At 44.8% G+C, this 142,325-nt stretch overlaps 6 protein-coding genes and 1 pseudogene across 9 annotated transcripts; 3 read left to right on the forward strand and 4 right to left on the reverse strand.

Moving 5' to 3' along the window:
• Positions 1-9,301: 9,301 nt before the first annotated feature.
• On the reverse strand, positions 9,302-10,624 carry LOC132531199 (ribosome-recycling factor, mitochondrial-like). 2 transcript variants are annotated; one of them, XM_060168842.1, is made up of 2 exons: positions 10,017-10,624; positions 9,302-9,865 (listed from the first exon to the last, which is right to left on the reverse strand). In XM_060168842.1, exons 1-2 carry the CDS (start codon positions 10,566-10,568, stop codon positions 9,803-9,805), a joined length of 615 nt encoding a protein of 204 aa, XP_060024825.1. In that variant the 5' UTR covers positions 10,569-10,624; the 3' UTR covers positions 9,302-9,802. The 2 variants fall into 2 exon arrangements, with proteins under 2 accessions (XP_060024825.1, XP_060024824.1); XM_060168841.1 differs by having other exon boundaries at positions 9,302-10,624.
• Positions 10,625-15,009: 4,385 nt separating this feature from the next.
• Positions 15,010-20,653, forward strand: LOC132531908 (large ribosomal subunit protein uL16-like; annotated as a pseudogene).
• A 1,631-nt stretch (positions 20,654-22,284) lies between these two features.
• Positions 22,285-40,265, forward strand: NT5DC4 (5'-nucleotidase domain containing 4). Its single transcript, XM_060170012.1, is given in 21 exon segments — positions 22,285-22,368; positions 25,896-25,980; positions 26,066-26,182; positions 26,264-26,360; positions 26,565-26,586; positions 26,589-26,661; positions 26,772-26,829; positions 27,161-27,192; positions 27,195-27,241; positions 27,368-27,439; positions 27,689-27,769; positions 28,068-28,095; positions 28,554-28,614; positions 28,895-28,985; positions 29,232-29,298; positions 29,419-29,589; positions 30,233-30,284; positions 30,666-30,726; positions 33,193-33,270; positions 37,298-37,508; positions 39,696-40,265. Coding segments are annotated over 20 exon segments (1,386 nt in total). The 3' UTR covers positions 37,307-37,508; positions 39,696-40,265.
• On the reverse strand, positions 39,598-70,080 carry CKAP2L (cytoskeleton associated protein 2 like). 2 transcript variants are annotated; one of them, XM_060168609.1, is made up of 9 exons: positions 70,001-70,080; positions 68,060-68,126; positions 66,535-66,586; positions 58,742-59,988; positions 54,683-54,890; positions 49,488-49,643; positions 44,112-44,175; positions 42,191-42,380; positions 39,598-40,765 (listed from the first exon to the last, which is right to left on the reverse strand). In XM_060168609.1, exons 1-9 carry the CDS (start codon positions 70,029-70,031, stop codon positions 40,540-40,542), a joined length of 2,241 nt encoding a protein of 746 aa, XP_060024592.1. In that variant the 5' UTR covers positions 70,032-70,080; the 3' UTR covers positions 39,598-40,539. The 2 variants fall into 2 exon arrangements, with proteins under 2 accessions (XP_060024592.1, XP_060024593.1); XM_060168610.1 differs by lacking the exons at positions 54,683-54,890; positions 58,742-59,988.
• A 5,411-nt stretch (positions 70,081-75,491) lies between these two features.
• Positions 75,492-87,280, reverse strand: IL1A (interleukin 1 alpha). Of its 2 annotated transcripts, none has more exons than XM_060169021.1 (7): positions 87,237-87,280; positions 86,540-86,594; positions 85,139-85,187; positions 83,581-83,800; positions 81,045-81,218; positions 78,875-78,996; positions 75,492-76,544 (listed from the first exon to the last, which is right to left on the reverse strand). In XM_060169021.1, exons 2-7 carry the CDS (start codon positions 86,584-86,586, stop codon positions 76,362-76,364), a joined length of 795 nt encoding a protein of 264 aa, XP_060025004.1. In that variant the 5' UTR covers positions 86,587-86,594; positions 87,237-87,280; the 3' UTR covers positions 75,492-76,361. The 2 variants fall into 2 exon arrangements, with proteins under 2 accessions (XP_060025004.1, XP_060025003.1); XM_060169020.1 differs by having other exon boundaries at positions 83,581-83,803.
• Positions 87,281-92,248: 4,968 nt separating this feature from the next.
• On the forward strand, positions 92,249-93,078 carry LOC132531388 (5'-deoxynucleotidase HDDC2-like). Its single transcript, XM_060169121.1, has one exon. It carries the CDS (start codon positions 92,257-92,259, stop codon positions 92,857-92,859), a length of 603 nt encoding a protein of 200 aa, XP_060025104.1. The 5' UTR covers positions 92,249-92,256; the 3' UTR covers positions 92,860-93,078.
• Positions 93,079-132,269: 39,191 nt separating this feature from the next.
• Positions 132,270-139,707, reverse strand: IL1B (interleukin 1 beta). The gene is made up of 7 exons (XM_060168877.1): positions 139,659-139,707; positions 139,121-139,182; positions 138,537-138,585; positions 136,253-136,451; positions 135,297-135,458; positions 133,744-133,874; positions 132,270-133,021 (listed from the first exon to the last, which is right to left on the reverse strand). Exons 2-7 carry the CDS (start codon positions 139,165-139,167, stop codon positions 132,809-132,811), a joined length of 801 nt encoding a protein of 266 aa, XP_060024860.1. The 5' UTR covers positions 139,168-139,182; positions 139,659-139,707; the 3' UTR covers positions 132,270-132,808.
• Positions 139,708-142,325: the final 2,618 nt, after the last annotated feature.

Below are 142,325 nucleotides of genomic sequence, written 5' to 3' on the forward strand. Positions count from 1 at the left end.
CCTGATCTTAGAGTAATTGCTTTCAGTTTTTCACCATTGAGAATGATGTTAGCTGTGGGTTTGTCTTATATGGCCTTTATTATGTTGAGGTAGGTTCCCTGTATGCCCACTTTCTGGAGAGTTTTTATCATAAATGGGTGCTGAATTTTGTCAAAAGCTTTTTCTGCATCTAATGAGATGATCATATGGGTTTTTTCCCTCAATTTGTTAATACGATGTATCATCTTGATTGATTTGCGTATATTGAAGAATCCTTGCATCCCTGGGATAAATCCCACTTGATCATGGTGTATGATCCTTTTAATGTGTGTTGGATTCTGTTTGCTAGTATTTTGTTGAGGATTTTGGCATCTATATTCATCAGTGATATTGGTCTTTAATTTTCTTTTTTTTGTAGTATCTTTGTCTGGTTTTGGTATCAGGGTGATGCTTGCCTCATAGAATGAGTTTGGGAGTGTTCCTTCCTCCGCAATGTTTTGGAAGAGTTTGAGAAGGATGGATGTTAGCTCTTCTCTAAATGTTTGATAGAATTCATCTGTGAAGCCATCTGGTCCTGGACTTTTGTTTGTTGGAAGATTTTAAATCACAGTTTCAATTTCATTACTTGTGATTGGTCTGTTCATATTTTCTATTTCTTCCTGGTTCAGTCTTGGAAGGTTATACTTCTCTAAGAATTTGTCCATTTCTTCCAGGCTGTCCATTTTATTGGCATAGAGTTGCTTGTAGTAGTCTCTTACGATGTTTTGTATTTCTGTGGTGTCTGTTGTAACTTCTCTTTTCTCATTTCTAATTTTATTGATTTGAGTCCTCTCCCTCTTTTTCTTGTTGAGTCTGGCTAATGGTTTATCAATTTTCTTTATCTTCTCAAAGAACCAGCTTTTAGTTTTATTGATCTTTGCTATTGTTTTTTTGTTTCTATTTCATTTATTTCTGCTCTGATCTTTATGATTTCTTTCCTTCTAATAACTTTGGGTTTTGTTTGTTCTTCTTTCTCTAGTTCCTTTAGGTGTAAAGTTAGATTGTTTATTTGAGATTTTTCTTGTTTCTTGAGGTAGACTTGTATAGTTATAAACTTCCCTCTTAGAACTGCTTTTGCTGCATCCCATAAGTTTTGGATCATCGTGTTTTCATTGTCATTTGTCTCTGGGTATTTTTTGATTTTCTCTTTGATTTCTTCAGTGATCTCTTGGTTATGTAGTAATGTATTTTTTAGCTTCCATGTGTTTGTGTTTTTTAACTTTTTTTTTTCCCTGTAATTGATTTCTAATCTCATAGTGTTGTGGTCAGAAAAGATGCTTGATACGATTTCAATTTTCTTAAATTTACTGAGTCTTGATTTGTGACCCAAGACGTGATCTATCCTGGAGAATGTTCCGTGCGCACTTGAGAAGAGAGTGTAATCTGCTGTTTTTGGATGGCATATCCTATGAATATCAATTAGATCTCTCTGGTCTATTGTGTCTTTTAAAGCTTGTGTTTCCTTATTAATTTTCAGCTTGAATGATCTGTCCATTGGTGTAAGTGAGGTGTTAAAGTCTCCCACTATTATTGTGTTACTGTCGATTTCTTCTTTTATAGCTGTTAGCAGTTGCCTTATGTATTGAGGTGCTCCTATGTTGGGTGCATATATATTCATAATTGTTATATCTTCTTCTTGGATTGATCCCTTGATCATTATGTAGTGTCCTTCCTTGTCTCTTGTAACATTCTTTATTTTCAAGTCTATTTTATCTGATATGAGTATTGCTACTCCAGCTTTCTTTTGATTTCCATTTGCATGGAATATCTTTTTCCGTCCCCTCACTTTCAGTCTGTATGTGTCCCTAGGTCTGAAGTGGGTCTCTTGTACACAGCATATATATGGGTCTTGTTTCTGTGTCCATTCAGCGAGCCTGTGTCTTTTGGTTGCAGCATTTAATCCATTCACGTTTAAGGTAATTATCGATATATATGTTCCTATTACCATTTTCTTAATTGTTTTGGGTTTGTTTTTGTAAGTTCTTTTCTTCTCTTGTGTTTCCCCCTTAGCAAAGTTCCTTTAGCATTTGTTGTAGAGCTGGTTTGGTGGTGCTGAATTCTCTTAGCTTTTGCTTGTCTGTAAAGCTTTTGATTTCTCCATCGAATCTGAATGAGATCCTTGCTGGGTAGAGTAATCTTTGTTGTAGGTTCTTCCCTTTCATCACTTTAAGTATATCATGCCACTCCCTTCTGGCTTGTAGAGTTTCTGCTGAGAAATCAGCTGTTAACCTTAAGGGAGTTCCCTTGTATGTTATTTGTCGTTTTTCCCTTGCTGCTTTCAATAATTTCCCTTTGTCTTTAATTTTTGCCAATTTGATTACTATGTGTCTCAGCATGTTTCTCCTTGGGTTTATCCTGTATGGGACTCTCTGCACTTCCTGGACTTGGGTGGCTATTTCTTTTCCCATGTTAGGGAAGTTTTCGACTATAATCTCTTCCAATATTTTCTTGGGTCCTTTCTCTCTCTCTTCTCCTTCTGGGACCCCTATAATGCAAACGTTGTTGCATTTAATGTTTTCCCAGAGGTCTCTTAGGCTGTCTTCATTTCTTTTCATTCTTTTTTCTTTATTCTGTTCCGCAGCAGTGAATTCCACCATTCTGTCTTCCAGGTCACTTATCCGTTCTTCTGCCTCAGTTATTCTGCTATTGATTCCTTCTAGTGTATTTTTCATTTCAGTTATTGTGTTGTTCATCTCTGTTTGTTTGTTCTTTAATTCTTCTAGATCTTTGTTAAACATTTCTTGCATCATCTCGATCTTTGCCTCCATTCTTTTTCCGAAGTCCTGGATCATCTTCACTCTCATTATTCTGAATTCTTTTTCAGGAAGGTTTCCTATCTCCACTTCATTTAGTTGTTTTTCTGGGGTTTTATGTTGTTTCTTCATCTGGTACATAGCCCTCTGCCTTTTCATCTTGTCTATCCTTCTGTGAATGTGGTTTTTGTTCCACCTCAGTGAGGATTCTTGATTGGGAGCAACAGAAATCATTGTTTTCGGGTTTCCCTGTTGGCGCAGTGGTTAAGAATCCATCCTGTCAATGGAGGGGACACAGGTTCAAGCCCTGGTCCAGGAAGATCCCACATGCCACGGAGCAACTAAGCCCGTGAGCCACAACTACTGAGCCTGCACGTCACAACTACTGAAGCCCATGCACCTAGAGCCCAAGCTCTGCAACAAGAGAAGCCACCACAATGAGAAGCCTGTGCACTGCAATGAAAAGTAGGCCCCACTGGCTGCAACTAGAGAAAGCCCACGTGCAGCAACGAAGACTCAATGCAGCCAAGAAAAAAAAAAAGAAATCACTGTTTTCTATTAGACAGTATTGGGTGCTCATGTACTCTCTGGATATCTCATAGCTGGGAGGCTCTGCAGATGAGACCAACCCCCAAATCATGTCCCAGAGTTGGTCTGATTAAAGTACAATGACCACCGACAACGGTGCTGGTGAGTACAGCTGACAACACCACCAATGCCCACTCTGGACCCTGGTTGCAACTGCCACCCTGGAGAGTGAATGTCCTGCCATCACGGCTGCTTTATGTTCCTAATTTCTGATTCAAACACTGGGTGAGTCTGCCTGATTGGTGGAGCCATGCATGGGTCCACACCCTACCTGCAAGGTGAATTGGGGAAGTGAGCTTCTGGCATCTTCTGCTTCTATTGTGAAGGGGATCCTGTGCCTTCTATTTTTTAAATATTTATTTATTTGGTTGTGCCGCGCATCTTGTAGGATCTTAGTTCCCCGACCAGGGATTGAACCTGTATCCTTGGCAGTGGGAGCACGGAGTCCTAACCGCTGGACTGCCAGGGGTTTCCTGGGATTCTGCCTTCTAAAGAGGAGGTTTTCTTATCATAGACAGAAGTTCAGATGCTGAATGGCCCAAAGAAATGGAAATTGCCTTCTATAGTACCACCCTGCAAAACTCCTTAAAAATGTGGCACAGCATTATTGCAGGTAATCCAGACTGTCTCCTTGACTCTCCATCTCGCTCATCCCTCTTCTACTGCTTTGCGGGGCTCCCTTCTTCCTTAGGGGGTGCCGGGGAAACTCCAAATGCTTATACTTTTATAATTTTGTTCCTGCTACACACACATATGAGAGGAACAAAAGTTGTGTGCATTTTTTACAGAAAGTTGTGTCATACTCTGTACATCTGGCGCCTTGCTTCTGATAGCACAGCTTGAGATCATTCCATTTCAATACAAATAGAGAACTGCTTGTTGCTTTGTGGTGGCGGAATAGTGAATGAACCATGATTAATTGCATATGTTGCCTCCTGATGGGCATTAAGTTGTCAGTCTTTCGGAATTCAAACAATGCTGTGTCCTTGTGCTTGTATATTACTCCCCTGTGTAAGTAGGGACATTGCTTAGTCCAGCTGGGGAAGAATTTTAGCCCTTCACACCCCCGGGGTGTGAAGTTATGGTGGGCTGGGTGGGCCTTCCAGGGGCTGCTTCCAGTGAGGGCTCCATATGCCTTGTGGGTGGATGTAGAAACCTGAGTGAGGTTTGGCAAGAAATCTAGTGAGAAATGTCACAACCCAAACAGTAACTATATGCACAGTGCTTTACATTTCTTCTTCCACTGTGACCAGCTGCCGTTACCCGGAGCTAAAAGACTGAGTGAAATGTCTAGAGGAAGTGGTTGGAACTTGTTGGCAATTGGCAAAATATCATTTGAACATCTGGATAGCCATTGAGCAACTCAAATTCTTAATTTTAGGGACAGATTCAGAGGTTTGTCCTTCCACTATCGGACTGGGATGAAGATTTTTGGTTGCCTGACCTCGTGACACTCACTCTTTACTTTGGATACAGCAGCCCAATTTCCTTCTGGGGAAATGCATGTCCAAGGTCAGGTGCCGCTCGGAAAGCAGTCATCACCAGCCAAGGTGTGAGGCCTTATGACTCCATCTGGGCCAACGAGACCGTCTCTCCTGGACTTTGACTCCTGCAGGGGGTGACGTGAGAACCGTAGAAACGTGGCTGGTGCCGACCCATGCCAGAGGCACCCTGTTCTGGCTCCCTGAGCTGGCCCCTGCGGCTGCCCTTACCCCTGCCTTTGTGACTTTAGTTTCTGCTACTTCATTCTGTGAACCCTCCTTCTCATCAATGCTTTTATTTTTGCTGAGGTTGCCCCTGTTGGCTCTGTTGCTAGGACAGGCAAGTCTGAACTTGACCCCTGGCTTCTGCAGGGAGGCAGCAACAGTGACCACAAGCACCCTTCCCCCAACTCCCCACAGTCTGTATCCGCCCAGCTTCTCCCACTTTGGTCCAGCCTGGTCCACACTCCACCTCTGCTGCCTGCCCCGCCCCTCCATCATACCAGCTTCTCCGTCCTCGCAGCAGGCCCTGCTTTACCCATCCCATGCCTCCCTCACTCCCACCCAACCTGGGGACTGTGGTCAGGGCCAGCCTTGACCTTTTTCTTGCGACCCCCTGTGCCTGCCTTTGCTCTCCCTCCAGAGCCTCAGTGTCTTGGCCCTCCCCCAGATTAGATGCTGGGACCATCTAACCCCTCCCCCAGATTAGATGCTGGGACCATCTAACCCCCAGAGATCGGGCTCAGTTTCTCCCTGATGCTATGGTTTTTCCTCTGGGCACCCTGAGGCTACTGTGGTCAGGCTGCTTGGGGAGCAGAGGGCAGACCTGTGGAGAGGGAAGATGGAGGGAGAGTGAGTCATGGCGAGAGGGGCGGAGCCCCTAAGGAAGGAAATGAGTGTATACACGTTGGTAAGCACCAGGATTCTGTGATTTGAGGGTCCAGAAAGCTCTCCTTACTTAGCACTCTTTTTTTTTAAACATCTTTATTGGAGTAGAATTGCTTTACAATGGTGTGTAGGTTTCTGCTGTATAACAAAGTGAATCAGCTATATGTATACATATATCCCCCTATCTCCTCCCTCTTGTGTCTCCCCTCCACCCTCCCTATCCCACCCCTCTAGGCAGTCACAAAGCACCGAGCTGATCTCTCTGACTTAGCACTCTTTTACTAGCCTGGATTAATACAGGATCTTCATGCAAATGAAAATAGTGAAATGGCGAAGCCATTAAACTCCAGACACTGTCATTTGCATTTGTTTATCATTAAGACCTAGCAAAGAGCCAGCGCGAAGAGGATGAAACACAGGTGTTTTGAAAAAAGAAAAGAAAAATCAGAAAATCTGGATTTGAGTCCCAGCTCCCCACTTACTACTGAGTCCCCTTAACAAGGTATTTAAACCTTCTGGGTACCACTCGTCCCTGCCGTGCCGGGGCTATGATAATTATGTGTGTTCTTTATCTTACCGGATACTTGGGGAGGAGGTGGAGGGGATCAAGGCACAGGAGCTTTGAGCAGCTTAAAGCCGCACAGCGAGGTTAGTCATCGCTGCTATTTTTCTCCTGGGAAGAGACACAAACTCTCTGTCATCCCCGCAGGAGTGGGTGCGTGTCAGCCCTTACTGCCGGCCCTGGTCCTTGGGCTCGTGGCTGGGGGTAGGGGGACAGAAGGGTGGAGGAGGGAGTTTTCTGGGCAGGATTCTCCGACGGGTTGAGGAAGAAGAACTGGGGTGGGTATTCAGACTGGAAGCCTGTGAGGAGACTCGGGGCTCACAGAAACCAGTGCTTTGTGTGGGTCGGAGGCTCTCCAGACTGTCCCTGGTTGTTCTGTCTCCAAGCGTAAGTCCATTCTGAGGCCGAAGGGTTGTGAACGGGCTCTCAGGTCCAAAAGGGGAGCGCCCACAGTGTTGAGATTGGAAGGGCCTGGAAGGGCCTGGAAGGGCCCCCTCTGCTCCGAATTTGGTCTGGACCGCAGAGTAGCCCTGCCTGTCCCGAGGCAGAGCGTGGGCGAAGATCTGGGAGGGCTGGAGAGATCCCTGCCTGGAGCAGGAAGGAGTAGATGGTTTTAATGAGCAGGTGGCCTGAGTGGCTGGAGCAACGTGAGCAAGGGGAGATGATGGGGTGATGAGAGGGGAGATGGGGAGATGAGAGGGGAGATGGGGAGATGAGAGGGGGCAGGGGCCCGGCTGGAAACGGATGAAGCCAGCTACGGAGGTGAGGCTCTAACAAGTTCTTCATTGGGCTTTGACAGCCTCTGCGGCTCCATCTGCAAAATGGGTCGAGGCAGGTGAAGGGAGCAATGGCTGTGCGGGGTGACTTGGAAGTGAAGCCGGGAGGAAAGGCGGGAGAGGTAGCCCCTCATCCACAGCCCATCCCCGAAGGGCCCAGCCTCCAAGCCCCAGCTGGGTCTCCAGGGAAATGAGGCAGCGAACCCTGCGCAGGCGCTCTGGGTTTTCCTTCCTCTGCATCTGTCATCGTTGATGAAATGGAGAGTAAAGACCCAGCAAACTCGCAAAGCATCTCCTGAAGTTCAGCCTGGCGGTGAAGTAGGGGGTAGGTAAGTAGGTAAAATGCGGTAGCCTCAGGAGAGAGCTGCTTACCCTCATATGACCCAAAAGAGCCCAAAAGATGCCCCACTTAATAAGAAATCCGGCCTCTGGCTTGGGAAATCCACTCGGCTCTTGGTGCCCCAAGCGGAGTCCCTTTTTGAACCTATCGGACGCCAGGCTGCTCAGGCAGATCCCAGCGGGGCCCCGGCAGCCGGCTGGGTTTTGTGCGCCCTGAGTTGCCAAATCAGAGAGTGTCCTGGGTTCTGGAGCACGTGCCGGGCCCCCGTGAGACCCGGATGCTCAGGGTCGCTGCGGGTGTTGGCTCCGGGGTTGCGGGGGTCGCCGTCCCGACGTGCCCATGCTTTGCAGGTTTACTGCGGCTTTCTTTGCTTCTGCCTCCACGGACTGCAGTTTTTTTAACAAATGGTTAATGCATTAAAAAAAAACCGTTGATTCCTGATCTCCAGGAATTTGTAATCTAACAATATTTTTCGTGAGAGGAAAAACATGAGAGACTTTCTTATTGAAGTAAAACGGTGGGATTCTAAAAATTCAATACATTTTTAGTTATAAAAGTAATACATGCAATGTGAAGAAGTTGGAATCCTTGTGTGTTGCTGGTGGGAATGTATCAATAAAATGGTGTAGCCACTTTGGGGCTCAGTATGGAGGTTTCTCAAAAATTAAACATAGAATTACCATACGATCCAGCAATTTCGCTTCTAGGTAGATAGCCAAGAGATTTGAAAGCAGGGACTCAAATAGACGGGTATAAACCCATGTTCATAGCAGTATCATTCATAATAGCCAAAAGGTGGGAACATCCAATTATCCATCCACAGATGAATCGATACATAAAATGTGGCATATTCCTGTAATGGAATAAGATTCATTCATAAAAAGGGGTGAAATTCTAGAATCTAAAAAATAAAAATGAATTAATATAACAAAACAGAAACCGATTCACAGATATAGAGAACAAACTAGTGGATACCAGTGGGTAGAAGGCTGGAGTAGGGGCAAAATAAGGGTAGGGAATTAAGAGGTACAAGCTATTATGTATAACATAAATAAGGTACAAGGTAGTAACGTATAGCACAAGGAATATAGCCAATGTTTTATAATAACTTTAAATGGAGTATAATCTATAAAAATATTGACTCACTATACTGTACACCTGAAACTAATATAATATTATAGATCTACTGTACTTTAGTAAAAAAAAGTGTTATAACAATGTCCTTAGGCATAGTCATATGAATAAAGTTTTACAGTATAAAAAAAAGGGATAGGGAATTCCCTGGCGGTCCAGTGGTTAGGGCTTTGCACTTCCACTGCAGGGGGCACGGGTTCGATCCCTGGTCCTGGAAATAAGATCCTGCATTCCACACAGCGTGGCCAAAAAAAAAAAAAAAAAAAAGAGGTAAAAATTCTGACACGCTACAACATGGATGAACCTTGAAAAAATTTTGAATGAAACAAACCAGACACAAAAGGACAAATATTGTATGCTTCCGTTTTCATGTGGTACCTAGAATAGGCACATTTATAAAGACAGAAAATTGAATAGTGGTTACCAGGGGCTGGGGGACAGAGGAGTTATTGTTTAATGGGTCCAGAGTTTCATTTTGGGAAGATGAAACGTTCTGGAGATAGATGGTCGTGATAATTGCACAGCACTGTGAATGTATTTTATGCCATTGAACTGTACACTTAAAAATGGTTAAAGTGGAAATTTTATATTATGTATATTTTACCATAATGAAAACAAAGTAATACATGCACATGGTAAACATCATCTGTTCAAAAGACTAATTTTTGAACAGTGAGACTAATTCTCGGTCTCACTCCTCTGAGTGACCCATTATTGGCAGACGTCACTGGATCCTTCCAGACAATTTTTTTTTTTTTTTCTTTCCAATCAATTTATTTAGATTTTATTGTTTGGTTAGAAAATGGGCCTCTAGCAAAGGTATCCAGGCACAGGTGAAGGCCCACATTGGCCCAAGCAGAGTTCAAAGGTGGGGACAGGGCCTGACTAATTGTTTGAAAAGGAGGCTACCAAGGTGAGGCGCAGGCAGTGCCAAGCCTGCCAATGGTCCTGACAGCTCGGTGATGTCACAGTCAAGGCAAATGGCCCGAGGAAAGGCCCTCTGTCAGCAACAGAGACTCTCTGAGGGCCACCCAGGCCAGAAGGTCCAGAGCAGATGGGGTGGACAGGGGACAGGAGGAAGGGAATCAACAGTATCCCACTGGAAGGCTGGGCCTTCCAAGGACTGACAAGTGCGTGGGGACAGCCTTCCGTGTGGATGGGGTAGAGAGGTGCCAATTTGCCACCCATGGGACCTACTAGAAACTGGGCTTGGGAGCACTGCTGGCCCCTGGGGGATTTTCATCCAAGGAGTTCTCTGGTTTTCACTGCCAGATGTCTGTCCAGCTCTGCAACTCTGTCGTCGGCCATTTGGCTGATCTGTTTCTCTATGAGCCTAATGGTGTCCTCCGAGGCCTTATCCTTCGATTTCTTCAGCTTATTCATTGCGTTGGTACGAACCTTCCGTAAAGAGTCTTTGGCCTTGTTGGTGTTCTGTTTAGCCAGTTTCACCAGCATTTCCCTGTGCTCCCTGGTTACTTTGGGAATGGGTACCCGAATTAGCGTCTCTTCCACTTCTGGGTTCAGATTCATTCCACTTTCTCTTATAGCCTTGATGGCTGCAGCTGTACACTCTGGGAAGCTGGCCATATTCACCAAAATCAGCTGTGGCGACTTCATGGAGATCTGGGCAATCTGGTTTAGAGCAAGTTTCCCATCAGCAGTTACCACAGTGATATGATCAAGGGATCCTGGTGAGGTCCTTATATTGACAGTCTTATTGAAATTATCCTTGAGCGCTTCTATCACCGACTTCATTTCTTCATCCACCTCTTCCAAGCTGATTATATCCTCAACCAAGGCAGTGTTAAGATTCATTCTGGTTTGGGACTGTCCTTTCCCTTTGGCTTTGGCTTTCTTGGTAGCGAAATGACGGATTGGTACAGCTGGATAGGCCAGGTATTGCCCGTGGTCATTCTGTCTTCCACTCACTGTCTTCAGCGTAACTTCTGAAACAGGTCTGGTCAAGGCTGCAAGGAAGTTGCAAAAGGCAGGGTGGACCAAGCGGGAGCACCTTAAACCCAAGACCATGACTGAAGACAATTCTTGTGAACACCCACAGCTAGCGCCCAGTCTACTAGGAAGACTCGCACGACCCAGACAATTTTTATAGACATGTTTGTCCTTAATCATATTTTATCTTTACGCAATAGGATTATGGTGTTTACTACGCTGCAACTTGTTTTTTCACTTGCTAATATCGCAGCCATCTTTTCGTTTTGATATAGACACACCTACCTCATTCTGTAGAGGGTTGCATTTTAGGGCACCTCATAATTTAACCAGTTTTCTATTGGTGAATATTTTTTTTTGCTCTATAAACTATGCTGCATTAAAAAATCTTTATATGCCGCATTATCTGTTACATAGCTGTGGGGATATATCTGTTGCGTAAATTCCCAGAAAAGGGAATTCTGGGTCAAAGGGCATGTGTGTTAAAAGTGTTTATAGATATTGCAAAATTGCCCTGCAAAAAGGGTGCACCAATTTACATTCCTATCCGTAGACTCATTGGTCCTCCATTTGCCCTTCCTCATTTCCTTCCCTTCCCTTTCTCCCTCTCCGCCCCCCTTCCTTTCACTTAACAAACAGACAAGCAAACACTTTACTTTTTCCATAGTAACATGACAGGAATGAAAATAAAACGTATATTCCAGTTTCTCATAGTTTGTTGGTCCATCTGGTTCTCTGGCATCCAACTATTGACTATATTCATCCTTTTGCTTTAATTCACATCGTGTTATTACTCCAGGAATAAGTTATCTTGAAATGTTTGGGTCTTATGTATGCTTTTTTGCCTTGTCAACATAAAGTTAAAAATATGTCTTTCATTCTAAAGAATGACTGCTGGGTTCAGGGTATGATTTTGTTTTTGGTTATAATTACACTTTCTTTATATGAAAATTGCCCTGTAGTTTTTAATTTAATTTTATGGCTCACCATCCAAAAATATGAGCTGGTGTCCTGTGAAAAGTCTGTCTCTTTTCCTTCTTCTCCATCTCTGGTTCCTACCGCCTTCCCTGGCCTCTGAAACCTTGTTTTTAGTTTCTTATATATTCTTCCAGTGTTTCTTTATGAAAATACAAGCAAACAAATATGGATTCTTTTCCCTCTCTTTTTACACGAATGTAGTGCATTATTTGTTCTGCAACCTTTTTTCCTTCCTAGTTATTGGCATACATTGGAGATCTTTCCTGATTAGTAGATGGAGAGCTTCCTCATTCTTTTTCATAGTTGTATATATATATATATATATATATATATATATATATATATATATGATATTCCATTGTGGAGGGACCTTATTTACGTAACCAGCCCTCTGTTGATGACTATATCCTATTTATTTTTACTATTATAAACAGTGTTGCAGTGTGGTCCATGTTCTTGTCCATGTGGTCATTTTGGATGTGTACAAGTCATTCTGAAGTGTCATGAGGAACTGATGGGTCAAAGGATTTCTCTTAATTTTGTAGATGCTGCCAATTTGCCTTCCTGAAGGGGCTGCACCAACGTGCACTATCACGAGGAATGTGGGAAAGTTCCTCTTTCTCCACAGCCTCGCTGCATGTATTATCTTGTTGGAGTTTTGCCAATCTGATAGGTGAAAATCGGTATCTGTAGGTCTTTTTTTTTTTTTTTTTTTTGCGGTACGCGGGCCTCTCACTGTTGTGGCCTCTCCCGTTGCGGAGCACAGGCTCCGGACGCGCAGGCTCAGCAGCCATGGCTCACGGGCCCAGCTGCTCCGCGGCATGTGGGATCTTCCCGGACCAGGGCACGAACCCACGTCCCCTGCATCGGCAGGCGGACTCTCAACCACTGCGCCACCAGGGAAGCCCTCATTGTAGTTTTGATTTCCACTTCTCTAATAATTAGTGATGTTGAGCATCTTTTCATGTGCCTCTTGGCCATCTATATGTCTTCCTTGGTGAAATGTCTATTTAGGTCTTCTGCCCATTTTTTAACTGGATTGTTTGTTTTTTTGATATTGAGCTCCATGAGCTGTTTGGTTATTTTGGAGATTAATCCTTTGTCTATTGTTTCATTTGCAAATATTTTCTCCCATTCTGAGGGTTGTCTTTGTCTTGTTTATTGTTTCCTTTGCTGTGCAAAAGCTTTTAAGTTTAATTAAGTCCCATTTGTTTCTTTTTATTTCTGTTACTCTAGGACGTGGGTCAAAAAAGATCTTGCTGTGGTTTATGTCAAACAGTGTTTTTCCTATGTTTTCCTCTAAAAGTTTTATAGTGTCTGGTCTTACATTTAAGTCTTTAATCCACTTGGAGTTTATTTTTGTGTATGGTGTTAAGTAGTGTTCTAACTTCATTCTTTTACATGTAGCTGTCCAGTTTTCCCAGCACCACTTATTTTTTATTTTTTTATTTTTTGCTGTACGCGGGCCTCTCACTGCTGTGGCCTCTCCCGTTGCGGAGCACAGGCTCCGGACGTGCAGGCTCAGTGGCCATGACTCACGGGCCCAGCCGCTCCGCGGCATGTGGGGTCTTCCCAGACTGGGGCACGAACCCATGTCCCCTGCATCGGCAGGCGGACTCTCAACCACTGCGCCACCAGGGAAGTCCCATCCCAGCACCATTTATTGAAGAGGCTGTCTTTTCTCCATTGTATGTTCTTGCCTCCTTTGTTGTGAATTAGGTGCCCATACGTGTGTGGGTTTATCTCTGGGCATTCTATCCTGTACCATTGATCTATATTTCTGTTTATCTGCCAGCACCATACTGTCTTGATTACTGTAGCTTCTTTTTTTTTTTTTTTAAAGAAGATGTTAGGGGTAGGAGTTTATTAATTAATTAATTTATTTTTGCTGTGTTGGGTCTTCGTTTCTGTGCGAGGGCTTTCTCTAGTGGTGGCAAGCAGGGGCCACTCGTCATCGCTGTGCGCGGGCCTCTCACTGTCGCGGCCTCTCTTGTTGTGGAACACAGGCTCCAGACGCGCAGGCTCAGTAGTTGTGGCTCACGGGCCTAGTTCTTCTGTGGCATGTGGGATCCTCCCAGACCAGGGCTTGAACCCGTGTCCCCTGCATTATTTAGCAGGCAGATTCTCAACCACTGTGCCACCAGGGAAGCCCGATTACTGTAGCTTTGTAGTATACTTTGAAGTCTGGGAGCCTGATTACTCCAACTCCATTTTTCTTTCTCAAGGTTGCTTTGGCTATTCAGGGTCTTTTGTGTTTCCATACAAATTGTAAGATTTTTTTGTTCTAATTCTGTGAAGAATGCCACTGGTAGTTTTATAGGGATTGCACTGAACCTGTAGATTGCTTTGGGTAGCATAGTCATTTTCACAGTATTGATTCTTCCAATCCAAGAACATGGTATAGGTATATTTCTCCATCTGTTTGTGTCATCTTTGATTTCTTTCCTCAGTGTTTTTTTTTTTTTAATTTTTATTTATTTATTTATTTATGGCTGTGTTGGGTCTTCGTTTCTGTGCGAGGGCTTTCTCTAGTTGCGGCAAGCGGGGGCCACTCTTCATCGCGGTGCGCGGGCCTCTGACTATCGCGGCCTCTCTTGTTGCGGAGCACAGGCTCCAGACGCGCAGGCTCAGTAATCGTGGCTCACGGACCTAGTTGCTCCGCGGCATGTGGGATCCTCCCAGAGCAGGGCTCGAACCCGTGTCCCCTGCATTGGCAGGCAGACTCCCAACCACTGCGCCACCAGGGAAGCCCTCCTCAGTGTTTTTTATTTAAATTTATTTTTATTTAATTTATTTTATTTTTGGCTGTGTTGGGTTTTGGTTGCTGCGTGCGGGCTTTCTCTAGTTGTGGTGAGCGAGAGCTACTCTTCGTTGCAGTGCGAGGGCTTCTCCCTGCGGTGGCTTCTCTTGCTGCGGAGCACGGGCTCTAGGCGCGCGGGCTTCAGTAGTTGTGGCTTGCGGGCTCTAGGCGCGTGGGCTTCAGTAGTTGTGGTACACGGGCTTAGTTGCTCCGTGGCATGTGGGATCTTCCCGGACCAGGGCTCGAACCCATGTCCCCTGCCTTGGTAGGCGGATTCTTAACCACTGCGCCACCAGGGGAGCCCTAGGAGGCTTTTCCGAAGATTTGGAGCAGACATGGGGATGTAAGGAGGATGGAGCCGGGGTCTGGGCAGCCGGTGGCACAGTTTAGAGTGTCCTGTCTCGGGGGCACCACTAACTTCCTTTGCACACGTTACTGCTTTCCTTTTGTCTCCTTTTCTCTCCATCTCTCCACCTTCCTCACGGGGGCAAGACTCCCGACTCCTGCAAGAGAATTCTCTCTGTCCTTCGGTCTCACCTTACTCTGAGGGGCTTACCTGCCGGCCATCACAGAGCACGGCCTGCACAACCATATGGGGGTGTGGTGTCTGCTGCTACTTGCTCTTCCTGGGTTTTCCAGTGCTTTCTGGAAACTCTGCTTTCTAAGGCGTGAGGCATGGGAATCAGGGCATGTCCCAGTGTGACAGCAATGAAGGAAGAACAGACAGAGAGACTGTGTAACATGGGTAAGAGCAGATTGAAAAAGGACAATTAAAAAAATGTTTAGTTAAAAAAATTTGGAGGCGGGGAAGCAATATAAACACAAGGAAAAAAATTCAAACTGTAAAAAAAGTGTACGGTGAAAAACCTCCCCTCTCTGCCCTCAGTTCTTTAGTTCCCTTTCCTGAAATAACCACTGTTACCAGCTTCTTATTGATTTGGGGGAAATGTTTTATGCATATATAAGCATAAGTTATATGTATTATGTGTAAGTATTCTCCCCCTTTAACAAGAAATAGTAGCCTGTTATACATAAGGCTTTTCTTTTAACTTTTGAAAATATAACAATATATCTTTACTATTTTAAATGGAGCGACTTATAAATATATGTACATAAATACACACACACAAACACATATATATCAATATTTTCTTGTATTTGCACAAAAGGCAAACCTAGGTGACCTCCTTCATCTGTCAGCGGGGAAGCCTTCTGGGGCACGGGAGTTTCCATTATGAAAGGGATTCTTGTTGCCACACATTCCTGATGTCACGTTCAGTCCCAGGATGTGATAACAAACACTGAGATCTGTTTCTGAGGGCTCAGAGCTGTGGTCGGTGGTATTCTTGTTCCCAGTTATTTTCTGTCCACTCCGTAGAGGGTTCTGCACAGCCGGGCGTGACCGGTGGTGCCTCCCCGTGGGAGGAATGTACTTCTTCCCCTCACTGGCACTGGACTGGCCACATCATCTCCCTGGGCCAACGGAAGTGAGTGCGAGTGATGCCTGCCATGTCGACATCAAAGCCTTAAAAGCCAGGGTGGGCTTCTGCTCTGTCTCTTTGTCCTTGGCCATGAGAATGGAGACAGGGCTTGTTCCTTCAGCCTGGGTCCCAGAACAAGAAGGCATCTGGAGTAAAGCCACAGCTGATCCACATCTTATGAGTAACGTGGGTGAGAGAGAAAGCTTCCTGGTTGAAGGGTTGTTTGTTCCAGCAGCCTCGCCTAGTGAAAGCTGACTCAGACCGGGACTGTGCTTTGTTCTAAAGTCCAGGTGGCTCTGAGGAACTGGTATCTGCTACCACTGCCTCTGGGTTGGATCTGGATCTACCACCAGTAGGTAAAGGAGTTCTGGTTGTTATTACAGGAATTAAGATATGCCATGGGCGCTATGATATCTCATCCTTTGTTCATAGCAGTGCCAATCACTTCCAACGTTCAGAAAGCCGTTTGGTCATGTATAATAAGAGCCCTAAACAATTTTTACTTCTGGAAATCTAGCCCAGGAAACAAAGTCAGAGCTATACAGGGAGGTCCATTGTAAAGTTATTTAAAAAACTGGAAACAATGTTAATGCCCCATCACTATGGGAGAGTGTATACGTTATCCTATATGATGGACACTGTGCAGTCATTAAAAATCAAGCAGCTGAATATTTAATGAGGTGGAGGAGACGTTTGTGTTTTAATACTGAGTGAAAGAAACAGGATACAGGACTCTATCCTTATGACAACCCTAACAAATTTGGGATCACACTGTTTATAATTTTGTATCTTTTTTCACTTACGTTATGTGAATAAACATTTCCCCGAAGGCCAAACATGTAAATAGGTACAAAAAAAAGACCATGAGGAAATAAGCAAAAACAGTGGTTATCTCCGGGTAGCATTTTCTTGTCTGTACTTTCTGTATTTTCCAAACGTGCTATGATGAATATGTGCTACTTCAATAATCAGAAGTAAGTAACTGCTGTTTAAAAATAATTATTCCGGTTACTTCTAGAGCTGTGCCTTTGCGCTCTGGCTGCCCAGGGGCCTTAATTGGGGCTCCTTGTCTAAGAATAAGCCTGTGTGTTTAATTAGGTCACTCTCCTGCCGACCTAGAATCTCTGCACAGGGCTTAGCTTGTGCTGTCCCGAACCCCTGGGACGTACCCTGTCTGAGCTGGGAGCCTCACAGGCAGGCGCCGGACTGCTGCCTGCCTTTAGCTCAGTCTGAATTTGAGAAATGTAGGAACTGTCACCCTGATGCCTCTCTCCCTTAAAAATGAACTGAGACCTAGCAGTTTTATTGAAGAGAAAACGAAGACTCATGAAGTAAGCATTCTACCCGTTTTGGGTTGGTTGTGATCTTGGTGAGGACAGCTGCTGTGCCCGGCAGCCGTCGTTCACTGTCCCCTGTGGCCTTCCAGGTCTGTCCCGTGTCACATACATGGAGGCCCTGGAGAGGCTAGTGAGCAGATGGGGGATATCTCATGTGTGAGAGCCAGAAGTCTCCTAGGGAAGAGCTCAATCCCAAGGAAAAGGAGACCCGTATGACCAGGATGACCCTAACCAGGGCCTCAAGTGTCAGTGGGCCAGCCAGGGCCACTCCGTTCCTGTGGTGTCACTAAGCCTTTTGCCAGGTTTGGCCCTTGTAAGCGTGTGCGCTGTGTGGGCAGGTGGGTGTCCACAGTGTTGCTCAGCAGATGCTACAGTGGATTTGGGGGCCAGGCCTGGGGACAGACAGGGAAAGGGCGTCTGGGACCGGCACCCTCATGGAACAGGGCCTGCGGATTAACTAGCACAGCAGCATCCACTTTCCAAAGTAGTTTTTCTTAACTGTTTCACAATCATTCACAACTGAATGACCTTCCTGCCCATGGGGCGCGGGTTCCCTCCCCTCCCAGACTCCATCAACCTCCCTGGGACCTGCTTCTACCCTGCACCACAGGGCCTCGTCCTCCCCCAGACTGCTCCCCATCTGAAATCTTCAAATCCATCACCCTTAATTTTTTTCCTTGAGGTCTAATGTACATATAATAAAGTACATGAGTTTTTTTTAAAATATTTATTTATTTATTTTTTGCGGTGCGCGGGTCTCTCACGGCTGTGGCCTCTCGCGTCGCGGAGCACAGGCTCCGGACACGCAGGCTCAGCGGCCACGGCTCACGGGCCCAGCCGCTCCGCGGCATGTGGGATCTTCCTGGACTGGGGCACAAACCCGCGTCCCTCGCATCGACAGGCGGACTCTCAACCACTGCGCCACCAGGGAAGCCCCGACCTGGTTTATTTCCTAGTATTTCCCCCACCTCCTCATCGCCAGCATCACTCCCGTGGAGGGCGGGTTCAGGCGCTTAGCATCTCTTGCCCCATCACTGCACCAGGCGCCGGACTGGCCTCTGCCGCCCGGCCGAGCCCTCTCACGTGTCCTCCTCCACCCTGAGCCACGGAGATCCACCCCTGGGCACATGGGACCGGGTCACTCTTCTCTTACATTCCTTCACTCTCATCACCTCCAAGAGAAAGCCCTGCCTGTCAGTGTGGCCTGGAAGGCCGGCCACAGTGCACCCCAGCTGACACCCCAACTCCCCACCGCAACCAAGCATGTCTGTGACTCCCGCAGGCTCACCAGGCTGCCGCTCAGCACCGTCAGGGGCAGCCCTTGCATGGCTGATTCCTCCTCCAGGAAGCCTTCCCTGACCTCCCTGGGCTCTAAGGGCACAGCTTTCTCATTTCACTGTTTCCCACTAATGTTTGTTGTCTGTCTCCTTTCTTGGACTGTCAGCTACTTAAGGGCAGGTAACACTTCCTCATAGCTTTAAACCCAGCTTCTAGCATAAGTTTGGCATGAGGCGCATACCTAAGGAATGCGTGGTGTCTGACTAGATCGATTGATGTGCAGGAAAATACTGCACATAATACTGAAATATGCCCCATTCTGACTCCCGTGCAGGTTCCCTTTGCCCCGGGACCCTCTGCTCTGGCCTGTGCTCATCCTGCCTAGCCCCCTCCGGATTCTCCAGGTCGCAGCAAGGGCAGGTGTGGGTCTCTGTCGGGGGCAGGGGGAGGGACCTGTCCCTGGCAGTGGCTTTTAAGGCCTCTGGCCAGGCCTCAGGCAGGTCTGGCGGGTCTCGGATGCCCTTCCATCCTGTCCCAGACCTGGCTCGGGGCCATCGTGCACCTTCCGCACTGAGCTACACAGTTCAGGGACAGGATGGCACTGTCTCCCATGCTTCGGGCTTCCTCTGCCTCCTGCCGTCCTCAGATTCCCTGGGGACCCAAGGTCTGCAGGGCTGCACAGCTGCTGAGCTAGGGGTGCCCCTGGTTTCCCAGTTTAGGTGTAAATGAGACCTCACCTCACTCCCTCAGGGGCCAATTTTACCTAAAAGTGGAGCCCCAAAGTGTTGCATTGATGTCCCACGGGGGAGCCTTGGCCCCGGCCTCCCTGCCCCCATCCTGTGCTCTTGCAGGATGGTCAGGTCGCCGTGTGGGCAGTCAGCGCACACACTCACACCCACACTCACTCACACTCACATATGCACTCACACACCACAGACTCCCAGCGACTTCCTTTATTCTAATGGCAGGAGAGACAAGTTCTTGGAAGTTTCCTAACGTCTCACCCCAGATCTCTCCTTCCACGCTGCCCCACCCATTCAGGGGGCCGGCCTTTGCCCTGGGTGGGGCAGGATTGGGGCAGAATTGTATGTGGGCCTTATGTCAGCCCCAGCCCCTTCCAGCAAGTGGAGTCCACCCTCCAGTCACCGTCCCTCCCCATTCACCCCGGGACGTGCCCTTCGGCTGTGTGGCCACATCGGAGGGGAGGAACCCTCCAACGGCCACTGCCCTGGAGGCAGCTCCCAGCCTCTGCTGTTCCTGTGGGTCAGTTTCCTTCCAGCCCCTCAGCGCTGGGCGCGCTGCCGGCTACGTGAAATCCCTTTCTCCTCTAAACTAACACAAATCCTACATTTCCTGAAGACCTCATCCAGGATGCCCCTCTGTTAAAAAGCCTTCCTTTGGCGCGCCCCTGAAGATCCTGGTGTCGCTGTGGGCCGCCACCCCTCCCGGTGTTACCGGTATGGTGAGAACAGACTGTACCCAAAGTCTGGCTTCTGCTGAGGTGTCCCTGATGCTAAGAGCTGCATCTTTCTTTTTTTTTGTGGTACGCGGGCCTCTCACTGCTGTGGCCTCTCCCGTTGCGGAGCACAGGCTCCGGACGCGCAGGCTCAGTAGTTGTGGCTCACGGGCCCAGCCGCTCCGCGGCATGTGGGATCTTCCCGGACCGGGGCACGAACCTGCGTCCCCTGCATCGGCAGGCGGACTCTCAACCACTGCGCCACCGGGGAAGCCCAAGATCTGCATCTTTGACCTGGGCTGGAAGAAGGCGAAGGTGGTTGAGCTCCCACTCTGTGGCCACGTGGTGTCACGTAAGTATGAGCAGCTCTCCTCCGAAGCCCCGGAGGCGGCCCGTGTTTGTGCCAACGCGTACGTCATGGAAAGCTGTGGCAAAGATAGTTTTCACATCCGAGTGCAGCCCCACGCCTTCCACATCATCCGTGTCAACAAGATGTTGCCCTGGGCTGGAGCTGATAGGCTCCGGACAGGTATGCACGGTGCCTTTGGAAAGCCCCAGGGCACGGTGGCCAGGGTCCACACTGGCCAGGTCATAATGTCCATCCGCACCAAGCTGCAGAACAAGGAGCACGTGATTGATGCCCTGCGCAGGGCCAAGTTTAAGTTCCCTGGCCTCCAGAAAATCCACATCCCCAAGAAGCGGGGATTTACTAAGTTTAATGCGGATGAATTTGAAAACACGGTGGCAGAAAAGTGGCTCATCCCAGATGCCTGTGGGATCAAATACACCCCTAGTCGTGGCCCCTGGACGCATGGCGGGCCCTGCACTCCTGAGAGCCTTGGCGCTGTCCCCTCCTTACTCACACCCACCGATAAATCCTACTTTCCTGTCCAAAAAAATCCAAAGAGCCTTCCTGATGTATTGCTCTGGTCCCCGCCTCAGTCTCCCTCTACAGCCACCCCTGTGTGAGGAAGCCCCATCTGCGGGAAGTTTCTGGTGGTCTCGAGAGAGTTTCTCCAAGCTCAGGGGAATGAAAGGCCCCTCCATGCCCTCGATGCTATGGACCAGCTGTGCACCAGCTGGAATAATGCCTCCGACTGAAGGTGGAGGTGAAGTGTGAGGTGCGACAGGTGCACCCAACACCCCGGGCACCTACGATCTGGCCACCTCTCTGAGTGTCAGGCAGCCACGGGGAACAAAGCCATCACGTGCTGGGCCTGGACACCTTCTAAACAGGCACAACCTTGGTGTGAGAATCAACAGGCATGAGGGCTGAGTGGTCCTGTTTCCACTCTGCCCCTGGGGGGATGGGAGGCATCCAGCTGGGAGCTCGGAAGAAAGTGGGAGCCAAAGTGACTGTTCCTGGTGGTAACATGGGGGCCTTGGGACTCCTTATTTAAAAAAGATATTTTTAAAATTTGGAAATAATTCCAAGTTTATGAAAAGTTGTAAACATAAGACATAGTTCAAAGGACATCTTTATACCTTTTGCCAAGATTTACCAACTGTTAACGTTTTACTCCATTTGCTTTATCATTTGTCTCCCCAAGCATGTACACACACACACACACACACACACACACACACACACACACACACACACCATGGATGTCTCTATATGCATAATTTTTTCCCTGGAGCATTTGAAGGTAAGTTACCCTTTTACCCTAAATACTTCAGTATTTTCCAAGAATAGAGATTTTTCTTACGGTATCAACTTCACAGATTGACATTGAGCCAGTACCTTTAGCAGCTGTTGATTGTCTAGTCTTATTTGTTGACCTAATGATGTCCTCTTCCCTGACTCAATATCTGAGAGCAGACACCGCCTTCAGTCGTCATGTCTCTTTAGCCTCCTCCATTAATCTGGAACATTCCCTTGGCCTTTCTTTGTCTTTCATGCTATTGAAAAGTCCAGGGGTTTTGTGAGGGCTCCTGGGCAGAGGCGGTTTCACCCAGGGGTTGACAGCACGGATGTTGGCACCTGGGCTCTGGGCTCAGGTCCGCTCTGCCATCTTGCTTTGTAATGGTGGGCGAGGTGCTTAGGACTTTGGTGCCTCAGTTTTGCCATCTGTAAATTCAGAGTAATGGAAGGCCTACCCCGTAGGGCTGTTAACGAGGCCTGGCACACAGTCAGAGCAATGCAAGGATTCACTTGTTGTTACCGTAACAAATCTCCTCTTCTGGAAGGGGTTCTGAAATGTACCAAGTCCCACAAGGGTGCCCGTGACACAGGGGCCAGGCCAAGAGGGCCCTGTGACAGCCTGTGGTCCTCCCCAGCTGGACCTGCCGTCAGCTAAGGGGCACTGGGGTCTGGACAGGTGGCCACATCCTGGAACGGCACAACAGACTGGCCAGCTGAAGAGCCATTGGGGATGTGGTCACCTGAGCACACAGCAGTGTGGGGATGTGCTGGTTCCTCAGCTGTACCAGTGCACGTCACATGAGGCCCCACCAAGAAGTGATGGGCAACTACCAGCTCCCAGCTCCCAGCGTGGCTGAGTATAACCCCACGCTGTTCAGTCACGCCCAGGAGAGGGCTGGGAGTGTACCTGGAGAGGTGGCCTGAGAAACCACTGATGTGACGGAGTGTATGTGAATGTCACTGGGTGACTTCCTTATCCTTAGGTGGAAGGGAATCTTGGGACAGACTCCCGAGTTCAGCTATGGGAAAAGCAGGATACATTTTTGCACACTCACCATGTTAACACCCAGTGGGAGGGCTGAGGAAATTTCTGGTGACTTCCCATAACTGGGTATTTCTCCTTCTGTTTCTGACCCAGAGAGGAGCTATGCACCTTTAAAAAGGTCTCCCTGAGATGAGCAAAGAGCACAGAATGGGTGAAAGGGACTCGGGAAATCCTGCTGATTTCTGAAGCTTGATTCTCCTCTGATACCCTTAATAAAGGCTACCATAGATAGTCCATAGGTCTGTGCATCCAACTGTCCTTCCATCCATCCATCCATCCATCCATCCATCTATCCACGAATCCATCCGTCCATCCACCGATCCATCCATCCATCTATCCATCCAATGAGGTAATGTACCTCCTGCAGCCTCCATACTCTTGCCTCACCATCCTAACAGTTGCTCATCTGGAATTACCAAGGAAGGAACTATTTCACTGAAATACATTTTTTCCCCCAGATAATTGTTATCCCTTCAAAAGTGCCTAACTTCATTAAGTTTGGCCATTTTGTAGAGAAAATTTTCGAAAATGTATCATAAACTGGCCTTCCTTTTTAAAAGAGGACATGCCACATCCTATAAGTCTTTCTGGATGATCAGGTCAAAACTCTGAATGGAAGTCGTTGTGCTTTGTTGCAAAACCAGCAATTGTGGACCCTTAGGGACTATTTCCGGCTCTACACTAAATGGTCCCAATTGCTCTGCTTTTTTTTTTTTTTTTTTTTTTTTTGCGGTACTCGGGCCTCTCACTGTTGTGGCCTCTCCCGTTGCGGAGCACAGGCTCCGGACGCGCAGGCTCAGCGGCCATGGCTCACAGGCCTAGCCGCTCCGCGGCATGTGGGATCTTCCCGGACCGGGGCACGAACCCGTGTCCCCTGCATCGGCAGGCGGACTCTCAACCACTGCGCCACCAGGGAAGCCCTGCTCTGCTTTTTGATACTCACTTTTGTACTTTTTTTTTCTGATTCTGAGATTCTAGTCATCTGCCACTTCTTATAGCTCCTGGTATGCTTCTAGCAATTACTTCTTTAAATGGCCTTGGGCTGGGAAGATTGATAGCCAAGTGTGTTAGAATTGTGTGTAAAGCAAGAATCTTAAGTTCTTTCTTTCTTTATTAGACAGTTTTATTCTTTTTATTTTTTAAATTAATTAATTAATTTTATTTATGTTTTGGCCGCGTTGGGTCTTTGTTGCTGCGCACAGGCTTTCTCTCATTGCGGCAAGCAGGGGCTACTCTTCGTTGCGGTGCGCGGGCTTCGCGGTGCGCGGGCTTCTCATTGTGGTCGCTTCTCTTGTTGCGGAGCATGGGCTTTAGGCGCACAGGCTTCAGGTGTTGTGGCACGCGGCCTCAGTAGTTGCGGCGTGCGGGCTCTAGGGCGTGGGGGCTTCAGTAGTTGTGGCGCTCAGGCTTAGTTGCTCCATGGCATGTGGGATCTTTCTGGACCAGGGCTTGAACACGTGTCCCCTGCCTTGGCAGGCAGATTCTTAACCACTGTGCCACCAGGGAAGTCCCTAGACACCCTTATTTTATTTTTTTAAACATTCAAGTACAAGTTTTTGAGTGGACATATTTTTTTTATTTTTAAATGGGGAGTGAGGTTTTTAAAATTGTTTTATTTGGGAAAAGTGCGTCTTACAAAAGGGCAGCCGCAAAATACAGAGACCTCTGCAACAATTACTTGTTTTTGCTTAACGTGAAAGAATGAGTGGTATCCAAGGAATCAAAGCAGTAGATGGACAAATCAGGGGCATCTCCAAGTTATTTTCAGGAAATAGAGCAACAAAACGCAAAGCTGTAATTTCCTATCAAGGAATTCTTCTAACAATTTAACTTTAGTTTATCTCGTGGCTTACCACCCCTCTGTCCCCTTTTAGTGGAAAAGCATGACTGACTATTGCAAACCAATGACTCCACTACAGGAAACACCTTAGAACATAGTTTTGAATCACATCTGTCTAGCTGCAAAGCTCAGGGATGGAATGAGGCAAATACCCACAAAAACAAATACAAAAACCCCACAACAAAAGCCCCTCAAATGAGGACAAAGTTTTGTCAAAAAGTGCCTGGACTGGAAAGTCTAGGAGATCATAAAACATTAAATACAACTGGAACTGAGACCCAGTTTGTGTTAATACATGAGATAACCAGATAGTTTGAACTTCAATGGCTAGTCCCATTTGTCTATTTATATAGACAGAGCTAGCCCTGCTCTATTAACAGCTACCAATGTACTGCTGTGTCCTTTAAGATCCATTTTGAGTGGACATATTTTTTTTTCTTTCTTAAGTATTTATTTATTTATTTGGCCGTGCCGGTCTTAGTTGCGGCACGCAGGATCCCCGTTGCCGCGTGTGGGATCTTCAACTGCGGCATGCAAGATCTTTAGATGCATCACGTGGGATCTAGTTCCCTGACCAAGGATCGAACCCAGGCCCGCTGCATTGGAAGCGCGGAGTGCTAGCCACTGGACCGCAAGGGAAGTCCCCACACTCTTATTTTTAAAGCACACGAGTCTTCTGCTTTTGTAAACGCCATGTTTGCTTCACTCTGTGTTCTCTGCTACATTCTAGGTGGTTGAGGTCTTTGGGGGCACAAGCCCTAGAAGTGGAGGTGGCATAATACGGATGAATCCTTCTTCCTTGATCATTACTATTTTCTCTCTTAGAGAAGAGAGGGGATGCCAGAGACTGTCCTGGCTTTCTTCTCCCTCAAAGGAGGAGATGGGGGCTCAGGGTGGCGCCCACGGGGTCAGTGGTGTCTGAAGTGTTTGAGGGAGACGGGAGCTGCTGGGCCTCACTGCTAGCGGGCAGGTGGCTGGGGAGGGGGCCGCTGTCTCCTCACTCCTGGCAGCGATGGCCTGTGTGGACCGGGGAGAGCCTGGGGGGCCCAGAGGGGAGACACAGGCCCTGGGGTAGGATTGGCACCAGCGGTGAGTGGGCATTTGGGATGGAGGTCGGGGGAATCTTACAAACACCCCATTTCCTGACATATCCCACACAACACAGCAGCCCATACACAGGGATGGTGACACTCAGAACACAGACCAGCCCCTGCACTCACAAGGGGACATCTTTCTGTAGGTGGGCAGTGGCCCGTCAGAGGGAAACCTGACAGTGTACACTTGTCAGGAAGGGAGGTGCTCTCCCCCCACGCACGCCGACGTGGGGACACGTGCTGCCCACCTGTGACAAACGCATCCTCTCTGAACTTGGACACAGTGACCCCGCTCAGGAAAGAGAGAACGGCGCATCCTCGCGCATGGGGATGCCCCCAGCACACTCCCGCGTTGAGACGGAGCCCTGCACACGCTCGCACACGCGCTCACACGCATGTGCCCAGACACACGCGAGGCCCTGGGTCTTGGAGTCTGGGGGGCTGATCTCAGTGTCCCTCCCCTTCCAGGATTTTTGTCAACCGCAGCCTGGAGCTGGGGAAGATTTGTTGCCTTGGCTTCGACATGGACTGCACTGGCTGGGAGGGGGAGGGGAGTGAGGGGAATTTGGGGCTGGGAGCAGGGGGCGGGCACCAACCGGCCTGAGTCTGCTTGGCCCACAGCCTACAAGTCCCCGGCCTATGAGATGCTGGCCTTCGAGTTGCTGCTGGAGCGCCTGGTGTGCGTCGGGTACCCACACGAGATCCTGCGCCGCACCTACGACCCTGCCTTCCCCACCAGGTGCGGGAGCCCGCGGGGCGGGAGGCTGGGCCCACTCACTGGCCCTGGTGCCTCATCCACAACCTCTGTTTCCTCTCCCGGGGGGCTGGTGTTTGACGCGCCCTGTGGAAACCTGCTGAAGGTGGACGCCCTCGATTATGGGCTGCTGGACACCCACGGCTTCTCCTTCCTCCCGGAGTAAGGAACGGGGTGGGGGGCGAGGATGCTGGAGGAAAGACAGTGGCGGGGGTGACTCAGGCACACCGCAGGGGCTCGGCAATGCCAGCTGGATAAGGAGGGAGAGAAGGATGGGTAGAGGCGGGAAAGAGTGGCGGGGCCTGTCCTGGCCTCGGGGAGGCGCTGGGGAGGGGCATCACGGCACCCAGCCCACCCCTTCCCTAGGGCCGAGATCTGGATGGAGTTTCTACCCCCAGTAAGTTCATTCAGAGGGATGAGCTGCAGCGGTCCCACACCCTCATCACGCTCTTCAACCTGCCTGGTGAGGGCTGATGGGGGTGGGGGGAGGTGATCCTTTGGTTCTGGCTCTGGCCTGGCGGGCTGCTGCCTGGATCCTCGGGCCAGCGACCGACCAGCCTCCCTCTGCCCTAGAAACCTGTCTCTACGTCTGCCTGGTGGGCTTCTTCTCTGGCTGCTCCCGCTACATCCAGTGAGTTCCATGCCCCTCCCCGCTGCAGCCCTGGGTGACCAGCAAGACACTGCACGGCTTAGGGGCCAAGCCCGGAAATGGGGGCCCCGCCAGAGGGCAGAGGCTCCTCCTGAGGGGTTTGAGGGGCTCCAGGAGCTCAGAGGGAAGGCCTTGGATGTAGGGGCCCCCAACCTTGTAACTGATGCCCCCACGGGGTGACACCCGTGCCAGGAGGGTTGGGACATGAGCCCAGTGTCGGGCCCACTGTGGATGGAGGGGTCCCCCTGGTAGGGCTCCAGGGTTGGTGGTCACATCAGGGCCCCTTATCAGCCTCGCTCTTGGCCTGACCCAGCTGTGGCACCGGTGATCAGCATGGGAACCTCTTCGTGTCTTCCAGGATGTGACGGATGCCGTGGATAACGTCCACCATTCGGTGAGTGGCCCAGGCCCCCAGACCCCATAAGGTTTCACTCTTCTTCCCGTGGAGGCTGGTGGTCTGGGCTCCCTCATCTTGGATGCAGGCATGTGTAGGCACGCGTGCGCGCGCACACATTCACAGCTCTGCCCCCTCCCGCGGGGCTGTCTCAAGGAGAGGACCCCAGAAGACTTGGAGAAATACGTGGAGAAGGATGCGAGTGGCTATAGACCAGGGTCGTGACCAAGCCTGTCCCTTTGTCCCCCTCCTCCCCAGGGCACTGGGGCTGCTCCCCCTTCCCTGGCCTCCCCTCGAGATCTGGACAGAGCTGTGCACCCTGGCCTTGCGCCCCGCCCTCCTGCCTGGCCTGGGGCCCCCTGCCCATGGGGCTGAGACCTGGGAAGGGGCTCCCGGGGCAGCTTGGGGAGACCCCAGCCCTGGAGGCTGCTCTTCTCTCTGACCCAGGCGGGAATCCCCATCCTGCGGGGCAAGAGGAAGGAGGTAGGGAAGGTGTTCCTGGCTACCGGCAGCTACAACTACACTGATGTGCGTGTGCCTGTGACGGGGGAGGCCCTCAGCCTCCGGGCCAGAGAACTGCTTCCTTCTTGGCCCTGGGGAAACTGAGGCACTGCAGGAAACAGCAGCCAAGACCCTGCTCCGCCCACTGCCTGGTTGGCATCTTGGGTTCCATTTCTTGGCCTTTTTAGATCTCGGTGGAAAAAGCAATTTTCCCACCATCTCGCTCCTGCGGTCCCAGCGTGGCCTGTGGGGTGAGGGCAATGGCAGGTAGTGGCCCCTGGCCCACCTCAGCTGGGTGCCCTGACCCCTGCCCTGTCCCCGCCAGGCCATCCGGAGCTACCTGGTTGGCGCTGGTGAGGTGAGGGCCACGTGCCTGGCTGGGGGAGGCTGTGTCAAGGGCAGGCAGGGCCGGGCTGGGCCACCTTGCTGGGGCCCTTCCCATGGCCAGCCCCCCGCTGGACGAAGAGGCAAGTGTGGGGGGGAGGGGTCGTTTCACGTGGGTGGGCCTGTTGGAACTTCCCTGGTGGGTGGGAGACCAGTGACCTCAGCCGGTCCACAGGAGGAGCCTGGAGGGGTGGGGAAGGCCACTCACGGCCTTGGAGAAGGCAGTGAAGAGGCCATCAGGTATTTGGGGAGGGGCTGGATGGGGCGGAAGTGGGTGGGGAAGGGGGTGAGAAGAGGCTGTAGTAGGCCTGGGGGAGGGGGGTGACACACCCCGCGGGGACCCGGCAGGCAAGCCGGTGAGCGGGTCTGCAGCTCGGGGACTGTGCTCTTGTCCCGTGCCCCTGCGTCTCTGACTCTGTGCTGTGAGGGGCTCTGGAGGCTGACGCGGTGCACGCGACATCCAGCGCTGGCCTCCGCTGCTATAGCTTGTGAGCCTCCCATGCCAGCATGGCTGCGTGGCCAGATTGCCGGGGTCCTGCCCCTGGACGTCTCAGTCCTGCTGAGGGCCAGGGCCAGGGCACGTGGGCGGGCATGAGATGCGAGGTCTGGCGAGCTTTCACCGGTCCAGAGCGTGGCGGAGCCTGGGCGGGCATCCAGCCGGGTATGGCGGGGCAGGGGCTGGCGGGGACCTGGCTGAGGACCTGTGAGCCGCGGCGGGTCAGATTCCCAGGCTGAGTGCTTGCGTCTGCACCTGCCCACCCCCTGCAGGCCCTGGAGGTCCTACTTCGACCTGATCGTGGTGGACACGCAGAAGCCCTGCTTCTTTGCGGAGGGAACGGTGCTGATACAGCTCAGGACGGTAATGCAGGGGCCGAGGCCCGTCCACCATGACCCGTGGCCCACGCTGTGGGGAGGGAACCCGCCTCTCAGGCTTGACCTGCCCCTGGCAGCTGCCGCTCTGCTGTCTGTCTGTCCCCGGAAGCAAGGAAGCAGGGGACCCCTTCAGGGCCCTCTGCCGCCTCCTTCTTCCCACACCCCACGGTCACCCCTGCCAATCCCAGCCCCCTGCCCTCTCTGGCCAGGGCACCCCTTCTGCCCGCTCTAGGACATAGGTAAGCTCCGCGTGGGCACCAGCACGGGGCCCCATCAGCACTGTGCCGTCTACTCTGGAGGTACCGGCTCCCCGCCCCGTCCCGCCACAGGTGCCACCTCTCAGCTAGGAGCCCATGTCCCCAGGCTGCCCACCAGGCAGGAAGGGCTGTGAGTGGGCCTGTCCTCCCACGGACGGGCAGGGTCGTCAGACGCAGTGTGCAAGCTGCTCGGGGTGCGGGGGAAGGACATCCTGTACGTCGGGGACCACATCTTTGGGGACATCCTCAAGTCCAAGGAGCGGCAGGGCTGGCGGACTTGCCTGGTGGTTCCTGGGCTGTCCCGGGAGCTGGACATCTGGGCCTGAGAGGAGGGTGAGACGTGGGGGGCCAGCAGGGGGCACCATGGTCACATCTTCCCCTCTCTCCTGCGGGGGGCTTGGTAGTGACCGTGATAATACCGTCCTCTCTGTGGTTTGTGAGAGCAGATCTATTTTATACACGAGGAAACAGAGACCCAGAGAGGTTAAGCGGCTTGCCCAAAGTCACACAGCCAGAAGGGCTAAAGTTGAGACTCAAATCCTGTCTCCTGATTCCAGAGTCCTGTGGTGTTTCTGTAGTCCGAGGTTTCCTTCCTCACTGAACCCACCCTCTTACCCACCCTGAGGAATCTTAGTGAGTGGAAGGTCCACTCTCCCAGCCGGGAATGACTTGTATCCTCGGGGTCAGGAGTTGCTATGAACCCAAACAATCCGGGCTTGTCCTCAGGGCTGGGTTTGAGTCATTGCCTTGTGACCTCGGGCGGGTCACTTGACTCCCTGTCAGCTTCCTCAACCGTCCCTGCTCTGCCTTGGGCAGAGTCTCCCTCGATGTAAGGAAAGGGTGAAGGATGTTATACACACAGTAGGGGGAGCCTAGACCCCAGTGACCTTTCCACCCTCACCTCAACTAGCTGAGCTAGGCCTGGGACAAAGGTGGGCAGGGTTGTCAAGCCCCCTGTCCCCTGTCCACTTTTCAGAGCGAATGGAGGAGCTGAAGAGGCTGGACATGCAACTGGCGGACCTGTACCAGTGAGAGCCCTGACCTGTGACCCCTGCCCGGGGAGGGGAGCAGGATGGAGGGTAATGGTCCATGTCCAGGCCTGGCAGCGGGGTCCTCGCCAGAGTGGTTGGGAAATCACGATCTGTTTCAGGGTGGGCTTCCCTAGTAAACTGGACTTTGGGAGCCCTCTGACCCCCTTGGGACACTCACACCGTGACCTCTAGGCCCTTCCTGCTGACCCACCAGCCTGGAGTGAGGACGCTTACCATCTCACTCACGGGCACACACCCAGCCCAGTACCCCCCACTGGGCGCCCGTAGGGTGTCCCCAACTCGATCTGGGGAGGTTGTGCCCGGAGCCTGGGGGGCCGGCTCCTCTCTTCCTGGGTCACGTGCCCATTTTTGCACCAGGCACGTGGATGGCAGCAGTTCCAGCCTGCCACTCATCAGCTCCACCAAAAGGGAGATTCGGGTAAGAGCGGGGTGCCGAGGGAGGAGGGGATGGGCCCAGCGGGGCTGAAGGTAGGGCGTGTGCCTCCGGGCGGCCTGACTGGATCCGCTCCGTCCCAGACCCCAGAGCCCAGTTACGACTCCCCCAGTCGTCAGGAGCGCCACCTGGCCTTGTCAGCCAGCGCCCCCTGCTGGCCATATTACGAATGACAGCAGTATGCCCTTAAAAGGGCCTGCAGGGTGATGGGTGGGGCTTAGCCAGTTCCTCACTCTCCACCGTTAACCTTGAGAAGTGCCGGCCTCCTGGGTTGGGTCCTCATGTGACCGACCACCCGGCTAGCGTCTGGGGTCAGCCAGACAAGGGGCCTGAGAAGACGGGATCTAGGGCCGGTGGAAAGGACACGTTCCCTTGTGGTATTACTTGACCAGTCACCAAAGCTGGGAGAGTCCCACAGGCCACATCAAGGGGAGTCAGGCCACTTGGCCTTCCCAGGCCCAGCTGGGACCAATAGTGAAGGATCTTTGCTGAGCCTCTTGTAGGGTATTTGATCCTCCCACAGCCCCGCGAGGTGGGCTGGGCGGGGATTGTCATCCTTATTTTACTCACGGGGAAACTGAGGCACACGTGCTGCTCAGTCACTCTGGGAGTAACGTCTGGACCAGTTTTCTAGACTCTAAAAGAAGGGCCTGTGATGCGGGGGGGCCCTGTTGGGGGGGCCGGAGTGGGGACTGGGCGTGTGGGCCTCCTGCAAAGCCCTCTGAGGAGGCATCAGAAGGTAAGTGATGCTGAGAATTTAGTGCAGGGTGGTCACTCTCCAGGGCCAGGCAGGAAACTAACTGTGAAGCGGGAAGTGGGGTCCGTGGCAAAGCAGCGAGCTGCCCCACTTCCCAAAGACCCCGGCTGGCCGGGCAACACGGCAGCCCCTTCCCCGTCGTGGGCTGCAGGGGTGGGGGGGAGGGGGTGGGGTAGGCGGGGATGGGAGTCCAGGAGCTGGACCAGTGCTACAGCGCGATGGGCAGCCTGTTCCTCTGTGGCTTCCGCCAGACGCTCTTCTCCAACCATATGATGCGCTACGCCGACCTCTACACGGCCACCTGCCTCAACTTCCTGTACCACCCGCTCAGCTCTCTGTACCGGGTGGCCCCGGAGCTGGTGGGTCCCTGCAGAACGCCCCCCGGCATCCCTGACCCTCCGTCCCAGAAGGATCCACTGGTCCCCAGCCCTGCCAAGGGCTTTTGAGGTCACCAGACCCACGCTCCCCCCTCTAGGCACAAGCGGGTCAAACCCTTGCAGATAACTGTCCACACGGTTAAAAAAAAAAAAAGGCTCTAGCGGGGTTGTGGTTGTATAGATACAATGCCTCTGCTGGGAAGTTTTCCTCATGCCCTCCTGCTTTAAACTGAGACCACATTATCTCCCTAGTACATATGATACTGGTTTGAAGGAGGAAGGCTACGGTCTCCCTACCCTCAGTACACAGTGATCGCAGAGGCAGTGGACCAAACAGCAGTCCATACAGTAAACGCTCCAGCTGGCTTTCCTCTGGAAGCCCTGGAGATGCTTCTGGGGCAAAAGCAGGGAAGTGGAGGCGGCAAAGACGCCACGGAGTTCATGGGGGCCGTGGGACTGACCAGTGCAGCGCTCCCCGGAGGACACCTGTCCCTCTCCCAACAGGCGGGCATTATTTCCGTCGTAGATGGTGTGCAACCTGCACTCAAGGATCTGGACTTGAAACTAGTTCTCTGGGGCTCCCTGAGCCCTGCTTTTCTTGTCACTCTCAGCTCCCTTCCTGATATTTGAGAGGAGGAAAAACTATTTTGTTTCTGGGCTGGGTGTTTGTTTTTTTAAAATCGATCCTGCTGAATGCTTAACCCGGCAAAGTAGGTTTTCTTCTCATTTTACCACTGGTGAATTTTAAGTGCAGAGAACCTAAGTAACTTGCTGTCACACTGGTAGACAGACTGCAGAGTCAGCATTTGAACCCAGGGCTGCTGACCTCAGGGGACACGCTCTGCCCGCTGCATCACACTGCCACATGCTGGGGGAACTGAGCTCTCCCCATGCAGCTTCATCCCTTCTCTGGGCTTTTAGATGAGCAGGGCTGGAGATTTCCTGTTGCCGAAGCTGGGGGTCCGAGGTGTAGTTATAGTGCTGTTAGACATTGTTGCTAAAGTAGAGACCAGACAGGTGAAGAAAAAGGATCCGGAGCACCCAGGTGAAACAGTTAAAGAAACCTGACCTTTACCCCGCTGTGCTGCCTGGGATTTTTGAGGAAGTGAAGTCCATCTGCCAGAACTTTCCTTCTCCAGCTGACCCTCCTGGGCTCCCTTTTCTGTGGCATCACTGGGCAGGAAGCTGGCAGCTGGGGGCAGAGGATGGAGCTGGCGGGGGCGGGGGGCGGGGCGGTGTCTATGCATAACTGGGGACTCCGGGAAGGCCTCACCACTGACGGAGCTTCTCCACCTCTTGCAGCATTGGTCCCTACAGATGCCCCATGAGTCAGCAGCAGAGCCAGAATGGGCCAGTCTGGGTCCTGCCGCCCACCTCCTCTCCTGCAGCCAGAGGGTGAGTTGCTGGGAAGTGGGAGGAGCCACCTGGCTGGCCCAGGAGCTCAGCGACTTAGGGGCTACCCCAGGAGCTCAGCGACTTAGGGGCTACCCCAGGAGCTCAGCGACTTAGGGGCTACCCCGGGGCTAGAGCAGGGGTCCCAATGGAGCAGTATCGACCCGAGCAGGCATTTGGGAGATTTGCAGGAGCTCTTTTGCCTTCCAAGTGCAATCATTCCTGAGTATTTACATAGAAATACATATTATATTATACATTGCTTTTCATTTCTCCTATGTTATAGTTATGGTATTATATTGATTTTTAAGATTATAGAGACAATCATATTATCTATGAATTTCAATTCAGGATAGAAGAATTGAAAATATTTGTTTTACATATTTTTTTAATTGAAATAGTTGATTTACAATGTTGTGTTAGAAAATATTTGGATTTAAAATGAGGCATTGGGGCTTCCCTGGTGGCGCAGTGGTTCAGAGTCTGCCTGCAAATGCAGGGGACACGGGTTCGTGCTCCGGTCCGGGAAGATCCTACATGCCGCGGAGCGGCTGGGCCCGTGAGCCACGGCCGCTGAGCCTGCGCGTCCGGAGCCTGTGCTCCGCAACGGGAGAGGCCACAACAGTGAGAGGCCCGCGTACCGAAGGAAAAAAAAAAAAAAAAAATGAGGCATTGGGTCCGAGGGGGCCCAGAACCACTGGCTGTCAGCCCAAACTCACAGGTTCTGCTCAGCGGGGTCAGCTGACTGTACTGGGGCCCTGCACCTCTTCACACCAGTTCTGGCTCATTTCTCTGACAGCTCCGTCTCCGCCCTGGGAGAGGTTGCAGAGCACAGGCTCTCCCCGGCCAGGCTTCCTCTCCAGGCAGCTTTTATGGACACAATGTGTAGGGGCTTCTGCTTTGACCCCTCTGCTCCTTTGTGCTGCCTGACTGCCCTTTGAGTGCAAACTCCAGTTTTCCTGAGGGGCAGGCTCAGCTCCTAGCCTGGTTCTGCAGCCCCAGGCCCTGCAGGAGGGTTCCTGTTTCTACCCTGGCGTTCCTGGGCCTTGATTTTCAAAATGCCTGTCTCGTCGGTTCCCTTTAGGTTGGTGGCTTCGGGCTCAGTGAGCATTCTTCCCACCGGTTTTTTAACCAAGCACCTCCAGCATGCCCGACAAGGTAGAAACGGAATTGTAAGCCACTTTACTCCTGCCCAGGAGAAGCTCAAAATTCAAGCACATCAATACTTTAATCAGTGCTTTGCAACTATTTTTCCTTCCCAGCCCACCAGAGGGCTGGACCCACTCCCATCTGCAACTGCGTGTTCTCTGGGGATGTGTTGGTTTCTCCACCCCTTCATCTCCATCCCAGCCCAGGCTAGGGCATTTTGACACATTTTCTACCCCTGGTTGAGAGTCACTGTGTGAACCTGGGAAGGCTCCATGACCAGCTTTCTTTGTTTCTTAGAAGGCTGAGGGCAAAGAGAGAGGCAAGGACCAGGAGGGCTGCACGGAAGCAGACTGAACCCAGGACACAGGCCGGCATCACGGTCGTCTTCCACTTGAAATATTTTTCAGATAACGGGAAAAATATGGAAGAGAGAAAAAGCAACCATATTGAAGTCTCCTAAATGTAACAGATTTGGAGCCCAAGAGCACTTCTTTTAGGTAGGAGGAAGGTGTCTTGCTCTCATCCTGGAAGGCAACCCTCCCTGGCCTCTGGGCCATTTGTGTGTAACAAGTGGAATTATTTTGCCCAGTTCCCCTGAGTGTATCATGTCACATCCAATTTTATTTCTATCCATTTCTTTTTAAAAATAGTATTTCCGGGACTTCCCTGGCGGTCCAGTGGTTAAGACTCCACACTTCCAATGCAGGGGGTGTGGGTTCGATCCCTGGTCAGGGAGCTATGATCCCACATGCCTTGCGGCCAAAAAACCAAAACATAAAATAGTAGCAATAGTGTAACAAATTCAATAAAGACTTAAAAAAAAATAGTCCACATCAAAAAATAAATAAAAATAATATTTCTGTGCACTTTTGATTCCGTCACTAGTAACAATAATACCTAATCGGCTATAGATGACCTCATTAATGTTCTTTCCAGGTCACTATGAAAGACAGCGAGATGCCCAGACATCTTTGAACTTGATGTATACATGCATTAAAAACTGTAAGTCCTACTCATGATTTAAAAACTTGATTCTTTATTTTAGTCGGAGCTCCTCCGTGGTGTTAAGCCCTGGCCCGTCTTGTTCTGTCATTAATTTGAGTTCACTTTTCATGTTAGTGTATCGTCTGGCATTAATATTGGAGGCTCAGAAGGAATATATTTACATGTTTGAAATGACAAAACAAACTCTTGAAGAAATTGGTCTGTGGCACAGTTCACTAGTTTTATTTTCTGTGGATAAACAAGGGAAACATTTAGAATATCTGAGGATAAATAAGGGACAACAGGCTGCGTGCTCAGAGAGTTCACAGTCATTTTTTTAAATCTCTGTTTATTTCAGAAGTTTCCAGGCCTTTCACTCTTCTTCCTGGGTTGACTTTTGGGCCTCAGAGTCCTGCAGGGGTAGGTTCTCCAGGCAAGAACGGGGTATCCCTGGCCTTTTGTCTTTAAACACTAGATTTTTATTCAAGAGGTAGACGATAGTATTTTACCGGGAAAACTGCTCAGACCCTAGGGTCCATGCTTTTCTGGAAAGGTGCTGAAATACAGTAGTATTACAAAAAGTATTTTGTAATGCTACAAAACTGAACCCTTAGAATTCCCTCCCAGGGTGGAGAGAATGCAGAAGGGCCTGGGGGTAATCGGCCTGGCAGCAGACCCCTAAGGGGTGTGAGGAAGAGAGTGAGGGAGAGGGAGAGTGGAAGGGGGGAAGGGACAGGGAGGGGAGAGAGACCTGCAAAGGGAAGAGGTGGCCAAAGGGCCCTTCCCGTGTTTTTCCTTCTGCCTGAAGCACCCCCATCTCTGCCTCCCACCTCACATCTCGGGGGGCCTCCCCACCTCCCTGACTGGATCAGTTCCTTCTCTTAGTCCCTCCCCCAGGGACCTCTTTCTCAGAATCATCACACCCCCCCCCCCCCCCGCCCCCCGTACGCGGGCCTCTCACTGCTGTGGCCCCTCCCCTTGCGGAGCACGGGCTCCGGAGGCGCAGGCTCAGCGGCCATGGCTCACGGGCCCAGCCGCTCCGCGGCATGTGGCATCCTCCCGGACCGGGGCACGAACCCGTGTCCCCTGCATCGGCAGGCGGACCCTCAACCACTGCGCCACCAGGGAAGCCCAGGATCATCACACTTTGACACTTGTGATTCTTTAACATGTGTCCCCACCGGACTTGAGGCTCCTTAGTGACAGGTCGTTTGGGTCATCATTATATCTCTGGCTTCCAGTGTCCTGTATGTTTTATTGAGTGAACCGTGTAACCTGATTTATTATTACTCTGGGTCAGCTTGTAGAACTGCAGGGGAAAGGGTGGGGCTAAAGGCCTATCATGAGACGAGAGGAAGTGCGGAAGGGCTATACAACTTTGGATTAGAACCCTCCTCAACTCTTAGGAACTCATCTGAGGCAGGGTAGGGTGGGAGATATTTCTAGCTCGGGGTTGTTCATTTGATGCAGTATATATATTTTTAATTCTGTGTCACCTCTGTCCTCATTTATCTGCACCTTAGAGATGTACTCCATTACTCCTAAGACTGTGGTAGACACCGATAGTCATATCCCGTTTCTGGAAGAAGTTTTAGTTGGGCATGTGGCCACCCAGAAGACATTTCCCAGCCTTCTTTGAAGATGAGTGGGGACACGTGAGCAAGCTGTGGTCCCTCTCACCCTAAGCAGAAATAATGCATCCAGCTTCCAGGTCGCGACCTTAAAAGGAGAGGGTGTGCCTTCCGCCCCCTCTCTTGCCCGTTCCCACTGGCTGCCATGTGAAACTGCTTGGGAGCCACGCTTGTCCACATGGGTGAGGCTGCACCCTGGGGATGGCAGAGCCCCGAGACCGATGTGCTGTGGGCCTGGCACAGCTGAGCATTGGCTGTTTCACCAGGGTTGCTGACGGGAGAGAGATGCATTTCTAGTTGTGACTAGTCACACCGGCTGAATCGGGGTCTGAGTTCCGGCACCCAGTCCCGAGCGGGCAGAAATGACGAGAAGCACCATCCCTGGGGCGGCGCTCTTGTGGTAAAGATGTGATCGATCCCCTCATCTGGAGGATAAATGACAGCACTTTGGCTATCACAGTGATTCTTATTTGGTAAGTTGGGAACCGTTCAAGAATGTCTTTCTCAGATTTGCTCTTTCCTTGTCACCGTCCTAGTTCTCATTTCCATACTTTAGAGACAGGAGTTAAAAGCTCTGCACTTGGAGCCAGGCAGCTCTGAGTTTGAAACTTCAGTCCTGCCTGTCATTTACTGTCTCACTTTGTTTCCATACCTATGCCACAGGGCTACTGTGAGAATGTAGTGAGACAATATGCCTGGAAGGCGGCCAGAGCAAACATGAAATAGGAGTTTCCTCTACTACTGTATATATGTGTACTAGTCAGGATTTTTCCCTAGCACCTGACAGAAACCTAAATGAAACTGGCTTAAGAATAAGGGAATCAATTGTCTCACATCCCTGAAAAGTACAGGGCTTGGCCAGCTCCAGGCTTTAGCCAGGGATCAAATGATGTCACTGGATGTAAGCTTACTCTCCAGCTCTCAGGCTTATTCTGTGTTGGTGCCATTCTCTAGGAGGTTTTTTCCTCCATGGTTATAAGAAGGTTTACAGATTTCCATCCTCTTTGCAGCAACTCTACCAGGAAGAGTCTCTCCAACAAAAGTCTGGGAAACGAGTCTCACTGGTTTTGAGTGTGAAATAACCCCATCGTCCAATCAATGCCGCTGGCCAGGATACTGGGCTCTGGTTGGCCTAGCCTGGGTCACATGCTCATGTGGGTGGAGTCCGTTCCTGTTAAGCGACAGATTGTGAGTGGGAAAGAGGTGGTCCTAAGGAAATTAGGGCACTCTTATTAGAAGAAGGACTACACGCCAAGCAGGCACAACAGATGTCTTTTATAGCATGAGTACCTGTACCTAGTAAACAGTCATAAATGTGAACTGTCATGCCTCCTCCTCTCCTCGTCTTCTGGTTCATGGTCATTCTGCACCAGGATGCCAGTATATAACCATCCTTATTTATCTTCCTTTAACACTCCCTTTACACTCCCCCCTTCTAAGAAGTTGGACGTTAGACTTAATTTCTGCCGAGGCCCATATCTCCCCTGCAGTTCCCTATGAATCTTCCTCCCAAGTGCTTAAGGGCCTGCTTCTTACCTTGCCTCTCTCCCTCCCTCCTGCTCCGGGTATCTAGGAACAGCTATTTACTAAACAAGAATCTACAAAGAGCTCCAGAATCACGGTGCAGTTTTCTGCAGTTGCTATACCATCCCCATCACGTCCACATCCTTTTAGATCCTGAAGATGCTACTTAGTCCAATCAGGCTGTTTAAAACCTCCAATTTGTCAGTTTGAAATCTACACGTTACTCAATGCCAGTGGTTCAGCCGACATTGTTAGTACCCGGGGTGGTACTCTGAGAAGTCCTGCTGGGAACTGGCAATAGCGAAGGTGTTCTTTTGAGAACTGGGCTGTAATACTGAGACGATGTTCTGAGGAGAGAGAGACGTAACATCACAGTAGACAGCTGAGTCCCAGTCTGGGTGGGGGGATGGGCATTAGGTGGCAAGGATGAACCGTTTGAAGCCAAAGAACAGGTAATGCACAAAGGACAGCAGTGCAGGCCCCATCAGAGGACTGGTCCATGGACGTGAGATGGAGGGCCTGAGGTCTGAGGCAAGGGCGTTCCTAACAAGGAGGGACGTCCTTCAGGCTCTTTCTGTCTCGTGAGTTTGAATATTTGATTCCCCCAAGTCCCATTTTCAGCTGCCAGGACTTCTAAGCAACCCCTCGGGCATGATTTGGCTTTAGAGGTAAAGTGAGTCTGTCTAAAGGGAAGGGAACGCCTAGCTGTGTGGATTCCTGCATTTTGGTTGTGGTGACAATCTATTTCTCATCCAAAGTTAGTCTATGAGCATTATGGGCTTATACCTCAGCTTTATGAACCTCGTTTTTGTAAATCAGACTTGGAGAGATGGATCTGCTTCCCTCACAATGGAAAAATCCACATGAAGGTGAGCTCTCCAGGGTAGTGGGTGTTCCCTGTGAGGCCCCTTGGGATAGCCTATTGGCATTCCCCAGACAAACCCCTAATTCTCTAGGCCAAGCCACCAGCACTGTTTTCTGTAATAAATATGATAAATGAATAAGCAGGAATGAATAAAAGTCAACTGTTTTTTAGACGATACATAAGTATTAAGAAAACTAAAATCTCAAATACATTGACTAGGTTTTCCTATACATTATATTTACACAACGATTCTGATTTTACTTTTCCACAAGCAGTTGCCCAGGAGGAAGGAAAGGCGACCTATGATAGTCTCTGGGGCTCAGATGTCTTCTCAGGCCAGGTGTCCCCTAGCAGAGCAAAGAACTGAAGAGGCAAAGGTCCTTTCCCCACCCCTGTCTGCTGCTCCCTTTTGTTTTTATTTGAAGCATTTCTCAATAACAAATGCAAAATTAGGTTTGAATATAAAAAGCTAGATGACCACCCCAGTGCAGGATTGTGTATCATTAAGGAGGCCAGGCCCAGAAAGGATGTGAATTACCTCTCATCTCCAAGGATCTGTAACGGAAGTCAAAGATCACACATAAAAGTCATCTGTGATCTCTGAGCGAAAGGCACAGCCAGCATAAACTCAGCTGCACAATGAGAGGATCTGACCAGATGGTCTGTCACGTCCCACCTAGCGGGGAAGGCTAGTTTCTACACTCAGATCTTCCATGCTGGAAGGACTTGCCCTCTCTGCTAAGGTGGATGCAGGAAGGAAAGTCTATCATATTGTGGAATTGACCTCCTGATATAAAAAATAACTATGTTGGGATTAAGGTAGGTCAATAAAATTCAAATTGTTACCATACTTGTGGGGTAAGTTAATTTTCAAAGTTTGAAGTTTATGTGTGCTGTAAAGCTGGGGCAAGCTACAGTCTTAAGTAACCAGACGCTCCCATGGGGGTGTAAATCTGAGAGTAAGCGCAGGGAATTACTTCCCAGGCCCTGGGCCCACAGTCTGCACCCACGATGCCCCTCTATTACACAGTTTCTCCCAGGCCACCCAGGTAAGTGCATTTCTTGTCTTGTGGAGGCTCTGAAATGTCTCTCTTTTTTTAAAAAAAAAAAATCAAGAAATTACGACTCAAGGACTTGAAACCCTAATGTTACCGGCAAAGCCTCATTTTTGCGGAATATAAAACACTCTGTCTCTTCCACTTCTAACAGTTCGTTGAGAGAAGCCACCACTAGGTCATGTTCCTGCAGCATTTCCGGGTAGCGGGACACTGCTCGCTCGATCCTGGCTGAACGCCGTACAGGAGTGATAAGCTTCATGTCTTGCACTTCCAGCATTCCGTTTATTCTGAGAGACAGCAAGAGATGCATTCAAAACCTTCTAACTTCTTTCAAAATTCTACTTGTTAGTCTTTATTTTTTTCTTATTCCCTAATAAAACACAAGAGAAATGTCTATAGCAGCTCTCGTCCTAAGGTGGACTTGCCCTCATTGTCAGAATGAACTGGGTGGTGTCCATCTGCTCTCACATGGTGTCAGCACAGGGATTTAATTGAGTGAATTGTTAAGTGTGCTTTTATTTGAAGTCAGCTACTTGGCAGTTGGTGTTTGTTTATTCCATAAACTTTCAAAGAGCTGACACGTTTTGATGAAATTGGGCCTAACACCAAATGAGGCTGGACTAATGAATTCTAAGATTCTTTCTAGCTTTGACAGTAAATTATTCAAAAAACATCTTTTAAGATGGTGGACCAAACCACAAATTGAAACTGGAACAAATCAGGCATCTTCCTGGTAAACCTGAATGCATTCCAATCACAGGCAGCCTGGAGGGTACGTTGCAGAGACCTTTCCAGGCAGTGAATCCTGGTCACACATCACAAAACCACTGATTACATTAGCCTCACAAAACTCGTGGCCAGTCTGCTGAAAATGCCCATCACCAATTCCGGAGACAGTAAGAGGTGGTCTTCACGTCAGCTGCCTGCTTTCATCCACCCACGAGCTGACTACAGTGGGGAAATGACAGGTCTGAGACAGGAGTTTAGACTGGAAGAGGCCCAGCTGTGCTTTCCAGAGAACGAAGATACAGAACTGTGGTCTTGGTGCTTTTGTTTGGAATTTTCCTTTCAAGAGCACGAACAGAGACTGATGTGACACTAATGTTTTAGAAAATGACATCGATACCCTGACACAGTTCCTTAAATTACCATGGATTCTTAACCTTACACTTGTCTCAAAACCAAACACTTCTGATACTGTGCGCGGTCTCTAACTAGCACGTGCCTGCCGCCTCCCTGTTCTCACAGGGCTATTCACAGCTCCCTCCTTCCCACAGCTCCAGAGGCTGCCTGCTTGGCAGTTTGCTCCTGCCCCCCAGGACTGGCTGGAAAGGTGGGTGGGATCTGCAAGTGCAGCACAAATGAGGGTGAAGAGGGAGGACCAATGCCAGGAGGGAGGGGTGACTCCACTCCAGCAGCCCTCCTGACTCTGGCAGCTCCTTCCTCATTGCAGGTCAGGTCTCCTTGGGGGTGGTGTGAGGGGGGATGGTGTGTGTACTGAGAAAGGACACAGATCTTCCTGGCACTGGTTCCAACCCCCCCCATCACCCTCAGCTCCTTCCCTTAACACCAAAGATGGATTAGACCACCTGGTCCTCGTATGAGGCAGAAGGTATCACTAATCTGATGGTATCCTGGATCTGGGGAGGAGAAATTGAGAATTGGACTTGAATTAGACCTGTGAACACAAGCCTGCTTTAGAGTTTGCTTACCTAGGGATCGGGGCGATCTGTAATTTGATACCAGGATGATTATCCTGTTCTGACTTGGTGATTTGGGGTGTTGCTGAAACCTGTTCCCTCTCTTTTGGAGAAAGACAAGACGTCCCAGACTCCATCTTCTTGGCCAGCATTTCTATTGATGTTATATTAGTTTCAGCAGCTAAAGAGTCAGAGGTAATTCCTGTGTATACAAGGTCAAAAAGAAAAGATTTAGCAATTTAATACTGAAGCTAAAAAACCAATAAAATGAAACAGCAGTTATCTACAATGATTTCTCAGTGATCCTTACGGATTCCATATACTCAATAAAGAGTAATTGATTTGGAGTGGGACCTACAACTAGTTTTTCCTGCTACATCAGGCCATCCTCCTAACCAGCCCTCCAGGCAGCCTTGGGGCCTGTGAGAATGGATCCCGGCTACCCTTTCAACATTGTGAACACATCCCCAATCTCTTATTCACTCTCGAGGGAGCTCCCTTAGTGACTAATCATTGGCCTCTTCTTACCCTTACATCACACCTTGGTTCAATTTTCCTGACTCATTAGAGTTAATTCACTTGACCTTCTGATCCCTCCCTACCCAGGTGTGACCATATGGCTATCACCTTGGACAGTAGGTGAAAAAATGTCTTGTGTTGACACAATTTGCATGATAGCCCAACCATAACAACCAAAATTAAGGGAAGGAAATCAGGCTGAGACAGACAGATACTGTGGCTGGAGGCTGAGACCCCAAGAGAGGCCAACAGGGGCCAAGAGGTGGGAAAGGCATGGATTCCTGTCTCCTCTTTTTATCCCTTTGAAGAACACTGCCACACATTATAAACAAATACCTGAATTGTAGCATCATTCTCAGCAAGAGGACCACTGAGTATAGGTACTCTACAACCTTATTCCCAAAAGTAATGGGTTAGTTGGCTGTAATTCCTCATGACGTGATTGTTCCCCAAAGGTCAATCTACCCCTTTGTTTTTTTTTGGCTGCGTGGCACGCATGGGATCTTAGTTCTCCGACCAGGGATTGAACCCAGGCCCTTGGCAGTGAGAGCACAGAGTCTTACCCACTGGACCGCCAGGCAATTCCCTAAACCTACACTTGAAAAAGATTTGTCACCTTCTAAGATTATAAAAATAATCCATTTTATTTTCTCAAGGTAGCTTTTTTTCCCCCATTCATATAACAAATATTATAATTAACGTGTCACTCACTGTATTTGGCACATTTTTCATAGAAGAATTCTCTAAAGGTTCTGGCCAATGACAGTAATGGTGAATTAAGTGAAATGATTCCTGAGATGGGTATGATTTAAAGGTATAACATGAATTTGGATGTATACGTGTTGGTGGGCTTGTTATGATGAAACATGTAACTTAAACCAAAGCACCTCTCCCATTTGCCTCAGTCTCTTCTGGTAAAGAGTCACTTGCTGGGCTTCCCTGGTGGCACAGTGGTTGAGAGTCCGCCTGTCGATACGGGGGACGCGGGTTCATGCCCCGGTCCGGGAAGATCCCACATGCCGCGGAGCGGCTGGGCCCGTGAGCCATGGCTGCTGAGCCTGCGCTCCGCAACGGGAGAGGTCACAACAGTGAGAGGTCCGCGTACCGCAAAAAAAAAAAAAAAAAAAAAGAGTCACTTGCCTTCTCCTCTCACCTTCTCTCCAGGGAAGCAATACACCCTAGTCTAGGCTGCTCTGGTGGAAACCTTTGTTTGGTGTTGAGCAGTATATTTACTTGTAATAATAGAATAGAAATGAATCAGCTGATGATGAAGGCCAAAAGGGCAGGCCATGGAAACCAAGAAGCAAGAGGCATTTCAGGGGACTTACAATTCTTTTTTTACCCGCTATGTGTTCCTCAATGACTTCTACTTGAGTGGCTGGAGGGAATGAATTTAAATACAAAATAGTAGTACCTTCTGTGGTTCTGTCTGGGTCTTGCAAAATATTAAGGACAACTTTCCGCAACTCTTGTATTGGCTGGAAGGAAGAAAATACATGAACAGTAGTAAAAATATTCATGGAAAAAAGTGATCTAAGGAACTTACGCTGTTGTTCAACATCAAATAGACTTTTTATAACAGACACATTTCCCTTTTTATCTCTTGTCTAACTATAAATAACATTTAAAAGGTTTCAGTTTTAGCTTTATGGGAAAAATAAAGGAACAAAGAAAATGTTGGTTAAATGCTGGCATGCTTGACTTTTTTTTTTTTACACAAAATTGCAGATTTTATATGAAATCACACCAAGAGATACACATTAAACTCAATAAAGTTAACTGTGGGAGGAAGAGAATGATAGTTGGCTACAGGAATAAAAGAATAAATAAAATGAGAGGCTTTGCATAGAACAACCATGACGATGTGTCATGAATGTGAAATATGATCAGACCTCCGACACTCTGAGAGGTAAATAGGTACCTCTTATTTTTGCACGGGGGCTCACATTCTCAGAGGGCTAAGACTAGTACGTATGTGGACAATGTGAAATCTCTTCACGTCCATCCTGGGCATAGAAGTCTGGATATGGCAAAAGCCGGACAAGTCCATTTTGTGGATGCATACTATACTGTAGTCCAAAAGTTAAATCTAGTCTGTGTTTGGGGTGCTGACCCTTAGCAGGCTGGACAAGTCCATTCTATGGATGACATAGTTAGAGTCTCTGAGGGCAAACTAACCCATTCCTTCTTTTTTTTTTTTTTTTTTTTTTTTTTGCGGTACGCGGGCCTCTCACTGCTGTGGCCCCTCCCGTTGCGGAGCACAGGCTCTGGACATGCAGTCTCAGAGGCCACGGCTCACGGGCCCAGCCGCTCCGCGGCACGCGGGATCCTCCCGGACCGGGGCACGAACCCGTCCCCTGCATTGGCAGGTGGACTCTCAAACACTGCGCCACCAGGGAAGCCCCCATTCTTTCTTGCTGGCGAGTTCAGAAACGAAAAGTCTGTCAAATCCATTCATTGGAAAGGTAGCTCACACACTCAGAAGGCTTAACAAGAACCAACCATGGGGAGTGGGCTCAGACACTCTTTGCTTTGGGTAAGTGCATTGATGTAGTGTGGAAGTCCTTTCTGGGGATCAAGGGTTCAGCAACTCTGAGCGACAGCAAATAATCGTTCTGTTGGATTGGGATTTACTCCTGTAGACGGAAGCATCCTCTTCTGCAGAAGGCACCTCAGACGGTCTACTGGTGGGGAATTCGAGAAACTGGCTTCAGGAGGGCTTTATCAGGAGTCTTCCCGCGCGGTGCCCTTCCCAGTCTCTCGGCTTCTTGGCGGTAGCTGCCTCTTTGGCCTTTTTACTTAATTGCCGGGTAAGCAGCGTGCATCTTGCGGAGCAACTGCTCCTCGCGCCACTGACGTGTGCCACGCAGGGCGAGAGCGAGGTGCGCGACTGGGGGGAGTGCCGGCTTCCGACACGTAGGCTTGGGCTTCTCCGGCGTGGTGGGTCCCGTGCTCCGAGGTGACACTTTTTGGTTGGTGCGAGGCTGGCGCGCTATATGCGAGCGCGAGGAATGCCGGGAGGGGCTGGCGGCGTGGGTGGTGGCAGTGACCACGACAGCGGAGACCTGGGTGGGGTGGGGGGTTTGCTCATGTGGCCGCCGCCATCTTGTTTTTGGCATGCTTGACTTTAATGAAGAGATGTATTTATGGAAAGTTGTCTATAATAAAATTTCTCTAAATCAATTTTCTTACTGACTTATATAATCCCACTGAAGATGTGTTCCCACATAAAGATTCTGATCCAAAGATGTAAAGCGAGCCATACAGAAAATTTGGCATATGTTTTTAGTGTTGTTTTAACTGAATTTTTGTTTTTATTATAAAAGCTATATATCTTTTTTATTTTATTTATTTATTTTTGGCTGCATTGGGTCTTTGTTGCTGTGCATGGGCTTTCTCTACTTGTGGCAAGCAGGGGCTACTCTTCATGGCGGTGTGTGGGCTTCTCATTGCGGTGGCTTCTCTTGTTGCGGAGCATGGGCTCTAGGTGCACGGGCTTCAGTAGTTGTGGCGCACAGGCTCTAGAGCGCAGGCTCAGCAATTGTGGCGCACGGGCTTCGTTGCTCCACAGAATGTGGGATCTTCCCGGACCACGGCTCGAACTGTGTCCCCTGCATTGGCAGGCGGATTCTTAACCACTGCGCCACCAAGGAAGCCCAAAAGTCATATATCTTATTACAGAAAACTGAATAGGTCAAATTTGCAAAGGAAAACCACCCATAATCCCATCATCTAAATATAACCTTTAGTTGGCATTCTGGGCAATTTCCCCCCAGCCTTCCCTTTCTTCTTTTATTTGGTAAAATAACATAAAAAACAATAAAAAAACCTATTATAGAATAGTAATTTTCTGATAAAATTATCTGAGATAGCCATCCTTTTTAAAGCATGTTAACCAGGCCATGAAGCAGAACATCATAAATGAATTGTACGTTCTCATAGGAACATAATATTTGGAGCCTGGTCTTCCTGACCTGGGACTCTGTATCAAGTAAATAACAGATACAAACTGACAACAGAGCATAAAAGCAAAGCTATCTATACATTTTTACAAAATCTAAAAGGCTGTAAACTTAAGAATGGGAATAAATGTACAGAATATACTGCAAAAGGTCTTAATTATATAAAACACTCATCAAGTGTATTTTATATTTTCACAGGCTTCTAGCTAAAGATGATGCATTGAGTACACATTTCTTTTTTTTTTACACATTTATTTTTAATCACTCTTGAAACTCTACTGAAATTATACTAAAGGGACTAAAAAGGAGGCAGTAACCACAGGGAATAGAAGAAACAGCAATAAGACTTTGGAAGCTCGAATGTGGAAGGAAGAGGCAAGCAGTTTGACCAACTTGAAAGAGCCAAATTCTACGCTGGCAGTGTGGCTAAGAAAGAACCTGATTCGACCCCAGAGCCCCTGAAAGGCTGAGGAGTGGATGGAGGGGTCAAAATCAGGAGGGCTCTTGAGCATCTGTCAAAAAGCAGTCAGACCTGGGAATTCCCTGGTGGTCCAGTGGTTAGGACTCGGCTTTCAGGGCCATGGCCCTGGTTCAATCCCTGGCTGGGGAACGAAGATCTCGCAAGTTGCGTGGCTTGGGAAGTAAGCAAGTAAATAAATAAATACGGTCAGACCTCCAAATCCACCCTGCATCCCTAAACTCCATGCAGCCCGGTGACTGTGCCCCTCCCACCTTCATCCAAACAAGACACTGGGCATGTATCCTCCAAGTCTCTGGGGGATATCATGCAAGATTGAGGGTGGGAGTGCCTACTGAAAAAAGGGATAAATGAAAGTTTCCACGCTGAAGGTTGAGACACCCAGCTCTCTCCTCCCCCGTAACACCTGGTAGCCTGGCTTCTAGTTCCTGGGAAGAAGACTGGATGAGGCTTCTTCAGAGAATATAACCAGTCTTAGAAGGAAGACCTGAAGACACTGATATTGAGGGTTCTTCAGTCAACTGACTCAGCCAAATCACCCTACGGTAAAGCCTCATCTGTGTCCAGAGTTTTTAACAAGCTTTGTAAAATCCACCTCTTATATTGAAACAGCCCAGTTTCACTGGCATCTGAGTAAAGCATTTAATGAACAATAGAGAACAACCCCCTACCCACCAAAAAAAAAAATGGTGAGAGAAGAAAAGTATTGGAGAAGAATCAGGCAATGCAGGAAGAAACGGGAATCTGAGGGTTTTGGTGAAAGGAGATCCCAGAATGACAGGCAATGAAGACAGGGGTAAAGAACAACCTGTTGAGCCTGGAACAGATTAAGAAGGGTCTGGGAGAAAAGTCTCTGAGAAAAAGAAATCAACAGAATATCGAATGTTTTGAAAGTATGGAGAAATTTAGATAATTATAGAAGAGTATGGGAATTAATTATATAATAAATACTCAGAAAACTAAGCAAAGGGAAAACAAGAAAATAATTTCAGGAAAATCATGAAACCATACTTGAAAGGCAAAGTAATCACAGTGTATACCACATGGCTCAATGCAAATTTCTCACATAGTCAATAACAATGTGAACACTGAATAGTGACCAGAATTTCCATATGACTCTCATGGAAATATGGAGGACAGTAAAAGTCTGCAGGGGTGATAGGGGTGTCTATGTGTGTGCGTTGGGGATCTGTGTGGGTGTGTGTGAGAAAGAAGGTTAGATCCTCATCCTGTATAGTTGGATGTCTACAAATCATGTCTAAAGAGAGAAAAATCAAGAAATAGTAATATAAGCATGTTATCTGAAACTATCAAGGTAACAAAATACTCAGTTTGCTCTGGGAAGTGGGAAATGGGAGGGGAGGGAATCAGGCCTTATGCAACAGACCTTATCAAATTATTTATTTAAACTATGTCCATGGACAAGTCTGATTCTGAACAATCATGGAAAAGGTATGGTAGAATATATGATGACATGGAAAGTGATATTATAGGGAAGAGTTATGAAACTATTTAATGCAGTCTGTGTTAAAAAAATTATATATAGGGTTCCCTGGTGGTGCAGTGGTTAAGAATCTGCCTGCCAATGCAGGGGACACGGGTTCGATCCCTGGCCCAGGAAGATCCCACATGCCGTGGAGCAACTAAGCCCGTGCACCACAACTGCTGAGCCTGTGCTCTAGAGCCTGTGCTCTAGAGTCTGCGAGCCACAACTACTGAAGCCCGCGTGCCTAGAGCCCGTGCTCCGCAACAAGAGAAACCACTGCAATGAGAAGCCCACGCACCGCAACGAAGAGTAGCCCCTGCTCGCCGCAACTAGGGAAAAGCCCACGTGCAGCAACGAAGAGCCAACACAGCCAAAAATAAAGAAAAATTTATTTAAAAAAATTATATATAGACAGTGGTTTTACTAGGTTTTAGGATTAAAAGTTATTTCATAAAATAGCCCTGAATTCTTGATTTATGGACATTGATGTGTTGGGTTTAATATATTTTTAGGTTCTTTAGGTGAGGTATGACTTTCTTAGTATTGGCTATTTGACGTTACATTATAATTTTCTATGCTATTACTTTTCACAAGTGCTTATTTCTTCAGTGAGTGTAAAGTGAGACATATTCGCTTGACAAGAAAGTGATTCTATTGGTTTACATGTAACACTATATTCTACAAAATAAATATTTTAATTAAAATGTTCATAAAGGACATATCGTACTTCATATTTTGCATATAACTTTATGAAGTGAATTAGAAGCTTCAACATTACATTACATAGCCGCCATTTTGCAAACAACAGAGAAGTCGTATTAAAGAGAAGTTTTAAGAAGTCACCCACTCAAGGTAGATACTTACTCTGGCCCCATTTCTAATGGCCTCTTCATATAGCCCAATGACATCAAAGGTGCCTTTACTTGCCAACAACTTGGCTTTGCAGATCCAGAACTGAGCAAACTTTTCAGCCTCAGGAATACTGGACAAAATGGCGCCTATTTCATTAGAATGTACACCCTGGAGAAGAGAAATACCCGGAGGTAATTATTACTGTCTTGCTGTTATTCTCTCCTAATATTTATCACAGAAGGTATGCAGAAATCAGTCTGATCAATATTTTTTGGAATTAAAAAAATTGAATTTTATTGAAGTAGTTTATATAAAATGCACCCGTTTAAATAGCATGTTTTGATGAATTTTGACACTGATCATTAAATTTTAAATTAAGAGACCAAATAGAAAAATATTTATCATAGTTGAAAGTAAGAAATATGTTCTCCATTTTTATGCAAAACCAAAACCAAACCAAACCCAACCCTGGAGTAATCAGCCATTCATGTATTTCTTACACATTCATAATAATGTGAACACTGAATGGTGACCAGAATTTCCGCTTGACCCTAACAGAAGAATGAAGGATGGCAAAGGTATGCAAGGGTCATGGGTGTATATGTGTGTGCGCTGGGGATCCACACAGGTGTATATAAAGATAAAGAGGGTTAAATCCCACAAAAAGGAACTTCAAAATGGCTTCCCTGGTTTGGTTCCCTTCTGCCTTGTACCAAGAGCAGCGCAGTGACCTGGACCAGGAGGAATATGAAGAGCCACATGCCCAGAAACCCAGGCCCTGGCACACTCAGCCAGGCAGCACCTCCTACTTCTCCTGAGACGGGAAAGACACAAGGGTAAGCTCACAGTCAAGTATCACTAATGTTTGAAGAAACCAACACTACATGAAAGAGGCATAAAACTCAAGAACCAGAAGAATGAAAACTGGAGCAAACAGCTGAGGGAGCAAAGAGAAATACATTTTAAGAGTACTGTAGTCAGGACAGGAATAAAGACGCAGAAGTAGAGAATGGACTTGGGGACACGGGGAGGGGGAGGGTAAGCTGGGACAAAGTGAGAGAGTGGCATGGACTTATATACACTACCAAGTGTAAAATAGATAGCTAGTGGGAAGCAGCTGCATAGCACAGGGAGATCAGCTCAGTGCTTTGTGACTACCTAAGGGTGAGGGTGGGATAGGGAGGGTGGGAGGGAGATGCAAGAGCGAGGAGATACGGGGATATACGTATATGTATAGCTGATTCACTTTGCTATAAAGCAGAAACTAACACACCACTGTAAAGCAATTATACTGCAATAAAGATGTTAAAAAAACAAACAAACCTGTAGTCAATATCTTCAGAGTGATAAGAGAATATTGCCATCATAAAACTAGAACGAATGCTGTGAAAAAGAATCAATAGAAAGGCAGAACAGTGGCATGGACCCTGCTGAAGAATAAATCAGTGCGCTGAAAATTTGGCTGTGGAATTCTTCCAGAACCCAGTGCAACAGAACAAAGAAATGAAGAGTATAAAAGAAAAGTTAAGAGTTCTGGAGGATACATCTATTACTCCAGAATTCCAATATCCATGTAATAGAATTTCTAGAAGAAAAAGTAGAGAAAGAACAAAGCAGAACATACACTCAAAGCAGTTGTAGAAGAAAATTCCCAAGGACTGAACAAAGAAACAAGTGTTCAGACTGCAAGGTCCTCAGAGAGCTAAGCAAGATGGATGAAAAAAGACCCATACTTAGAAAACCAAGGAGGGAATTCCCTGGTGGTCCAGTGGTTAGGACTCCATGCTTCCACTGCAGGGGGCGTGGGTTCGATCCCTGGTCGGGGAACTAAGGGCCTGCAAGCTGCATGGTATGGCCAGTTACAAAAAAAAAAAAGGGATAAAAGGAAAATCTTAAATCCTTCCAGAAGGGAAAAAAAGGATTACCTATACAGGGATGAGAATTAGATTGACATGAGACTTTAATAAATCAACAATTCCAGATGTAAGAAAGAAAATGAAAGAGTAACTTCAAATTTTCCAGGGAAGATCATGTGAATTTAGAAATTTCCCCCAGCCAAACTATGAATCCAGCAGGAGGGTGAAATAATGACATTTTTACAAGCATAACAACTCAGAAAGTTTACCATTCAAAAACATAAAGTTACTAGTGAACAAACTAGAATTCAAGTGGAAGACTTGAAACAAAAGTAACCACGAGAAGAATATATAACTTGCATACCATGTTTGAACTCACACTTACCACTTTCTTTTGTGATTTCAATTTATATGCTTTCGTTATGAAATAAAGAAAACTGGATAAAGAGATGAGGGAAAATAAACCAAAAAATAATTCATGTAAATTGAATTACAAAATAAAACGGCAGAGATAAAGTTAAACATATGCGTAATTACTACAACAGATGTATATGGGTTAAATGCACTTTTTTAAAAGCAGGGAGTTCCAGATTTGGTTAGAGAAATTAAATTGTATGTATTCACGAGACATACCTTTAAAAATAAAGGAATAGAAAAAAATTTACTAAACAAATTGTAAGAACAACAAAGCAGGTGTGGCAAGATTAATATCAGACAAAAGAAAAATCAAAGCAAGTCATGAATCTTTAGTACCTAACAACGTAACTTTGAAAAGCAGAAAGTAAATGTTGACAGAAATACAAAATGAAATTATCAATCACAAATCACAGTGCCAGTGACAGACTCTGGCATATTTCTTTCAGAGAGCAATGGATACCCATGTAGAATTTTCTGTTCAACAGAGAATACGTATCCTTTTCAAACACTTTTGGAACATTCACCAAGACTGATCAGACATTAAGACCAGAAAGAAAATTTCAACATTCACCAACCACAATGCAGTATAATTAAAAATTGACACCCAGAAAAAACAAAAAAAGAACCCCCCAAAACCCAACACCAACAAAACCAACTACATATCTGGGAGTTAAAAGATACTCTTCTAAGATAACTTTTGGATTAAAGAAGAACTCAAAATGGAAATCTCAAACTAGAAACGAAAATGAGAACATGTCAGTTATTAGGCTATGATCTCTTAGCTCTAAACCCACCTTTTATCCTCTGCTTTGTTGTGCAGAATTCTGTAAATGTGCTGGAATTCTATAAATCACTTTCTGCTTTGACAGCAGTTCTCTGATGGGCTCGGCCAGTATGGGGCACTAGAGGGAGGTTGCAGGGCTGGAGAAGAGAGGGGACTGCCTCTTTCCCATTTGCTTTCATCACCCCGGCAATGGTCCTTCGCTGTGGCAGCAGCAGTTGGTTGCAGCCTCTACCTTTTTACCCTGGCATTCACAGACTCTGCCTCACTGTGCTCCTTCAGAGGCAAAAGCACCAACCGGCTAGCTAGCATCGTTTTCTCAAGGTCTGAACCCCAGCCCTGCAGGGCCCCTCCTCCAGCTCCGGCGGCACCAGCATTGCTAGCAGTATGCCCTCCTTAGAGTTGGAGTCCCACTTCCACCAGGGTTTGTCTCTCCTAGCTGCTAGGTTCTGATATCCCCAACCTCTCTTTGTTCCCCTTTCTTCCTTGAAGGGTCTGCTTCAAGGACACTCACCTTAGACACTGTGAAACCAACCTTCATATTCCATTCTTTCTATTGAGATACCTTGTGTTTCTGTTTTTCTGACTTGACTCTGATACAAAACATTACCTAGTCAAACATGAAGGATATGACCAAAGCTAAAATCAGAGGCAAATTGACAGCACTAAAAAATATTTTTAATAAAATAAGAAAGACTGACATAAATGCTCTAAGCTTTCAACTAAAAAAGCTAGAAAAGAAAAATAAACATAAAAATAGATGCAGACACTGATGCAAGAGAAAAAAATAAGACCCAAAAGGTGGCCTTTTGAAAAGATGAATAGAGAAATCTTTAGCAAGTCTGATTTAAATAAAAGGCACAGAATTACTAAAATTGGTTCAAGAAATACAAAACCTAAATAGACCAATGACCATGGAAAAAATTGAAAAAACAGAAAATTATCCCCCAAAGTCCAGATGATTTTAGAGGTAAGTTCTTACCAAACCTTCAAAGAACAAAATAATTCTAATGAATCTCAATTGCAAATAAAGTATTTTCAGGGTACAGGAAAAAAGGAAAATACTCAACTCATTTGACAAAGCCAGCATAATACTGATACTAGGAAAACACAAGAAAAGACAACCAAAGAACACACATAAAAATCTGAAATAACTGCAACTCACAAAACCATATACTTCGTTTCTCTACATACCTATACTGTTAAGCAAATGCATAAAAACTGTCTGGAAGGATAATGGGCAGTAGTGGTCACCTCCAGGGAGAAGCCTGGGGTGCGTACCTTGTGTGTGTGCGTGCACCTGCGCAAGTGCTGGGAGTAATTTACCTGTATTATCTGAAATGCTTTTAATAATAAAAATGTATTCAGGTATTTTTTTAATGCGATGGAAACAAGAGAAAGAACAAACAAAGAACTGAAGTTTAATTCCACAAAAGAGAAGTAGTTAACGTTTAACTGAATCTAATGAAAAAACTGCCCAGAGTAGACCTAATTTGAAGGTTTCCGTTTTTTTGCTGATATACAATACTACCAGTCAAACGACAGAACTGAGTTTGCTTCAGGCAAGGACCTTAGTATAGAAGTCTATCCAGTTATTTTTTATTAATATATTTTTCCTTCAAGGAATATCCTAAGGATCATACCCTTTGCTTACCATTTACTTTACCCTTAACTGCAAAATCCAAGATACAATTTGGATGCCATTCATAGCTACCTAGAGACCTCAGGATAATCTAATTCTACATGAGGCCTTGCCTTTTGACTTTAGCTTCATATCTAAATGTCAAATGTTTACTCTTTGGACCTCAATACATGAAGAAGGCAGAGTTCCTTTTGAATCCCTCTGGAGCCAGGCTACTTGGGTTAATTTCCCAACTTCTCTGTGCCTCCGCTTCATTTGTAAAGTGAATATCGTAATAGTCATTATGTAATTGTATGAAATAATATAAGTAAAGTGCTTAGAACAGTACCTGGCATACAAGAGTCATTATTTAAGTACAGGTTTTTTATTATTACTACCCTTCCTCTCTATTAAAAGGAGGAGCTAAATTTCTGCTTAGACAGAGGTTATCTCCCCTACACTATATTTAACAAAAATGTTTAAAAAACTCTAAGATTCAGCAAAGCTTTGGGAGCTTATTGTTCTCACTCACCCCTTCAATGAGCTGCAGACATTCTGTCAGAGTGTTGTTAATTTTACTGGATAGTTCAAGTTGTGCTTTCTTTTCTTCCTCTTCTTTTTCCATACTCTTCCAGAATGAAATATTCATTTCCTCTATTATTTTTCTTTTTGTTTTAAGTTCCATAGGAGGCCGTTTATAGATCCTCCCCTTAGATTTCTGCCATTCTTCCAACTGTTTCCTGTTATACAATTAAAAAGGGGGATGGTTTTAGGGGTCTTTTTTGGTACACAGTTAAGCTTCTAAAGTATGACATGCATAGATTATCACTGAACACCTTCAACTAGAAAGTCAGGAGAATGTTTTAAAAATAATTTACCAATTGGTATTGGAAGCACTGGTTGCCCCCACCCTTCAGAAGGCAGATGCCAGACAGATTAGTTGGATTACAACAGGTGGTTAGCATCTCAATCTTCAAACTCCTTAATTTCCTGTTTATTTTTCAATATTTTTCTCTGAAAATTTTTACCTGTATGCTACTCCTGACAAATTGCTGTCCTAAGACATCCCTCCATCTCTGAGATCATTAACTCAGCACTCCATTTCTCTTATCATGAGCTTTGTATCTGCCACTCAACCAGACTCACCAAACCTGTATTCTGCCCTCAGTAGGGTTGTGGCCACTCAAAGTGACCCACTTTGCCCAGTTCCTTAGCCCTCTCCTACCACACATGACCCCCTCTTCCCCTAATGAGATCAATAATTTCAGGGCTCTTTTCTTAAGTAGCTAGTCTCTGATGGTGCCACGTCCTAATCCTCGCTCTCCCCACACTGTTCACTCTCCACTCCTGCTCCTAGGCAGTCCATAGACTACTGCTGAAGGAGTCACCAAGACATGTAGGCCCAAGCATCTGAATGTAGGCTCTTCAGTTTCTTTAAATTACAACTACATGTTTATGACTCACAAACGTACATTTCAGCGCAGATCACTCTCTAGGGTCCCAAACTGTGTAAACTCCAGTGCCTAACAGACAACTTTTATCTGATGTCTGGCAGGCATTTAAAATTTAATATTGTTCAAAACGAAGCTCTCGATTTTCATCTCCAAATCTTTTCCCAAACAGCCTTCCCTACATTGGTAAACAGTGCCCCAATCTACCCAGCTGCTAGGGCCTAAAACGAGGAGTTGTCTTGAGTAGTCCTTTCTTTTCCCCACGTCCAACACACCATCATATAATCAGTATTGATTCTATCTCCACTACCACCATTCTTGTCCAGATCACTGTCACCTTCTGCCTGAAATGCTGCAGCAGCCTCCTAACTCATCTCCTTCCTTCCACTCTAACCCTTCTCAAATTCATCCTGTGCACAGCAGCTAGTGATCTTTATAAAGTAAACCAGTCATGGCCAGGTACTTTCCATGGCTCTTGGAATAAAATTCAAAATGTTCTCTGTGGCTGGAGGTGCAGTGCAGGTTGGTTCCTGCCTACAACCTCATGTTACACCACTCTCCCCCTCACTCACTGCCTTCCAGGAGCTCTGGCATTTTTTCCGTTACTTAACCCAAGCTCATTCCTCCCTCAGGGTCTTGTATTGTCTGTCTTCAGTCCTCTGCTCAAATGATAACTCCTTGAAGAGGTAATTTTCTGTAATTATGCTGTCTTAATCAACATGTTGATTTTCTATCTTTTCCACTAGAATCCAAGGTCTATGAAGACAGAAACCTTGGATGTCCCAGTGCCTAGCATAGTGTTTAGAACATGTGTTTAATTACAGTAAAATTCACCTTTTTTGGTACACAGTTCTGTGAGTTTTGACAAATGCATGAAATCATGTGACTGTGACTACAATCAAGATACAACACACTCAAAAATGCCCCTGTGTTCCTCGGTGGTCAACCTTGCCACCCATGCCAGCTCCTAGCAGTCACTGATCGCTTTGCTGTCCTTATAGCTTTGCTTTTTCCAGAAAATCAGTAACTATCAAAAAAAAAAATTTTATTTATTTATTTATTTTTGGCTGCATTGAGTCTTCCCTGCTGCACACAGGCTTTCTCTAGTTGCATCGAGCGGGGGCTACTCTTCGTTGCGGTGCGCATGCTTCTCACTGCGGTGGCTTCTCTTGTTGCAGAGCAGGGGCTCTAGGTGTGCGGGCTTCAGTAGTCATGGCATGTGGGCTCAGTAGTTGTGCCTCGTGGGCTCTAGAGTGCAGGCTCAGTAGTTGTGGCGCACGGGCTTAGCGGCTCCATGGCATGTGGGATCTTCCCAGACCAGGACTTGAACCCGTGTCCCCTGCACTGGCAGGCGGATTCTTAACCATTGCGCCACCAGGGAAGCCCCCAAGAAAATCAGTAACTATTAACTCTCTTGTTTCTCCCTTGATTTCTCAGCACAGTCCACACAGTGCTTATATTAGCCCTAACTGCTTCCCCTTTACCTTCACCGGCTTCCTGACAGAAGCTGAGTCATCTGGCATGTGGTTCCCCTATGTTCCCGGCATGCTTCTTATCTCCTTAGCCTTGCTTCTAATCATAAATGAGGAGGGAACTTGCTTTTTCTAAAGCTAACATATTCCTAGGAGCTGGCTTTATTATTCTAGTACTTTCCATATATACACCAGAAAAAATGTTCCATAATAGTAGACTATGACTGTGTGCTGATCACTGTATCTCCCAGTGTAGGTGCTAAAGGAACACTCGAGGAATGAGAGAGTGATCTATCCTTCTCCACAGACTCCTCCTATTTTTTGTCATCAACTTGGCCCAACTGTTATCTGTCTTAGGATCCATCGTCTGTTATCTGGTCTACACTGCAAAGCTCCAGGGTAGGGACCCTGACCTCCTCATTCACCAGCTCAAGGCCTTTGCATTCAGTTTTCTTTTTGCTCAGAAGACTCATCCTTCTTCCTGTCACTGTCCTTTTTTTTTTTTTGTGGTACGCAGGCCTCCCACTGTTGTGGCCTCTCCCACTGCGGAGCACAGGCTCCGGACGTGCAGGCTCAGTGGCCATGGCTCACAGGCCCAGCCGCTCCGTGGCATGTGGGATCTTCCCGGTCCGGGGCATGAACCCGTGTCCCCTGCATCGGCAGGCGGACTCTCAACCACTGCACCACCAGGGAAGCCCTCTGTCACTGTCCTTTTCCCAGTCCAGATGTCACTGTTCAAAGTACCTCCCCTGACCTTTCTATCTAAAGTCATCCCAGCCTCCCTCTCTCAATAGCATCACCCTGAATTAAGTTATTTTCTGTCTCTTCAGGAGGGCAGAGAGCTTGTCAGTGGTGTTCAGGGCTGTATTCAGAGAATAAATCCTGCCCTCACTTCACTCTGCTATACCTTTTAGCTACCATCTAATTTTACATGTTCCTTTTGCCCTTGCCAGGAATCTCCTTATTTTCTACTCCAATCCAGCGTACAGAGGTGCTTCTCCTGGGAGGTTCACCACATCATCAGAATATGGCTGGTCCTGTTCAGAAAGTATATGAAATCCTTTGGCTCAGTTTCAAGCATCACACATGTTAATGTTAACTCCCAGCAGCCTGAGATCCTGACTTCTAACATCTGAACTCTGTATGTGAACTGATTACTTCTCTCTGCCTTAGCGTACTTTCCAAAACTTGGCCTGCTCAGACTCATAGAAGTTTCCTGCTCCTTCTTCTCTGATAACTTTTCGGATTTCACATTAGTTGGCTTGACAAGGGGCTACCATGTCCGCACTTCCTAGTGGTGTAAGCTCACTACTCTGGCTCCTCCTACCCTGCCTCTTCTGTTGCTATTCAGTCCCTGCAGGGCACTTCTTGCATGAATGGTCTACCTCTGCAACCTCTACTTCTTATCCAACTGTTCTGTTTCAATTTCTTTTTTAAAAAATAAATTATTTCAAGCATACAGAAAAATTACAGAGAACAATTTGAACACATGTATGTACCACCCAGCTCTATCAAGTCTTCGTATTTGCTTTGTCTTTTTTTTCAGAGTTACAGCTAAAAATTACTCAGGAGCCATTATTTATGACCCATCTCCTGACTTTAGCACTCCTGATGGTCAATTTGCCTAGTCATCTTACTTTGCAAAATTTTGGAATTAAAATAAAGTACCTTCGATCCTCTGCTGTGGTCTTCTTACTTGGATTAGTTTGGGTCCCATTTGGGAGTCCTCTTCCATTTACGGTTGTGCCACCAGCTTGAGTTCTGGGAGCTGTCTTGTTTAGAAAACAGTTCTGGGGAAGAGCCCTTTTCAACTTGGAGTCCAAAGTCCGTGCTTTTTGTTGACAGCTGTTGTTGCATTTATTCCCTTTGGCTCCATTTGCTCTTATGCTAGGGGTGCTTGGAATGACTGAGTTAAAGCTGCCAACTGTCAAATTAGGCCTTTGGCTTATGGCTTTTGATTTTTGCAGTACATATGATGTCCGACGTCTACAACAAGCTCGCGTGGGTTTATGATCTTGCTTTGTGTTTGGATGTCTGTTGTTACATCCTCTCTGAAGCACTTTGGGGTATGTGCTGGGTTTGCTATGTTTTACTTTCTGTTCAGTAACAGTGCATGACTGTAACTTAGTTTCATTTGGTCTTTCATACTTACCCCTATTAACCTTTATATTCTTTATGTCCTTAACCACTGTTTTCTTTGATGCTTGAGTCCTGTTAAGTGTCTGGACAAAGTGAGAGGAAACTGTTTTTGGGGGTTTTCCCCCTGGTCTTGCAAGATCTGTTCCTCTAGAGAGTTGCTGAGACTTCTCTGGTGGAATCCTGATTTGTGTTTCTTCAAGAAATTGTTTATTAGCTCTGTCTTTCAGAACAGCACTGTTCACTGACCTTTTGCCCAAGACTTCTTTAGTAGGAGCCACACTGCTCTTGGTTTGATTAGTTTTTGGCTTACTTACGGTGCCTAATTCAGGATTTGGCTTCCTCTCAGAGTCTGGTAAGATTTGGGGCAAGTTCTCTTTGTTCATTTCTTTTAGACAGCTACCCAAGGATTCATTTTCAACATGGGTATTGTCCACAGAGTCTGTACATTTAGCAGTTCCTTGTTGTGTTACCTGCTGCTTGTTAGTTTTCAATTCCTGTATATTAAGTGACCCCATGGTTTTTCTTGACAGTTCTCCAGTAGTGGATGATCCAAATTCATGGTGTTGTTGACTACTTCCGGAAGGCTTACGGTTTGGGTTAGAAGAAACACATTCTGAAGTGAGCCTTTTTTTGCCCAGAAGTTTTGGTGGCTCCAACTTTGGCCTCTGGGACCCTGTGATACTGGCAGGTCTGGACTGATGTTTAATGCTGATGGGTCTTGTAGCTTTGACAGGCAAAGCAACATGGTTGGTAACATCCTTTTTAGGTCTAATAGTCTAAAAAGACAGAGAAAGATATAAAAAAAGTAAACTCATAACAACAGTCCACTGTTTTTAAAATAAAAAAACTAGTTATTTTGTTTATAATTTCATTTAAGAGAATTGAATCCTGAGAAAATAAAAGACTCACTAATAGATGATTTTTATAACTGGAGTTCCTATTAGAAATACATTAGAATCTTTTAGCTTGATAGAATTCAGCAGAGATGCAGTGAACACATAAAAATTGCTGTTTAAAAAAATAAATTTGGCTCCATCAAACAAGTACTTGCTGAATGCCCATTATATCCAAGTGAAGTGTCATTCTAGGGACTCTGGAAAGATACATACATAATAGACTTATGTTAGGGTACCTCCCAAATTCCTCCTAGTACTTTGCATTGCTACACTAATTTTCTTAAAACAACACTGCCTTTGTAAAGGTCAGAGTGTCACTCAAGAAACTTTGTCTCATCCTGGAGATCAGTGGTATGGATATGCTGGGAGTCCTGAGATACTCTGGAACAGTTCTGAATAAGTACCTAACATCTCAGCAGAAAGTCAGTCATATTTGTGAAGTCAGGAAAGGGTTTTAAGGTTAGATTGTACATTATTAACAAGTAAATATTTCAGTCATGTGATTTAATTTTGGATAAGAAAGGTAGGACTAGGTTGCAGAGAACTTTTAAAACTAGGGAGGGGTGTTTAGAATTAATATGGTAAATAACAGGGACAGGCCACTGTGGATTCTGGAGTGTCTGCATTGAACGCAGTTACTCAGAAAGGAGAATTTGGCAGAGATTTGTAGACTATCCAGGGAAAGATATGGCAGTGCTAGAGTTACTGTCCTCTATTTTTGGTTTGATAATATGATGAATAATTACTATGTAAGCTTTGTGAACGTGTAAAGGACGTCTGTAACTAGAACCACTTGTCCTTAAGGGCGAAGAGATGGCCACCCTAGGATGGCCTGGGCATGTGCACTGTTGCTCATGGGTACTCTAGGGGAGCGCTGGGGGCGGGAGGCAGAGAGACAGACGGTGTGCTCATGCGGCCACAGCTGGGTTACTCCTTGAGCCCCAACATTTACATCAACCTCGGCTCTCCCCATTACTGCTCATTACTGCTTACTGAAGAGGCAGGGATGTTGGTATAAACTTTCCAATTATGTGCTATTCCTTACTCGTTCTTTTTTGTATATTAAAAAAAAATCGACATATAATTTGTACCCCATTCACCATTTTAAAGCATACAATTCAGTGGGTTTTAGTATATTCAAAAGACTGTACAACCATCGCCACTAATTCCAGAACATTTTCATCATTGCAGAAAGAAATCCCACATTTGTTAGAAGTCACTCCCCATTTCCTCCTCCCCACGGATCTGGACAACCAGTAATCTATTTTCTGTCTCTATAAATTTGCCTATTCTGGACATTTCATATAAATGGAATCATATAATATGTGGCCTTTCGAATCTGGCTTCTTCCACTTAGCATAATGTTTTTGAGATTCACCTGTGTTGTGGCATGTATCAGCACTTCATTACTCTATTTTTTAAATAATAAACTTTAGGGCTTCCCTGGTGGCGCAGTGGTTGAGTCCGCCTGCCGATGCAGGGGACACGGGTTCGTGCCCCGGTCTGGGAGGATCCCACGTGCTGTGGAGCGGCTGGGCCCGTGAGCCATGGCCACTGAGCCTGCGCGTCCGGAGCCTGTGCTCTGCAACAGGAGAGGCCACAACAGTGAGAGGCCTGCGTACCTAAAAAAAAACAAACAAAAAAACCCCAAAAAACAAAAAAAACCAAAAAAACCCAAAAAAACGCACTTCATTTTTAGAGCAGTTTTAGTTCAAAGCAAAATTGAGTGGAAGTACAGAGACTTCCCATATATTCCTTGCCCCCACACAGGCACGTCACTTCTTTTTATGGCTGAATAAATATTCCATTTTATGGCTATATCACATTTTGGTTATCTATTCAATTGATGGACATCTGGGTCATTTCCACCTTCTGGCTATTATGAATAATGTTGCTATGAATATTTGCTATAAGTTTTGTGTGTTTGTGTGTGTGTGTGTATCTCTGTTTTCAACTGTCTTGGGTACATATCTAGGAGTGGAATTGCCGGGTCATATGGTAGCTCTATGATAAACTTCTGAGGAACTGTCAAACTATTTTCCAAAGGTACTGCACCATTTTACATCCCCACCAGTAATGCATAGGGGTTCTAATTTTTCCACATCCTCCTCAACACATATTATCTGTCTTTTTGATTATAACCATCCTAGTGGGTGTGAAGTGGTATCTCACTGTAATTTTTATTTGCATTTCCCTAATGTTGAGCATCTTTTCATGTCCTTATTTCCCATTTGTATACTTTCTTTGGAGAAATTTCTATTCAGATCCTTTGTCCATTTAGAAATTGGGCTGTCTTTTTATTGTTGAGTTGTAAGAGTGCTTTATTTATCCTGGGTCCTAGATCTTTATCATATATAAGATTTGCAAATATTTTCTCTCTTGTACAGTTTTTATATCTTTATTTTAGATCAGCCTGGCCTTGCTAACTTACTGTAAGTGGTAGAACTGGTCATGCAGTTAGTTTCAAGTACTTCATTGAGAGAAAAACTAGGCTTAGAAGAGTCATGAGGCTAGCAGAATAGCCCGCAATCAATAGGCAAATATACACCATTCGAGCTGGAAGGGATTTTGGAGATCATTCAATTGAGCCCCTTCATCTGAGAGGGAACGTGAGCTGCCCAAGGTCAGGCAGGGTGTTAAGAGGCAGGGTTGGGGATAGAACTTCAGTCTCTGACTCCTGGCCTCAGACAACTCACGTCAGATAGATCTGATTAAAAAAAAAAAACAAAGACAGAATGTACAAGAAGGAACAAGTGACACAAACTGAATTTGGTCACTTCATTCTGTACATATGAAGCCAGAGAAGGGAGAAAATTCACAAAGGATATGACTAGGGTTTAAATCAAGGAGAGATTTACTGCATCTGTACTAGGCACTGTGCTAGACTGCAAGGGGATACAAAGATGACAGAAGATGACACATGCCCCTGAGAAGTGCTAACAGAAAATTATGATACGAAGACATGAGGGCTGTAGTAGGGCTGGGAGGGATTGTAAAGCTCATCTGATTGGTGGTTTTCAAGCATTTTTGTTCATATACTCCCAAAATAATTTTGACAAACTCTGTGCCTTCCTATACTTTTAAAAGTTAATAGCTAACATTTTTCATCATTAGTTTAAATAGCTGCAAATATGTAATTTCAGGCACACTGACAATACTGACATTTCAAGATGAAATGAAATTTGATACCCACTATAATCCATTTAAAAACTACAGAAACACACTCTTCTTTAACAACTGAAAATATAATACCTTTCTTTTTTCTCCTGGTCTGTTCTCATTCCAGTTCACCACAAAATTTTTATACTAGATATTTTTGCTTGGAAGTTTATAATCCATTACCCTATCATACTTCTCAACAAATATATGTCTATAAGTTTACCTTAATCTGTATTTACCATAACTATAAATAATTCAGCAAAAGAAGATAAATGTTACCAATTTTGATCAATAATTATTAAGTATAAAGAGTAAAATACTTTTTCATAAAGAAATGGAAATATCTCTTAGTGAGTTGGCCCCCCACAATTAGTTCATGTATTCACTGGAAGACATTATATTATTCATTGCTAGAATGAGACAGAGGTCTTCATCAGTTTTATTCCTTTGGCTTTTTAAATAAAAACACAGGAAATTTGTGCACATTATCAAGTAGATGGGAATAGAAGATGTTTTGTTACAGCAATTATAGTCAATTCTTTGAACTCATCCAGAGGCATATGCTAAAAGTCATGCAGTGATCTCTCAGCAAAAAATTATTTTTAATGTTCTTCCACATGACAATGTTGAATGCAAAGAACTGGAAGCTGCTTGAACTGCAAAAGGCTTTCTGAACATCACCACCATTATTTCAAATTGTCCCTTGATTTTGTACTTTGGAGGTACATATTTCCATCCCTGGGCAAAACAAGCAGAGAAAGAACTGAAAAGTGGAAGAAGGATGACAAGGGAGTGTCAAGGGAGGTGGGAAAGGAGAAACTGAAGCACATTCGACGACAAATCAATTTTGGGCAAAAGCACATACGGAAGCTGAAGATGTGGAAATTGGTTCTGTTAAAATGTGTACCTGCTGGAGATGCTTTATGCACCTCCAGAGGAACATATATCCCAATATGCAGACACTTCTAAATGTACTTCAATCTGCATTAACTCAATCCTTTCAAACAACTCTATGAGAAACCTCCTATTATTCCCATCTCACAGATGAAGTTAAATAACTTGCCCAAGGTCCCTGAGCTAGAAAACAAAGGAGTGAGGATTTGGACCAAGGCAGTTCCTTAACTATTATACACTACTGTTTCTCAATAAATCCAAGAGGATGGCTCCAAGGAATCTTTGCAAATACGTTAACACTCCTGATAGGAACAGAAAATGAAAAACTTCTTTTGTGTGTTCCTTCATGTGCCAGAATGAAACCTGAAACAGTTACGGTGAGGCTGTTAATTTCACAAAGTGAGGCATGGCAACAGCACACTAAGAGCATGCCAGAAAAGCTTTGTTCAGGTCCTTATCGGCTGCATAAATGTGGCCAATCTCCTTGAGCCTCAGTCCTCTCATTTGTAAAATGGGAATAATAATATCTATAATCTAGGGAAGGTGCCATAAAGTCCTGGCTTTTGCAAGATAGTTTTGATTCATGCCTGCTGGCCCAACATATTAATAGCACTTCCTTTTACTCTCAAAGGTCTCTGGACATTAAGTCATATGACCACCCTGCTTATAGCGTTGTTTTGAATATTAATTGAGATATTGTATGTAAGGTGTCTCATCCAGTATCTGCATAATAATAAGTACTCAAATGTTAACTCTTATGGTTATATATAAAAAATGTTTTATAAATTGTGAAGCCTTATACAATTGTAATGATGAGTTATTTGCCTAGTACGTTGAGTTTCTCCCAAGTTCCATAATTGCCTTCCCCACTTCATTTTTATCTTCACTACTGTGATATCTACCGTAAAGGGTAGGTATCACCTCATTTAAGAGATGATTTACTGAAATCAGTATTGTCAGCTTCGAGCGAACCTTCTGGGAGCTCTTAATGAGGGCCCCTTCCAACAGAGTTTTTAAGCCTTGCATGCTATACCAGTTAAATCTTCCTAAAGCAGAAGTGTAACCCAGGGGCTTCCCTGGTGGCGCGGTGGTGAAGAATTCACCTGCCAATGCAGGGGACACGGGTTCATTCCCTGGTCCAGGAAGATCCCACATGCCGCAGAGCAACTAAGTCCGTGCGCCACAACTACTGAGCCTGTGCTCTAGAGCCCATGAGCTACAACTACTGAGCCCACATGACACAACTACTGAAGCCTGCGTGCCTAGAGCCCGTGCTCTGCAACAAGAGAAGCTACCTCAATGAGAAGTCCACGCACTACAACGAAGAGTAACCCCCATTCTCCGCAACTAGAGAAAGCCTGCGCAGCAATGAAGGCCCAACACAGCCAAAAATAAATAAATAAAAAATAAATATAAAAAAAAAAGTCTAGCCCAGTAATTCTCAACTGTTCACATGATCATGCACCACTTTTGCTTTCTATGCATTTTCTATCCTCCAGTGTCTAATGATGTCCCATGTACACATAACATATATAATCCATATATGAAATATACATGCCTATGCATATAGGTATATATGTATATGTGTGTGTGTCTGTGTACATTTAATGAACGAATCATTAAAACTTATGAAAATTGGCACCAGTGTCACACTTTGGGCAACATTATTTCAATTACACTTGAACTTAGATAAAACTATGGTTTTAAAAATTAAAGTTGGGATTTTTATTGATTATTTTATTGCAGATGAACAATTTGTGCCATTTTCAGGAGGATAATTTCTCCCATTTTAAAACCTTAAGTATGTTAGGATCTTTTTATCATTCCATCCACAGTCTAGCTGAACCGAACTGATTGGGAAGCACAGGTAAGTACCTTGGAAGATCCAACACAGATGTTCTCTTTTAATGACTACTGAGCTATTTAACTTCATGGCAGCATACCAAAGTAGTTAAGACCATGGGCTCTCAGCCTATCAACCTATTAAGAGATTAATAACTATGTGACCTTGGGAACTTAACCCTTCTGTGACTCAGTTCCCTCATCTGTAAAATGGGCTACTAATAGTCCTACCTCATAAGGTTGTAAGGACTCAAGGAGTTAATGCAAGTCAGAAAAGTTCCAGACACATAGTAAGTATTCAATAAACGTTAAGAGGACAAAAGTGCACTTAAAGATTTTTTTTGGCTAATAAACTGAACTATAGTATGTTGTACTTTTCAAAAAATGATACTATTGCTTACTAAACCAAACTGTTCTTATATTTATGTAAATACCTTTGAAGAACATGTTCTTTAGGTTGTTAACATGTTTGTTATTTTTATTGCTAATCATCCAAAACGGATATTTTTTAAAAGACTAATTTCTACTTACAGATTTAGAAGGTGGTGGATTCGGGCAATTATTCTTGGCTTTTAGATAAGGCCTATAAAAGATGAAATAAGATTAATTCTTGGTACAGAAGAATCAGCAAGGCTTGGGAAGTACAGTGATTAACAGTACAGTAATTAAAAATTTTTACGGTTAGAATTTTAAAGCATTAGAATTTCCATATATGGTAAAAAAAAATTCAAAAATTATGATTGACAGAAAGTCTCCTTATCATCCCTTCCTCAGTCCTATTATTCTACTCCTCAGCGACCACAACCACTGTTGCCCGTTTTTTTCTGTGATCCTTTCATAGATGTCCTATGCATAAACATAACATTCTAACAGTATTAATAAAATATGTGTTTTCTTCATTTCTGCATAGTCTTACTCAGTGGAACATCATTCCGGGAACACTGCAATGTGCCAGGCACTAGAGATTCAATGCCAAATAAGATAATTAAATGCTTCTTTAAAAAGCTTGTTTTCTATGACTGTGAATCTGTTTCTGTTTTGTAAATAAATTCATTTATATTAAATCAACTATAAGTAAGAAAAAAACTTGCTTGTTTTTTAAGTATCTTCACATAGTGAATTTTCAGGTGGGGAAAGTGATATAAATAAAAAATGCTGAGGCACATATGAAATCTAGCTAGTGAGAGATAAAATGCAAAAAAAAGAGAAAAACAGAGAATTTAGACTCAGTCTTCACAGATCATAAACTGACAAGACTAACAGGGACTTTGATGCTTGTTTCTCCCATCTTGGATGTATGTAAGTCCTGGGAAGGCAGGGAGCACATACCTTCAGAAGCAAGAGTGACTGATACATTACAGGTATTAAATAAATATATGTTGACTACATGAATTAGGTTTATTTAATCAAGGAAATAAAGTCGAGTAAAAACCCAAAGTAAAAAGAAACTAAAACAAAGGGTGAAAGCTAACTTTGTAAAAATTGGTTTTCAAATAAAAATTTAGCAACATGTTGGGTAGAAAAACATATCAATGCTAAGGCAAGTGAGATAACGCCATTTAGATGACAAGATGTTGACAAAAGATCAAAGTGAAGCAGTCATATTCCGTTTACCTCAAGAATAAGTGCTAAGAGGGAGACCAAAGAGCACTGTCAGGCTGGAGGATGTGGGTGTGCAGCTATGGAGGATGGACTGAACCGGCTCTCCTGCTTTAGAGAGAAGTACCAGAACCAGCGTCACTCAACTCCTCGGCCAAACATTGCCTTCACAAGAATCACTCTCCCAGGAAACGCAGCAGGGACAGGAAAAGCTTGCAGCATTGCAGGTGATATTGTAGACCCTCCTCTCCCGCCTTTGGAGACTGTCACAGTAGTAATGCTTAAATCTTTGCCAACATCTTTGTCATGGCTTGCCTGGAAATGCCCTTTTTGAATAATCATAGGATCCCAAGGCAAGTCTGAGTAGACTGCAAACAAAAGGGCTATGTTTTGAAAAGGCTTTAAGTTGCTATTAGCAACCAGGGCAAACGTGCATAACCGCGGGAGACAAACTCACTTGGTGTTTTGGCACTTCAGTTTTCCCTTGGCTGCTAGGTACTCCTGGAGCTTTCTCTGCCGCTCTTCTGCAAAACAGGCGAGCAAACAAACGCGTGAGATTCTAACCAGTTCGTTTATATTCTAAAAGATGACACCTCTCTGTAATGATTCTGGCTTTGGACCATAAAGCTATAAAGTCCCCAGCCCTACAAATGTGCCTCCAGGTTAATATTAACATCAACAATATCATTTATATGCCACGTTCAAAGCTCGTCACACACACTTCCTTTCATCTGCACTACAATCCTATGAAGTATTTTACAGTCCGAAATTTAAAGAGGATAAATGATATGCCCAAAGTTACCCAGATAACATGTGGCTAAGCCAGGATTTGAAAGCAGGTTTATCCAAACCCAAAGCCCTTGCTCACAGCCACTGTTCTCAGCTCCAACACATCAAGCTTTGCTTGAAGAGATTCTGTTACTGGCCCACCTAAGCTGGCAAGCCCGGGCCTTGTTTTATTAATCCCTTCTAACAGGGATGATGACTTTTGACCCCAAACCTTTACACGGTTGCCTTTGGTACTAAGGACAAAATAGGCCAGGTTAGGGGGTTCATGGCAAACATCTATCCATATGGTGACTTTCTAAGCAAGGCATCTGTGAGGGAATGAAAAGTCAGTATTTCCATCTTCAGGAAGTTTCAATCTAGTAGTGGAGATAAACACAATAATAATTACAATATAAGGCAAAATCTAAATGCCATAAAATAGGGTCAAAGAAAGAACTAAGGGAGTCCAGAGGCAGAGACTCAGTGAGGGGACTGGGTGGTTGGAAAAGGCTAAAATTCAGTAATGGTTTAAAAAAAAAAAAAAGAAAGCTATAGGGGTGCAAAACAACTCAACCTCATTTAAATTGAGTTGCCCTGTGTTTTTTGGGGTTTTTTTGTTTTTCGTTTTTGGAGTATAATTGCCTTACAATGTTGTGTTAGCTTCTGCCGCAGAGCCAAGTGAATCAGCCATTCGCATACACACATCCCCTCCCTCTTGGGCAGCCCCCCCCCAATCCCACCCAACTAGGCCATCACAGAGCAGGAGCTATCTATTTTCCACGTGGTAGTGTATTTATGCCCTGTATTTTGATATCTGGCTCTGATGCATCCCTAGGAGACAGCTGTGTCAAGAGGACCGTTGGAGACTGAGAGACGGGGCTGGAATCCCAGCTCTGTGACTTCTAGCAAGTTAACAAACCTTGCTGCTGCTGAGCCTTTAAAATGGGGCAGAAATGCCCATCTTGAAAGGCTGCTGTGCCTAAACAGTCAACATGCATTATTACCGAAACCAACAAAACACTATACGCATTTTGGAGCAGGTGGCAGGCACCTGAGCAGGAGTACGCTGAAAGTCAGCAAAGGGCTCCAGGCACATCTAAGAGGTCGGGGAGCCCTTCAGCCTCCGCGCACGTTTAACCCATCAGCTTCCACCAGGGCGCGCAGGCTTGCGAGGAGATGAGCTCCGCGTCGGGGTGAGACCCTCCTTGACAGCTGTCACTACTCGGGCGGCCGGCGCTGCCCCGAGGGCCACACCCGGGCTCCGCCTGGAGCCAAACATGGGCCGCAGGAGCGCCTAGCTTCCTACTGACTGTGCCACCCCGGGCAAGGGGCCTCAGGTTCTTTACCCAAACGAGGTGACAATGACAGCTTCTTGCAGAGCTGCTGCGGGAGTCACTGGGAAGATGCCTGGGAGGCACATGGCCCCGCGCACACCCTCCCCGACCCCCGGCCCCGACTTCTCACCGGGGCCTAGGGCCTGGGCTCGGGTCAGCGCCCCCTAGACCGGAAACGCCGACGGAGGGGCAGAGGCAGGCAGGCGAGCGGACCAGCCACTTCCGCCTAAAGGACTCACTCGGGGGCCTCCCTTCGTCCCCGCCCGTAAGACACAGCGGCTCGAAGTCATACTCACCCGCGGCGGCGGAGGGCCCCGGCTGCACCATGACTCCCCAGCTACAGTTCTTCTTCAAAAGGCCGCGCCTGCAGTCAAAGCCGGCGCGTCGGGCGTGCGCCCACTCTCATTGGCTCCCGTTGTTTTGAAACCCGCCAGTCGGAAGCAGGGGAGGGCGGGACAAAAGGAAATAGACGCGTTGTGGTTGGCTCTGCCAGTCAAATCACCCAGGGGGCCCTTTGATTGGAAGAACGTACAGTTGAACGGGCAGTTGGCACTGAGGGCGGCTGGTTAAGTGGGAGAAGCCCCCCTTTTAAGGATGCGGTTTCTGGGCCGTTGTGCTGTCACTTACGCTGAAGGCAGCGGGGATGGGCGATGGGGGAGCCCCCGGGCCCCATAGACAACGCCTCCCCAGCCCCCTTAGATGCTAAGGTTCACATAAAAATAAGATAAAACCAAAATGATGAATTTGGCGACTCCACATGAGTGTACATCTCCACTTGTTATGGGTCTCTGAAGCTAAAGGATCTTAGTTTTTAGTACTGCAGCGTGTCTCCTTTTATGTTTTTCAGTGTGCTAAGATATACAAAACAAAGTTTACCATTTAAGCCATTTTTAAGTGTACAGTTCAGTGTCATTATGTTCATTTACAATGCTGTACAATCATCACCACTGTAAAAAATCAAACATGTACCTCAAATAGAGTAGGGAGATCAGAAGGGGGAGTTCTCATATTCTGCGACCACAGGGAGCCCAGTCATAAGAAGAAAGACTCCTGCTTCCTGGCAAGGACTCGCCAATGAAAAGCCAGGGACTCTTTGTTTATTACAGCTCTCCCAACTTCCGTTTCCCCCTCTGTAAAAGCCTTTTCCTTCCCTCGACTTCAGTGTGGCTCGTCATGGTTGCAGATCCCAAATTGCAATTCTCTGCTGACCCTGAATAAACCCATCTCTGCTGGGAAACTATCTGGCAGTCTATTTCAGGTCAACACCATCATCTGTCTCCTGAGCGTTCGCATCCTCCTAAACAGAAACTCTATACCCATTAAACACTAACTCCCTGTTGCCTTCTCCCCCCAGGCCCTGGCAACCACCATTCTACTTTCTGTCTGTGATTTTGACTACTCTGGGAACCTCATTTAAGAGGAATCATACAGTATTTGCCTTTTTGTGACTGACTTACTTCACTTAGCATTAAGTCCTCAAGGTTCATCCATGTTGTAGCGTATGACAGAATTTCCTTCCTTTCTAAGGCTGAATAATATTCCATTGCATGTATATACTACATTTTGTTCATGCATTCATCTGTCACGGACACTTGGGTTACTTCTACCTTTTGGCTATGGTGAATAATGTTGCTTTGAACATGAGTGTACAATTATCTGTTTGAGCCTCTGCTTTCAATTCTTTGGGTATATAACTTGAAGTGGTATTACTGGATTATGCAGTAACTCTATTTTGAATCTTTTGAGGAACCGCCATACTGTTTTCGGGATGGCCCCTTTTTGATGTATATTTTTGATTAGACCTTATCAGCTGGGTGTATGCCTAACCAAGGAAGGGACAATGGGGGCAGGTCCAGACCTCCTGAGTCCCTAGACACACCTCATTCCTTTTATTTCTGTCCTAAAACTTTTCTTTCAAAAATTTCCCCAGTTTGGCTAGTCCACAGTTTCATGAAGAGGTTTGGGAAATGCTTTTGGCACTCTATGTGTTAGGGTTCCACTTCCCTAGGTGCCAGAGAGGTGGTGGATAGAGAGGTGGAGCTGTGTGTGGGCCCATTTTTGCCAGGTTTGCTTCACCACTTGGGTGCTCAGCTGGGCATGAAGCCATTGGGGCAGCTCTCCTCTTTGTTTCCAAACAGGGTGTTCAGGAGGGAGCCATGCTGGGGTTTCTGGATTTATATATTTTGACACACTAGTAGTATACAAATATGTTTAAAATAGGACAACTGATAATTATTTAAGTGAAAACTTGGACTCTTTGTCTAGTGCCATGAATCCTTGCCTAATGGTTAAATCTAGCAGCTGGGCAGAACATTTTTGGTTAATGAGTAAGAAAGTGGCTCATGTACAGTTTCAGAAAAGTGAAAGGAGTTCTCTTGGTCTTTATAGAATCTTAGTGATCGAATGGGTTGCAGATTGAGAAGTCATCTTGTCCACCACCCAGTGCTAGAGTATTCTGCAGGTCCCATGTGTGCATTGCATCTTTGTAGGAATACTGCTTGGGTCAGGGAGCTGCTTCACCTGTCCTGTTTTTAGACAACTGCTGATTATTATGAAAATTAAAGAAAAAAAAAGAGCTCAAATAAGCCTCTTGCTCATTGATCCTTGTTCTCTGGAGCAACATGGGCTGACTCTGCACCCTTTTCTAAATTCTTTGGATATTTGAAGAACTATTTTGTAGGACACAAAATATGGAAAAAAAGCTAAATAGGTTTAACAATTCTCAACTCATCTAGCAAAGTATCCATCTTGTGGCTTGAATGGCTTCCCATTGCTCTGAGGCTAAAGTCCTACAACTCCTGCAGGGCCTAGCCTTTGCCTACTTTTACAGCTTCAGCTCATACCACTCTCCCCTTGGTCACTGTAGTTCAGGCACCTTGCAAAAATGTTTGTAACCTATTTTTTATACTCTATGATATACTATGTACAAAATGAAAACATGCTCACCAAATTACAGATGTCACAAAACTAAGAGGAAGAGTCAGTGTATAAAAAAAAAAATCAGAATCTGGAACAATCTAGAAAGATCTGGGGCCAAATAAAGATTAAAATTGAACAGGGATATATGTAAAGTTTTGAATTTAGGATGAGAACCTATAGGTTTTTGTTGCCTACAAACCCTATATGAATCAACAATGTCACTTGCTTTCAAAAAGCTAATGTCACTTTCTAAAAACAGCATGGTGTCTAAAATTGGAAGGACAAGGTCCCACTCTAAGCTGTGCTGGGCTGGCCATATCCTGAATAGTATACTAATTTCTGGGTAACAAGTTTTATGAGAGATATTGACAAGCCAACATTGGCCAAGACTCAAGAGGACAATTTTGACAAATGTATATGGTCATGAAACCACCACACAATCAAGGAATAGGTATAGATACACAAGGATATTTTACATCCAACACAGTACTTACTGTTATCCCAACTATTTCCATCATCCCCCAAAAGTTCAAGTGTAGGTATATGTAAGCATCAGAGGGATGATTTAATTGGGGGGAGGGTTAGGGAAATATCCTTTCCCTTTTCCTTCCATACCTTGGACTTACAGGTGATATGGCTCTATACTCATCAATTTGGAGACTGATGTATAAGACCATATTAAAGAAATAGACTCCAACAAGTTCAGTGCTAGGATTGTTGAAGCTCATCATGGTGACCTTCTCACTGTTTATGCAGCTGGGGAGTAGGGAGTAGGGGATATGCATAGCTGATCCTGTTAGAATAATACTTGAGGCCATTTCTAGAATGATTCAATATTTCACTGTTGAAGACTGAGCAGCTATTATGCTTTTTAAGATTTCTTGAATTGGTATTGCTTGCTCAGTGTTTTGTATTTCTCTATTTCTTAAAATATTGATACCTAGTCTTACTCTAGCCAGACTCGGGGTATAGAAAACCTAGGAAAGTAATGGCAACTAGAAAGAACAGTGTGAAACAAACAAAAGAACAGGTTTTTTCCTTTTCTCTCTGTTTTTCTGCAGTGCTCTGTATCTGTGTCTGTATTCTGTGGTGCTCAATTAGGCTGAGTTCGGCTGTAAGTAATAGCAAACCAAATGTAAATGATTTAAAATCACAATAATGGGACTTCCCTGGTGGTGCAGTGGTCAAGAATCCGCCTGCCAGTGCAGGGGACATGGGTTCGAGCCCTGGTCTGGGAAGATCCCACATGCCCTGGAACAACTAAGCCTGTGCTCCACAACTACTGAAGCCCGCATGCCTAGAGCCTGTGCTCTGCAACAAGAGAAGCCACTGCAATGAGAAGCCCGCGCACCATAACGAAGAGTAGCCCCCACTCGCCACAACTAGAGAAAGCCCGTGCACAGCAACGAAGACCCGACGCGGCCAAATATAAAAAGAATAAAATCGCAATAATGCTTCTTGTGGTCTTAAAGTCTGGCAGTAAGTAGATTCTTAGTGCAACAATGTCATCAGAAATGCTGACTCTATTTCTCCTTCCATTCTGCCATCCTCAGCGTGTGGCTGTGTCTTCCCAAGTGCAAGTTGGTTAGCACAGTTCCAAGCTCTACATCCTCATAGAACATGTCTCATGCAGGAAGGAAGGAAGAAAAAAAAGACTTTCTTCTACATGGCTCTTTTATCAGAGTAGAAAATCTTTCCCAGAAATTGCCCCCAGCAGACATCACATTAGGCAGGACTAACTCAACGTGACTTAGTCATGGGAGGACAGAATGACCATGATTGGCTCAGACCAATTGGACTCATTCTTTGAGTCCAGTTGGTCTAAGCCAATTCAAGACATATTTCTTTCTGAATGAAGTCAGGGTTCTGTCAGTAAGGAAGATGGGGAGATGGTGATTGGGTGGACAACCGACAGTGTTCATCATATTCTTCTCTTCTCTCTCTGATGTCATTTTTAGGATTTTACCTACTAAAAACCTGCTGATGTCTTCCAAGTCTGTATCTAGTTCTAACTTTTCTTGAGTTCCAGACACATCATCATCTGCCCATTGTACATCCGCATCTGGGTGTCCTGCCAGTAGCTCAAGTTACGTGTCTAAAATGGTACTCATTATATTTCATCCTAGAACTCCATATTTTCACCAAAAATACTGATTAAGACACCACTGCTCACCCTCTCTCCAGTAGCAGGAAACTGAGAGTCATCTTGGACTACTCCTTCTCCACTACTTCCCACATCTAATTCCAAGTTCTCTTGATTTCAACTTTTTCCAACTCAACATACTTTGTATCTATGCTTTCCAAAAGGATCCATTAGTCCTTAATGTGGCTCTGAATATGTGAGTTTGTATGGACATAAGAACACATGTGTTGTGTGTAATATGAGCTTTAAATGAACCTGGGAATATTATCATTCTTATGCCTTTTATGCATACTGGCAAGCTAACAAAGGGGAGAGAAAACCCATAAAATCTTGGTATGGTTTTGTAACACTACTTATAGTTATTTACTTTTATTATCTGTTCCTAATTATCATGCTGTAAAATAATGATTAAGACAATATGTAATTATGGGCCAGATTTACTTTTTTCTAAATTATATTCAATTATGATTGATAATAATGTATCAGTTCACATTGTTGATGGTAATGTAACACTACGATTGGATCACAACTTCTAGAACCTAGAAGAAACGTTGCTCATGTTCCAGAAAAGAAAGTTGAGATAACAGTTGTCCTGTGGTTGCCAAAGTTAGGTTCATCCCATTTTAGCTAGTAGGACTTGAGAGCAGGTGAAATTGAATGACACAAGAATGACAAAGGCGGAGGAGTGAAAGAGTTTGGCCAGTTACCAGTTCAAACGAACAAGGTAATTAATACAAATTTATTATCGTAATTACAGAACTCCCAGGTACTAGAATACAGAGCTTCACAGCAATGGAAAAAGCACAACTTGGATCAAAGTGCCTTAGTGCCTGAAACTCATTCAGCCTGGAAAACACTGTCTACTATTGTTGAAGATACATGGGCATACTCAGAGACTGCAAAGAATTGCTATAAATATAATAATGTTACAATTATCTTAGAAATAATATTTATAAATATATAAGTGTAATAAATAATAATTTAAAATAATATTGCATCCTTTGCCTTCTTCTTGAGGCTCAGCTTCAAGAAGTATTTTACTAAAACGAGCTCACGGATTGGCATAAAATACTGTTGAGGCAGGAAGGATATAGCCATCATTCCCTCCATTTTGAAGATGATCAAACTGAGGTCCCAGAAACTTACAGTGTTTGATAAAGGGTCCATCAGCAACTTAAAAGCAGAAGCTAAGCAGTTGGAATGAAATCCTGGGTCCATGGCTTCTCATTCCAAATACTATGGTGGGTATTTCTTAGTATTCTTATGCCTTAGTTAACCCATCTGTAATATGGGTAGAGCCTTTTTGGTAGCCACGGTCAGTAGCCCTGGCCCTCCCAAGATTGTATGCATAATAATAATTAAAATGATTGGTAGTTTGCAAAGCATGGGGTGTTCTTTAAATAACAAGCAACATTATATGTTAGTGTTGGTTCTACTAGACTTTGTGCCCTCTCTTAGAAAGAGAGTAAATATTCATTTAGAGTTAAAAAGGCTCAGCACATGCTCTGAGAGTGACTAAGAGTGCAGGATTTGACTCCTTCATGTACATGGTACATACAGATTGTCAACACTTCACAAGTAAGTAGACTCCACAGTCAAAGCTGAAAGTCAATGATAGAGGGCGGGCCCCTTGCCAGGTGCACCAGTTTTTCTCCCTTTGTGGCAAAATACAGCTTGGGATGGGCAACTGATTTGAAGTGTTGCATACTGCCATGGTTGCTCCAGAGGAAGAGGAGATCGGTCTCATCTTTGATGGTTTGGGGTGTCTCAGGCATCTCCTAGGATAAGGAAAACAAAGATCTATTAAAAGAGAAGAGGAAGATGGTAAAAAAAGAACTGATGCTCAATTCCTTGGCGTTTGGTCTTCATGAGATACACAGTACTTTAGGACTATGAGTAGGTAACATGATGATATAGGTTCTTCATTCATTTTTTCATTCAGAAAGCATTTATTACATGCCTGTTAGATGTATGGCCCCATCTATTCATAATAATTGGTTTCCTCAGTTAACTGGAGAGAAATCCAATGTCATCATGAAGATCGCCAAAGACACTAGTGTCTCACTGTATCCTGACAGGTAGGGCGGAACATTCTTCTTGTCCTGCCTGAACATGGGAATAGAACATTTTGCATCAGATATGAGCACTAAGGACGCTAAGACCTGGAAACCTTTTGACCTCTAAATGTACAAAACATACTTTGGGAAAATAACTTAGAATTTAGACATGTTTATCTCTGTATTTAAGTCAACAACTGAAGACTGAAGAAACCCAAATCTCACACACACACATACACAAAACTTTCCAGGCATATTAGAAGCTGAATCTTTTCAATACAATTTTTTGAAAATTGTGATCCCTTTAGACGACACTCCTCTTGTTCCTCTTGCGAGTATGAAAAAAATTTAACAGTACTTTCATGGAAAAACAAAATTCAAGTTCTAACTTAAGATGCTTCTTCTCTATTCTTTTAATAGAAAAGAACTAAATACCCTTTTGAGGTTTCCTTGGGTTTTTCACTGTCAACAAGGATTTTATTTCTCAAACCTATTTCTCTCCCAGTTTCCCCCTCTTCCTCTTGTTGGTTCTATCTCCAAAATATAACCAGATTCTGTCTCCTTCTTTCCACCTGTCTCACAACTCCCACCCCCACCCACCCTGACTGTTACTACCACATCTTAATCAGATTTTCTCTATTGCCTCCTTTCTGATCTATTCTCTGAGTTAGAAAATATAAGTAAAGTCAGGATACTTCCCTGTTGGAAGTCCTTTCCTCTATTTCTCTTTCCTTTTTTTCAGGGTGTCCCAGCTCCTTGGGTGTCCCTTCTGATCTTTGAAGCTGGCCTTGTAAAGCTCTAGGGCTGGGTGCACTCAGATCCCTCTGTTTGGAATGGCCCCCCCCCCCCACGGCATGTTCCCTCTTAGCAGCAGCTCTCATCTCTAGGGAGCTCTGTGTAAAAAGCATGCTCTCATTTTCTCTATCTCAGCGCCCTGTTCATTGGCTTTACAGCATCTTGCACTTTTTGCTGGTTGTTTGGCTCGTCTATTGTCTGTGCCCTTCAGAAGAGTGAGTTCTATAAGGCTTTGGCTCACCACTGTCTACTGAGCTGTTGACACTGCTTGAAAAATAGAAGGCTCTCAATAAACAACGTTTGTTGAATGAATTCACAAATGAAGCTACTGCCCTACTCTATAGACATCACTTTCATCTGACTTGATCCAGGAAGAGAGACACATGCATCCACGTAAATCCTAGTTAGGGTGGGAGCAGGGGTTGGACTTTACACATTTACTGAATAAGAGTCACCCACTAATCAGTGGAGAAAACATCTGGCTCTAGTGGGCATGTGTGTGTGTCTGTATGTTTGGAGGGGAATGTGGTAGGAGAGATGAGGCTGGGCTGAGAGAGAAAACTGGTACCAATGGAGAGAGAGAGGCACTGCAGTCAGAAGGCCAGGGTTTGAGCCGTGGCTCCCAGCTTTTGCTTTGTACCCACTGGCAGGTGATTAATCATCTGTGATCTCAGTGGCTTATTTGACACTCTTGGAGGCAGGCCCCCTGGTACTAAAGCCTACTGTCATGTAGGTCAGATAGTAGATGTCAGTAGAGCTCAAAGAGGGATGGAATAAACAGATGCCCAGGGATGGGAGGTGAATAGGACCAGGCAGGGAAAAGAGAAAGAAGAAGAAGGCAGTTTGCCTTTTATGTCATTTTGCCACCTCCACCTCCACAGATCCTGCCTAGAACTGCCTCTGAATATAGTGGGTAAGAAGTAGGATGGGGGCTTCGCTGGTGGCGCAGTGGTTGAGAGTCCGCCTGCCGATGCAGGGGACACGGGTTCGTGCCCCGGTCCGGGAAGATCCCACATGCCGCGGAGCGGCTGGACCCGTGAGTCATGGCCACTGAGCCTGAGCGTCTGGAGCCTGTGCTCCGCAACGGGAGGGGCCACAACAGTGAGAAGTCCGCGTACCGCAAAAAAAAAAAAAAAAAAAAAAAAAGAAGAAGAAAAGAGGACTGTGCCATCCTGCTAGGGGTGTCTGCCTCTTGGGATCATCTACAAATGCATGGGTTGTAAATGAAGGTAAATTGGAGACTGAGAACAACTGACCTTTAGCAATACGGGTTCGCCTTCGTTTTGAGCACAAACAAACAGTTGAGTTTTTGAGATTCTTAGAGTCACAGGAAGTTGAGTATCATCTCCTGATGTATAAGCAGCTATGTCAAATTCCACTGGCAAAGAGAAAAGCCAAAAAAAAAAAAAAAGTAAATCCACTGTATTTCTGTAAAATCAAGTGTTTATGAAGATGCTGTGTGTGGGCTTCCCTGGTGGCACAGTGATTGGGAATCCGTCTACCAATGCAGGGGACACGGGTTTGAGCCCTGGTCCAGGAGGATCCCACATGCCACAGAGCAATTCAGTCTGTGCGTCACAACTACTGAGCCTGTGCTCTAGAGCCCACGAGCCACAACTACTGAGCTCACGTGCTGCAACTACTGAAGCCCACATGCCTAGAGCCCGTGCTCTGCAGCAAGAGAAGCCACCGCAATAAGAAGCCCGTGCACTGCAACGAAGAGTAGCCCCCACTCACCGCAAATAGAGAAAGCCCGCACATAGCAACGAAGACCCAATGCAGCCAAAAATAAATAAATAAGAAATAAATTTATATATATATATATATATATATATATAAAAGATGCTCTCTGTGTGTGTGCAGTTATGTCCCCAACTATGGTGTAAGTACCTGAAGGTCAGGAATGGAATTTATACATCTTTGTATCCTTCACAATGTCTGCCTTATTCACTAGACAGGTAAATACTTGGTTAATGGCTTTAGAATTTTCTATGTTGAATGAATGCTTGGGGGCTGCATATTTATTGAATCTCTTATAATTATATTAGTGGGATAAGACCCTGGAATTTGTGAAGTCATGAGTAAAATGGAGGGGTTTAGAAGCTGATACACTCATATGTTGCTAAGGATAGTGAAAAGTAGTTCAGTTTTCCTTAGAGAACAATGCTCAATAAGAGCTGTAAAATTATTTATGCCTAGAAATCCAGCATCTGGGATACATTCCAAGAAATAAGCTCATAGAGAAAGAAATAATTTAAACAAAGACATTTGCAACTGAATTATTTAGAGCAAACCCAAGGCACCAGCATAGCAACATGATTGAATATTCTAGTGCCATTAAAAATGGCAAATACATATACTCTGTCAATATGTGGGAAAATTGTGTGAAATAACATTAAGTAGGAAAGTAGAACATAAAATAATTTGTAAATGTCTTAGAGTGGAAAGCATGTTAGCTGAAATATATCCAATCAGAAAGAGCCCTGCTTGTTTATCACAAAGTAGCCTCTTTGGACCTCTGAAGATAATTTTGTTTACTGATGACATGTCCTTAAGCTAAAATATGTACACCATGGAAATTGGATCATTGTGACAAAATTTCTTGTATCCTAAATTTCATTCTTCAGAACATATTTGCAGCTTATTGGCTACTTTGCCTCACAATTATGTTATCAGAGATAATGATTCTTGGGCTTCCCTGGTAGTGCAGTGGTTAAGAATCCGCCTGCCAGTGCAGGGGACACGGGTTCGAGCCCTGGTCCAGGAAGATCCCACATGCCGCGAAACAACTAAGCCTGTGCACCACAACTACTGAACTCACGTGCTGCAACTACTGAAGCCCTCACGCCTAGAGCCCATGCTCCACAACAAGAGAAGCCGCAACAATGAGAAGCCCGAGCACCACAAGGAAAAGAAGCCCCCTGCTCGTCGCAGCTAGAGAAAGCCCGTGTGCAGCAACGAAGTCCCAACACAGCGAAAAAATAAACAAATAAATTTATATATATATAAAAAAAGCTAATGATTCTTCCTAGTTTGATGTTATTTGGAAGTTTGATCAGCAGGCTCCTCATTGGCTTCTGAGTAAATTTGCATAAGTCACTGAATATTTCTGAGGCTCCGTTTACTTACCTTTAAAATCAAGGATAAGACTATCTCAGAGAACCAAAGGAGACAGTATCTCAGAAAGCTTTAAACTGCACTTAGAGCTTTCATAGCTAAGACACTTCTCTCTTGTTAAAGCTTCCAGATTTGGCTGAAGTTCCTGTCCTTGCCCAGAATTTTTACGAGGGGTGATGTGCTTCATCCTATTCTAGATAAATCGTGCAAAGCCAGGAATCTAGAGAGGTTTATTCTTTAAAAGCAGAAAGCTTAAAAGAAATACAGAAATAAAAAGGGTGGGGGAAGATGACAGAGTTGTCCATTTACCTGCCTCATCCGGATTATTTAATGCAGCAGCCATGAGGTATTGACCTGACGGATGTAGAACTATACTTTGATGGAGGGCGTCATTCAGGATGTATTGCTGTTGGATGAGCTTGATAAAGTTGTATTTCATGTTGCTCTGGAAGCTGTAATGTGCTGATCTGGGCTTGATGATTTCTAAAACCGTTAACACGAGCTCAGATTAATGTCCAAGGACAAACATAGATGATATACATGCTCTAATACAAGCTACTGAAGGGACATGAAGAATATCCCAGTCTAGGTGAGGAAACTGAGAGAGAAGTGAAATCACCCTGTCAGCAGAATTGGTTCTAGGATTATCCCTGTGGTTACTTATTTGTTTCTTTTTAAACTTAGATTCTTCAGGCAATAGTTTTTTTTTTTTAAAAGATTACCTGTACAACTTTTTTGGTTGTTTGGAGGTTTGTAAGTAACCAGGAAGACTCCTTGTATAGTCTCCACCTATATTTTCAAATCAATGCACTCTGAGAAAAAAATGAATCCACTAGGAATTTTATATGTCACTGAGGTGCAGGTCTAAATGTCTGCCACCTTTTTTTTTTTTTTAAATCTTTATTGGAGTATAATTGCTGTACAATGGTGTGTCAGTTTCTGCTTTATAACAAAGTGAATCAGCTATACATATACATATATCCCCATATCTCCTCCCTCTTGCATCTCTCTCCCACCCTCCCTATCCCACCCCTCTAGGTGGTCACAAGGCACCGAGCTGATCTCCCTGTGTTATGCGGTTGCTTCCCACTAGCTATCTATTTCACATTTGGTAGTGTATATAGGTCCATGCCTCTCTCTCACTTCGTCCCATCTTACCTTTCCCCCTCCCTGTGTCCTCAAGTCCATTCTCTACGTCTGCGTCTTTATTCCTGTCTTGCCCCAGGTTCTTCAGAACCATTTTTTTTTTTTTAGATTCCACATATATGTGTTAGCATACGGTATTTGTTTTTCTCTTTCTGACTTCACTCTGTATGACAGACTCTAGGTCCATCCACCTCACTACAAATAACTCAATTTCGTTTCTTTTTATGGCTGAGTAATATTCCATTGTATATATGTGCCACATCTTCTTTATCCATTCATCTGTCGATGGACACTTAGGTTGCTTCTGTGTCCTGGCTATTATAAATAGAGCTGCAGTGAACATTGTGGTACATGTCTCTTTTTGAATTATGGTTTTCTCAGGATATATGCCCAGTAGTGGGATTGCTGGGTCATATGGTAGCTCTAGTTTTAGTTTTTAAGGAACCTCCATACTGTTCTCCATAGTCTGCCACCTTTCTTTTTATTTTTTGAAAAAAATTTTTTTATTTTGTTTTTTCTATCTACCACCTTTCTGAACAGGGGTATATGTCAATAGCTTCACAAATCCTCATGGCTCTGAATAATTCTACTTCCAGGAATATTTTATTCTAAGTAAATAAATGATAGAAATGAAGATTTATTGATATGGTTCTTCATTGTCACATTACTTATAATGGTAAGAAACTGGAGCTCTAAAATGTCTTTTATTTAGTGACAAATGAAAAAAGTTGGATATTAAATTGTATGTAATTGACCTAATAATGTTTAACATGTATATTCCTGTGTGTGCCTGAACATAGGAAAGACTTTAAGGAAGGTAACATAGTGCTGGCAGTGGTAAACTCTGAGGGGTAGTATGCGTATGCGTGGTTTTAATTTTCATTCTTGTATTTTCCAATTTTCTAGGTGAACATGTGTTAATATTTAGCTGTTACTTTAAAAATATTAGGTTTATATCTCATGTGGAGGCTTGTATAGTGAAGGCATGGGAGAAAAATCATGACTTCTATAGTCAGATAGAACAGATTTGGTTTGACACTTTACTACTTAACACACTGTGAGATTTTGGGCAGGTCACTATCTCACTGAGCTTACTTTCCTCATATATAAAACAAGAGTGTAGGATTGTTGTGAAGGTTAGAGATAATGCAGCCATTAGTAAGTTAGTAGTGTCAGTAGTATTAACAAAATAGTAGTAGTAATAATGCTAATAATAGCTAACATTTTTTAGGTATTTTCTACGTGCCAGGCATTATTTTAGTCCAGAAGCTTGCAAGTATCGACTCATTTAATCTTCACAACAGTTAGGGGATTACCCCCATTTTACAGTAGAGGAAACTGAAGTACAGAAAGGTTAAGTAACTTGCCCAAGGAGACATAATTAGTATGTGGAGGAGCATAACTTCCACAGTGGAAGTCACCCACTAACAGTATATAACTGCTTTCTGTCGAAAGGCGCAAAGTCACATGACCTTAAGAATATGGCCACGAAGTGAGCCTGTGAGCAGGTATGCTAAACTCAAGCCACTGCTGACCTCTTCCCACTGGAGAAGGCTAAAAATTAATTTTCCTTTCTTATAGTTACAGACGAATGGTTGGTTGCCCTCTTGTTACTCAAGGTTTTATTTTTCCCTGTACTCTGCTGTCCCCATTTGCTTAAAAGTAGAAAACAAAGATATTATTGCACTTGACCCCTTACCTTCTTCTGTATCATTGGCAATGTCTTCCAGGTCATCGTCGGTGAGGAACTGATTTAAACTCAACCATCTGTTCTTCAGAATCTTCCCGTTGGCTGCCACCATCATCACATTTTCCTTGAAGGTAAGCTTGGATGTCTTAGAGGTTTCAGGGGTATTCAGAGACATATATTTATCTATGCAGTCCTGATGAAGTGGTTCATAGCTTGCATCATAGAAGGACTTCTGTGAGGAAGGAAAATGAAAACTGAAAAGTTGCCCATGGCCATAGAATGAGACTCCTTTATAATAGGAGTTTTATTCAACAGACTTAGAGAGAAGGATGTCCATTTTGGTCTCGGGTAACCCATGTTTCATCAGTCTTTCCCTCCTTCCTCCTTTCCTCCTTTCCTTTCTCCTTCCTCCTTTCCTTTTCCTCTGCCTCCTTCCTCTTTACCCACTTCCTCCCATCCCTCCTTTGAGGATTTCCCTGAAAAGATGTGATCTCTGGGAAGGTCTTTGTCATCCAACCACAGACTCAAAAATGAGATCTTGTTATACTTAGTGAAGTAAGTCAGAGAAAGACAAATACTATATGATATCACTTACATGTGGAATCTAAAAAATAATACAAATGAACCTATATACAAAACAGAAAAAGACTCACAGACGTAGAAAACAAACTTATGGTTACCAAAGGGGAGATGTAAGGGGGGAGGGGCAAATTAGGGATATGGGATTAAGAGATACACACTACTGTACATAAAATAGATAAGCAACAAGGATTTACTGTATAACACAGGAAATTATATTCAATATCTCGTAATAACCTATATCAGAAAAAAAAAACGGTATCGCTATGCTCTCCTCCTGAAACTAACACAATATTGTAAATCAACTATATTTCAGTAAAAAAAATGACATGTTGTAATGAAACAGGTCTACAAGTGATCTTAGTGAGTGGTAGCCTTCTAGTCAGTTCCCCCTCAGGAGGTCAAACACCTACTTGACAATGCTTAAATATTTTAGAAATACTCCCCTAGGTATAGCTTTTAGAACTAGTACCAAAGACACACAAAGCAGTACCTATTTGTGGTCTCCTAACCAAATAACACAGCATGTGAACGGCTGCAGATTTTTTACTTTCAACTGGTCTGCTTCTTCCACCTCAGCTTCATGGGCTATTACACTTAGAGGGCTATCTCTAATCTCTGGAGCTGGTGTTAGAGAAGGTGTCAACAACACGTCACTTAAGGAGACAGAACCCTGGTGAAGTGGCCCAAAGGGGCTGTCCCAGGATGGCAAAACCAACATTCTGATTGAAGGCTGACCCAGAAGACTCCATTCTTGGAGTTTCAGGTGAGTTCTGCTCTGTTCTGGGAAAATCTGGTGACCATGAATGATGCCATCAACTGTTAGTGCAAAGAGGCAGTTGGTCTCACTTATAATGAAAAAATGCATGTCTCTGGACTTCTAGTGAAGGTAAAACAGAAGCATCTAAGATTCAAGCCATTGTTATACTAGTGGAGAAAATACTGCGTAAACACAGCAATCTTATAAGAATTACAGTCATATGCTTACCTGATTCAGAGACAGATGGTCAATTTCGGAACTGTATTCTTCATTTTCACTGTTAAACAAGAGGATGAGAATTTAATTCTGTTTGTTATATCACTACAGTCACTGGGCAACATATTTTAATAACTATATTAGCTTTGGGTAACACACACACACACACACACAGCCATTACTGTCATCTTTGGAAATTAAGGGCCTCTGTGCATACACACCCACGCAGTAATTTGTACTTGATAATTTGGAATTAGTAATCATCGGGCCAGGCCTTGAACTCTACCTGCTCTCTACCTATAAAAACGAGACTTGGCTAACCAACTGAAGATTTGTAATTGAATTTCGGGGAAAAATTTTAAGCTCCTCAAGAGAGAAGAAACACTTTTGAAGCACCTCATTTAAATTTGAACCAAATGGGTTATACGTTACACTTTGCTTTCATGTATTTACTAAAACAGATTTAATCATTTATACTTTGCCAAATATCCAGGCAACATTTCCATAGTCTAGTTTGTGGTTAGTGTATCTTAATAGGTAATGGGAATACCATGTTGGCTTAAAGTGTTACACAATTTTAACTTTTTATTCATTATCTTTCTCCTGTGTCTGAATGAGATTGACCGTGTATGTTTCACATGCTCAAATTGCTGTGAAGCCATTTCCTATTCCAGATTGAGATCAAGAAGTTTTCCTGAGAAAGGTTTCTCTTTCTGACAATCCATTAAAACTCCTTACTGTATCAGGGCATGTGAACCAGACAGAAGCTGTGTCTAAGTAGATGTTGAAAACCACTAGGACTCAGCAGCCCTTAAAAGTGATCTTTCGGGCTTCCCTGGTGGCGCAGTGGTTGAGAATCTGCCTGCTAATGCAGGGCACACGGGTTCGAGCCCTGGTCTGGGAAGATCCCACATGCCGCGGAGCAACTGGGCCCGTGGGCCACAACTACTGAGCTTGCGCGTCTGGAGCCTGTGCTCCGCAACAAAAGAGGCCGTGATAGCGAGAGGCCCGTGCACGGCGATGAAGAATGGCCCCCCGCTTGCCACAACTAGAGAAAGCCCTCGCACAGAAACGAAGACCCAACACAGCAAAACTAAATAAATAAATTAATAAACTCCTACCCCCAACATCTAAAAAAAACAAAAACAAAAAACCAACCTGATTAAAAAATGGGCAGAAGACCTGAATAGACTTTTTTTTTTTTTTAAAAAAGTGATCTTTCTAGAATGGCTGCCTCCCTGTCAATTTCACCTCAGTTTAAATTCTGGGTTCTGTTTCCCTGGGTCTTCACTGAACCTGCCCTGACTTCAGAGGTAGGACACATCTTTACAGCCTCTGCGGGTCTGGCCCAGCTGGATTCTAATGTACCTTGATCCCCTCATTAAATCACAAGAGACAGAAGCTCTTTCCTACCTGTAACAGTTCTTCAGGTCTTCAAAGAGGTCGGGGACTTTGGCCATCTTCACTTCTGCAACAGAGAACACCAGTAGCTGTCAGTCCTGCCAGCCTCTGAACCAGATGCCAGCAACGAGAACCACCTCCCCTTTGTGTTTCTTGAGACATTTAATGAATGACTTAGCTCACACTCAGCACTCTTCTTTTCACTCCCTTGAATTATTTGCATATGTATCTGCCTCCTCTGCTACACAGTAAACTTCTTTTAGAATCTTGGTAACCCTTATGTGTCCAACCCAACGCACCACACATGGTAGGCATTCAACGAAAGTTTGAATAAGTAGAAAACAAGAAACAGAAAACCCCCAACAAGGATGAGATATTTACCTTACACAGATGCAAAAGAGAGGCAGCGTTAGAAATTCCCAGTTTTCTCCTAACAGTTTTTGGTTGTAGAGATTCCCTTCAAGGAAAGCCCTGGCTGCACTCTCCAATGCCCTCATATGTAACCAGTTCCTCTGTCCCTCAATTTCCCACCAGTAGAGAGAAGCATTTTCTGAAATCTGACTGTGATTCTAACTCACACACCAAACCAGAGAGGGATGGGAAAGGAAGGAAGAGGCTTTAGCTTCAGAGGAGGCAGTTTGAGAGATCACAGCCAAGGAGAAAAACAAAAAAAATGTGTTAATATCCAAAGATGTGATAAGGACTTTACCTTTGCTGACTCGAGCGAGCGACAGTGAAATGACTTGCTCTCTTTCCGTGTGGAGACTGTAGCCCCAGTCGGCTTTCTTCGCCTTTTGTCTGCTCTGGAGTGGGCGTGGCCATGATTGCACCACTGGAAATTCACAGGGAAAAATTCTGCTTTGTATTTTTTTAAGTTCATTCAACCTTATACTGGCCAAAATAATGACAAACCATATACTTGATCATAGTGTTTGCAGAGATTCCAGGAGTTTCTGACTTGGTTCATTTATTTATTGCTTTGCTCTAAACAGTGATAAACATGTAGTCTTAGAAAAAGGGAAGAAGAACAGGAAACTTAAGTTTCTAAAAATATTTGGTGGGGGATGGAGGGAGAACTCCTAAAAGCAGAATTGTAGATGGTTAGAGTTGGAGGGGCGCTTAGGAGTTGTAGTTCGTGTTTTGGCTTAATTTGCTTATTGCGCCCCAGGGCTGAGTATGAATTGATGGAATACTTGGAAGTCCCCCGGCAGCTAAGGGGTGGCTCTTGAGAGAAGACGGTCCGTCTTTTCTGAAGAGGGAGGTCTGCTTGAGTAGGCATCCATCACTCGAGTATGGGGTGACCACTTCTCCGTTAGGGCAGGGTAGAGGAGAGAAAAATCATAGTCAACCACAGAAGTCAATCCTTTTACTCCTCTGAATACTGTCAATCCATTTCAGACAGAAGTGACAGAGCTTTAGGAGAAAACTCTTTTCCTGGCCATGTTTGGCTTCTACCAGAGCCCAGAGAGAAGCATGGTCTTCTCTAGGATAAACCCAAGGTGTGTGAGGATAGCTGCAGACTCAGGGAGGTATGGACAAGGCTAGAAGCCAGTGGCTGGGTTCAAGAATGGAGATCGGGGGACTTCCCTGGTGGTGCATTGGTTAAGACTCCACGCTTCCACTGCAGGGGCCTGGATTCCATCCCCGGTCGGGGAGCTAAGATCATGCATGCTGCGTGGCACGGTCAAAAATAAAAGAAGAATGGAGATTGAGAAAGGAAGGGACTCAGGGACTCTTATACACGACCCTGATTCAGTGTTACCTGGCTGTTATCATCAAAGACTTTTTCAGTATACTGAGGCTGGCCCAGTTCAGGTGGCAGAACGCCAGACTCTTAGCAGATAAATGTTTCAGGTTTCCTGGTTGGAGTTTAAGCCATATAATTTAAAATAAAGGAAATGGATGGGAAAAGAGGGTAGAGGAGGAATATAAAAAGTAAAGAGAGGAAGGCAAGACACCACAATGCAACATGATATTAAAAAGCAAAAAAGCTCAGAAGGGCTAGGAGTAAAGTGGTTTGGTGTGAGTTGAGTAAAGCATGCTGTGTGGGCCTTGTTTAACATAAATCATGAGGTTGGTTAGGTGATCATTAAGGTCTGTCCTAGGTGCAAAATCTCTGGTACTGATTCTATTGTCCAGTTCAGTTCCTCCTGCTCACAGACCTGGTGTTATAATAGTTATAAATAAGAACCACAGGAATAACTGGCATCCTGGATGCAGGCAATGTAGATGGAGGACCAGACTGGGACGAGCTTGGATGTCTCAGGATGGATCCTTTCGTGAAAGGTGTTGGCAGTCGGTGCTTCTCTTTCAGGAGACACAGAAATATTAACACTCGTTACCCCCTCTGCCTCCTACGGATCTCGTGAAGACTATTACTAAGAAACAATTGCAAAGCACATCGTGAACGTGGGCTGCTATGGAGATGCAATTAAACAAAAATAATAACAGCGCTAACGATGGCTTCTGTCACTTGGGACCCTGTAGAGTCATCATTGTAATGCCTTAGTTCACTGAAGATAATATAGTTCTTACGAAAATAATGACTTGAAACTTCAACAGGGAGGACATTTTCAGGTGAAGGCCTCCACTGAAACCTAGGGTGGGTTCAGTTTCTGGGAGGAATACATACCACCTCTTTGGTAATCCAGGAAAATACCCTTGGTTCCACCATCAGTGGCAACACCCATCCTGGCCCATGTCACATCTCTGTCATAGAAAATTGCTCAAATGTGGTTGCTGAATTTCTCAAGGAGGGTCTGAACTGATTTTCTAGCCAATCAACTCAGGTTGTGTCTCACTTAACTTTTTCCTGGACATGACCTTTTTGGAAACTGGTTTTTAAAGGAAGAACAAAAATGTGGGTGAGGTTTAGAGAGTGAGGAGTCCTTGCTTTGTTTTGGGGAACGTGCTTTTCTGTGAGTGTGAACAAAGCTTGACTTGCAAGTAATTCTCAACACCACACCATCTCTTTCTAGGAAACAGAGAGAGGAACATACTGGAGCCCCAAGTGTGTTTGTGGGTTGTCCTGTGACTGGGAATTTGGGTGGTTTCCTGTATCCACTTCTTGACTCTGGGGAGGCCTCAAAAATCCTTCTTTAGTCCTTTTAATCTAAATCATTCAGAAAAAAGTTATTGTGCCCTTATTCTGTGCCAGGGGTTTTGCTGGGCGTCAGTATTTTTCTTTCATGATTCACAAAATTAGACAGGTATTGGGACTTCCCTGGTGGCACAGGGATTAAGAATCCGCCTGCCAATGCAGGGGACACAGGTTCGAGCCCTGGTCCGGGAAGATCCCACATGCCGCTGGGCGACTAAGCCCGTGCGCCACAACTACCGAGTCTGGGCTCTAGAGCCCGCGAGCCACAACTACTTAGCCCGCGTGCCTAGAGTCCGTGCTCTGCTACAAGAGAAGCCACCACAAATGAGAAGCCCACGCACTGCAACGAAGAGTAGACCCAGCTCGCCACAACCAGAGAAAGCCCGCACGCAGCAACAAAGACCCAATGCAGCCAAAAATAAATAAAATTAAATCTTAAAAAAAAAATTATAGGGCTTCCCTGGTGGCGTAGTGGTTGAGAGTCCGCCTGCCGATGCAGGGGACATGGGTTCGTGCCCTGGTCCGGGAGGATCCCGCATGCCGCGGAGCGGCTGGGCCCATGAGTCATGGCCTCTGAGCCTGCGCGTCCGGAGCCTGTGCTCCGCAGCGGGAGAGGCCACAACAGTGAGAGGCCCGCGTACCGCAAAAAAAAAATAAGTAAATAAAAAATGCTATAGGTATGCAGGATGAGAGGATGTAGTATTTTGGTAGGTGATTGGATACGCTTTATGAGCTTGGAGGCTGTGGGTCTAACAGTCACGGTGGTGCTTTTCAGTTGAAAACTGCTTTACATAGTTCACAAAGAACTCTCACCCGCACTGTCTCACTGGCTCCTCACTTTACCTATGAGAGACAGTGATTACCATGCCCTTTCACAGCTGAGGACACTTGAAGAGGTTAAGTGACCAACCTATGGTCGCTAAACTGGCAGAGCCAGCACTTGAACTCGGGTTTCTGATTCCAAGTCCAAGCTTCTCTTTCCACTGCATATAGATATGCCAGGTCTCTTATCACCACCAACGCCAGGTGACAGGGCTGAAATTGATTGTCCTTAAAGGTCTTTCCTGCCTCAAACAGCCTATCATTCAGTGATTCTAAGGTTCTTTGTAAAAAAAAAATAAAAAATAAAAAAAAGAAATGGTTTGAAATAGCTTTCCTCTCTTCTTCTATGAAATCTCACTTTTTTCTTTGGAAATACAGGAAAGGGGTGAAGGCAATCAGCGTAATTGAGTACATGATCGTGGTGGAGTCTGAATGGGGACTTTGGTGATGCTCTTGTCATTGTATCACGAAGACAGGAATCATCTGTAAACCTCTTGGGAACCAACTTTAAAATCATTGCATGTAGTTGGATGTGACAGGGTGAAAGAGTGCTTGATTGAAGGGAGATAATCAAAACTGTGGGGTCGGTATTCTTATCACACTTATAGAAGAGGAAACCTAGGTCCAGGGAGATGCAGCAATCTGTCTAAGATCGCAAGGTAACCAAGTTGCCGAAATGGAATTCAGATTCCAGAGTCGAGGCTCAGTCAACCACGAGGGATTCTCTTTTTCTTAGTGGGTGACCTCTTTCTTTCTTTTGCTCTTGTTAATCTCTAATTTCTTCTGCTTTGTCTTGTTAGTCTTTCGAAGGACCTAGAATGATATGTTGGAGAAGGATGCACCTCAGACACTATGTAGATTAAACACTTCCTAAAAGAGGAAGTAGGCTCAGAGAGGGGCAGCGTCAGTGTCCCGAGGTCACATGGAGAGTTCATGATGAGAGTGGGAATGAAAAATGAAAACTCGCTGTTTCTTGATTTCTAGTTCAAAATATCCCACTACCTAGTGACACTGGCTCTGTAGTAAAGAAAGGGAAGGTGAAGATATAATCTCTCCATGTCTCCTCGTTAGTAAGTAAAAAAGGAGTTAAAAAAATGAAACCCCATTCAGTGAGCGAAACCAGCTATGGTCTCTGCTCTCCTGGAAGCTGACAGCAAAAGTGTTCATCAATAATCCCCTATATGAGTAGATATGTACAAACTGAGATAAAAGCGTTGTGAGGACATTGAACAGAGGAGCTAGTCTGAGATCGGGAGTGGGTAGTTCAATGGGAAGGGAAGAGGGAACGTTCCAGGCAGAGAAAAAGTCATGGGGGTCAAATGATGACATGAAAGCAGGGCATTGAGGCTGGAGCCCAGAGTTGAGGGGAGTTAAGAAGGTGGTGATATGAGGGTGGGAAGGGAGGCAAGAGCCAGCCGGGCAGCGCCTTGTGTCGACTCCACTAAGGTCTTTACCCATTTAATTTTGGGTAAACTTTGGGCAAGTGCTCTGGGAACTCGGAGAGCATCGAGATGGCTGTGGCTTGGAGCAGATGGAGAAATTCAAGTTGACAGGGTGAGGAAGGGACAGTTTCCTGGTCAGCCAGCAAATCCCCATTTAGCTGTGATCCCCTTTCTTCCCCTAAGCTTGTTTGTTCCCTGATGTATGTGCTTTTATTGTTTCTAAATTCTCTTTCTTTCTTCTCTTGAGATGGTGGTAAATAGAGCTGTGCCCCCTCTTTGCCTTCTCCATTGGCTCTGTGTCCTTTTTTCTCTCTTTCACAGACACACTTTAAAAATCATAGTTCACTGTTGGGTTGGGTAGCCGCATGGCTGCGCCCATCTCGGGCCACGGGGCCCAGAACCTGCTGCAGTTCCTGCGGCTGGTGGGACAGCTCAAGAGAGTCCCATGTACTGGCTGGGCATACAGAAATGTCCAGAAGCCAGAGAGCGTATCAGGTCACATGTATAGGATGGCAATTATGGCTCTGGTGACCAAAGATGAACATCTTAACAAAGACCGATGTGTACGCCTAGCCCTGGTTCATGATTTGACAGAATGCATCGCTGGGGACATAGCACCAGCAGATAACATCCCCAAAGAAGAAAAACATAGGCGAGAAGAGGAAGCTATGAAGCAGCTAACCCAGCTACTCCCAGAGGATCTCAGAAAAGAGCTCTATGAACTTTGGAAAGAATATGAGACCCAATCTAGTGCAGAAGTTAAATCTGTGAAGCAGCTGGACCAATGTGAAATGATTCTTCAGGCATCTGAATATGAAGACCTTGAGAACAAACCTGGGAGACTGCAGGACTTCTACAAGTCCACAGCAGGAAAATTCAGTCACCCTGAGATAGCCCAGATTGTTTCTGAACTCGAGGCAGAAAGAAATGCTCACATAGCTGCCGCCGCCAGTGAGCCACACTCGTGAGATGCACTCCTGTAACAAACATTTTATTTTTCTGTTTCATGGTATTGTGTTTTGCCACTGTTGGTCTGTTGATTCCCCAGATGTGAGTCTGTTTATTTTCAATTGCCTGGACTCCAGCAAGAAACGTGATACAATTTGGACAGTAAAAGAAGCTACAGAACAGGGTGTGGTCCTGAAAATGCCATGGATGAAGACTTGGAGGGTGGGGAACTTTTTATGAACTGAATAAATAAATTTTTAAAACCTTAAAAAAAATCATAGTTCATCAGAAAGCTTCCTGTGTGGCACAGTCATGTCTATGCTTCTCTCTCATTTTCTTCTTGCTGGCTAATTGTGACTGTCTAATTAGACTGTCTAATTCATGTCTAATTAGAAGTGCATTCTTAAAAGATTTTCTTTTCTTTTCCTTATGTGAATCATAGTTATCTCTGGCCTGAACTTGTTTCTCAATTAAAAAAAAAACACTTGTATTACTTTTTTGGGTTCTAAAACATGTTGATTAAATATTGCTAGGGAAATACAAAAAATACAAAAAAAAAAAGAGAGAAGAAGAAAATAAAATCCCCAAACAATTGAATAATTATTCAAAAAAAGTATTCACTATTATTATTTTGGTGTATTTCCTTTCAGTCTTTTTTTCCTCAAGGCATGTATACATTTGTTTCGATACAGATGAGATGCTCCAGCATTTCAATATTTGCTCTCTTGAAATCTAAGGAACATATATTTGGTAGACCATGCTCATCGAACATCCATCTACTCATTGGTGGGATTACTTGGTAAATGTCTATCGTCATGCCCTGATCTCCCTTGCAGTTAGATCAGGGACACATGGTTTGTCTGGCCAATGCACTGTGAGCAGGAAGTCAGACGTGACATGTTACACCTCTAGGCTGATGCAATCGAGGGTCAGTGTGTGCCTCTGACGTTGCCAACTTCCCCTGACGCAGCAACTTCAGAGGTGGTGTGTTCCCGAGGGTGTGGTTACAAATGCGTGGGGTGTGGCTGTAAACGTATGAGACTAGAACAACCTGCATTCGTGTTTAAGTTACTGAGATTTCAGGGTTTATGTGTTACTCTGGTACAGCCTAACCTATTCTGACTACTACCGGGGATGACTGTCCTTCCTTTATCACAAACTCCAAAGTGACACGCATTTTTTTCCTCAAAATTCCTCTTTCACATAATCGATGTCTTCTTGGACAGAAGTGTGTCTAGATTAGCATTCTTCTTGTCACATTCTTTACCCTCTGGGAGATGAATTTTCCACTAAGGTCATGTTGGCCAAGTTTCAATTCCAGATATAAAGATCAATTAACTGTGAAAACAAAATAGCCAATCATAAAGTTGAAGTAACAGCCCAGACTCAAAGCACATAATAATTACATTCAAGCTCTAACGTTTATATGGTACTTTACAATTTTTCAAAGCATTTTTTATAAACAAAATACGGGCATCTAATATGATGCGAGACTGACTTATGCATGCAGGTGGTCAATTGCAAAGGTCCCATGCCCAGTGCATGATTCTCTCCTCCCTCCCTTTGTTATGAACTCCTGGCTGCTGGAGAAGATGGGCCCCTGATTAGAGCAAATGTGGCCCAGGCAGGGTGTGGAGTGGCAGGTGTGGCAGACAGTGTGGTGGGAGAGGCAATAGAGTTGGATCTGACTCTGACCCTGACCCTAACCAGTTGTGTGACCTTTGGCAATTCCCACACATTCTCTGGACCTTCCTTATCTATAAAGGGAGGAAGTTGTATTGAATGACTACTAGGCTTCTAGCCCTGGCTGTCCATTCCATATTTCATGACTACCCTGAACATGACCATGTTCTGCCTCATGGCAGCTCTGTGCTCTTGAAATGTTATGTTTGGTTACATAGAGCCCACACTGAACTCATTCCTCACTATCTTTTTAAAACTTTTTTTAAAAAAAAATTTATTTATTTTTATTTATTTATTTTTGGCTGCGTTGGGTGTTTGTTGCTGCGTGCGGGTTTTCTCTAGTTGCAGCGAGTAGGGGCTACTCTTCATTGCGGTGTGTGGGCTTCTCATTGCAGTGGCTTCTCTTGTTGCGGAGCACGGGCTCTAGGTGCGTGGGCTTCAGTAGTGGCAGCGCTCGGGCTCTGTAGTTGCGGCACACAGGCCCCTAGAGCATGTGGGCTTCAGTAGTTGTGGCTCACGGGCTCTAGAGCTCAGGCTCAGTAGTTGTGGCCCACGGGCTTAGTTGCTCTGAGGCAGGTGGGATCTTCCCGGACCAGGGATTGAACCCATGTCCTCTGCATTGGTAGGCAGATTCTTTTTTATTTTTTTTTTTGATATTGGGGGTAGGAGTTTATTAACTAATTTATTTATTTTTGCTGTTTTGCATCTTCATTTCTGTGCTTTCTCTAGCTGGGGCAAGCGGGGGCCACTCTTCATCGAGGTGTGTGGGCCTCTCACTGTCGCGGCCTCTCTTGTTGCGGAGCACAGGCTCCAGCGCGCAGGCTCAGTAGTTGTGGCTCACGGGCCTAGTTGCTCCACAGCGTGTGGGATCCTCCCAGACCAGGACTTGAACCCGTGTCCCCTGCATTAGCAGGCAGATTCTCAACCACTGCGCCACCAGGGAAATCCCCTCACTCTCCTTTGTAGAATCTTTCTCAGTCACACATACAGTTGAATCACAAAGATATACCTGCTTTTTCATTACTTTAGTGGCAAATTTGATTTATCACTCTGACTGCATATAGAAAAAAGTTCCTTTTCTAGTACAGAAATATATAACAGTTGATGATAAATTAGAAGGAAATGACAATTTTACTCCATCTGTTAAGTGATGATGACTCAGGCTTGTTTTCTAGAAAGCTTGATATACATGGAGGACCATCTGAGCCCTCGATTACCCTCAAGAAAAGGAAGTTTAGGCTTCTGAGCCTGAAAGGCTGGACAAGTGTTGGAGTATTTTGGTAAAAAAAGGAATATCCAAGGAAAAAATATGATCTTAATTTCCCCTTTTCTGGACTCTTCCATCCAGGAGGTCTTCCATCCAGTGCTGTTCCCAAGTAGGCCATTATATTCCCTGCAGGGTTGCTCAAAGCACTGTGGCTTCCCTGGAGAAGCCTAAGAGAGCCTGGACTCAGGAGCAGGGCTTGGAGGCAGAGGGGAAAAGGTGATCCTATAGAGCCTACTTCCGTGAAGCCTTCCTGGAGCCCTCTTGACAACCTTCTTCATGGTTCCATCATGTGTAAGGCATTGTACTGGAAGCCATGGGAAAGAGGTGGCAAGAAAGCCACTGGCCCTTAACAGGCTTGGAAATTGTGGGCAAGACCCGTGTAGAAGACAGTAGCACAAGCAGAATAAAAGAAGTGCTGTAGTAGAGACAGAAACAGACGGAAGGGAAGGGAGTGACTGAAGCTAACACCAAGAATTAAGGAAGCTTCCCGAAGGCTGCATTTTAGCCGTGTCTTGAAGAATTAGATTTAGATAGTGGAGAATGGATAGTCCAGGCTGAGGAAATAGGCTGGGTGAAAGCATAAGGAGTAACATTTCATGTCTGTCTCTCCTACCGTGTGGCCCTGGGCAATTTCCTTAACTTTTAGAACTTTGGTTGCCTCATTTGTAAAACTGGGCTAGTAATTCTTCCTTCACAGGATTTTAGAAAGATTAAATGAGGTTGTGTTTGTAAGAGTGTTGAGTTTAGTGTTAGTTTCCTTTCCCTTCTTTCCAAATGTCCAGTGCTCTCCCATCTCTCCACATTTGCTCAGGCTGCCCCTTCTTTGGGATCTATCCGCCTTCCTCCATCCATGGAATTTTAGACCTTTTTCTTACTAGTCCCGGTCTCTCCGTGATGCAGAATGGAAAGCATAGATTTGCTGCAGGGCATGTCAAATATGGCTAGCCTAAATCAGGTTACAGTCAAAGGAATTTAAAGTGGAATGCAAGCTTGTCTATAGTGAGTATAGTAGACTGGAATACTTATTACAGCTATCAGTTCTTTCATTCATTCATAGAAGATGGAGATCTTTGGTCCAGGAACGTGTTTGGAGCTGAGGAATGAGGTATGATGAAAAGAAACACTGTTCTGAATCTCATAGAGCATCTCTGGTAGCAGGGAAGCCATATCTTGCACAGATGATCACAGTTGGGGGTGGTTATTAAGAAAAGGGTTGTATGGAGATATCAATATATGCAGTGGGAGGGGAGAACCTAATCTCTTCTGAAAAGTCACGGAAAGTCTCTCTGAGAAAGCAACCTAATGGATAGGAAGGGGAGGGTTTAGCCAGATGAAGGTGCAGGTAGACGTATGGAAAGAGATTCATGTCTCGGGCAATGAGAACAGCATGCGTGGAGGCCCCGAATCTAGAAGGACTGTTGTGTATTAGAGAAACTGGAAAAGAGCCAGTTTGGCAGAAGCCAAAAGAGTGAGGGGCAAAGTGGCACGAGTTCAGGGTGAAGGGGTAGACAGGGCCAGGTCACTGACAACCTTGTAAACATACTAAGGACATTGGATTTATTCTGAAGGCATTTTGAGATATTTTTAAGCAGGTAAAGTCAGGTTTGTGTTTTTAAAATATCAGGTTTGTGTTTTTAAAGGGGAGAAAGCAAATGAGGGGAGAAGCCTGTTGAATCCTCCCAGTGAGAGATGAGGATGGCTCGGACTTGGGTGGTGGCAGTGGAGGTGGAGAGAAAATGATGTACTGGAGTTATTAGAAGGCAGCATCTACACGACTTGGTTATTGGTTAGACGTGGGGTGTGAAGAAGATAGACGGCCCTAAGAAAACTGCCCACTTGGATGGCTGATGTATTTGAGTTATCCATATTCTGGAAGGAGCAGCGAGGAATACCAAGGTACCACATTCTGAGAGAAATGGTGGCAGACTTGGACAAGAGGCTGTGGGGTGGGAGGAGCTTATGAGGCGGGAGTTGCAGGCATACGTTTAGAGCTCAGAAGAGACAGTGGGCTGGAGCTGGTGTTGTGGAATCCTTAGCAGTGGAAGGCTTGAGAGCGGGTGAGAGGGCCCGGTAGGCAAACCGACTGGTTAGAGGGCAGGTGCCCAGGAAGGGGCAGGTAAAGGCAACTGGGAAGCCAGGGAAGTAGGGGAAGCATGGAGAGTGTGGGGTCCTGGGAGGCAAGGGAGCTGCCGGCTCTGGTCCATCCACGTGAGGATACAGGTCCCAGTGCAGCCAAAACCATTGCCAGCTCACCTTTGGTGTTACCGCTCCTTCCAGCTTGTTCTGACCTATTTCAGCCCTTTCATTTCAGTCACCCAGTGCCCTATTCTGATCCCAGCTCTTTCTTGGCTTGGAGGGAAGTGGTCTGATAAAATCGTCGATGCAAAATTTCCGGGACCGAATATGGTGCAACTTGCAGACATTTATGTCTCTTAAAAGAAGAGCTTGGAAAAGGCAAGGCCTTACGTTGGGACTGAGAACTGTGCTTTTGTGAGGGCTACTGACCCACTGAGAAAAGTAAATACATGGGCATTAAGGTGCAGTGTAATTTAAAATTTTAGAAATTAACAGTGGGCACTGTCATACTTTATTCAATACTTGAATAAAGATCCCTAAATCCAGTTGAGACTGGAGGTAAAAGAGGAGAGAAATAACGAAATATTTACGAGATAGACAGAGAGCTCGTGTCAGAGGAAGGAGAAAAGATTGAGGAGGTGGGTGGGATTCCCAAATTGCAGCGGGCATCGCTGAGTATTGATATTGTTGCCAAATCTGGCTCCCTGTGCACTGATGCCAAATAAAAACACCGAGACAGAGAATTGGAAGATAAGAAATAGAGAGGCTTTTTATTTTCTTTGCCAGGCAAAGGGAAGACACAGTATGCTAATGCCTCAATAACTGTGCCACCCTCCTTTGGGAATCGGAGAAGATTTTATAGGTGGGGCTTGTAGTCTGGGGTATATGATAAGGATCAATTTGGTGAAGGTCTTGCATTTCTTTTCTTCTGCAAATTTATGGCCAAAGCTGGCATCCTTGAAGTTATCTGGTCTGGTGTTATTGGCCCGTGACCTTCTTTCTGAAATGAAGAATGCTACAAGGGAATGCACGGGGAGAAGAAATGCCAGGTGCAAAGGGTAATTTGTATGGAGTCAGAAGGTAATCAGCTTTGTGAAGGATAAGTCTAGCTACAAGTGTTTGTTAGTAGTAACAGCTAAAGAATAACCAAGATTGCTTAACTCTTTCAGGCCTGTTTATGTTGTTTCCCCAGCCTGTTCATTTTTTCCTTGTTTATCAGAAAAATCTCATTTCTGGTTTTGCTGCAACAATATGATATCTGGACTGTCGTTTATGAGCAAGGAGGAAGCCCTGGAGCGTTTGGAGCAGAGCGATGCTGTGATGGAGAACATTTTGACAGTGATTAGAACAGGAAATCAGTGAGGCAGGGAGACGAAAGGTGAAAGGTGAGCAAGGCGTGGGCTGAGAGAAGCCGTGATGGGACCAGATGAAGGGGCGGATCTGAGAGGCCCGAGTGGGGAAGGAGGAACTGATGTGCTGGGTCCTGGGTGTGTGAGAGAGAAGAAAGAGGACTCTAGGGTGACATCAAGATCTTGAGTCTGGACAATAGAAATGGAGAAGTCTTGAGGAGGAAATGGTTTGGGAAGGAAGATGATGATTTAGGCTTTAGACAGTTTGAGTAACAGCTTAGGGTAGGTTGAACCAATAGCGTTTCCCAGATTTCCCCATTTTAGTTAAGTTCTGCTTTGTCTGTAGCCCCGGGAATTTCTATACAATGGAACCAGTGGCCTTTCCTTGCAGAATTTGGAAAGAAGGAATTCATAGAACCAAAGTAAAAAGAGAGGAAGTGACATATTATTTGTCTCATAGGTTTGAGGGAGGAGACAGGATGTTCTGACTTTCAGTCTAACATTTCCTGAAGTGTAGCCCGAACGGCAGTGGATTACATGTCAAAGCCAAACTTCCGGTATTTACAAGCAGAGGGGGAAAGCATGGATTAATTAATAAATGGTGCATTGGGAACTGATAATCCATTGGAAAATAAAAAATGAAAAGGTTGCATTTTTTTCCTCATGCCAAATTCAATTCCAAATAAATGAAAGGCTTAAACATTAAAAAAAAGAAATCATAAAATTATGAGAAGAAAATAAAGGCAAATACTTATATAATCTGGGGAATACATTTCCATAGGATAAATTTTCCTCTGGCTAAATTTCTGAAAGTGGAATTCAGTGTCCAGAAGTTTATGGACTCTATCACCAGATTGCCCTCCAGAAAGGTTGTGTCCATATACACTGCCACTAGCATTGTATGAAAGTGCCCATTTTCCCACACTTTCACCAATGCTATTTTCACTTTAAAAATGTCATTAATTTTCTGTTAATGATTTTTACCGTTTCGATTTTTTACTGTTAGCTTTTAAAACCTCTTCATAAAATAGTAAACTCATTGACACGGATGAAGCAAATATGTCTTTTTCCTTTTGCCCTGTATTTCAGTTACTGAGCAGTATTTATGATTCTGTTTTATAAAAACAAAAAGACTGGCTGGATATATACCAGTATGTCGACAACAGGAATATTTTGCATTTTGAATCACAGATGTTTTAAATTTTCTTCTTTGTGCTTTTATTTATTTGAAAAATTTCTGCAACAAACCTATATTACTTTTGTTATAATAAGAAAAACATTTAAAAAATGTTTAAAAGATTTAAAATATTAAAAAGAAGTCTTCCCAGCTAGCTTATGAAAATTTTTCAAAGAGATCTTCCTCTGGCCTTCAGTTCTTGGGACTTTTCTGGGCTCTTTGAAGAGGGTAGGTATGCCTCTTTTTGTTGGACACCTTGGTGGATTTTGGGGTAGTAGACCCCTGTATAAAAGTCCTTCCAGTCTGTTGCTCTCCAGCTGAGTTGGCCCCATGCTCAGCATCACTTAATATTCTGGGAAGTCTTCCTACTCAGCCTTTACCACTGTAATTGAGCCAGACCCTAGAACTCATTACTTCATTGTCATCTACTTGTGTTGACTTTTTTTTTAATATATAAATTTATTTATTTATTTATGGCTGCATTGGGTCTTCGTTGCTGCGTGTGGTCTTTCTCTAGTTGCAGAGAGCGGGGGCTACTCTTCGTTGTGGTGGGCGGGCTGCTTATTGCAGTGGCTTCTCTTGTTGTGGAGCAGGCTCTAGGCGCGCGGGCTTCAGTAGTTGTGGCACGCGGGCTCAGTAGTTGTGGCACACGGGCTTAGTTGCTCCGTGGCATGTGGGATCTTCCCGGACTAAGCATCGAACCTGTGTCCCCTGCATTTGCAGGCAGATTCTTAACCACTGAGCCACCAGGGAAGTCCCTACTTGTGTTGTCTTAATGCAATCTCTATTAATGTCTAATTTGGCATGTCCTGTCTCAACTCTTCAGTTTCATTAAACAAAGACCTTAGAAAACTCCAAGTATGTGACCATACCTTCTACTTCTTAGAATTTTGGAACTGTTTTCCTAGTCCGACTCTTCCTCAGGGTGGCAGTAAGTACCTTCAGCTGCATTTCCTGCAGAGATGAGAGTGATTCAAGAAATGGGGTACCTGTAGCTTTGTGAAGGAGCCCACTCTGCAGCTGGACAGCTCTGCTATTAGAATGCTCTCCCTTTCGGTGAACCAAAGACTGTAAGCACCTCTGTGAGTCCCTTCTGTTGATCCAACGTATATCGACAAAGATGCACGGAAGTTATGACACCACAGCAGAGATCTTGAGGAAGGTGATGACATCGATCATGTGCCCCGGAATCTTCTCTAACTGCTTTTCACAGAGCTTGTCTCTCAGACCCCTCATTGAGTTGGTTGTTCTCCTCAGTGAAGACTCAGCTTGTCCATGGCCCTCCTGAAATATGGTTGACCCCTGAATCCTCGAGATGTGAAGGACAGTGTGGGCTGACCTTTCTGCTTCTCATGCTCTGCTCTCTCCAGTAGAGAAGAGGTGAAACACATTCTTCTTCTTTTCTTTTTTAATTAAAATTTTTTTTAATTAAAATTTTTTATTTTTATTGAAGTATAGTTGATTTACAATGTTGTGTTAGTTTCAGGTGTACAGCAAAGTGGTTCAGTTATATATACATATATATATATATATTCTTTTTCAGTCTTTTCCCTTATAGGTTATTATAAAATATTGAGTATAATTCCCTCTGCTGTACAGCAGGTCCTTGTTGTTTACCTATTTTATATATAGTAGTGTATATATGTTAATCCCAAACGCCTGATTTATCCCTCCTTCCCCCTTTCGCCTTTGCTAACCATAAGTTTGTTTTCTATGTCAGTGGTTCTATTTCTGTTTTGTATATAAGTTCATTTGTAACACATTCTTCTTCTTTTAAATCCTCAGCAACTTTGTTTCTAGACCTGATTAAACCATTTGTGTTAAGGATCGGGTTGAGGATGACTGAGGAGATTATTATGAAACTGCAACTCTATTCAGTTTGGGGGACAGAGTGCACATACACAGGGTTCCTGAGTGATGAATGCATCTGTAGGGAACTAGTTGCTTCATTTCTCATTGCAGAAGAAGAACCTGGGCTTTGGAGTCTGACAGATTGGTGTTTTCTAGCATCTGAAATGGGGTAGCTCTCCTTGTAAGGTAGTTGTGGAAATCAAACAAAAGGTGAATTTCCAGGTAAAAAATAAAGACTCAAAAATATTCAAGTTCTCTTCTTTTGCATCTGATGTAGTCCTTAAAATATTTGGAAATTTGCATCCCTCATAAAAATGAAATTTCTATTATATAGAAAAGACTTCTTCACTGATATACATAATTTTGACCACCCATAAACTTTTGCAAATCAGTTATCCTAATGTTTCCCATTTTACAGATAAGAAAATTGAACCCCTGGGAAGTTGAGTGACTACTTAACTAATACTTTACTTAACTAATACTACTACTTAACTAATGGCTACTTAACTAATACTTTACTAGATGATGGGCCAGGACTAGAGCCCAAGTCATCTCCTTACCAATCCCTTGCTTTGCCTTCTATACCTCACTGTCTCTGTGTCTGTGCCTTTGATTAGGAACAGTTTAACCCGTAGGCCTACCAGTTTGTAACTGATTCCATTTACTGAAAAAAACTGATCAATCAAGCAACTAGTATTTCCTCTAGGCCTGGCATTGTTCTTGGTGCCAAAGAAGATACCAGTGGAACTCCAGACTCTTTAGGTCTCATTGCACACCTACAAGAATGTCTGAAATGAAAAAGACTGACCATATCAAGTGTCGATGAGGATGTCAAAGAATAGAACCTTCATGAGAATGAAAAATGGTACAACCACTTTGGGAAACAAGTTGACAGTTTCTTAAAACTTTACACATATATCTACCATATGACTCAGACCTTCCACTCTTCGGTTTTTATTTACCCAAGGGAAATGAAAACATATGTTTATACAAATACACATACAGGAATATTTATAGCAGCTTTACTTGTCATTACTAAAAATGGAAACAACTCAACATCACGAGCAAGTGATTGGATAAACAAACTATGGTACTTCCACACAGTGGAAAACCGCTCAGCCACAAAAAGGAATAAACTAATGATACACACATCAATGTGGCGGAATCTCAGAACAATTATTCTGAAAGAAGCCAAACATGAAAGAGAACATATCATATGATTTCATTTATAGAAAATTCTAGAAAATGCAAACTGACTAATGGGACAGCAAGCATCGGTAGTTGTCTGGTGTTGGGGGCTGCTGGTCGGGGGAGAGAGGGTTACACAGGGGCATGAGGAAACTTTTGGGGGTAATGGAAATGTTCATTATCTTGATTGTGGGGAAAGTTTCACCGATGTATGCCTTTGTCAAAACTATCAAACTGTATGCTTTCAGTGCGTGCATTTTTTAAACTGTAAGTTGCATCTCAATAAGTCTGTTAAAAGACTAGACAGAAAAACAAAGCAAAGACGCTTTGGGCCTCACAATTGTGCGGGCGTAAAGAAACTGCAAAAACAAATAAGGACCTACGGTATAGCACAGGGAACTCTACTCAATACTCTGTAATGGCCTATATGGGAAAAGAATCTAAAAAAGGAAGTGGACATATGTATATGTATAACTGATTCACTTTGCTAGATACCTGAAGCTAACACAACATGTAAATCAACTCTACTCCAATAAAAATTAAAAAAAAGAAACTGCAAAAACATAATTGCAGTTTCCCTGGCTCCTGTTTTCTTCTGGCCAAGAACTCAGTCTCACCCAGCTTATCTTAGATTCAGAGATAGCTTTGTCGCTATCTCACATGTAAATCAGCCTGGCAGCGACAGTCCCCACGTGGCACTGCCCCTGCTGTTGTTGGGAGCGGCTTGCGATGCTTCCTGAGGGCATTGCACTGGCCCTGCTGCCAGGGACCAGCAGAGACGTGATGTCTACGCCAGAGGCCCGTCTCTCCAGGAGCGGCTGTCCTCTGAGGATCCGTGTGTGTACAGGCACAAAGGCTTTTCTGCATCAGTGCAGAAGAGGGAAGATCACGTCCGTACCCACTGCCTCTGTGTCCTGGGTATAGCCATGTCTCACGGAGCGTCTGATGAAATACTGCCTCCAAGCCCCTTCCCCGTGATTTCCTGTGCCTGAGCGAGGCATCTACGAAAGAAGGATGCCACGATTTCCTCACGGGCAGATTCCTCTGATTAGATTGCCCCCGCATTCAAGTCAGCTCATGCCAATGAGTGACTTCCTGCTGCTTGCCAAACCCGCTCATCTGACCTGCCTGCACCAGTTGTATCCAACTACTGGCTTGACCTAGGCCTCCGCCGAGCACACCCACCACTCAGGGCAGACTCCGTTTGGCTGGCAAACCCCAGACATGGAAGACTTTCCCTACTGCCACTACTTCTTCCTAGGCTCCAAATCAGGGAGGAAGTTTGGACACTGGAGGGGGGGAAGGAGGAAAGAGTGAAGGAAGATACACGCCCCCCTTCCCAGAGCCACAGGCCAGGTTGAGAAACTTTGAATTAGTTGTGGGATTGGTAATCTTCCTTCCTCCCCCTCAATTCTCACCATGGAAAATTTCAAACATTCAGACAAGTTTAAACAATAGCACAATGAACATCTGCACACTCATCGTCCTAAAGCAACAGTCCTCAATGTTTTGTCACATTTGCTTCACACACACACACACACACACACACACACACACACACACACACACACACACACAGAGGCAGGCTAACGTTTAATTATTTTCTCTTTGCCCCTTTCAGAGTAAGGAATTGGTGTACTGGTCACATGTGAGACTGACGTTTTGATTTTGAAGGCAAGTTTGAAGTTCTGACTTAGATTGGTGGACTAACCTGGAAGGGAATCTAAAAAAAATTTTTTTTTAATTGAAGTATAGTTGATTTACAATGTTGTGTTATGGAAGGGAGTTTTAATTACTGAAATGAGACTGATTAGACTTTTTCTTCTCCTTTTTAAATCTAGTTTTAAAACATAGTACATGCCATGTGGCATGGCCAAAAAAAAGAAAAAAATAGAGAATCTTTGACGTAAGCCAGTAAAGAAAAAAAAAAAGTACAGCTTTATTGTTTTTTGTGTTTGTTTTTAAAAGTTCTACATGTAAAGAGTCAAATAGTTCTAGAAGATTTGTTAAATACTAATATATTATTATTAATAGATATAAATGTATATTAATCAATATAAATATAAAATATATTAAATATAGCAGGTTCTTCTTCTCCCATCTCTATCATTTCGTACTTAATTCTTATTTTTAATGAGACACTTGCTTTACTTTTTCCTGAACTTTAAGTTTTAGGCATTAACGATGATCTTCCCACTTTGGAGAATGAGAATTTCAGTTCTCTGTCCTGTCCCAACCATCCACTTCACCTACTTCCCAGTCCTCCTAATACAGCTATATCTTAATTTTCTTAGATTAATAATAAGAGTTTATATTATTATGAATATGTCAGTGCTATTCAGACCTAAGCCAATTAGTAAACTCTTCCTTTCCAGTTCAACATGTTGTTTTCCCTTGAGTTAATAACTGTCTTTTTTTCATTTGCTTAGTTTTTATGTACTTATCACTGGGGCTGGATATAGTTTCTATTGGCAGCCCTCTTTAAGAAAACAAATAAAAATTACAAATACAGGGCTTCCCTGGTGGTGCAGTGGTTAAGAATCTGCCTGCCAATGCAGGGGACATGGGTTTGAGCCCTGGTCCAGGAAGATCCCACATGCCGTGGAACAACTAAGCCCGCGAGCCACAACTACTGAGCCCATGTGCCACGACTACTGAAGCCCGCGGACCTAGAGCCCGTGCTCCGTGACGAGAGAAGCCACCTCAACAAAGAGTAACCTCTGCTCGCCGCAACTAGAGAAAGCCCTGAACACGGCAATGAAGACCAAACGCAGCCAAAAATAAAGAAATTTATTTAAAAAAATTACAAATACAAACTAAGCACAGACTTTGCAAGGGACCTTGTAAATGAAGGGTCTTGAGATTTAAGCTTGATTAGCTTCACAGTAAATCCACCTCTGATGATTATTAATCAAACTCTAAATTTCCAGTAATCGTTTAAATTTTAAGACATTCAGATGTATTAGGCAGTTTCTTTTATCTTAGAAAAAGAATATTTCCTAGGTTTTCTGACCTGCTCTACCTTGGGCTGGTGGCTCTCTTTACTGCTGCATACAGCTTCATCCTGAGATCTCCTTCACCATCAGGATTCCCTACACCTTACTCCTTGTTTCCCATGTATTCTTCTATCTTGGTTTACTCCCTTTAGTGGCTTCTTGGGAAAAGATGCCAAAGAAGTAAAAATATTTTTAGGAACCTACATGTCTGAGAAAGTCTTTATTCTACCTTGACATTTGGTTGATAGTTTGGCTGGATATAGAATTCTGGGTTGGATGGAATTAATTCTCCCTTGTGATTTTGAAGGCATTTCTCCCTTTTCTTCTAGCTTTCAATATTGCTGCTTGAAGTCTGATACCATTCAAATGCCCTTTATTTCCACGTGGCTGTGGTTTTCTGTCTGGAATATTGTAGGATTATGTCTTCATCCCCAGTGTCTTGAAATTTTATGCTGTGGACCTTTTTTCATTCATTATGCTAGACACTCAATGGGCCATGTCCATCTGGAAACTCCTGTCCTTTAAGTTCTGAAAACTTTATTAATTATTTGAGTAAGTGCCTTTCCGCTCTGATTTTTCCTCTTGTCTTTTCCTCTGGAACCTCTAGTTTTAGCTTCTGAGTCTCCTGGATCTACCCTCTAATATTCTTATTGATTCTGTTCTATTTCTAAGTCTTTAGTCTTTTGCTTTACTTCCTGGGAGATTTGTTTAACTTAATCTCCAACTTCTTAATTATTTTCATTTCTCTTACCATATTTTCTTTTTCTCTGAATATTTTCCCCCAGCCCTTCTCTCGTTCCCCCATGGTATCTTCCTCCTGTTTCATGATCCTACTATCTTATTATTTTGAGGACATTCATAATAGTTTTTGTTGTTGTTGCTTTTAAAGTTTCATTCTCTTTGCATAGTCTCTTCTTTTCCCTCTGCTTTTTTTTCAGTTGGTTTGTTTTTATACCCACCTTGCTAGAAAGTTCCTGCAGATGTCTAGTAATCCTAGATTTTCTGCTTATGTGCAAAAGTGGGTGCTCAAAAGCTGATTGGAAACTCTGAGAGTATGGGTAAGGCTTGTTGACTGTGAGTGTCGTCTTTTGATGCCCTGGCAGGGCCATTGGGTTGAACAAGCCCTAGTATCAGTATTGGCTTGATTCCCCAGAGAAGCCTCTTTTAGTCTCCTGCCTAAAGGGTAAAGGCCTGGCCATCAGCCTTCTGCAAGTGGTATGTGTGGGGGAAGGGCAGGGATTCTCAGAATCATGTTGCATGCTGTCATTAATTACTCTGTTTGTGATACTTCTCCCACCTTCAAATATACCTGGTATTCCCTAGTTCAAAGACCCTTTATTTTACACCCTTTACGGAGTCTTCTTATCTTCTTGTTGTCTTCTGTTAACATGGGAAAAGTCATCTGTGGATATAATTATTTATTTTTTTCCCTGTTAATGTCATTTTAATTATTATCCAGATGTTAAATTACTATCATGTTATTCTTCAAAAACACTGAACCAGTCAGCAACAAATGAGAATTTCCTCACAGCCCTGTCAGTACTTCTAACAAACAACTTTACTAAGGTAAAACCGACATATAATAAATTGCACGTTTAAATTGTTCTCTTTATATGTTTTGACATACCTCTGTGAAACCATCACCACAATCAAGATAGCGAATGTATTCCTCACCTCCTAAGTTCCCTCAAGCCTCTTTGTAATTCCTTCTCTTCCCCTCCTTCATTCCCAGCAATCACTGATCTGTTTTCTGTCACTGTAGATTAGTTTACATTTTCTAGAGTTTTATGAAAATGGAATGGCACAAGATGTACTTTTTCTTTGCTCTCTTTATTGGCTTTCAAGCAGTCTTCCATATTTCACCCTCTAATCCCTCTCTCAGAGATACTAAATGTTGGCTGGTTCTGAGTTTTTCCACTGCTCACTTAAGATCAACTTCCACTTGTCCAACTATTGCTTTCCAGCTTTCAAAAAAATTTTTTTCCTTGAAAAACTCCTATGTGAGGCTAAGACCTCTTGCATCTCTGTTGTGAATGTGCACTCAGCAAAGTGCATACCAGGGAGCTGCCTGATCTTCATCTCCTTCCACTATTGCTGGTTCCTTTCCTGTTCTCTCCATCCTTGTGGGTTTGTGCCTTTAAAGATCCCTTTAATGTTATTTTAGTAGGGTTTGGGAAAAGGAACAGAATTAGTGAAAGAGTTCATATCTGCCCTCTTTATCTGGAACCTGAGACTGTTCAGATATGAAGGTTATTCAACAGAAAGTTCTGCACTGGCTGGAGGGATCAGAAGGATATGATAGAGCATGTGTGAAGCAGTTGCTGGAGGAAAACAGATGGAAAGCTATACTGCATTCTTGGATTAGAAGAATCAATGTTGTTAAAATGACCCTACAACCCAAGGCAATCTACAGATTCACTACAATCCCTATCAAATTACCAATGGCATTTTTCACAGAACTAGAACAAATAATTTCACAATTTGTATGGAAACACAAAAGACCCTGAATAGCCAAAGCAAACTTGAGAAAGAAAAACGGAGCTGGAGGAATCAGGCTCCCTGACTTCAGACTATACTACAAAGCTACAGTAGTCAAAACATTATGGTACTGGCACAAAAACAGACATATAGATCAATGGAACAGGATAGAAAGCCCAGACATAAACCCACGCACTTATGGTCAATTAATCTATGACAAAGGAGGCAAGAATATACAACGGAGAAAAGACAAGTCTCTTCAATAAGTGGAGCTGGAAAAACTGGACAGCTACATGTAAAAGAATGAAATTAGAACATTCTCTAACACCATGTACAAAAATAAACTGAAAACAAAGTCATTTCTTGTTTGTCATTCGTGAAGTTCAGACTGCCTGATATATTGGTTACATTTGGTACTAAGTAAAAAGTCATTTCTCCTCCTTCCCTCCTGCCTTTCTCCCTTTATCCCTCCTTTTCTCCTTTTACTTCAGCAGCTACTTTGTGGAAACTTCTCAGGAGGAGAATGTGCCAGCCCACGGGTGAGGGCGACGTCTTGCGAGGATAGAAGAGATGCTGCAGCTCAATTTGGGATGGTGTGAAGGTCAATGGAGGCAGTTAAGGATGGATCTTCCTGCCAGGAAAAGGGGAGGGAGAAGGGGAGGGGAGTTAAGATAAGCCTCTGAGTATAGGGATTCCAGGGCCTGAAGCCCGGAAGAGTTTTTTTTTCTCAGCCATACCGTGAGGCATGCAAGATCAAGATCTTAGTTCCCTGACAAGGGATCGAACCTGTGCCCCCTGCAGTGGAAAGGCAGAGTCTTAACCACTGGACTGTAAGGGAAGTCTCAGGGAGAGGTTTTAAGAGGCCCGGCCTGGTGGGAACTCAGCTGATGAGGAGCAGCCTGAAGGCCAAGGAGGACTTTTTGGTGACCAGGCAGAAAGTTCCTTCCTCATTCAGGGACGCCAACTGACTGATGGGCAAGGGGGTGTGGAGGGACAGGCTTGGGAAATAAGCTCAGGTAGAGAGTATGGAGTTCTTATAGATGAGTGTTTTTCATTCCGAGTCTTAGAAAATGAAATTCAAGGCCTCATGTGACTGGAGGGTGGGTGGGAGGAGGAAGGGTCTCTGGGATTTATGTCCTAGGAACCGTGGAGCCACTGCCCAGCTGTCTCTCAGTTGTTCTGCTGAGGTCACTCCAAAGGCAAGAGATTCTTAGCCCTGCTGGATAGTATCGACCGAGGGAATCTTACTAGAGCATATACTTCCTTTTCTTTCGATGAAAGTTTAAAGGTCATCATTTCTTCTTGCAAAGGAATTTCCACAAATATTCCATTTCCTGCCTTAGAAATAAATAGCATGACATCAAGTTTATTGCAAACTCCCTGTTCTGGGGGAATTCCCAAGGAAGCGCAGGCAGAGTTCTGGTAGAGACAAAATGAATTCAGAGCGATTACTCAGCAGCTGCAGTAAGAACCAGAATTTCCCCACACGTTCTCAGGCTCCCATTTGCCAACTCAGCCTGGAAGTATTTCTATTGGTGGAAAAAAAAATAGCTGTGGGTGAAAGAATTCATTTTTCAGGCATGAGCCTCCACCTTGGTTGGCTTGGAGGCCTGTTTTACCTTTCTCTGGGACGGCAGAGGCAGACGGCCCTGATGTCATTATTGGGAATGGGAAATGCGTGGCTATCTAGGCTTGAGTTCCACCCACTTATAACATTAAATAGAGCTAAATGTCAAGTTTGTAGACATTCTACAGACAGTATTTGAATCCCAACCTGCCACTTCCGAGACGTTGGCGAGGACTGTAAATGGTTCTGGGGCGTCCCTCCCCTCTTTGGGGCAGATGATCCAAAGCTGACTTTCTATGGATGGAGGGTCAGTGGTTAAATGTGAGTAATGCAGCTGTACTGGAGCCTGGGGGGTTACATGCCAGAATCTCATGTCATTCATCATTTGTCCACGTGAATAGCTGTGGTATCAGGTCCAGGGTTAAGGTCTTCCTACCGTGTCTGGGGGGAACAAAATAACCCTACCGGGCTGAGATGTTTCTGTGATACAGAAGCATTGTGGGGCGGGGTGGGGAGGGGCGGGGCGGGGCTGGGCGGGGCTGGGGAAACTAATGTGTTATTTCCAGATGCTTTGTTTTAAAAATGTAGACTTCTTACTCAGGAGAGATAGCCTGGTGAGTCAGAGCAGGATCAGAAAGACCAGGACAAAAAGATGGAAAAGTTCAGGGCATTGAGTGTGACTGTATTTAGTAGGGTAAGGGGGAGAAGGCAGAATAGAGGGAGTAGTTTCACCTTCACCCAACCCCATGCCCAGCTGATAATTGTCATTTTGTACTTTATTGAAACAACAAAGATAATAGGTCAGGAAATCTCTTACCTACCCCCTGAAATACTGAACCCACCTGCCTTTGCTTCTATTACAGTGGAAGAGGTGTCCCTGGGGACAACAGTTATCTTGAGCTCTGGTTTTTACTCCCCACCTGCACCCCACCCCTCCACAGCCTGCTCAGGACTCTTTTCTCACCTACGTCATCCCCTCTTCCCTCTCTCCCAGGTCTTTGCCCAAGTGTCTGCCCTCATGAAGAAGTCCTCCCTTGACCCCATGTCGCTCTCCAGCCACCACCCCACTTCTTTGTGTTCCTTCCCAGGGGGTTGTACTTCTATCCTTTCTTCATTCTATTCCATAGGGTTGCTGTGTTCACCAATCCACTGAGACTCTCATGCCAAAGGCAACCTTTGACCGCCATCTAGTAGCCACTTGTCCATCCTCATCTGTCCCTATCTCTCAGCAGCACTGGACACAGGTAGCCCCCCCCTTGTTTTTGAAATGCTTCCTTGCTTTGGTTTCTTTCTTTCTTTCTTTTCAGAAAATATTTATTTATTTTGGCTGCGTCAGGTCTTAGTTGCCGCACACAGGATCTTTTGTCATGTGGGATCTTTTGTTGTGGTGTGTGGGCTCTTCGTTTTGGCATGTGGGCTCCAGAGTGCATGGGCTCTGTAGTTGTGGCATGAGGGCTCTCTAGCTGTGGCTCGAGTGCTCAGTAGTTGCGGCATGTGGGCTTCGTTGCCCTGGGGCATGTGGGATCTCAGGTCTCCGACCAGGGATCGAACGCACATCCCCTGCATTGGAAGGCGGATTCTTAACCATTGGATCACCAGGGAAGTCCCCTTTGCTTTGGCCTCTAAGACACCTAATTTTCCTCGTTTCAGTCTTACTTTTCCTCTGCCCCTGGCTGCCCTTTTCAATCACCTTTGCTGGCTCTTCCTCTCCTACCTCTTAATGTTGGCATGTCCCAGGCTCAGCTCTGGGTCTTCTTTCTCCTCAGGAGGTCTAATTTAGTCCCATGTTCCATTTACCCTCTGTTTGCAGTCCATTCCTAAGTTTATAACTCCAGCCTGTGTTTATTTTCTCTGAGCTTTAGACTTGTATATCTATCTGACTGTTTGCCACCTTCACTTGAATATCTAATCAGTGTCTCAAGCTAAACATGTCCTAACAAAAACCCTTGACTCACCACATACTTTAAGCCTGTTAGTCTCCTGGTCTTCCTCAGTAAATGACACCAAGATTTACCTAGTTACTCATGAAAAATCTAAGAAGTAATCTTTGTTTTTTTAAATTAATTTTTATTGGAGTATAGTTGATTTACAATATTGTGTTAGTTTCTGCTGTACAGCAAAGTGATTCAGTTATACATACACATATATCCACTCTTTTTTAGGTTCTTTTCCCATATAGGTCATTACAGAGTATTGAGTAGAGTTCCCTGTGTTATAAGTAGGTCCCTATTAGTTATCTATTTTTAAAAAATATTTAATGAATTAATTTATTTCTTTATTTTTGGCTGCATTGGGTCTTAGTTGTGGCGCGTGGGATCTTTTGTGGCAGCGCAGGCTCTGCCTTGCGGTGCGCAGGTTTCTCTCTGGTTGTGGCACCTAGGCTCCAGAGCGCTTGGGCTCTGTAGCTGAGTCATGTGGGCTCTCTAGTTGCAGTACACGTATTAGTTGCCCCGCGGCATGTGGGATCTTAGTTCCCCATCCAGGGATCGAACTGGCGTTCCCTGCATTGCAAGATGGATTCTTAACCACTGGACCACCAGGGAAGTCCCTAGTTATCTATGATATATGGTAGTGTGTATATGTCAATCCCAATCTCCTGATTTATCCCCCCTCCCCCTTTCCCCCGGTAACTGTAAGTTTGTTTATTTAGAAGTTATCTTTTATTCATTAACTTTTCTCATTCCCACATCCAATCCACTAGGATGACCATTACTTCTACCTCTGAATTAGTATCCAAAATATTTTTATTCTTTCTTCATTCTCCACTAGAGAAGATTCGACGTATGATAGTCCAAGCCACCACATTCCTTGGATGGTGCAATAGCCTCCTAATTGGTCTCTCAACTTCCACTTCTGCTCTTGGACAGTCCATTTTCCACACAGTGGTTATAATCATGTTTAAAAAATATATAAATCTGGGGCTTCCCTAGTGGCGCAGTGGTTGAGAGTCCGCCTGCTGATGCAGGGGACACGGGTTCATGCCCCGGTCCGGGAAGATCCCACACGCCGCGGAGCAGCTAGGCCTGTGAGCCGTGGCCACTGAGCCTGCGCATCCGGAGCCTGTGTTCCATAACGGGAGAGGCCACAACAGTGAGAGGCCCGCATACCACAAATAAATAAATAAATCTGGTAATGTTACTTTCTGCTTAAAATCTTCCAATGATTTCCCTATAATATGTTTTTCTTTTAAAAGATTTTTTTATGTGGATCATTTTTAAAGTCTTTATTGAATTTGCTACAATATTGCTTCTGCTCTATGTTTTTTTTTCTTTGGTGTTTTGGCTGTGAGGCATGTGAGATCCTAGTTGCCCAACCAGGGATTGAACCTGCAACCCCTGCATTGGAAGGTGAAGTCCCATTTCTGGACCGACAGGGAAGTCCCCCGATAATCTTGTCATAGGTCCAAATTCCTCAATACGGCTTACAAAACCTGAGTGATGGTGGCCCTTATCTGTTTCTCAATTTCATTTCATAACACCTTCAGTGATGTCCTGAAGCCCCTTATACCTGCTCATGAGATGACTGTGTGCAGGGCTTTCCAACTTTGCATTTAGTGGCACCATGTTGATAGCTTTAAGTTGGCCATGGTGGAAATATTTACATCTTGGCAATTGGGAAATGCTACAAACCCAGATTTTTTTGTTTTTTTCTCAGAGGGTCAGTTGTTAAAACACCACTGATCCCCCCCTTTCCCATGATGCTCCAGTCACACTGACCTTCTAGCTTTTACTTGCACTCATCCAGCTGGTTGCTGCCTCAGAGCCTTTATGCTTAGATAAACTTACAGTTCTCTCTAGCTGGGTTGTTCTTCCTTTCCATGGTTGGCTCCTTCTTACCATTTAGAGCTTAGTTCAGAGTCATTTCCTGGGAGACGTCTTCCTTGATGAGCTTCCTTGGTGAACCCCCTCTCGACTCTACCACATCACTCTGTTTTATTGATGACACAGCATTTACCTCTAACTGAAATAATTAATTTTCTTACGTGGTTACCGTCTGTCTCGACACATTAAAATGTTGCCTCCTGTGTCTCCAGCACCTAGAACAGGGTCTGGCGCATGGTTGGTACTTACTAAACATTACTGAATGAATAGGTGAAATTTGTTATATTCTTTATCCTCTCTGGGCCTCAGTTTCCTCATCTAAAATGGAATCATTAAGGTGATGTCACCAAGATGGCAATAGGAAACCCCGTCCTCTGTCCCCCAACAAAGATCAACAATTAGACGGCTATCCATGAACAAAAACAGCTCTAAGAGAGCTCTGGAGTCCGCTGAAGAAACTTCAGCAACACAGAGGAACAGAAAATTTGAGAATAACTACACAAAATGGGAAGGAAGAACAGTTTCATTGAGCTTGCATCATCCCATCCCTCAAGCCAGCATTGTTCAGCACCAAGAGGGAGCCCCCCAGCTAGAAAGAGTTCCCATCACCCTTTGTGGGGCACTGCCCGAAGGACCCACTTCATTTTCACTCCACCTAGAGACCAGACAAAATAGACTTTAAGTAAAAAACTGTAACAAAACACAAGATAATTATTTAATGATAAAGGTGGTAATTCATCAAGAGGATATAACAATTATAAATATATATGCACCCAACATTGGAGCACCTAAACATATTAAAGAAATACTAACATATATGAAGGGAATAATAGACAGCAGTGCAATAATAGTAGGGGTCTTCAATACCCCACTTTCAACAATGGATAGCTCATCTATACAGAAAAGCAATAAAGAAATATTGAACTTGAACTATGCTTTAGAGTAAATGGACCTAACAGACATATATAGAGCATTCTATCCAACAGCAGCAGAATAGACATTCTTCTCAAGCATGTATGGAACATTCTCAGGATAAATCATACGTTATGTCACAAAACACATCTTAGCAAATTTTAAAAGATTGATATCATGCACAGTAACTTTTATGAACACAATGGTATGAAACTAGAAATCAATAACAGGAGGAAAAAGGAAAATTCACAAATATGTGGAAATTAAGCAGCACATTCCTGAACAATAATGGGTCAAAGATAAAATCAAAAAGAAAATAAAAAATATCTTGAAACAAAGAAAAAAAGAAACACAATATACCACAATTTATGGGATGAAGCAAAAGCAGAGGGAAGAGGGAAGTATATAGTGATAAATGCCTACATTAAAAGAAAAGAAAGGGGGCTTCCCTGGTGGCGCAGTGGTTGAGAGTCTGCCTGCCAATGCAGGGGACACGGGTTTGTGCCCCGGTCCAGGAGGATCCCGCATGCGGTGGGGCGGCTGGGCCCGTGAGCCATGGTTGCTGAACCTGTGTGTCCGGAGCCTGTGCTCCGCAACGGGAGAGGCCACATCAGTGAGAGGCCCGCGTACCGCCAAAAAAAAAAAAAAAAAGAAGAAAAGAAATATCTCAAATAAATAACCTAACTTTACACCTCAGAAAACTAGTAAAAGAATAAATTAAGCCTAAAGTTAGCAGAAGGAAGGAGATAACAAAATTCACAGCAGTAATAAGTGAAATAGAAATTAGAAAAACAATAGATGAGAGTGACAAAATGAAGAGTTGATTTTTTGAAAAGATAAAAAAATTGACAATCCTTTAACTAGATGTATTAAAAAAAAGAGAGAGGGTTCAACAAATAAAATTATAATTAAAGAGGAGACTTTTCAACTGAAATCACAGACATACAAAGGATCATAAGAGACTACTGTGAAAAATTATAAGCCAACAAACTGGACAACCTAGAGAAATGGATAAATTCCTAGAAAAGTATAATCTACCAGCCTGAATTATGAACAAATGGAAAATCTCAACAGATTGATAATGAATAAGGACATTGAATCAGTAATCAAAAACTTTCCAAAAAAGAAAAGTCTAGGGCCAGATGGCTAGTGAATTCTACCAAACATTTAAGGAAGAATTAATGCTAATTCTTCTTAAAACCCTTCCAAAAAACAGAAGAGGAGGGAACACTTTCAAACTCATTTTATGGGGCCAGCTTTACCCTAATATCACAACCAGTTAAGGATACTACAAGAAAAGAAAACTACAGGCCAATATTCCTGATGAATATGGATGTAAAAATTCTCAAGAAAATTTAGCAAACTGAATTCAACAGCACATTAAAAGGGTCATACACTATGATCGAATGGGATTTACCCCTGCCTTGCAAGGATGTTTCCACATAAATCAATAAGTGTGAAACATCACAATAGTAGATAAAAGACAAAAATCATATGATCATCTCAATAGATGCAGAAAAAGCATTTGACAAAAATCAACATCCTTTAAAAATAGAACTACCGTATGATCCAGCAGTTCCACTTCTAGGTACTGTATGTGTCCAAAGGAAATGAGGTCCTATCTCAAAGATATATCTTCACTCACATATTTGTTGCAGCCTTATTCACTATAGTTAAGATATGGAAACAACTTAAGTGTCCATCAATGGATGAATGGATAAAGAAGACATGGTATTTATACACAATGGAATAGTATTCAGGCATAAAAAGAAGGAAATCCTGCCATTGGTAAACATGGGCAAACTTGATGACATTATGCTAAGTCAGACAGAGAAAGACAAATACTGTATGACCTCACTATTTTGTGGAATCTAAAAATTTCAAAATTAAAAAAAAATAAAAATTTCAAACTCATAGAAACAGAGTAGAATGGTGGTTGCTAGGGCCTGAGTGTGGGGGAAATGGGGAGATGTTGGTCAAAGGGTACAAACTTTCAGTTATAAGATGAATAAGTTTCAGGGATCTAGCGTACATCATGGCGAATACAGTTAACAATACTATATTGTATGCTTGAAAGTTGCTACGAGAGTAGACGTTGAATGTTCTCACCGTAACAACAGCAACAACACAACAACAACGAAATGGTAGTTGTGTGAGGGGAAGGATGTGTTAACTAACCTTATTGTGGTAAACATTTCATGATAGCTACGTGTATCAAATCATCACGTTGTACACCTTAAACGTATACAATATTATATGCCAGTTATATCTCAATAAAGCTGGAAAAGAATCACACAAAAAATAAAAGTGAGATCATGTTTTCATTGAACATTCATTAAGTTCTTGTCCTGGGCACTGTGCGCAATGCTGGATTGAAAACTAAACTCACTCCATGAAGACTAAAATGTAAAGTTTGTACAAATAACATTAAAATCTATACAAATACGGCTATTCAATGACTGTGTGGGCATTACAGGGGATTTTTAATATTCTTTTTTCTTTTTTTTTACTTTCTCTTCAGTGAGAGTATTTTTCTTGTGTAAAACAAATTCACAGTGTTGATTGTTATTATTATTATTGCCATTATAACTAGCCTACTTCACTTGCTTTTTTCTTGCCTCCAGGCTTTTCCAAGTCTGTAATCTGGACCCTTCTCATCCCCTAAGTAATTAAGGAGATAAAGCACTTTCTTAAGAGAGAAATGAAGAAGATCCATACTGGTTTCTTCTACGAAAAGGCTAGAGGAAGCAGAGATGAGAAGTAAATTGGCAAAAATGAATTTACTTTTATAAAATAGCAAAGTTAGACACAAAACAAGGCACTAGTACCATTTATTTTTATAACTGGAAAGGACCTCAGATGCCATTTGGTTCAACCGAGTCCATTTTGTATTATTGTCAATTTCTCCCCTTATGTCTGTAAATATTTGCTTTATATATTTATGTTTTCCTGTATTGGGTGCATATATGCTAATGAGTATAATATCCTCTTCTTGTCTTGATCCCTTCATCATTATATGATGCTCTTCTTTGTCTTTTGTTACAGTCTTTGTTTTAAAGTGTATTTTGTCTGATATGAGTGTTGCTACCATTTGCATGAAATATCTTTTTCCATCTCCTCACTTTCAGTCTGTGTGTGTCTTTAGCTCTGAAGTGAGTGTCTTGTAAGCCACATAGAGATGGGTCTTGTTTTTTATCCAATCAGCCACCCTATGTCTTTTGATTGGAGCACTTAGTCCATTGACACTTAAAGTAATTATTGATAGGTATGTCCTTATTCCATTTTATGACTTGTTTTCCAGTGTTTCTGTATTTCTTCTCTGTTCTTTTCTTCTTCTTTTTATTTCTTCCCTTGAGGCTTGATGATATTCTTTAGTGGTGTTCTTGTGTTTCTTCCTCTCTTGCTTTTGTGTATCTGTTGTAGGTTTTTGATTTGTGGTTACCACGGGATATATATACATTGACCTATAACTATATCTATTTGTTTTAAACTGGAGGTCCTTTAAGTTCATAAAGATTCTAAAAGATCCACATGTTTTACTCGCCTCCCCCACCCTTTGCCATATTTTACATTTTCATGTTTATCCCTTTACTGATTATTGTAGTTGTAGTTGATTTTTACAATTTTTTGTCTTTTAATCTTTGTACTAGTTCATTTAAGTGGTTGCTCCTCAGCCTTTACTATATATATTTGCCTTTACTAGTGGGATTTTTCCTTTCCTACAGATTCTTTTTTTTTTACCTTTCCTACAGATTCTTACTTCCTGTTATCGCCTTTTCTTTTCCACTTAGAGAAGACACTTCAGTATTTCTTTTAGGGTAGGTTTAATATTGATGAACTCTTTTAGTTTTTGTTTGTCTGAGTTATTTATTTATTTATTTACATTGAAGTAATGTTAATTTACAATGTTGTGTGAGAAGTTCTTCGTCTCTCCTTCAATTCTAAATGATAATGTTGCTGGGTAGAGCATCTTAGTTTGCAGGTTTTTCCCTTTCAGCACTTTGAATATATCATGCCATTTGCTTCTGGCCTGCAAAATATCTGCAGAAAAATCAGCTGATAACCTTATAGGGGTTCCCTGTACATCACTCTTTGTTTTTCTCTTGTTGCCTTTAGAATTCTCTCCTTATCTTTAACTTTTGCCATTTTAATTATGATGTGTTCTTGGTGTGGGTCTGTTTGGGTTCAACTTGTTTGGGGCCTTCTGCACTTTCTGTACCTGGATACTTGTTTTCTTCCTCAGTTTTGGGAATTTTTCAGCCATAATTTCATCAAATACATTTCAACTTCCTTCTCTCTCTTTTCTCCTTCTGGGACCCCTAGAATGTGAATGTTGATGCACTTGAAGTTGTTCCAGAAATCCCTTAAACTGTTCTCATTTTTAAAAATTTGTTTCTCTTTTTGCTGTTCTGAGTGGGTGATTTCCATTATTCTATCTTCCAGGCCTCTTATGCATTTTCCTGTATCACATAGCCTGCTATTAATTCCTTCTAGGGTGTTTTTCATGTCGGCTATGGTTCTTCAGTTCTGACTGGTTCTTTTTTGTGTGTTTTATAGTTCCTTGCTAAAATTGTCACTGTGGTCATATCTTCTTTTCCCTAATTCAGTTAGCATTCTTATTATTAATGTTTTGAATTCTTTATATGGTAAATTGTTTATATCTGTTTCATTATTTGTTTTTTCAGGGTTTTTTTTTTTCTTGCTTTTTCAATTGAATCAAATTTCTCTTCTCATTTTTCTTAACCTTCTGTGTCTCTAGGAAATTGGGTGAAACAGTTACCTATTGTGGTCTCGAAGGGGTTTCCTTGTGTGGGAGCATCCCTATACAGTTTGCATGTGCCCAGTGGCTTTGGTGGGAGAACCAGGTGTGACGTGAACACAAGTCATGTCTTTCTAAAGGGTGTGCTGGCAGCTATCACTTCGGTAGGAGGTAGGGCTGGAGATGGAGGGGCAAGGATCAGAGCCAGGTGTGAGCTGGAGCTTCTCTTCTGTGACCATCACGGCCCTATCCGGGTTGGAGTCAGGTCCCAAGCTAATGTAGCAGAAGCTCTGAGGGCTGGGTCTGAGCTGACTTTGTTCCCTTTAAGTGTGGTCTCTCCCCTCTCCTGGCACCAGCACCCTCATCCCAGAGGGAAAGAGTGCTGGAGCAAGTGGGGCTGGTGGGGGTACTCGGGGTGGGTCAGGGCACAGGCTGTGGTGGTTCAGTCACAGACAGGGATCAGGGCTGCTTCTGATGCTCTGCCTGTGTAAGCATTGGTGATGGCTATCCCCACCCTGCTCAGATGTTGCTTCGGGTCTGAGCTACCTCTGTGTCTTAAAGCTGAACCATCACCCCAGGGTGGAGCTGTGTCATGAAGCAAACGGGGCTGGAGTGTTCACTTGGCTTATGTCGGGCTGCACACCGGGATGGTCAGCCACTGGTGCAGTTTTCAGTCTTCCCTTTCTGACCTGCTTTAGGAGCAAGCAGTCGTGCACACACTCCCCACAAGTGGAGTCTAGCTAAGGGAGCTTGTCTTCTCTGGGTCGGACCCCAGGGCTGGGGCAACCAATCTGTGGCTCAAATCACTCACTCCCCAGGGAGGGTCTCTGCCTGTGTAATTTCTAAGTCCCCTCCTAGGGGCACAGGTCCAGATCTGATCACTTCTCTTCCCTTCCTACCTGGTTCTGTGTGGCTCTTTCTTACAGCCTTGGTTGTACAGGAGTCTTCCTGCCAATCTCCAGCTGGTTTTCAGCGAGAATTGTTCCACAGGTAGATGTATTTTTGATGTGTTTCGTGGGAGGGGAGGGGAGTTCCATGTCGTCCTACTCTGCCATCTTGATCTCCTCTCATAAGTGGAAAAAACGGAGTGGAGAAGTTACTTGAGTGGTCACGGGTCAATCAGCTACTTTGCATAAAACCTGGGAATCCCAACCCAGTGCTCTTACCACTGTACCTCATGACTAACGCTGGGCATTCTGGGGAGGAAGCTGAAGCTCTGATGTTGGTGAAACACATTGCCCTCAAGATAGTCCACAGTGGCTAAAATAGATACGTTAGCAATGAAGGGAGCCCAAGTCAGCGTACTTGGGTGTGAGCTTTGGCCCTTGTTTTGTGCCAAATCACAGCGCTACTGGAACAAGTCACTGCCATGCTTTGCGCCTCAGCCTTCTTTTTCTTTGTAAAAAGGAGGGAATGGTGGGATGAAACTAGACATTCAACAAACCCCTGTTGTCTTGGAGTCATGTAACAAGGTTTGGGGTGACTAATTGGACATATCACCCACAAATAAAGCCAAACTGTCCTGTGGTATTCTCTTTCTTCCAAACACCAGTCCTATCTTCCACACTAGCCATGCCCCACCCCACTCTGGTCATGTCTAACTTTGTCTCCTGCATCCTTCCCACCCCCCCCCCCACCTCATCTTTGCTTCTTTTTCACCTACCCCTATGTCTGTTAATAGAAATTCTTCTTGTTTTTCAGGGCCTAGCTTAAATTCCACTGCTACAAAAACGTTCTTAAATCTCCCCCCTGCATCCCCACCCCACAAGCCAAAGTTAATTTCCTTTTGTGGCCAAGGGACTGTGGTTGTATTGATAAATCTCTCATGGTACGTAACGTTGGGACCAACGTCCTTAGACTTCACCAGCCAGAGGGGTAAACATCTATGTTATGTGAGCTCCCGCCTGGACTTGCTGATGCGTGGCCTCTGCCTTCTCGTCTAGTCTCTTCCACTGTTTCAGGAATTTCCCAAGGTCATGGTGCAGCCCATGAGCTCCAGGGCAGGTCCATGTACGTTCTTGCTTCCTCTCCTTTGCACATGGCTTTCTTGAGCTCTGGTGGTAGTGGTGGTGGTGGGGTCCCAAAGCTGCTCCAGTCTGTAGGTTGAGTAGGGAGGGGACTTCAATAGTTGTGCTGTCCTTTGTCTTCCCCCAAATAGCATGAAACGCAAAGGCTCTCAAGAAAGAGCTGCTTTGCTCTCTGGTCCTAACTCCTCCCTCCTCTGAGGACTCAAAACCAGGCCCCCAGGCTGAGCAGACCATAGATGTATCCTATCTTCACCATCACATTTGTCTAACCTTTCTCCTTCTTAGAGCAGATATTATATATATAAAATACATATACACTATACTACAGAGTACATATATTACATGTGTATATATGTAATGAAGGTATATATAATACACATATGTATATATTATACATGTTATATCTATATATACATATATAATTGTATATGCAAATACACACAACAAAGTTAGATACAAACCAGGGTAATAATATCATAACAGTTGAGTTCACCATTTCTCCTGGACAGAAATAATTTGTTATCCTGCTGGACAAAAATGACCCACCACTCATCCATCTTCTGAAGGTCAAGATCTAACTCTACAGCATCTGGGCCCTGATCAATAGTAAACAGTAATTTAAACAAAGGTACTTTCCTTTAGAGAAGGGGGTCAGCAAATTGGCCCATGGGCTTAATCTGGCCTTCTGTGTGTTTTTGTAATAAAAATGTATTGGGGCACGGTCTGTCCACATGTCACAGATTTTCAATGGCTGCTTTCATGCTGTAACAGTGGTGATGAGTAGTTGCCTCGGAGAGCTTATGGCCCTCAGGTGTAAAAGATTTACTATCTGGCCTCTTCCAGAAAATAAAAATATTTAGAATATCAGGCACCTTTTCAGCAGGCTAGTTAGACACTGAAAAGGTGCAAATAGTTTTTTTGCCCTCTTACCATGTTTTGGATACATTTTCTTAACATAACGTTTTAGCCTTTTTCTCTTATCCCTGCCCTCAAAGGGGCCAGTTCTACCTTAGTAAGTCCAGTTGTTTAGGCTTTAGTAATGCCAATCGGTAAAGAGCAAGGGGTCTAGGACATGGGGTAGGGATTTAACAGGGAGCTTGGAAGAGAAAGTGTGGAGGCAACTGTGAAGGAAATGGATGGAAGAGATAAGGGACATTCTAAGAAATGGTGCTTGGCAGAGGCCGAGTTTTGGGCATCAAGTTCATGTTAAACAGGGACAGAGTTTCTCTTTGGGATGATGAAAACATTCTGGAGAGGGATGGTGGTGACAGTTGCACGACAGTGTAAATGTACTTAATGCCACTGAACTGTACACTTAAAAATGGTTCAAATGGTAAATTTTATGTTATTTACACTTTATCAAAATAAAAAAGAAAGAGTTAAAAAAGAGAAATGGTGTTTGTGCTCTGGGCACTTTTCATGAGGTTCGTGGAAATTAGCCAAAAGTCGGAATTATTTGAAAATTGATTTTTTCGTTGCCAAAATGTATGTTTGTGTGTGTGTGTGTGTGTGTGTGTGTGTGTGTGTGTGTGTGGTGGGTGGATGTTCCTCTACTGGGACTCAGTCCTGAGACTGGGCAGCAGAGTTGTCCATCATCAGAGATTCAAAGGGACCAATGAGGATGCAGCATTCCAGGACTGTTAACGTGTTGGAAAGGAGAGCACTGCACAGCTTCCTGAAGACTACTTGGGGACCGGCTACTCTCTGCAGGCTGACTTCCTGTGATGTCAGTTAAATTTTTTGAGGTTCAAGAGTTGTTTGTGTGCATAGAAAAGCATTTATAGTTACTTGAGCCTAAATTTGTGTAGTAAGCTATTACAGTTATATATTTAAAAACCAAGATTTTTCTTAATAAGTTCAAATGACAAATCTTGTCACTCTCTTTATAAAGCTAGTTTTTGGTACAACAATGAGAAAAAACACTTTCACTTTAAAAAATTAGTGCTCAGTTATTTCATTGCTTTGATAAATGGAATATTGTCTGCCATATCAGTAAACAAGGGATGTCACAGTCATCAGCGATTGCAGCCACCACGGATGGTGAGCTGGTGAGCCCTGAGGGAGCTCAGGAAGGAAAGAACACCTGCCATCTAGCAGCCATCAGACTGCAGTCATTCCCCACGGTGAGCCCTGAGGAAACACAGGATGTGAAAATACATGATACTGGCCCCCGATAGATGAGGTGCATATCGAAGGAATGATTTCAGTGAGCCCAGACTCTTGCATCCTCTCATATATAGAAAAGTGCTAAATTCCTTAACTTGACATATCTGATTTCTTTAGTTAACAGTAATAATTTGATGTTCCAGACTACCTGTCGTTTGGTGCAAAACCTCCTATATATCCTAGCTCCCCCCTGCCTCTTTGGAGCAGCTTCTCAGAGCTGTCTGAAATGCTGTCTCCCGGGCTGCAGTCCTCATTTTGCTCCAAATAAAACTTAACTCGCAACTCTCATGTTGTGCATTTTTTTTAAAGTCAACAGCATAATATATTAAATCTCACTAAATATTTACCTCTCTTTTCTAGCATAGTTAATTGCGTTTTTCTTAAATATTTTAAACTACAAATTTAATATATCTGCAAATTTAGTATGTAATTTTTTTTTCCAAACATTTCAAAAACCTGCCAGCGTGGATTAAAAAAATCTAAGGAGCAAAATATTTCTAAGCACCTAAGTCATGCCTGTAACTCCAGAGAAAGCAAATAAAAAATGTAGTAACTCAGGCTCTGAAAATGCAAACGCAATCAAATTTTCTGTCCTGCAAATGAAAATCAGAAGTCTAATATCAATTGCACATTTCAAATTGGAATTACAAAGTTAATATGACAAATTCTTTAATGTTTCAGTTTCTTTAATTGTTTCAGGCCCATTAAATAACAAAGACAGATCACCAGGAGACTCTCAAAACTTATTTCTAAGCTAAACACAAAAAACGTTAAACCTATGGGTTTCATTTACATCATCAGCTCTATGCTTTTTTTTTTTTTTCCTTTAAATACTTACGTGGTGTTGTCAAGCCACTTAACCCAGGGGCACAGACCACAGATGAACTATCTCAGTAGGCTCCTAGATCAAAGATTCTGACCCTGAGTTTCCTGCGTCAAAGATTTAGCAACTTGACTTGGGCTACTGGCTTGAGAATCTGAGACAGGGTTAGTGGCCTCTTGGATAACTCTTGACGCAAACCACAGGGTGACACACTCAGTCAACCCTTAGTGTTGGATGCAGGTTGCTGAGTCAGAGGGAAGCCTTCGGACCAGGCTTTTTAGCTGTGAGTTGATGTCACAACTAAGTCCCATGGACGTCTTTCAAATGGCATCCTTACGCAATTTTTTTTTTTTTTTGCGGTATGCGGGCCTCTCACTGTTGTGGCCTCTCCCGTTGCGGACCACAGGCTCCGGACGCGCAGGCTTAGCAGCCGTGGCTCACGGGCCCAGCCGCTCCGAGGCATGTGGGATCTTCCCGGACCGGGGCACGAACCCGCGTCCCCTGCATCGGCAGGCAGACTCTCAACCACTGCGCCACCAGGGGAGCCCCCTTACGCAATTTTTATCTTAACCGCTTTCAACCTTTCACCACCTGTTGTAGATAGATAGTCTTGCCTCTTGTCCGGATTGTAGTTAGTATCTCTCATTGTTTTATCAGACTCAACTAATTTCTGTACTACCTGATTTTTTCCCTAATGTTCCCTGATGACTGCAACTCTGTACTCATTGTATTGATTAATAGGTACTTTAAAATCTCAGCGTTCTTATGCCTGCAATGGAATAAATTCTTATGCATTTATTGCCTGTGATGGCCAATGCTCACAGCCGTCGTGTAATAATGAATAAGGGGGAGATGGCTTTCAGACTCTTCTGGGAGCCAGTAAGACCTTAAAGGGGTTGATGGTAAAGCACAATAGCGTTTCGAGTTTGGCAGAAGATGACAGCGGCTGGGGCGGCTCAGCCTGTTTGACCTGAGAAGCAGTTGAGAATCGTCCTGTTCAAGAGAGGAGAACCCAGACTGGGCAGGATTAACAATCTCAAGGACCTGGACGGCTAGCATCACTGAGCACTCTGAGCTGTCTCATTCAGAAGATGGGAACAGGGCTTCCCTGGTGGCGCAGTGGTTGAGAGTCCGCCTGTCGATGCGGGGGACACGGGTTCGTGCCCCGGTCCAGGAAGATCCCACATGCCGCGGAGCAGCTGGGCCCGTAAGCCATGGCCACTGAGCCTGCACGTCCGGAGCCTGTGCTCTGCAATGGGAGAGGCCACAACAGTGAGAGGCCAGCGCACCGCAAAAAAAAAAAAAAAAAGTAAAAAGAAAAAAAGAAGATGGGAGCAGTCAGGAAAGAGCTGCCTCGTATTTCTATCCCAGGAATTATTGACCTACTTGCATCTGTTCCCATGCACATCACTGCCCAGCATCACCTCCCCTACGGGACACCCAAGGCTTTGGCTTTTCTGATCCTCTTCCTCTCTCCCTCCTACTGACTGATGCACTATAACAACTCTCATCTTGAACATAAAAATCCGCTTTTGATCCCACAGTCCCCTCCAGCTACCATGGCATTTCTCTGTCCCCCTCGCTCTCACTTTTATTTTACTGCAAAATTACTCAAAGGAGCCTCGTCTACTCACTGGCTCACTTGCTCGCCTTTCACTGGAACCCATCGCAATCACACTTTTGTCCTCAGCTTTGTCCTCGCTTTTGTTATGGCCACATACCACCTCTTTCTCACCAAATCCGGTGGCCAGGTCCTCATGTCCTCAGCCTCTCAGCATCATTGGGCCTGGTGGACCTCCTTCTCCATTACTTGTTTTTTTCCCGCCATCCTCCCCCCATCCTGATTTTTCTCTTCCCTCACTTTTTACTCGTCCTCAGTCTCCTTTGACGGCTCCATTTCTTCCTTCCAACCTCTTACGTAGCACCCCAGGCTCAGTCTTTGGCCATTCTCTCTTTTCTATCTACACACTCTTGGTAGGTATTCTCATGTGATCCATGGTATTCTATGCCTTCTACTTGCCAGTTACTCCTGAATCTGAATCTCAGGGGAGATTCCAATTTTTTTTTTTTTTTCCGGTACGCGGGCCTCTCACCGCTATGGCCTCTCCCGCTGCGGAGCACAGGCTCCGGACGCCAGGCTCAGCGGCCATGGCCCACGGGCCCAGCCGCTCCGGGGCATGTGGGATCTTCCCGGACCGGGGCACGAACCCGCGTCCCCTGCACCGGCAGGCGGACTCTCAACCACTGCGCCACCAGGGAAGCCCCGAGATTCCAATTTTATATCCTCATGGATGTCTAATATATATCTCAAATGAAACTTGGCCAAAGCAGGACTTTTGGAGAATCCCCTCCCCCCAATATGATACTTGTCCCTTCCCAAGTCTTCCCCATTTCTGTTAAATACCCCCATTTGCCCAGTTAATCAGCTCTCAACCTGTGAGTGCCCCTTGATTGCTCCTTTCCTTTACCTCCCACATTTACTCTGTCAGCCAGTTCTGCTGTCATAATGCCCAGAACACCTCCCTTCTCACCTTCTCTGCTATTACCCTAGTCCAAGGTACCATTGTCTCCTGTGTAGTTCATTGCCACAGCCTCCTAACTGGTCTTTCTGCTTTCGTTCTTGACACCCTCTCCTCCTGCCCCCAGGGTCCATTCTTCACACAACAGCAAGAGTGATAAAACTTCTATGAGGTCATCCCTTCCGTGTGTAGGATGCTTTGCAAAACACAGTAAGTCCAAACTCCTTACACAGAGACCTAGCCCTTGCCTGCCCCGTCCCTGCATCCTCCTCTCCAGCCCTCTCTCCTTTGCTCACTCTGCTTCCACCACATCGGCCTACTTACTCGCAACTGATGGGGTTCAAAGCAGGCTGCCTCCAAATATGCCACTTTGGTATATTGACTATTTTGAATTAAAGTTACTTTGGAAACAGCCGGTGCAAGAAGAAGGCTCTGACCCTCTTTTGTCCCCCCAAAAACAGGAAATAAATCTCCTACGGGAAGATATCCTACCTACAGCAGAAGGATAGGAGGCATCTTTATGGCCAGAGACAGGGAATTCAAGGCCAAGAAAGATGTAGAAACAAACAAATTTTGTTATGTCAGTAATCTGCTGCCCCAAGCAAAAACCCCTCTGTTTTGTCAAATTTTCACACATTTTCTTTGTCTAAAAGGTATAAAAGCTGCCTACTTTGGTCACTTCTTTGAGCCTCATGTCTTTGGAGTTCCTGTATATGTGAAATTAAATTCAGTTGTTTTTCTCCGGTTGATGTTTTAGGTCAATTTCATGGTTAGACCAGCCAAAAAGAACCTGGAAGGGTAGAGGAAAAATGTTTCCCTCTCCTATACCTCATACACGCCAAGTCCATTTACAGCTGTGTGCTACCTCCCCTTGGCATGCTGTCTCCCCAGATCTTTGCAAGATCGGCACCCTCCCTACATCTCTGCTCAAGCCACCTTCCCTGACCAGCTCACATAAACCAGCACCTCTCATTGCACCCACCCTTTATTCTCTATCCTAAGAAAGCTAAGCTACTTTCCTATCACTGATGATGAACTGAACCACAGATGCTAGATCTCCCTGCACCCCCATCATTTTTTTTTTAATATGGCTGTAGACCACCCCCATCATTACAGATGAAGAAAAGAAGCCAGAGGTCAGAGTGGCCCCAGGCCTTCACTTCAGCCTTCTCCCCCTCACTGTGCAGCAGAATTTGATTAGGTGTTGTCACTGCCATCACCTGACACCCTGACATGAGGCTGTCATTCTTGGCCTATTCAACCAGTCCAGTGAACACAGCACCAGGGCAGCAGCCCCATGAGTAGTGGAAAGGAGGCTGGAGTGACCTACAATGTCCTTCGTAGATTTTTTAAAATCGAAGTACAGTTGATTTACAATGTTGTGTTCAATGTGAGCCCCAAAGGGTTCTGCTTGGTTTCAGCATGTAAGTTAAAATATTGGAAGACTAACATTCCACAAGGATTACGGCCCTGGGAGGCCTTTTGGGAAGGGAACTGGACTTGCTGCTCTGGTAGTGAGGCTGACAGTGGACGGTGCAGCAGGAGGACATTACCTACTTGGGACAAGAGTCTCACCCCCAAGGGTGGGAGGGCAGTGAGGCTCACCTTCCAAGTTGGACATCTCTTCCAGGTGTTCCTGATATATTTTACTTTAAAGTCAAACCATAGCTCCTGGATCCTTCTGGTCCAAGGACTGATCCAAACCCAACATTCACACGTGAACACTGTGGCCCCTTCTGGCCGGTGCTTCTTCAGGTTGACTTATAGCTTCAGGAACCTCAGGCAGTGGCTGGGACTCCCTCGGCCCACCTAATCCCTGGCGGATGAAGGATTTCATACCTTTTGTCTCCGAGGGCTGGTGGGATTGGGGTGCAAGTACTGGAGGTGAGGGGCTGGAGAGAAAGAGAAGCATTGGCCCTTTCAAACCGCCTGTGGGGAAACTCAAGACTTGGAAGGGAGTGGCCGAATAACTGTCACAATTCCCACCTTAGTTCCCGGAGGGCCCCACCTGCCCAGGACAACCTGGACCTCTCTGTCTCTAGCTGCCCCATTTGCCAGAAGGGAAAATATTCTCAGAGACAGTGATGTCCCTGATAGGGAAGGTGACCCAGGTCCCAGGCACCCTCCTTGCCCCTTCCTGTCCCACTTTTCCTGGTACACTTGCTGCGTTTCATGGTTTTACGACCTGCTTTCAGAGAGGGATGTGAATTTTCATGATTCTTGTGTAAGCAAACAGTCATGCTTATACAAATAAGCAAAGCAGTGTTTCTGGACTTCCCAGGTAGAAAATTGAATCACTTGGCTTGTTTCCAAACTGCCAATTTAGGAGGCAAGATGTGGTCCCACACCCCTGGGCGGGCATCTTACCAGTTCTCTAGGTCATCCTCACCCCGGCGTCCAGCTGAATCAGATGGTTGTGGGTAGTTCAGCAAGTCTGTACTGGGGAGTGAGGAATGGGGTGGGGAGGAGGTCTGCACAGAAGGCCCACGGACTTACCCTTGCGCCTCTGACCAGGACGTTGTGGCAGCCACCCACTCCTAACCTGTCCTTCAGACAAGGTATGCTCCCACCCACCATTGCCTCACTTACCTTCCCTCACCTGCTTACTGCAGTCCAAGCTTATGGGATGAGCCACACCCTAATCCTACTGTCTGCCTGACACAGAATCCAAGACATCAAGTCAAATTCAGAAGCGCCGACCTCTTACCCTCCAAGTACGTGGATGGGATCTCCTTGAAAGCTGGTCAGAGCTGTGCTGCTGTGGTGCAGACGAACTGACGTCCCAGCCCGTTGGTTGTGTTTCCTGGGCTGGGTGAAGTGTGGGCATGGCGAGGGCACTGCCTCTCCTCACTTCAACCATCTGACCCTTTCCATTTAGAAACAGGCCATTTTTCTTTTCCAGGATAAGGCTACCCAGTGTAGAGAAAGGAGAGCTGTTCCCAGGGAAATAATTTGGCCCCAAACCAGGGATAGAACAGCCCTTGGAAGATCTATTTTAGTGTTTGGCTCAGGTCCAGGAATTGAAACACATTTCAAATTGAATATTTTAATGCAAAAGATTAAAATGTATATATATGTAATTCATGAATATAGTCATCTTGTAAAAAAATTCAAACTTTATAAATAAAGCTAGAGTTCCTCTTGACGACCCCCTCCCGGCCCCATCCCACCTCAAGTAACCGCTATTTTCAGTTCAGTCCATACTCTTCCAGACCTCTCTGCTTTCCATGATCTTAGAAGCACATGGCTATGCATTTTGAATGGGCAGTGTTTTTTTCTTTTATGTAAATGGTATCATTTTGTACTTATTGTTCTGCAACTTGACTTTTTCTCACAGTGATTTGCCTGGATCTCTTTCCATTTCAGAGCTCTCTTTTTCTTTTTAATTTGCCATTTTATTTAAACTTTTTCCTACCAAAGGACCTTTAGGTTGTCTCCAGCTTATTCTGTTACACTTTTCCTAAACAATTCTAAAGTAAACCTCCTGAAATTTGTTTCTTTAGGGAAGACACCAAATAGTGGAACAGTAAGTCATGTAAGAAATAAATTAGACACTGTCAATATTTTCTCCAAAATGGAGGTACGCATTTTCTCTCACAGAGATGCTTCATAATCTGGCTTCCTTATGAGGTGAGGCGCCTTCACACTTTGTCATTTTGGCTGGTGTGTCTTCCCTTTTGGACCTCAGAGAGGTGGGTGGAATTGTACCACTGAACCAAGGAAAGGGGATTGTATCACTGCTGGGGCTCCCAGGGGCACCTCTGCTTTCTCCCCAAAGCAGCTCCCCGCCTCCCAGGAACCCTGTTACATGTTGAGGATGGGTACCACTTGGATACTTGTTTCTCATAGCCATCCCATCCTTTTGTACTGCAGTTAGGAAGCAGACCGAGCTGGGGGTGCGGCCCTGCCGGCTTTAAAAAAAATAACACTATTTTATTTGAATACATAATATAGTCACATGATTCAAGAATCAAACAATATAAAAAGTATTAAGAGAAATGTCTTGCTCCCACCCTTATCCCCTTGTATCTTATTCCCCAACCCCTCACGGCTACTTTTTAAATTTCTTACATATCTTCCAGAATTTTCGAAATCAGATAAAAGACCTTGGAAAGAACTGTCTTATTTTCTTCTGCTGTTTGTTGCATAAAAGCTAGCACCCTATAAACACTGCCTCTTGTTCTTATTTATTTATTAGGCTGCACCGCGCGGCATGCGAGGGATTGAACCCATGCCCCCTGCAGTGGAAAAGCAGAGTCTTAACCACTGGACCACCAGAGAAGGCCCTCCTGTTCTTTTTTTTTTTTTTTTTTTTTTGCGGTACGCGGGCCTCTCATTGTTGTGGCCTCTCCCGTTGCGGAGCACAGGCTCCGGACGCGCAGGCTCAGCGGCCATGGCTCACGGGCCCAGCCGCTCCGCGGCATGTGGGATCTTCCCGGACCGGGGCACGAACCCGTGTCCCCTGCATCGGCAGGCGGACTCTCAACCACAGCGCCACCACGGAAGCCCACCAGATATACTTTTGATGAACAATAGAAACGAAAGGGAGAGGTATCAAGGCTGGTCTTTTCTGGCCAGTGATGTTCCTAAGTATCTCGCATTCAGTGATGAGGAATGAGCTTCTGAGTCCCCAAGGAGGATGCTCATGGCCCCATTTACCTTGACTCTTCTATGTCAGATCCAAGACAAGTCAATGACCACGTGGCAAAACATTTGTTTTCAGTGAACTTTATTTCAAAATCATTGAACAATCTGATCATCCTTCCTCATTCATAAATATTCCTTTTGAAATGATCTGAGCTTAAATATTTTCAGGCTTAGTGAAAGGACTTGATATAAAGACGGCACACTAGCCCAAATGAAATTGGTTCCATAGATATAGAAGACTAGGATTTTTCACAGACTCTGCTGTTTCTTGGCCCCCTTGAATTAAATTAAATAGATTAACCCATCAATAAATAAATAAATAATTAATTAAATGGTCACTCATCAGAAGCTGTGTGCAAAGGACAGAGGATTTCTCTGAACCTAGTGTGCCATGGTTTCTGCCAGGCTGGCTTTGAGTGAGTGAAAGAGGTGAGAGAGGGCTGGCTCAGTGGTTGGGGTCTGAGGACGGGCAGAAGAAGCGTGGGAAGAGTGGGGTTATTCCCGCCGGCTGGTGGGCAGGAGGTCTCGTAGCACGAATATACGGAGGGAAGTTGGGCATTGATTAGACAACAGTGAAGTTCAGGCTGCAGCCATGCTCTTCGATTCCCCTTCTGCTAGCCCTCAGGGTCATTCAGCCCATATGGACTCTGGGTACAGCTTCCTTTAGGGAGAGATGATTTCCATGGTGAAGTCAGTTATATCATGGCCGCCTTTGGAACGTCCTAGGAAGATGGGCTTTTCTTCTGCTTGAGAGGTGCTGATGTACCAGTTGGGGTACAGGGCAGATTCAAATTCGACGCTATTCTTGATTTCTGTCTTGTTGAAGACAAATCGCTTTTCCATCTTCCACTTTGGGTAAGTTTTGGGGTCTACCTCCTGCAGCAAAACAGAAATAAACATATTCATGAGGGCAGGGACACAGACGCTCTACTCTGATCTGGACAAAGATATTCTCTGGGTCGGCTAGAGAGAAAATGGATACGAAGGTCACAGGCCCAGGAGCCAGACTCCTGAGTTATCTTTGAGACCCCAGGTTTCTATGTGGTGACTGAAGGTGTCCCTTATCCTCTTCTGAAACTTAGCATCAAATGCTAGGTGGGAATGTTTTTCAAAAGTGAAAATTAGATTAAAGCTCCTAGGCGTATCTGTTTGCAGGGACTTTGCTGTATTTTCCTCATGGCCCTGTGGCTAGAATGACTTCAGCTTGGAAATGAAGCTTTTGCTGGGAAAGCGGGTGAGGGGAGGTGTGATTTTGGGAGAGGGTTGGAAATGATGACAGGTGACTGGTCCCCTGAGCAGATTAAGTTCCCAAAACGTCATCTAACAAGTGGAGCAACCCTAGCACTGTATAATCTGTTGGGTGGTCACAATGGCAAGACACAAGAACATCTACATAATGATTTAATTTTCTGTGGTGGGAGTGAAAGTTGCATGCATTTAACACTTACATTAAACTTATTTACATCTATGCAAAATTATCAAGTAGCTCTGCTCCCAGAGTTTCTAAGGGGAAGAGGTAGTTGTCTTGGAAGAAAGTGATGGCTAGGCGTCCTTCAGAGGAGCCTGAGAAGGGCCTTCAGCCCCTGGTACCCACTCACCTCCAGCTGCAGGATGGGCCTATCGCCTTTCATCACACAAGACAGGTATAGATTCTTTTCCTTGAGGCCTAAGGCCACAGGTATCTTGTCGTTACTTTCATCTCCTTGCACGAAGCTCATGCAGAAAACCACTGGGGAGAGGAAAGGGGTCTCATGGTTAGGGACACACAGCACTGCAGGGACTCTTACAATTTAGCATCCTCTGCGGAAACCCACACCGAGGTCCCTATGGCTTAACAGACAGGGTAATGGGGCTTCTCACAGATCATAGCAGGTTCAGTTGGTTGAAACAGGTTTTTCCCCAAAGAAGGTCTAGGGGCTTCTCAGAGCCTCACCACAGCGGCAATGAAGAATCAGGGGGTCTGATTTTTAGAAACTGCAGAAAGTCATCTTGTCCCTGACGGGTGATGTGTCCATCCACAAGAGCACAATAATTTGATCAACGTGAAAAGCGAGAAAAGAGAGAAAGCTGGGTCCCGGAAAAACATCGGGCACGGATCTGTTTCAGGAATGTAGAGAAGGAAGTGGGAAGAACTTGGGAAAGGAGCTTAGCTGGGAAAAGTGGCTGCAAAGAGAGACATGCATTTTTTTTTTGCGGTACACGGGCCTCTCACTGCTGTGGCCCCTCCCCTTGCAGAGCACAGGCTCCGGACGCGCAGGCTCAGCGGCCATGGCTCACGGGCCCAGCCGCTCCGCGGCATGTGGGATCTTCCCGGACTGGGGCACGAACCCGTGTCCCCTGCATCGGCAGGTGGACTCTCAACCACTGCGCCACTAGGGAAGCCCGAGACATGCATTTTAATCTCCCTTAGTCATAGCTGTCTGACTTGGAGGCCCCAAGGTCACCCTCACAGTGCAATTCTAAAGAAACAGGGCTGTCTTGTCTTGGCTCACACCAGGAAGCTTTCCCACAGTGATGCCTCTCTCCAAGGTCAGCAGCCTTGGAAGAGAACTGCCTGCTTCTTTCAGCTGCCCCCTGGACTGCAGCCACGGTGGCAAAGTGCTGGGCAGATTCCCACAACCCGTGGGACCCCAGTCTCGAGACAATTGCCAGTGACAGTCGAGAGATATGAGCTCCTGCTTGTCAGTAAGGTTTCCCTCTAAGGAACCATCTGGTATTGGGCCGGAAAGATGTTAGGGGCGAGGGGGCGGGGCTGGGCATGAGGCGGGGGAACAGATTATCTCCTCACCATTCTAGTTTCAACTGCAACAACAGGAAGAAAGAACCCACGGGCGGTTAGGTCTTGTCCATCAAACGACTCCTTTCTAAAAGAAGCACTGACGTGGCGCTACCATTAAATGACTTGAGTGAACAGTGGTCCTGAGCGTGCTTGAGCCCCCTAATTTCTCAGAGTCACCTCTCTTGCTGAAAAATAAATGCGCTAAGGGACTCGATCTGGTGTCAACGCTAGGACCCAAACAAAAACATATCCTTTATTGTATGTTATTTCACTGCTGTCGATCATTTGCCTTAATCATCTACTCTGTTGAAAGTGTAGAGAATTAGCAAGCTACCAGGAGGCCAAGAAAAGAAGCAGGGTGTCCCCAGGTACCTTCTCGGTTCATATCCCGTGCGAGGAGGTGGAGAGCCTTCAGCACACACGGGCTAGCCAGCACCAGGGATTTTTGGTCTCTGTCCTGGAGTTTGCAGGTCAGCGACTGCACAGCCGCGTCACACAGAAGATCATCGTCGTACGTTTCAAAGATGACAGGCTCTAAAATGTGGAGCACAGACGTCGTTTAGGTGGAAACTCAGAGGGGCAGGCCTGGTGCTGTGAAGCAGCAGAATTTGGTTCCTCCGAGGATATCTGAGCACGCACAGCCAAAGTGTGATTATAACATTGGTGGGCAGGAAGCTGGGGTGCGTCAGAACACTGGGCCTGGCACCCTAAGATTTGGGTTCAAGCCTCAGCTCTATTGCTGGCTGTGGATGGGCCATAGAGCTACTTATGTAAAGTGGCAGCGGCAATAGAACTGGCCCAACAGGGATATTCTGACACTCGCAGGAGATACATAAGTGAAAGCCCTCAGAATGATTGGGTGCTTTGCAAAGATCAGTAGTTATCAAGGTCCTATTTTAAGAATAGTTTCAACAACTAAAAATGAGACTAAAACCATCACCAAATTGGATTTTATACAGTCGTGTCTTGAGATGTTACATTTTGGGTACCATTTTATGCGTGACCATGAATATATTCTGGAAAAGCTTCCATTCTTAAGATTAATAGCACTATTACCCAGTTACACCATCCTTTCAGTAAAGAAGAATTCCTTAAAAAATCTTTTAAGTGAACAAATCGATCTGATGGAAGACAAAAAAAAAAAAGAATGGTTTCAACTAAAGAGATGATTAATTGCGTTTCTAGGTGTCTCTGTTTGCCTCTCACTACTGGGCCTTCTACTTTTAAAGGGTTTCAGCTTTAGGGAAGTTTAGTTGACTGTTGGGTTACGGCCTCTGAGAAGGAAATGACCAGCAATCTCGTGTCTGCCCTCAGCTCTCGTTAGGTACCTTCTTCAAAGATGAGTGAAAAGATGCTCCTCAGGCCATCATCCTGGAAGGTCTGTGAGCAGGGGATCTTCTGCAGCTTCTCCACAGCCACGATGACCGACACCACATGCCTGAAGCTTTTGTTGTAGAGCTGGTGGGAGATTTGCAGGTGGATGCTCTCATCTCCCGTGGAGCTGAGGTCCAGGTGTTGGACGCAGCACTGTAGAGAGAATAAGGAAGTCAGCGTGGGAAGGTGCTTCTGCCAGAAAACTCTGGTTTTGACATGAGAGAGGACGAAGGAGGGGGTAACAGAGCTTCTAAGGATAAACGTTCATCTCTCTGCAGCCCAGAGAGGTTAAGTGGCTTACCCAAGGGCACATGGCAAGAGAGAGGCAGACCCAAAACCAAAACGTTGGCTTTCTGATGCCCTATATGGCATTCTTCTAGAATAAATACCATTTCTACCTTATCTCTTTTACACATGCTCTACCTAACTATAAACTTATACCTTCTGACTTTTGATATTTTTGTAAATCTAATGCACTAACACTATGTAGTTAATTTTTCATGGCAATGATGATCATAATATTTTCAATACATCTATGCTCAATCAACAATTATTCTTTTTTTTTTGCGGTACGCGGGCCTCTCGCTGTTGTGGTCTCTCCCGTTGTGGAGCACAGGCTCCGGACGCGCAGGCTCAGTGGCCGTGGCTCACAGGCCCAGCCGCTCCGTGGCATGTGGGATCTTCCCAGACCGGGGCACAAACCCGTGTGCCCTGCATCGGCAGGCGGACTCTCAACCACTGCGCCACCAGGGAAGCCCAATCAACAATTATTCTATACAAGTTTTTTTTTTCTCTCAAATGCTCTCTCATAAATAACCTGACAATACTTTAAAAGTGGTTACTATTCCTGAAATAGGTTCCCATTTCCACCTTATTCAGAGAACCTGTATAACTAACTGCATTAAGGCTTAACTGAGGTTGCCCCCAAGGCACGATAATGGTTTAAAAGCTTGAAGGACAGCTAAAGAGACATATAACAGTGCAGAGGAAAGCTGAGTGCGAGATAAGTTCCTGCCCAGAGCAGAGGCCCCAGATGAGGGAGAGCCAGGCTCCTGGAAGAGACAGTGGAGGAGGGCCGGGTGGCACCCCACCCAGGGCCAGAGAAAACCAGTTACGCTGTTTTTAAAACCTTTAAAGAGATGTGCTTTTAACAAGACTGAGACTGGATGAGGAGGCTGGAGGAGGCTGTCATGAACTAAAAAAGTAAGAGAGAAGTAGCTGCCTGCTAATCTGTACAAGTGCATTAGCTGGGCTGATGGCTGGACACCCTGGGAAAGTTATCAGGCCTCTTACAGAAGAGAAGAGCCAGCTGGAACATCAGCAAGGCTCTCCGTTAAGATAAGAGTCAGAGGGCTTCCGTGGTGGCGCAGTGGTTGAGAGTCCGCCTGCCGATGCAGGGGACACGGGTTCATGCCCCGGTCCGGGAAGATCCCACATGCCGCGGAGCGGCTGGGCCCGTGAGCCATGGCCGCTAAGCCTGCGCATCTGGAGCCTGTGCTCCGCAACGGGAGAGGGCACAGCAGTGAGGGGCCCGCTTACCGCAAAAAAAAAAAAAAAAAAAAAAAAGAGTCAGAGAAATACTCCTCTGCTGGGATAGACTTAGCTCCTGCTGACAATATTTCAGAACGGAAGGTTGCGGGATGCTAGGGTCTCTGACGTCATCCAGCTCATGAGCCTTATTTTTCAGATGAAGATCAGAGGGGTAAAATGACTCGACCAAGATCCACTGGCAAGTGAATAATTTTCTTGCCACTCCCAACTGAACTTTTTCTGTACATCAACTATGCCCTGTTATCATAAGCTCCACCCCAGGGAGCAAAAAGCAACTCCACCGTTAAAGGATGCAGACATGTTCATTCTCAAGATCATCTTCTCTGGGTCTCAGAGTGTGACTTAAGTGATTAACGTAGTTTCATCACTCTTAGGGCTAAAAGCCTCTTCTAAAAGGAGAATCAAATTTGCGTTGGAGCCTGGACCGTCTTCCTAACATGAAACAGCAAACGCTATCTCCACTGTAATTCCCCCCCACCCTCTGCAATCATGGCCACCATCACCAAGTCTCAGTGAACCACTGTGGTGGCATGGGAGCTGCATAGTGGCCAGCCTGCGTCTGTCTCACTGGAAGAGGAGAAAATCATTTGAACACAAAACTCCATAGGAACAAGGTGGACCCCTTTCCTTGAGTCTTTCCCATGTCAGAGCCCCTTCATGTGTTGGGAGCTAAGCCCACGGACTCACCTTCATCTGTTTGGGGTCGTCAGCCTCAAATAACAGGTCATTCTCGTCACTGTAATAAAAACAGAGAGATTGTTCAATTATGTCTCCTGGACAAGATTATTTTTCCTTCCCTGCAAACAGTCTTCACCGTTAATAGGAAACTGCAAACAGCATGTTCCTTAGGGCTGCCTGAAGCTGCCAGGTTCCGTGGTGATATGCAATGGAAAAGCAAATGAGGCAGGGCAGGTACCCACGTTGCTCTCTGTTGGATGCTGAGACCTAACTTCCAGCCCAGTTAAAATCTGAGCTTTCTGTCTCATTTAAGCCAAATGTTGCAAGGGATCCCCTGTATTGTCCACTTGACACCTTTCCTTCCTGTTTGCCCTCTGCAGGCTGTCCCTGCAGCAACATCTAGATGGCCTATGGGTGCCAAGGCCAGACTTATAGTGGGAAATTAGTCTTTAAAGCAGGTTTGCCTTGGAACCCTGCTTGCCACTGAAAGAGGCAGTTTGGTGGGGCAAATCTGGTCTTCAAGCTCAGATGACACACTCCACTCTTGAGAGGGGAGCCCTGTTCACATTACCGGTATCAATTTTCCCACTGACCTGTAGTAAGCCATCACTTCGTTGGTGGGTTCAGGTACCGTTGCCATGGCTGCTTCAGAAACCTGTGTAGAGAGGAGAAAATGAGTGACCATTTGCCACGCCAGTCCCCACGAGGGCTGCCTTCACACGTGAATTGCCCTCAGCATCTAGTACCTGGTAGGCATGCAAAGAAGCAATGTTTGAACGCATAAGTGAATGCATGAAAGAGTCATCCTTTGGGTCCAGAGTAAGGCATTTGCTAAATCAAGCCTAAACCAGGAGTGGATTTATTAGGAGACCTGGGGCAGAGGTTTGATGCTGACCTCTCAGACACCAGCTGCGAGATAAGCAGTATTAATCCGCAATATTTTGCAAGTTATGGCATTATAGTACATCTGGCATTTGTGCAAAAAGCCCAGCCCTCAGGCCCAGAGAGAAGGAAGGAGGGAGAGGGGAAGGGAGGGAGAGAGGGAGAGAGCTGGTGGGGGGAGAGAGAGAGAGAGAGAGAGAGAGAGAGACTCCCTTAGGACCTAGTCATAAGGAAGAATTAAAGTGGTACCTGGACAATGAAGGCTGCCTGGAGAGAATAGAATCCCGGAGTGGCCTGTTGTGTCTCCAAGAGGTATGCTGTCTGCCAGTTTCTCCCTCACTATTTTATGGCCTTCAAAAGCAGAAGTGAGGAGCTGAGAAATTTCCCGGTTTGATTAACTGATTTCACAACCAAGTTAAAAAAAAAGAGGATGGATGGGAACTTCTGGGAGAGGGTAAACTGAAAAAATTCTCTAATCCTTGGAAGGGCAAGTGGTAGCAAACTGTGACATATTTTTGCAAATGTGTCATTATGCAAATATATGTTGTTTTTTCTGACAACTATTGTGCAGATGATGTCAATCAAATACTGGGGTTTCCTAGGTTAGAAGGACGTTTTAATTTAGGATCTCTGGGGTAAAGTGGAAGACACGCAGAGAGACACACATACAAATGCTCCCTCACTCTTTGCACATAAGTTTAGGAACCTTCCCACTTGGAGATGGATAAATGGGCCTAATGAAGTAACAGTAACCCTGCCAGTTCTGCACCCAGCATGCTGTTTTCTACCTTGGGGGCTCCGGGTCAATTACTGGGGAGTAATTACTGGGAGCCTCTGGGGAGACACTTGATCTTGCTAGGATGAAGCAGAGAAAACACAGTAGTGCAGGGGTTCAGGCTCCAGATGGGGCTGGGGAAACCTTGGAGACAAGCTCATCCAACCCATTCAGACCAGGTGCTGGTACCCTAGCCAATTGCATATGGAATCTCCATCAATGTTCGGTGAACGGTGAAACGAGCCTGGATTGAGAACATATTTGAAAAGATTGTGAATAAGTCAGGCTTCGTGATCACATTCCCTCTTTAAGATGCAGAGATGTTTTTTGCCTGAAAGAATTTTTTTCTGTTAACTCTGAAAAGTGAAAATTTTTACAAATAAGAATATTCGAGGCTTCCCTGGTGGCGCGGTGGTTGAGAGTCCGCCTGCCGATGCAGGGGACTTGGGTTCGTGCCCCGGTCCGGGAGGATCCCACATGCTGTGGAGCGGCTGGGCCCGTGAGCCATGGCTGCTGAGCCTGCACGTCCGGAGCCTGTGATCCGCAACGGGAGAGGCCACAACAGTGAGAGGCCCACATACCACAAAAAAAAAAAAAAAGGAATATTCAGCTGAGGCTATATCCCTTGGTAAGTCCAAGAGTTATTAGACTATGTTTTTTTCTCTAGCTTTATTGCAGTGCAATTCACATATAATGTTGTATAAGTTTAAGGTGTACAACATGATGATTTGGTATATATATATATAAAAGATTACCACAATGAGGTTAGTTAACACATCCATAACCTCACACATATATATACATACATATACATATGGTGGTGAGAACATTTAAGATCTACTCTTTTAGCAACTTTCTGCCGTATGATACAGTGATACAATATAGTTAATAATAATCACCATACTGTACATTAGATTCCCAGAACTTATTCATCTTATAACTGAAAGTATGTACCCTTTGACCAACATCTCCCCATTTCTCCCAACCCCTAGCCCTTGGCAATCACTATTCTTTTCTCTGTTCCTGTGAGTTTTGCTTTTTTTTTTTTTAAGATCCCACTTCTAGGTGAGATCATATAGCATTTGAATTTCTCTCACTTATTTTACTTAGCATAACACCCTCAAGGTTCATCCACGTTGTGACGAACAGCAGGAGTTCCTTCTTTTTTATGGCTAAATAATATTCTTTTATATACATATTGTATACCTCTATATAGAGATATATACCTCTGTAATATAGTCTGAAATCAGGAAGTGTGATGCCTCCAACTCTGCTGTTCTTAAGGTTGCCTTGTCTCTTCAAGGCCTTTGGTGATTCCATACAAATTTTTGGATTGTTTGTTATATTTCTGTGAAATATGCCATTGGAATTTTGATAGGGATTGCAATGAATCTACAGACGGCTTTAGGTGGTATGGACAGTTTAACAATATTAGTTACTCTAGTCCCAAACATGGGATACCTTTCCATTTATTTGTGTCTTTGATTTCTTGCATCAATATCTTATAATTTTCAGTGTACAGATCTTTCGCCTTCTTGGTTAAATTTATTTGTATTTCGATGTTATTGTAAATGGCATTGTTTTCTTTATTCCTCTCTGGGTATTTTGCTGTTAGTGTACAGAAATGCACCAGACTTTGTTTAACTCAGACACCAGAAGAGTGCCTGCCCAGGGTAGCCCTAGAAGAAGGAATGAATGACCGGGTCAAAAATGGGGCATGGAGTCTGGGAACGGTGCCTTCTCTAGCCCCTTTGTCACATCAATATTATAGCACTTATTATAGCACCGAATCGAAACCTGGCTCACTTACCTGGTTCCCTTAGGAGGCTGTGAACTCTTCTAGAGCTGGGCCTAGCACAGTGTGTGACATGCAAGTTCAGGCAGTAAAGCTTTGCTGCCTGAATTAGTGAGCAGGAATTTGACAGTGTTTTTACTCAAATAAGGATGTGCTTACTCTGTGCCAAGTCATGGGCTTGCACAACATGGTTCATGGGAGAGAGTACCTGACTTTCACAGGCAGGAGGGAAATAGACTCTACCGTGGGCAAGAATGATGCAGTGGCTTCACCAACCAGCCTTCTGATTGGGCTCTCAGTATCTTGATATCAGGAAGGCAGACACAAGAATCCCATCTTTGGGAAG

Source organism: Lagenorhynchus albirostris, chromosome 13 (assembly GCF_949774975.1).
Source record: "Lagenorhynchus albirostris chromosome 13, mLagAlb1.1, whole genome shotgun sequence".
NCBI lineage: Eukaryota > Metazoa > Chordata > Mammalia > Artiodactyla > Delphinidae > Lagenorhynchus > Lagenorhynchus albirostris.

Coding starts and splice junctions, on each gene's coding strand:
- LOC132531199 (XM_060168841.1), bottom strand. CDS start 10,568: ATGGTCTTGGGTTTAAGGTGCTCCCGCTTGGTCCACCCTGCCTTTTGC.
- CKAP2L (XM_060168609.1), bottom strand. CDS start 70,031: ATGGTGCAGCCGGGGCCCTCCGCCGCCGCGG. Junction 66,587..68,059: donor CTGAAGTGCCAAAACACCAA/GTGAGTTTGTCT, acceptor CATCTTTTATAG/GCCTTATCTAAAAGCCAAGA. Junction 54,891..58,741: donor ACCACAGCAGAGGATCGAAG/GTACTTTATTTT, acceptor ATTGTATAACAG/GAAACAGTTGGAAGAATGGC.
- IL1A (XM_060169020.1), bottom strand. CDS start 86,586: ATGGCCAAAGTCCCCGACCTCTTTGAAGACCTGAAGAACTGTTACAG. Junction 83,804..85,138: donor ACCATCTGTCTCTGAATCAG/GTAAGCATATGA, acceptor CCTTCCTCACAG/AAGTCCTTCTATGATGCAAG. Junction 78,997..81,044: donor AAATAATCCGGATGAGGCAG/GTAAATGGACAA, acceptor TCTCTTTGCCAG/TGGAATTTGACATAGCTGCT.
- LOC132531388 (XM_060169121.1), top strand. CDS start 92,257: ATGGCTGCGCCCATCTCGGGCCACGGGGCCCAGAACCTGCTGCAGTTC.
- IL1B (XM_060168877.1), bottom strand. CDS start 139,167: ATGGCAACGGTACCTGAACCCACCAACGAAGTGATGGCTTACTACAG. Junction 138,586..139,120: donor GAAGTGATGGCTTACTACAG/GTCAGTGGGAAA, acceptor TTTTTATTACAG/TGACGAGAATGACCTGTTAT. Junction 133,022..133,743: donor GGCCCATCCTGCAGCTGGAG/GTGAGTGGGTAC, acceptor GTTTTGCTGCAG/GAGGTAGACCCCAAAACTTA.